The sequence below is a fragment of the Chlorocebus sabaeus genome, chromosome X, assembly GCF_047675955.1.
Source record: "Chlorocebus sabaeus isolate Y175 chromosome X, mChlSab1.0.hap1, whole genome shotgun sequence".
Classification (NCBI taxonomy): Eukaryota; Metazoa; Chordata; class Mammalia; order Primates; family Cercopithecidae; genus Chlorocebus; species Chlorocebus sabaeus.
This window is the reverse complement of record NC_132933.1, coordinates 117,614,687-117,758,865: the sequence shown is the minus strand read 5'-3', so window position 1 is coordinate 117,758,865 and position 144,179 is coordinate 117,614,687.

Here is a 144,179-nt window from a genome sequence, read left to right as displayed (position 1 = left end):
TCCAGCAGAGTGGCCTTTGCAGACACACAACAGGTCGTTCACAAACATGGCCACCTTCCACATCGCTATGCCAGTGTGTGTATGCCCAAGCAGATCTATCCTTCCCTTCTCCACCAGCACACTGGTACTGGTATACCTGCGCCCTGCCTTGCCACTACTGCTGCCGTGAGTGCACCCCTTCACCATCCCCACCCTACCACACCACTTCAGAACATCGGCAGGCACAGAGCCCCCGAGCCCCACCCCTGCTAGCACCCTGCCCCTGAGCCTCGATCACCAGAGCAAAACTAGACATAGAAAACAGTGGACTGGCCCGCAGCCTTGAGCAGACTTCTGCCAGCTTAAACATGCACAGAGGGCACACGCAGTCCTGAACCCACAAATGCCCCACCTCCATGCTAAAACCACCACCTCCAGGGATATACACACAGTCTCAGTGGGGGCTCCTCACCACCACCAAACCATACTGCCACCACTGCTGCTGCGAATACCCACATCGAGGCTAAGCACCCCAGCAACACATGATAACCCTGCTGTATCAAATGGATAAGTGTGCACCCCGCATTGCTGCAGCAGCAGCTACTGCTGGTACATGGGAACAAGGACAGATCCCACTGTCACTGCCCTGTGAAGTGATTTGGCTGGCATCATACACTGGAGTGTTGTGACCAGTGGTCTGGTAGCACCTCAGCCCCTCCAGTACAACAGGTTTCTAACCTGGAGGAGCCAGAGATCAAAGTTGGGGCCCGATACCAGTCTACCAGAGTTACAGCATGCAATCCAGGCAGGAGTTCTGAGCTGAGCCTTGACCCCCGAAAATCTTCCAGTCATGTAACCGGTTGACTGAATCCACCTTATATCACAATTAAAGATCATCAAATAGTATGAAAGTAAAAAAATAGCCCATTCACAGCACAGAAACTTCAAAGATTTAAGAAACATTAGCCCACAAAGATGAGAAGGAACCCGCACAATAACTCTGACAATTCAAAAAGCCAGTGTTTTCTTTTCTCTAAATTACTACACTGGTACTCCAGCAAGGGTTTTAAATTGGACTGAGATTTCAGAAGTGATAGAAAAAGAATTCAGAATATGGATAAGAATGATCACTGAGATTCAGGAGAACATTGAAACCCAATTCAAGGATGAAATAATTAATATAAAATGACACATGAGCAGAGAGACAAAATAGCCAGTATAGAAAAGAATGAATCACACCTCACGGAGCCGAAAAACATTCTACAAAAATTTCATAATGCAATCACAAGTATTAAAAGCAGAATAGATCAAGCTGATAAAAGGATCTCAGAGCTTGAAGACTGGCTTTCCAAAATAATACAATCAGACAAGAATAAAGAAAAAAGAATAAAAAGGAATGGGCAAAACTTCAAAGAAATATGGAATTATGTAAAGAGACCAGATTTATTACTTATTGGTATCACTGAAAGAGATGGAGAGAATGGAAGCAACCAAAAAAGACAAAGAAGGGCATTACATAGTGGTAAAGGGTTCAATTTAACAAGAAGACCTTACTATCCTAAATATATATTCATGCAACACAGAAGAACTTAGATTTATAACATGGTATCTTAGAGAGCTTCAAAGACACTTAGAATCCCACAAAATAATAGTGGGAGACTTTAACACCCCACTGACAGTATTAGACAGATCATCAAGGCAGAAAATTAACAAACACATGAAGGACCTGAACACAACACTGGACCAAATGCTCATCTGCACATGGCATGTACTCTAAAATCAACCACACAATCAGACATAAAACAATCTCAATAAATGCAAAAGAACTGAACTCATACCAACCACTCTCCCAGACAATGAGGCAATAAAAATAGAATTCAAGATTTTTTTTTCAATGTGCAAACCATGCAATCACATTGAAATTAAGCCTATTGTGGAATAACTTTGGGTAAATAATGAAGTTAAGGTAGATATCAATAAGTTATTTGAAAGGAATGAGAGCAAAGATACAACATACTAGTATCAGGAGAAACCCCACCCCCGATATTCAATGTGGGTTCTTTTCTACTTCCCTAAGCGCTGGCTGGTCTGAGAAAAAAAGGGAAAGAGTACAAAAGAGAGAAATTTTAAAGTTGGGTGTCAGGGGGAGACATCACATGTTGGCAGGTTCCGTGATGCTCCCTGAGCCATAAAACCAGTAAGTTTTTATTAGCGATTTTCAAAGGGGGAGGGAGTGTGCAAATAGGGTGTGGGTCACAGAGATCACATGCTTCACAAGGTAATAAAGTATCACAAAGCAAATGGAGGCAGCACGAGATCACAGGACCACAGGACAGGGCAAACTTAAAATTGCTAATGAAGTTTCAGGCATGCATTGTCATTGATAACATCTTATCAGGAGACAGGGTTTGAGAGCAGACAACCAGTCTGACCAAAATTTATTAGGTGGGAATTTCCTCGTCCTAATAAGCCTGGGAGTGTTACAGAAGAGCGGGGCTTATTTCATCCCTTTGCCTTCGACAGTAAAAGACAGCTACCCCCAAAGCAGTCATTTTAGAGGCCTACCCTCAGGGGCGCATTCTCTTTCTCAGAGATGTTCCTTGCTGAGAAAAAAAATTCGGCGATATTTTTCCTATTTGCTTTTGAAAGAAGAGAAATATGGCTCTGTTCCACCCAGCTCACTGGCAGTCAGAGTTTAAAGTTATCTCCCTTGTTCCCTGAACATTGATGTTCTCCTGTTTTTTTTTCAAGGTGCTCAAATTTCATATTGTTCAAACACACATGCTCTACAAACAATTTGTGCAGTTAATGCAATCATCACAGGGTCCTGAGGCGACACACATCCTCCTCAGCTTATGAAGATGATGGGATTAAGAGATTAAAGTAAAGACAGGCATAGGAAATCACAAGGGTATTGATTGGGGAAGGGATAAGTGTCCATGAAATCTTCCTAATTTATGTTCAGAGATTGTAGTAAAGACAGGCATAAGAAATTATAAAAGTGTTAATTTGGGGAACAAATAAATGTCGATGAAATCTTCGCAATTTATGTTCTTCTGCCATGGCTTCAGCCAGTCCCTCCATTTGGGGTCCCTGACTTCCCACAAAATACTAGAATTTCTGGAATACAGCTAAGGCAGTGTTAAGAGAGAAACTTATAGCACTAAATGCCAACATAAAAAACTAAGAAAGATGTCAAGTTAATGACCTAACGTCACAACTAAAAGAAATAGAGAATCAAGAGCAAATCAATGCAAAGTTATCGGAGACAAGAAATAGCCAAAATTGGAGTTGAACTGAAGGAGATTGAGACATGAAAAATAATTCAAAAGATCCATGAAGCCAGGATCTGGGTATTTGGAAAGATTAATTAATGAGATAGATAGACTGCTAGCTAGACTAATAAAGAAAGAAAGAGAGAAGATCCAAATAAACAAAGTCGAAAATGGCAAAGAGGATGCTACCACTTACTCTACAGAAATACAAATAACCATCAGAGACAATTATGAACAGCTCTGTGCACACAAACTAGAAAATCTAAAATAAATGGATAAATTCCTAGACACATACATCCTCCCAAGACTGAACCAGGAATAAATAGAATCCCTGAGCAGATCAATAATGACTTCTGTAATTGAGACCTAATAAATAGCCTACCAACAACAACAGCAACAAAAAAGCCCAGTACAAGATGGATTAACAGCTGAATTCTACCAGATTTACAAAGAAGAGCTGGTACCATTCCTACTGAAACTATTTCAAAAAACTGAAAAGGAGAGACTCCTCCCTAACTCATTGTTTGAGGCTAGCATCATCCTGATACCAAAACCTGGCAAAGTTATAACAACAATAACAACAACAACAATAACAAAAACTTCAGGAAAATATTCTTGATGAACGTTAAAGCAAAAATCCTCAATGAAATACTTGCAAACCAAATCCAGCAGCACATCAAAAAGCTGATCCACCACAGTCAAGTAAGCTTCATCCCTGGGATGAAAGGTTGGTTCAACATAGGCAAATCAATAAATGTTGTTCATCACATGAAGAGAACTAACTACAAAAACCACATGATTATTTCAATGGATGCAGAAAAGGCTTTTGATAAAATTCAACATAACTTCATGTTAAAATCTCTCAATAAACTAGGTATTGAGAGAATATATTGCAAAATAATATGAGCCATATGTGACAAACTCACTGTCAACATCATACTAAATGTGCAAAAACTGAGAGCATTCCCCTTAAAAAATGGGCACAAGATAAGGATACCTTCTCACTACCCCTATTCAATATAGTATTGGAAGTTTTGTCCAGGGCAATTAGGCAAGAGAAAGAAACATAGCGTATTCAAATAGGAAGAGAGGAAGTCAAACTATCCCTGTCTGGAGACATGATTCTATATCTAGATAACCCCATAGTCTCAACCCAAAAGTTCCTTCAGCTGGCAAACACCTTCAGCAAATTTTCAGGATTCGAAATCAATGTACAAAAATCACTAGCAATCCTATACACCCTTAATAGCCAAGCCAAGAGCCAAACGAGTAACACAATCTCATTCACAATCGCCACAAAAGGAAAAAACACCTAGAAATACAGCTAACCAAGGAGGTGAAAGATCTCCATAATGAGAGTTACAAAACTCCACTCAAAGAAATCAGAGATAACACAAACAAATGGAAAAACATTCCATGCTCATGGAAAGGAGGAATCAATATTGTTAAAATCGCTATACTACCAATATACAGATTTAATGCTATTCCTATCAAATCACCATACAAAGCAATATACAGAATCAATGCTATTCCTATCAAATTACCAATGACATTCTTCTCAGAAACAGATAAAGCTATTTTAAAATTCATATGGAACCAAAAAAAGAGCCTGAATTGCCAAGGCAATCCTAAGCCAAAGGAACAAAGTTGCAGGCATCACATTACTCATCGAATTATACTACCGTAATACAGTAACCAAAACAGCATAGTAGTGGTACAAACACAGACACATATACCAGTGGAATGTAATAAAGAGACCAGAAATAAGACCACGCACCTACAACCATCTGATCTTCAATAAAGCTGACAAAAACAGGTAATGGGGAAAGGACTTCCTATTCAGTAAATAGTGCTAGGATAACTGACTAGCCATATACAGAAGATCGAAACTGGACCCTTTCCTTACACCATATGCAAAAATAAACTCAAAATGAGTGAAAGACCTAGGGAGTACCATGGTTTAAATGGTAAGACTTAAATGTAAAACACAAAACTATAAAATCCCTATATGACACTCCTAGGGATTACCAGGGTTTATGCCAGGGACATAAACCTTGGCACAAATTTCATGAGGAAGACACCAGAAACAATTGCACCAAAAACAGAAATTGACAAATGGTATCTAATTAAAATAAAATGCTTCTGCACAGCAAAAGAAACTATCAACAGAGTAAACAGACAACATACAGAATGGGAGGAAATATTTGCAAACTATGCATCTGACAAAAGTCTAATATCCAGCATCTTTAAGGAACAAACAAATTTACAAGAAGAAAATTAACAATCCCATTAAAAAGTGGGCAAAGGATTCAAATAGATACTTCTCAAAAGAAGCCATCCATGCAGTGAATAAGCATATGGGAAAAAGCTCAATATCACTGATCATTAGAAAAATGCAGATCAAAACCACAAGAAGAAACCATTTTACACCAGCCAGAATGACTATTATTAAACAGTCAAAAAATAATAGATGTTGGCAAGATAGAAGAGAAAACGGAATGCTTACACACTGTTAGTGGGAGTATAAATTATTTCAACCATTGTGGAAAGCAGTGTGGCAATTCTTCAAAGAGCTAAAAGAAAGAACTACTCTTTGACCCAGCAATCCCATTACTGGATATATAACCAAAGGAATATGAATCATTCTATCATAAAGATGTATGAATGTGGTATGTTCATTGCAGCACTATTCACAATAGCAGACATGGAATCAACGTAATGCCCATCAATGGCAGATTACATAAAGAAAATGTGGCCCGTATACACCATGGAATGCTACACAGCTACAAAAAGGAATGAGATCATGTCCTTTGCAGGGACACGGATGGTGCTTGAGACCATTGTTCTTAGCAAATAGATGCAGGAACAGAAAACCAAATATTGCATGTTCTCTTTTATTAGTGGGAGCTACATGTTGAGAAAACATGGGCACAAAGAAGGGAACAATGGACACTGGGGTCTACTTGACAGAGAAGAGTGGGAAGAGGGAGAGGATAAGAAAAAATAACCACTGGGTACTTGGTTTACTACCTGGGTGACAAAATAATCTGCATGTAAAACCCCTGTGACACGAGTTTACCTATATAACAAGCCTGCACACATCCTACTGAACCTAAAATAAAAGTATAAAGAAGAACTACACTAATTACTCTGACTGTGCTCTGTAAAGAGAAAAACAAAGCCTGGATGACAGAACATCTGTTTACAGCATAGTTTACCAAATATCTTTTTTTCTTTTTTCTTTTTTTTTTTTTTTTTTGAGACAGGGTCTCCCTCTGTCACCCAGGGTGGAGTGCAGTGGAGCAATTACAGCTCACTGCAGCCTCAATCTCCCAGGCTCAAACTATCCTTCCACCTCAGCCTCCTGAGTAGCTGCGACCACAGGCAGGTACCACCATGATGCCCATTTAATTTTGTTGTATTTTTGGTAGAGACATGGTCTCATCTTGTTGCCCAGGCTTGTCTGGAACTCCTGAGCTCAAGCGATCCACCCACCTCAGCCTCCCAAAGGCTGGGATTACTTACATGCATGAGCCACCGTGCCCGGAGGGTTTACTGAACATCTTAAGCCGACTGTTGAGACTTACTTCCAAGAAAAAATGATTCCTTTAAAAATATTACTGTTCATTGACAACACACCTAGTCACCCAAGAAATCTGATAGAGATTTAAAGAGATGCATTTTTTGTTGTTGTTGTTTTTGTTTTTGTTTTTTGTTTTTTGTTTTGCCTGTTAACACAACATCCATTCTGCAGCCCATGGATCAGGGAGTAATTTCAACTTTTAAGTCTTATTATTTAAGAAATAAATTTCATAAGGCTATAGCTGCCATAGACAGTGATTCCAATGATATATCTGGGCAAAGCAAACTGAAAATCTTCCGGAAAGGAGTCACCATTCCAGATGCCATTTAAAAGCATTCATGATTCATGAGAGAAGGTCAAAATATCAACCTTAACAGGAGTTTAGAAGAAGTTGATTTTAACTCTCATGGATGACCTAGAGGGGTTCAAGACTTCAGTGGAAGAAGTCGCTACAGATGTGGTGGAAATAGCAAGAGAACTAGAATTAGAATTGGATCTTGAATTGCTGCAATCTCATGACTAAACTTGAGCCAATGATGAGTTGCTTCTTATGAATGCACAAATAAAGTGATTTATTGAGATGGAAACTACTCCTGGTGAAGATACTGTTAACATTGTTGAAATGGCAACAAATGATTTATACTATTAATTAACCTTAATTAACAAAATAGTGGCAGGGAGTGAGAGGGTTTACACCAACTTTGAAATACTTTCTACTGCAGGTAAAATGTTGTGAAATACTAGCTCACACTACAGTGAAATATTTTGTGAAAGAAGACTCAGTCAATGGGGCAGATTTCATTGTTGTCTTATTTTAATAAATTGCCACAGCCATCACAACTTTCAGCAACGGCCATCCTGATCAGTCAGCAGCCATCAGCATTGAGGCAAGTTCCTCCAGCAGTGAAAAGATTGCAACTCACTGAAGGCTCAGATGATCATTAAAAATTTTTTAGCAATAAAGTGTTCTTCACTTACATTAGGTACATTTTAAGACATAATGCTATTGCACACTTTATTAATAGAATACAGTGTAAATATAATTTTACATTTGTTAACAAATAAGTGTGTGCATTTGTTAACAAATAAATTGTGTGACTTACTTTATTGTGGTAGTTGGATTCAAACCCGCAGCATCTCCCAGGCACATTGCTTTATGATAAGATCTCATTCTATATTTTTTGTCTGTATTTCCCCCAACACATGGCATTATTAGAAGTGAAAGAGGATAGGCATGCCAATTATTTCTGTTATAAATTGAAGATGATTATCATTTTTCTATTAGAAAATGAAGATGTTTTTCCCAGAAGACCTATGAAGTTGCTAGAAAAGTCTGACTGTGACACCTTTGCTTCTTCAAATGTCACATCCATTCATGCTATTTTGGACACATTTAATTGTTGACAAATTGTTGCTTATTCAAGGATAAAAGGGTTTATTTTTATTATTATTATTTTGAAATTAATTGGGCTTTGTAGCTTGGTTACCAAATTTTGGTTCCTACAAAAAAGATAGAAGGAAGCCCTTCTGGATAATCAGTAGTTCACATTTACCATGGGATGCTCCCTTCTGCCTTCCTAGTCCAGCCAGTGAATCATTTTTTATTTTCGTATCCACACTCCTTACTTTTTCTTTTATCCTCTATACAGTGATTTTTTCCAACAATTGCCACCAAGGTTCAAGGAAATGATAAACTCCAAAATCCCAAAGTTGACAGAAAGCATATAATAGAGAAACAAATACCTTGATCAAAAGTATTCTTTTTTGGCCGAGTGCGGTGGCTCATGCCTGTAATCCCAGCACTTTGGGAGGTCGAGGCAGGTGGATCACCTGAGGTCAGGAGTTTTAGACCAGCCTGTCCAACACATGGTGAAACTCCATCTCCACTAAAAATACAAAAATTAGCCAAGTGTGGTGGTGCACGCCTGTAGTCCCAGCTACTCAGGAGGCTGAGGCAGGAGAATCACTTGCACCCAGGAGGCAGAGACTGCAGTGAGCTGAGATACCACCAGTGCCCTCCAGCCTGGGTGACAGAGCGAAATTCTGTCTCAAAAAAAAAAAAAAAAAAAAAAAAAACCAGAAAAGAAAAAAAATTCTCATTTCCATCATAAAACAAAGATGGATTTACCACTCTCATTTTTGGCAAAATTTTTTAAAAAAATTTTTACTCACAAACTCTGTGCAGCTCATAGAAAAATCGCATTTACAATTAAAAAGAACTCTTGCTAATTAGGCATATGACAAGATTCTTCAGCATAAAAGAAGATCACACACTTTAGTTTGGGAGAAGAAAATTATTCTGAAGCAGTTAGCAATAAAAAGCAGAGAAATATTAGAGAAAATATCTGGTGTACTTAATGATATTGACAAAATGTATTTTACATGGGTCATTCTGATCTTATATAGGTCTTATACAGATAAAAACAAAATGCAAATAAAGAGTGAGATAAAATGGGAGTTAACTGAGAAGCAGAAAGTAATGTAGCTTGTTTCCTTTAAAAAATGAAATTATTGAAAGTATTAAAATCTGAATTAAAATGTAAGCAGAACTAAACAGTTATATTGGGACTGAATTGGGGAAAAATATTTTAAGAAAGAGACGAAGATGTGAAAATGTTGGAGATCATTTCTGTAGAGAACAAAAAGTAGAGATACCAAAATTGTAAATTAAATATTCTTTTAAAAGGAAACAACTAGATGGAACAGAAACAACACTGAGGAATATACTTAAAAAGGTTTAAAAATCTGAAGACCTCAGCCTGTGTAGTAAGAGATTTTAGTAAATGTCAGGAAAGTGTAATTAAATAAACAAATAAAATCAAAGAATTAGTCTCGTGAATTTTTAAATTCAGGAAAATCATCCAATTTAAATAGGAAAAAAGTAGTTCTCCAGAAGAAATAAACAAAAACAGGCTGACCTCAGACTTCCTTAGAACATTAATCACCAGAAAACAATTTTGTGACTCACAAACTTGATATGCCTCTAAGTTATTATTTATGGTGAACAGCAAAAGAAAAGCATTCTCAGAAATTAAAGGGTTCAGAAATAATACCACCCAAATAAATAAAGTATTTGGCAAGATAGCCTATGGACCAAGAGATGTTCAAAATAAACTTAACTGAGGATTAGCAGGGAATAGTAAAATAAGTTGGATATAAATTAAAGTCCAAATAATTATGATAAATATGCAAGTAGTAAAATAAAATTTTAAAACAGAAAGTATACTTCTAAAAGAAAATCTATAGGAAGAGCAAAAGTCTAGTGTGTGTGTGTGTATATATATAATATATATACATAAAATTGATCCACATTATTTGTGGATTCCATATTTGAAAATGTGCTTACTACTAAAATGTATTTGTAACTCCAAAATCAATATTTTTGCTATTTTTGAGGTAATTTGTGGATATGCACAGAGCAATGGGATATTTGAGTCACCTGATGTACGCAATCTCAGCTGAGGTTCAACTTACCTTCTTGTTTCAGCTCTCATACTATAAGCAAAGTCCTTTTGTGGTATATTTAGTGGCACATTTTTAATATTTTTTGTGCTCTTTGGTGATTTTACTATTTAAAGTAGCCTCTACACATAGTACTGAAATGATGTCTAGTGTTTCTAAGTGAAAGAAGGCTGTGATGTCATTTACAGAGAAAATGTATATTAGATAAACTTTGTCCAGGTATGAGTTATAGTGCTGTTGGCATGAACTCAATTTTAATGAATCAACAATATATATATTGAATAAGGTGACTTTAAAAAGAAAAACACACAAAACGAATTTACACATCAATTGATTAACGAAAACATTGTGACCAGAGACTCACAGAAACCTTACCCTGCATTTCTTAGCTAGGATTAATGGGTCAGTATTTGATAACTTAGTATTTGTGGTGACTTCACATAAATGAACTACTGTGAAGAATGAGAATCAACTGTATGTATTGCCTGTGTGTGTGTGTGTGTGTGTGTGTGTCTGTGTGTGTATGTGTAATTCTAGAAAATAATCAGAAAACTTTCCAATTCATTTTATAAGGCTAGCATACACGGCAAGAGAAAACATGAAAACTAGACAAAGATAAAACCAAAACAAGCATTCCCAAACAATCTTATTTACAACTATTTTGGTAGATTGGATTGGATTATCATTCCCATTTATTTACTTTTCCCTTCTCTGTAAGATAATCACATATCCTTGTCCATTGTCATACAATATGCAGTATCTCCCTGTGGGAGAAGTATAATTCCTCAACTCATTAATATCAGGCTTTGCCTGGTAATTGGTTTGATCAATGAAATGTGAGTAGTTGTGATTCTGGATAACAGTTCCCAGTGAAAGGGTTAGTGGTATGGGTGGATTTCACCAGGTCTTTTATACTTTTTATTTCTAATAAGATAAAAGATAAGGGTTGATCTCTTACCATCTCAGGATGATAAAGACATTGGAATAGAGCTGCTGTGGTCAACATGTAAATTGGGGGTGAGTGAGAAAATTCTTGTAATGTACACCACTGACACGTTGGGTGGCTCTTTACCTCAACTTAATCTAGCAAAAGCTGCCCAATAAAAAGATGGATGCAAAGATCCTCAACAAAAACACCAAACTTGAGGAAAACCATTGTTTAATTCAATAAGTTAAATTAAATGTAAAATATTTATTAAATATATTCACGATTTTATTAAACTCTAATAAATAATGACTATGTAAGTTTTACTCCAGAATTTATCAAATAGTTTAACAGTATGAAAATTATTAATGTTGTTTATAGCAATAGCAAAAATAAAAAAATCAAACCTATGATCTTGTAAATTGATCAAAAAGATATATTTGATAAAAAAGGTGATTTAACAGAAAAATGCTTAAGAAACAGAGTAAAATACAAATAATTAACATAATAAGCATTATTTTAATAGTGAATTCTTAGAGGTTTAATGTTAAGGAACAATTCAACCACATCTCTTCTCACTGCTATCTTCAGCAGTGTTCTGACATTCTAGTCAATACTGAAAGGCAAAAGGTATAATAATAATTTTAACTCTTGAAAAATAAAAGACCAAATTATGTATGTTTAGGGAGCTGCTGGAACATTATTGGAATCAAAAATAATAAAATATAAAAATAATGGCTACAGGCTAGAAAATGAACCTAATCAGTTCAATTATTATATAGCAACAATAACATCTTAGTTCATATAATGAAACAAAATATATCATTTACAATATAAACACAAATACACATTGTATAGTTGTAGATATATATAGATGGATACATTTAAAACAATTATATATGTATGCCTTTTTAGGATTATGACTAGAATATTAAAAAGTCTAAAGTAGTTGTTGCGGGAAGTCAGGGACCCCAAACGGAGGGATTGGCTGAAGCCGTGGCAGAAGGACATAAATTATGAAGATTTCATGGACATTTATTAGTTCCCCAAATTAATACTTTTATAATTTCTTATGCCTGTCTTTACTGCAATCTCTGAACATAAATTGTGAAGATTTCATGGACATTTATCACTTCCCCAATCAATACTCTTGTGATTTCCTATGCCTGTCTTTACTTTAATCTCTTAATCCCGTCATCTTTGTAAGCTGAGGATGTATGTTGCCTCAGGACCCTGTGATGGTTGTGTTAACTGCACAAATTGTTTGTAGAACGCATGTGTTTGAACAATATGAAATCTGGGCACTTTAAGAACAGGATAACAACGATTTTCAGGGAACAAGGGAGATAACTTTAAAGTCTGACTGTCTGTGGGCCAGGTGGAACAGAGGCATATTTCTCTTATTACCAAAAATGGGTAAGATAAATATTGCTGAATTCTATCCCCAGTAAGGAATATTAATAATTAACAGCACTGGGAAAAGAATGCATTTCCAGAGGAGGCCTCTGAATGACTGCTCTGGGAGTGTCTGCCTTATGCAGATGTAAATAGGGATGAAACAGTCTCCTGCAGCGCCCTCAGGCTTGCTAGGATTAGGAAATTCCAGCCTGGCAAGTTCTAGTCGGATCTATTCTCTGCCCTTGAATCTTGTTTATCAATGACAATGTGTGCACAGCTGGACATGGAAGTTCATTAGTGATTCTAGTTTCGCCCTGACTTTGTGATCTTGCCCTGACCTCCTGCCTTGTGATCTTTTGTCCCACTTGAAGCATGTGATCTCTGTGACCCACACCCTGTTCGTGCACTCCCTTACCTTTGAAAAATTGCTAATAAAAACTTGCTGGTTTTACGACTCAGGGGCATCATGGAACCTGCCAACATGTGATGTCTCCCCCAGACACCCAGTTTTAAAATTTCTCTCTTTTGTACTCTTTCCCTTTATTTCTCAGACCAGCTGACACTTAGGTAAAGTAGAAAAGGACCCACGTGAAACATTGGGGGCTGAATTTCCCCCTATATAGTATTATAAATAATCCATTTTAAAATTTAACTGCTACTAGTATACAGTTGTGGTATTTTCACAAACTAACCACTATTTCTTTCTAAGGACTAATTTATTTTTATATAGAATTATGGTTCTATTTAATTCACCCCTTTTCCACAAATCAATACCTCCTTTTTTAGAACTGTAATTACTGTTACTCTTCCTAATGGTCACTTAATAATTGGGATATTTGCATCCTTAAAAATAAAGGTTTTGTTTTTGTTTTGTTTTGTTTTTCAGCTGGGCTAAGTAAGCAAGCTAAGCTATCTTAAACAACCATTCTGTGCCAAGGGACTTACATAGTCTTATTTCATCCTCACCATATCTCAGTAAACAACAGCTTTCCCATTTAACTCATAATGAAGCACAAAGCTCTATTTTTTCAATCATTTTTATGTTTCTGAAATATATCGTTCCTTCAGCAAAATACAGTAGTACCAGTGCAGTATTTATACACACTGTGAGTCTATGGAAGACTAGGAGAAATTTAGCTACATCACTTAATTCCAGCAGGTAATTTTTTTTATTTAGACATCACTAAATATTTATTAATTTAGTTAACATCACTCACTTTATTTCGAAAGTACTTGTAATGAAAAGCATGTTTAAGCTTATTTCTAAATATTGACATTATATCCTGTAAGGTTGTATTAGTATTTTCCACAGAAACAGAACCAATAGGATCTCTCTCTCTCTCCTCTCTCTCCCACTCTCCCCTTGCTTTAAAAGCACCACCACCACCAACATAGTTATGTTATTCATATTGATTAATTGCTTGTATCAGAAATCAAATACAAACAGTAAAAGTTCTCAATGTCTTACATAGGCTCAAATTTAAAATTTTAATGTATGCAATATTAACAACCAATGCATGCAAGTCTTGCTTGATATCCCCATTTGTTTCCATATGTAATATTAAAAATATAGAACCTAACAAGATTCTGTTTCCTCTTGTGTTTTAGCAATTCTGAAAATTGTTCTGCTGCAGTTAATGGATTGGATTTTTTTATTATTTTTTTTATTTTCTCTGTTTTGGCTTTTAACTGATCACAAAACATTTCAGGCTGAGACCTACCTCAGAAGGTTTATCTCAACCACCCCTTCAATATTATAATGTTAATTCCTGCATCGTGGTGTTATATGTCCCATTAAGGAAGCACTGCTAGGGAATGTGGTCTTTACTCATGATGGGTTATCCTCTGATTATGCTTTAATTAAATGTTTACATATCTGTCCATTCCATTTAATCAATAGTTTTTCAAAGGTAAGGGCCATATCCTGTTTATGTCCTCAGGATGTAATATGATAATGCAGAATAGATATCAGGTTGGTTGAGGGAATTAACATAAAGAAAAGGGCCAGTTACTAACAGGAAGGAAGCTGAGTTACCAAGCCCACCACCAAATTCTATAACTTTGAGCAAGTCAGTTGTAGACTCTATGCCGCTTCCCTCAACTACAGGAAAAAAAAAAAAAAAAAAAATCAAGTTACTAGATGGTACCAATTTTTTTTATTTAAAGCATTTTCTGTAATACTTAGCTCTGAAGGTGTTCAATGAATGCTTCCTTCATGAGTACACTATTAGTTGAGCCTTCAAATTTCTCCTGGTTAATCTGAACCACTGTCTAGAAATTATCCTCGACGAACCCCATATTGACAATGTCATTTATGGATAGAATGTCATCCATGAGCAGAATTGGATACTATTTTCTAATTTCTTAAAACGACAACCACTGTTGAAATTTTTTAAGTTGTTAGGGACATTAAGAATAAGCAAATCGTGTTTCATAATGTGTATATGTAGCCATGATAGATGCAAAATTGAGTTCAGAAATCCTAAGAGAAAAGAGCTTACAGAGAACTGCATATGATGCACTAGTTTTAGGAGGAAGCATCACATAAAAGGTCTAGTTAAGAAGAATAATTGCTCCCATTTCTTATTTTGTCCGAGTGATATTCACATAACATTCCTGTAATCAATTGGCAAATTTGCTGGAGGTAACACAAATGTCCAATTAGCCAACACTATTTGAACCAAACAATAGATATTCCAAATAAGCTTACCCTAAGGAGGTCATTTTCCCTGTCTAATTCTTTGAACATTATGCTTGAAATATTGAAATGCAACACACTTGTGTTTCATGACTGCGGGTACTTTAGCAGGAAGGAGCCAACAACTCTTTTCAATTGTACCCATGCCTATTTTGGTAGAATATCATGAAGAAGAACTCTTGCTTGTTGAAGTGCACACTCTGCTCTAGAGACCTTCCCTCATCATTTGTATTCCTGCAAATTTTAATTACACTTTCCTTCTAAGCCTTACTATAATAAACTTAGTGTCAGCATTTTTCCATAACTACCTCCATATTTTAGGATTTATAGGTTCAGTTTGAGGAACATCTTATACTTTGGAGATTTCTTTTTTCATTTATGATTAACACATAATAATTGTACGTATACTTAATTTATCTCAGCCTGTTTATTTCAACTTAATATGTAGATATTTTGTTTCATGGGAAAAATAACAAAGAATGTCAAAAACAGTTTCTAATCTTTGTGAGCAAGCAATGAGCAGGATTTGTTTTTGTCAATGTTAGATGGAATAAACTTATTTAACTATTTTTATATCCACAGTACTTGTTGTCAGAGCATACAATTCTTTCTTAAGTGTTCCTGTTATTTCATCTCATTTCTATACCTTATACCTACTTTTACTGTAGCACATGGCATAGTAAAAAGTTATCAGTCAGCTAATGTTGCAATAATTATGCATAACATATTACCCAAACTTCGTGGCTTAAAGCATTGAGTATATTGGTCTCACTCACTTCATATTGTATCAACTGTGGATTGACTGGTTTCACCTGGGCTCACTGCCCTTTGTTTCAAAGCCGCAAGTTACCTGAGCTTAACTCCAAATAATGGATTAGATTTAACTCTGCTCTACTTGACTTTGAACCTCTATAATTAACTATTAACTGTCTCAAATTTTATTCTATTTGTAAGTTAACAAGTTTCCTCTCACATTTTCATAGATGCTGAGAGAAAACATGAGACTCTTTGGGCAGTGACCGAGGATGCTATTACTTATATTACTACTACCATTATTTTATTGTATTTTTAAATGTTCATACCAAAGCAGACAGCATGAGATTCATGTTTGCTTTAGTTTCTTTTACCCCTTAAACTTTACAGAGTTTATGTGGAGGCAGGACCTGGTGGATGTTTTACACTTACTGGGTCGATGTCATACTTGAGGAACCCTCAGCTTAGGAAATCCAAATATTTTAAAAGTGACTTCTAGCAAACCTGCTCAGCCATTACCCCAGATAGAGCCATTATCTTTATTTTTCTGGTTGGAAATCTGCTCTCTGTCTCAGAGGGAAAAGTCATCTCTAATATCCAAGACTTTGCTCTACAGACATTCAGGCAATGATATTCCAGAACAAAGCAGTCAATGCTTTTTGCTCAGAAGAAATACAGAAATATGAGAGATCCATGTAGAATTTTCTCCAAATATACTCTTTGGACCAATGTCTACCCAGGGTATGTTCTTCTCATGGTAAATGGCGTGAGTACATCTGCCAACCTTCCACTGGACAAAGTAAGGCGTACTACTAATCCAAACTCAGTGTGGCAGGGAAATATACCCCACTCCAAATGAAAAACAGAAGACTGTATATGTGCTGAGCAATAATCCAATCTCTAGTCTCTAGTCAAAGAATGTTGAAATTACTTAGCTTCTCTTTGATGCTAATGCTAATTGTGGTTAAAGACTATGTTTTATCCACCACTGTATTTTCCATGCACTGCCAGATTACGTCAGTGTGTGATAAGCTTTTTTTTGATTAATGAATCAATGTGCATATCAGTATGTTCAGCATAATTAATACAAATATATAATATTTAATGATTACTACTGCAGTTGCAACATGATACTTAAAGGACATTACAAGAATGTGGTCCCTGGAGCTATATTGTCAGTGTTCTAATCCTGTTTGGCACTTTACCTGGCAAATTACTCACCCTTTATATATTAGGTTGTGGCAAAAACTACAATGACTTTTGAACCAACCTAATTCCTTATCAGTAAGAGGGGGCTAAATATAGTATCCCCCTCATAGAGTTGTTGTGAGCATCAATTGAATTAATAAATAAAAAGCACTTAGAACCGGTCGGACAATATATCAATTGCCATGAGTATTGGGTATCATTATTACCAGGCATATTGTTAGGAAATTTATATGTATGAATCCTAATTCTTATAATAACTTATGAGATTAGTAAAATAGTATGCCTATTTTACATATAAAGTCATTAACTCCTGAATTATTTAGCAATTAACTAAAATTAATATCTCCTTCCACTACCAACAATCCATTATTTCAATTAAGCTAGAACTATTATATCTATACAAGATAGATAATCAAGGGCGAATTTTGAATATTTATAAAGTAGCTAAATAGGCTATCAATATTTACTCTCTATTTCACAATTTTAAAATCTTCTTATAAAATTATGAGATTCTTTGCCATATAAGTGGGCAAGATAATAATAATAATAATGATAATCATGATTATAATAACAATACTGAAATTTTTTTTAAATAACAGAAAATAACCTCAATTTTTGAGGAGTTTAATGTGTCTTTTTGGATTAGTGAAATATATATGTATATATTCACTGAAATTTTTCTCTATAATGTTGACAATCTTTTACAGTTTCAAAATGCTTTACCATGGTTTTAATTTTGATAATATAAAGTGATCATCAAGTTAATAGTTTTTTTTAAAAAAGAAATTTAGTACGTAGGACTCATTTTAGCTCTCACTTTCCAAGTGAACGTGTAGGCATGTTCCTCATTAATGGATTTGCCTATCAAAATTCCAAAACAAAAAAGTGCCTAGTGTGGGCTATTACTGAATGACTCATACTTCTAAAATCTGTCATGCTTTTTTCCTCCTCACCACCTAAATAGATTATAACTCTTCCTCTAACACGAGTGTGCTCTTTCCATTGACCTTAATAGATCTTGATTTCCTGCTATGCTTTTTTGTGCATTATTTTTTGTGTGTCAGTGTGCATTTTATCAGGGCTGCTTTTGTATTTCTCTCTGTTAATTAGTTAGTGACTAAGATAGTAAGAGATTTCTTTGGGAAGATTTTATCTATCAGGCCTCACAGAAACAATATTCATTTCATTTTATAGCTAAAATCTTTCACAATGGAAGAGCAAAATAAAATCTGTAACAACTAATTATCTCTACCAAAAAATTATTTACATTTTTTCACTAAAATAAACACTATAAACACTACCATAAAAACTCTTTACCATATTATTTCAAATGTTTCTTTAATTTATAACATACTTTGTTTCACATATGATTATTTTATAAATTTTGACCATCATGTCTTCATGGCGTTCCATGTTTTATCAATAAAAGTAATCTCATCCAATGTTTCTGAACTTAAATTTAACTTTCTTGAATCTGAATTCTTACTATATCCATTTTGTTTTTAGTTTTCTGCTGTTCAGGTTAAAATTTTTTTCAATTATAATAAATGTGCTTATATAATTCAAACAGTAAAGGTATATATATTACAAATTGTCTCTTTTTGATCCTTTGTTATTCATGTATCATAGTCAATGTTAATAATTTATTATCGTTCCTGGTATAATTTTTCTATTATTACATGAAACATACATTTACAAAAGTTTTTGTTTCCTTATTAAAATTCCGATGTCTGAAATACTTGGTAATCTATAGATGCTTTCTTTGCTTAATAAAAAAATATGACTTCTAGTAAAAATTTATAGTTCCAATTCATTCTTTTATATAATAACCAGAAAGAGTTTATTATTATTATTATTATTATTATTATTATTATTATTTTGCTTTCCCAAGTAATGGAAAGCATTTTGCAGGAAGTCCCTACTAACTAGTATAATTACGTATCTGTGTGTTGTTGTTCCCTTGCTTACTAGGGAGATTGAGTCACTTTTGGGAGGGTCATGATTTAGTTTCCTTCTCCTATTCAAGTCCTTCCTCCATATTTTTTTGTTGCTTATTTATATATATTCTTTATGTATTCTGTATTATAGTTTGTGTTTCATATGTTTTGCGCATGTCTCTTCCTGTCACTCATCTTTTTTTTTTTATTAATACACATTATATATTTTGATGCAGTAGATTTTATATAACTTGCCTTTGTAGCTTTTGAGTTTTCATTATTTTGAAAGGTTTTTATATTAGTGTAGTCACATTCATCAATCTTTCTGTATTGTAATTATTTTATGTTTAATTAGGAAATTCTCAATCTTAAAATTATAAAGCTATCTCACTTTTTGTCTCAGTGTTTTTTAATTTTTAATTTTTGTGGCTACGTAGTAGGTGTACATATTTATGAGGTGCATGAGATGTTTTCATGCAGGCATGCAATGTGAAATAAGCACATCCTGGACAATGGGGTATCCATCCCCTCAGGCATTTATCCTTTGTATTACAAAAAATCCAATTATACCCTTTTTTTATTTTAAAATGTACAATTAAGTTATTATTGACTACAGCTACGCTGTTGTGCTATCAAATAGCAGTTCTTAGTCATTCTTTCTAAATATCTTTTTGTACTCATTAACAATTCCCACCTCCCATCCCTGGCCTCCACTACCATTCCTGGCCTATGGTAACCATCCTTTTACTCACTATGTCTATGAGTTCAATTGTTTTGATTTTTAGATCCCACAAATAAGTGATAACATATGTTTGGTTTTCTGTGTCCAGCTTACTTCACTTAACATAATGATCCCCAGTTCCATCGTGTTGTTGCAAATGACTGGATCTCATTATTTTTTATAATAGATTTGATTCTTTTTACGTTTAGCTTATTAAGCTACCTGAAATTTATGGAAAGTCAACTGCCTTCGTGTCATTGCTTGAATAGTTTATTCTTCCCCATTGATATATCTTCCTATACAACCATCTTCCCAAACATGCTTGGAACTCTTTCCTTTTATTTTTTATTGATTAATTTGCCTATTTTCCAATAACACCTGTTTTGGTTATTTTATATTTTATTAAGATAATGTCTGCTCTTCTTTAGAGTTGTCTTATTTCTTTTAGGATCCTATATATTCCACCTTAATAATATAATTAATTTTATTGTACCACAAAAATAAGCTGTTTGGATTTTATTGGAATTAGGTTAAATTTATGGATTTATTTGAAAGAAAACTGACACTTGAAAATGTTTCTTTCTTTGTTTTCTAATACTGCCAAATACTTCTATTTGATGCAACTTTGTCTTTCCTTTAGAATTTAAGGAAAGAGAGGGTAGAGAGACTGAAATTTTTGTCTTAAAACTAGATTTCTAAAAATATAGAATCCATTGTTTTTCAATCACATAGCTTTTGTCACAGGATAACATATACAATGAACACTTAACCAAAGTTTGTGAATGTAAGTTTGAATCATGGGCAACTATATTTCAACTATGTTCCCTTACAGTCCACTCCAAATACAGTTGGCCTCTGTGAGATGTGATGCCCACAGGCAGCTTGAAAGTTCTGCAGATATACGTGTGACTCACGTCTTTCCAGATGAAATCCTAGAATCTCAGCATTTAAACAGTCTAAACATAGGACTTCGGTACCTGAGATTTCATAAGTCTTCATTTTAGGATCCAGCACTGTAACTCAGGACCGTCTTCTTACATGGCAATCACACCTCTGAGGTGTCTAACCATTGATGCTTTTAAAAAATCATTGCATACAACAACTCTAGGATACCTGGTAAATGAAGAAAAGAGACAAAATGGGAGAAGTCTTATCTGGAGAAAAGGAAGAGATCCACTTAGAAAAGAGTGTTTGGATAGGGTAAATGGGGGAGGAGAGGATGCACAATTTGGAGGAATAGCATGGTGCAGGATTTGCTGTCTTGGTGGTGGGTGGGTACCTGCCTGATGTGCAGAGAGTGACTGAATAGTGCCAAAAGCAAGCTTAGTCCCCTTTCATAGGTTGCATGGATCATATGTAATCTAGTCTACCACAACAGCTAAATCTTGAGCAGCCAGGTGACAGCTACGCATCTGCGTCTTTGGCAAGCACAATGAGGTAAGGGATACGAGAGAAGTCAATTGCAAGCTTGGTAGGAAAGAAAGTGGAAGCCATATAACTTCTCAGTACATTATTTTCACTCAGAATTTTAGAAATATACCATTCGCATCTATTCAAAAGCCTACATGCCACATACTTATGGAAACGGAGGGAGTATTTAAAATTATGAGTGGGGCATTTAGGTAGGTGGAACGCCAAATCTCCAACATGAATTTGAATGTAACATTGGCCTTAGTACTTCTCTTGAAAACATGTGCTGAGAAATTTAATCTCCAAATATCATCAGTATTGATTTCTAATGTTGGCACAAAATCCATTTCTGACTTTAGGTAAGTGAAGAAAGTAGAGCGGTTATTTTGTCCTTTCAATAAATGACTGAACTTTATCCCTTCATATTGTGCTCACATCAAAATTTGTTGGAATTGCCTCTTGGCAGATGGGGAGAAGGAGGAACTAAAGGCCTGGGCAGCAGTTTCTCAGTTTGATAATGGCAACATTCCATCAGCAGGCGATGTGGCCTGTCTCCTGAAACTGTGCATCTGTAACATGGCAGCCTGTGACATCCTGCCACTTTAATCCTTTTATTCCTGCTGTCAGTTTATATTTCATAAACATTTAATGCTATTGCAAAAATATATTATAGAAATTGTAACCGTTATTGTAAAATATACATCAATTTGAAAACTCATTTAATTATTATTTTTTTTCCAAAAGAGACAAGAGAACATGTTGGAAAGATTTCCCACTAGAAAAAATTAATTTAATCTCTTCTAATGAGCATCAACGAAGAAACTGTTTTTCCTAGTTCACAGGTATGTGATTTCCTTTCAATTTTCTTCCTCTCAGTTTTTGTTGGCAACTTAGGTCTGAGAAGGAGAGAAGTCCCCCAACAATACCGATTGAAAAAAATCACCTGTAGCATTGTCATGAGGTTCTCCCTGCTGGGCTCTGTTCTTTGTTTTCTGTTATCCTCTAGGTAGGTGCTTCATGAACACCTTTCTATGGTTTCTTTTTACTCTCTCACTAAAACTGTTTTCATCCACACTTCTTAGAAAAGGAGAATAACTTGATGCTGTCTGTCTGATTGGAAAATATTTGCTGGGAAAGCAATGCAAAGAAGATAAAGAGGGAGTTTCCTGCTGCAGGGTTACAACCACTGAAAATCAAATTTCCTAAGGTTTCGTTGTTGTTACAGTGAATTGGATTGTAATCTGCCGTGCCTTAAGCACTTTGCTGTGTCCTAGATATCACATTTGAAATGTTCATCTTCCAGGGTAGTTTCACATGGTTTTTGAGATTAATTAAGACGAGTTGAATGTTATTTGATGATGACAATAGTATCACAAACAAGAACAGCTGTTTATCATGTCCCATGCATTGTGCTTTGCATTGAACATGCATTAGATAATTTAACCTTCACACAATACTATGAGGATTCTATTATGACTGTTTACTCTTTGATGGCAAATGTACAAACTGAAGGTCAAAGATGCTGTGAAACTTATCCAGAGCCACACAGCTAGTGCATTTGGGGTATAATTCAAACTCAAGGAATATGACTTCAGTCTGTGCTCTTAACCTCATGAATACAGTCTCCAGTGCACAATGACCAAGTGTGTTCACCTTACAAATTGTCAGAGAATCTGTGACAGGTTTCTAACAGTAGATGAACTGAAGTATTTAATGAGTGAATTAATTATTTCCTTCAACAGACATTTATTAGGTTACTCTGTGCCAAGCACTGCTCTGGGCACAGGAGATACAGCTGCAAACAAGTCAGAGAAAGAACCTGTAGCCATGGAGATTGTATTCTTGCAGATGGATAAGAAAATGATAATTCCCCCAGTTTACCTTGTGCATTCGCTGGGATGTTAGTGACGTTTTCATGAATCAATGAGTGATTTGAATACTGCAAATTCAGGCTGCAAGAATCAGTGCTTTAAGCATTAATTTTACTTGTCATTGTGACAAGAGTCGTGTCTTATTTGTGTGGGCATTTTCTTCCATGAGCACAGCACCTTGATAAGTAGTCACTAGTGGTTCCTCAACAATTATTTATTGAATGATAGATTGTTATGAACTTTAAAAATTATATGCTACTTTCTGATTTTAAAAAGAGAAGAGGGCAATTTGTTCTTTTAAGTAACATGTCTAATTCTTAATAATGGGCCATGGGCTTTCTGAGTAATTTGACTTCCAAGCCTTAATCAGGAAAGTGGAATTTCAAAGCAGTGTTATGTATAAACAAATGCTGGATTAACAAAGGTGTCCAAATACTTTCTATTAAATAAATATTCTAGTTTTAGCTTTTTTAAAAGGGCCTTAAAGTGGATGTGAGAACACAGTCTCAGTTTTCAAGGGTATAGACATTTGGAGAAAAAAAAAAAATTGGAGATAGGTATTCCTCTAATTCTGCAGAGCTCACCAACAGGATCAGCCATTAAAGAAATAGAAAACCTTCTCTTGCCTTCTTATAAATGTGGAAATGGGAGCAAAGGCAGGACTAGAATCTAGACACAGTCTGAAGCCAGCTGGTTGTACCCTCAGTGAATTAATTCATTCTTTACTTCATTCAATACACTGACCTGAGTGTATGCTCATAAGCAGTCATAGATCTTGTCCTAAAGGAGTATATTGTCTGGATAAGATGGCCTGTGTATATTTGGCTGAGGAAGTCTCAGAGCAAATATTTCAGAGTGCAGTGAAGACTGAGAGAGCAGCAACTAACTACATGGGGCAGGGAGGAGGAGGGAAGTCTGGAAAGGAGAGTGCATTGGAGGGCAACAAAATAGAAAGGATCCTAACTAGACCATGCAGGCTGTTTATATTGTTCTGATTCCTCCTAAGAAATGCAACTTGTTGTATGCAGATATAAATGAATGTTACAATTTTAATCACCAGGAATCAGTGTTATCAGGATTATATGGAGGAAAAAAACAGAAAACAAGTGTGCCTTAATAGAATCACAGCTGTAGGTTTCTCAGATACTTTGGAGCATGATGGCTGGAAAGACCAAAAAAACCTTTTAATAATGAAACTCAGGGAAATTTAGCAAAAACATTTCCTACTTTTTTTTTTTTTGACGGAGTTTCACTCTTTTTTGCCCAAGCTGGAGTATAATGTCGTGATCTCAGCTCATTGCAATCTCTGCCTCCCGGGTTCAAACAATTCTCCTGCTTCAGCCTCCCGAGTAGCTGAGATTACAGGCATGTGCCACCACACCTGGATCATTTTGTATTTTTAGTGGAGATGGGGTTTCACCATGTTGGCCAGGCTGGTCTCAAACTCCCGACCTCAGGTGATCCACCCGCCTTGGCCTCCCAAAGTGCTGGGATTACAGGCGTAAGGCACCACACCCAGCCAACATTTCCTACTTTCAATAACTCTTGCACTATCAGAGCACTGAACCTAAGATGATAATTGTATGAAACTCAGATACAAGGGTTTAAATCTGTAATAGCACATCAGAAGCCACTCCTGACTTCTCCTGGGACTTTACGTAACTTCTAACATTGCATCTATATTCAGTTTATTCCTCCAAAATATGATGTGATTCCAGTTAAAGTAACCAAATGGGCTTGGGTAATACTAAACTATAAGAGTTTTCAAAGACAAGGTGTTAACTATTGATAATATTTAAACTCAATTATATTACTCCTCCTCCTTTAAACTTACATTAGAAGAGATTTTCAAGTGCCATTATATAAAATATATAAATTGACTATTTAAAACTGTATATATTTTTTTGCAGACTAGCTCATGTGCTGGAGATTTTTTTTAAAGTCCTTTCTAAAATTTAACAAAACTCAAAATGTATAAAACTGAGCAAGGATCTCTAAATAAATCCATATTTAAACTATTCATTGTTTTTGGCCTCTTAGTAAACCACTGCAATTATAATTTTAAATGCTGTTTGATTAATATAAATATATTTTTGTTAATACTATAAGCCCTGTAGTAATTTAAACTGGAGGCCTTTCTTTCCTTATGCTGAAAGCATTAATAGAAAAAGAAAATTTGATAGAAAAATAAACCAGAATGCAGTGATGTCAGAAATCACTTCGGCTCTAATCTTGAGATCTTTTGGAATATTCAACATGAGTGACAAAGGAGTGAGATTTGCAGAATAGATGGGAGAGACCGTGGGACAAGTATGAAGACACTGCTCCTTTCTTCCAAGCTTATGCTCAGTGTTCATCCCTGTGGGAATCTCCTTTATGTCAAATTCTTCCTGAGATCCATTGTCTCTTTTTATTTGACTCCAGATTAGAGCAACTTGTTATTCTACAGAACCCACTGTACAAATGATTTATTATTATTTTAAGTCCTTGATATTTGGGGATTGTTATATTCTGGAAAACAAACTTGCTTATCTTGACTCATTCAATCACCTTCCTTATACAAGAGACATATTAATGTAACTGGAATTCAAGATAAGGAAGTTTGAACTGGAAAACTAATTGAGGCTTTGGATTTCTTGAGTTGATTCCTTCCAATTTTGTTGTTTGTTCCTTTCTCTATCTAAAAGTAATGTAAATTTAATAAACACACACATTAACTCAGCCAATTGATTGCAGGATGTGGAGATATTCTCATCTTCCCTCCCAGCTCACTGCCTTGGATATCGAGCAGACTGTAAGTCTCTGTGGCAACTCCTGTAATGTTAATTCCCTGATAGACTCTCAATAGTCTGTGAGAACATAACCACTGGACTCATTCCAGGCATTCATGTCATAAAATTTCTTGACAAATCTGACACTGATTGGCAGACTTGCTTGCAGCTGGAAATACAGGCCAGAACTAGAAGCACATCAGCTCAATGATTTTGCTTGATACTTGACTTTGTGAGCCGAAAGTTATGAAAGATGAACTCAGTTTACAAGGGAAAGGACACCTGTTCTACTGCTTTACCCATCTGAAATTATTTCTTCAAACTCAGAATATACTAATCAGGAGCATAAAGGGTTTTTTTTTTTTTTTTGAAGAAATATCAGAGTTCTTTTTCTAGTTGCTTTCTATAGACAGCACAGCAAGATGCATGGCTTTCGCAGGTTAGACCGTCTTAGCCTAAAGTCCTAAAGTAGATTCGCTCTCAGCAGTCTCACAGATATTTGTTTGTCAATGTATGGGCTAAATTGTTTTCTGGTCCTGTGTGATTAGTGTTAGTTTTGTACATTGTCTCTTCAATGGTTATATGATTATCTTTTCTCTAATTAAATTTATACTCCTGGTATCCCAAAATGAATGAGAGGCTGCCTGCCTACCAGTTTAGCTTTAGTGATTTTTTATGCCGCATAATGGAGTACTCGTAGAATTTGTTGGGAGATTTATGAGACATATCTGTTCAATAAACTTGTATTGTTATTTCTTCGTGGGATCCCAAAAAAACAATTGTCTCTATATGATTAAAACTTTATATTTTCTCCTAAACCAATTGCTTATTTTGCATTTCCTGTCTTGGTTAGTGAAACTTTATTCCCCTCAGGTAAATGCCAGACTCTAGGCATGGAGAGCTTTGAACTGTCCTGCAAGATTGCAAATTCTATTTCTCATGGCCTTTGGTCATATCATTTATTGCCCTATATTACATCAATTAACATGCTTATCTTATCTTCATTATTAGACGAAAAATGAGAATTATGCTTAATTCATATTTCTACATTTACTTATTTTGTAAAGATGGGATCTTTCTGTTGCCCAGGCTAGTTTTGATTTTCTGGCCTCAAGTGATCCTCCTGTATCTGCCTCCGAAAGTGCTGAGATTACAGGTGTGAGCCACTGTGCCTAGCTATATTACTTTTTATCCTTAACAAATCTTCCAAAAGTTCTTCTATTTATATAGTAGATGATTGATTTATGTTTGTTGAATGAATGGATAATTTTAGATTGAATTATTCTGAATTTTCACTTCAGGAATACTGAGGATTTGAAAGCTTAATATTACTTTAAATGAGAATTTCCTAATATGCTATATTACTTTTAGGATATCTATGAGAGGAAAGCTGGAAAGTGATTTAAATGTAAGTACAAATCAAGGCGCTGATAATCTTCATGAGACATACTTCTGACATTATGATGCAGATTCAATATGTTCTTTGGCATATGCTCACAAAGCAAGTACAAATTCTGTCTGACAATGTCACTCCTGTTTAGGCCACCTATAATACTTGTGGGCATTGTAGCAAGAGAATAAATAAAGACCCACATACCATAAACTTATGTTTTTAAAAGTTATAGATAATGCTAATTATATGCTAAATAAAATGTGTTCTTCACTCCTACCTTGAAAAAGTAACTTCCTAATCACCTTGAAGGGTAGGTTCAAATTGTGATCTCTTAGACTCTTCGCACTTCTCAATTAGAAGGTAACAGCATAGAAAAAAGAACAGCTTTAGGCTGCTGCTGCTGCTCCTCTCCCCATCTCTTCTTCCCCCTTTGCATCCTCCAACTCTGAGCAGGGCCTTGCACTTACATGAACACTAATATATATAAATTAAAAATTTATTTACACTTTCCCACTAACATTTGCCACTTGGTTAGCCATTGAGCCTAGTGGTATATACACCTGAGGTAGGTCTGCACTGAGCATGATGGGCCAATGAGGAAGCCCACACAACCCTACAAGTGGACTTAGGGCCATTTGAGAAGGGAATCCCTGGGATGTTAATACACAGAGTGTAGGTTACAGGTGGGGTGCTAATCATCCCACTGGTAGACCCGTCGGGAGGCTATGCCAGAGGCTGCTGTTACCTGGGCATATGGGTAGTGTTTCTGGTTCCTAAACATCTCCCCTAAATATACTATTTAAATCTCATGAAGATATAGTCACCATTTATAGCTTCATGTACCTTTAAGAGAAATTAATGTTTCATCCTTGAGAAAGCTACAGTTAATGAAATTCATGAAATGAACATATGTAGACAATTCTGAATTCTTGAAATATGCAGCAGAATATGTTGCAAAAAGCTCGAGGGTGCAAATAATCAAAACAGTGATTATAATCATGTGTGAAAAAGATTTATGATAGTGGATGAACAAGGAAATAAAGAAACAAAGGACTCTGCATAAATTGTTCCAAAACAATGAGAATATCCATGAAAAATTGAGACTGAAAAAAATCTTGCTGCAGAAAGCTTACATCAGGATAGCTCAATAGACCCAGTCTGTCAAAAATATCTAGTTTCCTGATGCATTAGAGAAGAAAGGGGTCTGCATCTGATAAGGTAAAATCCTTTGCCAGGAAGGCTTGATCAAACTTCTTTTTATTTAGTTCAAAAATATTTTAAAAATTGAATTTGAGAGACTTCCACTAAAATTATCAGGAGAGCTGTAATATTAGAAAAAATTTCTAATATTAATTTGTGATGGCTCTTTCAATAATAACTATAAAACCATACTATATGTTTCAAAATACAAATTAATTTAGTGAGAGTTAATTTTTAGGAATAACATAGCTTTACAAAAGTTGTGACTTGATGTTTGTGGATGGCAACTGAGAACACTGAAAAAAACCCCTGGATTCAGATCTTGGCTTTAGTTGGAATTGCAGCACTCACTAGATGTATAATATTGGGTAAGGTACTTAAACGGCATTACTTTGAGAAACAGTTTCTCAACATAAAATTAGGACAATGGTATCTAACATGGTTGTTGTGAAGACTAAATGTGACTACATGTGACAGTGCTTTGTAAATGGCACTGTGTGGTACCATTGTTACACACTAGTATTAATATTATTTGTCTTAACTCCCTCTTACTATGATTTCTAAAATATATCATATATACAAAGTGTGCATTCCTCATAAGTGATTTACTTCTTTTCAGCTCAGTAGCAGTTAATTCTTTACATTTGAATCACTATAGAACTTCGTTTCAGTCATTAAAATGACTGATCTGAATCAAAGTGTCTTCTTGTTTTTGCTTTTATCTGAACAAGCAATTAGGATCAATTAAGTAGTCATCTATTTGACTGTTTGACAACTGAGACTTGTTGTAATTAAAATGAATATCTCAGCTGTGTTTCTGGTCAATCCTGCATAATAGCCAACATTATTTTATGATTTTTTTCTTCTGAAGAGAGTTAAACATGATGAAAATAACAAAACATAAGGTAAGAGACTTTTGTATCATATTCTACACTATGTATGTCTTGAAGAAATAAAATAGCATATTATGTCAGCAAACACGTTCCAAAATATTAAAAAATCGCCATATGAGGTGGAAATCTTTCAAAGTTAGGGGAAAATATACTGTTGGATAGTCAACTATGAAGATTAAGCAAAGCCACAAACAAACAAATAAATGATTATAGATATGAACTAGAAAAAATTGGAAAGGGTTAATGAAGAGTTAGAATTCAAAGTGTGTGAAACTGACATTAAACACAACTAAATTTTACCTTGTATGACATACATGATGATTACCATATCAGTAAGAGCCTGACCTCAGCAAAATCTGTGGCACAAACAAAAGTCTTCTTTGGTCTCCACTGCTTCTTTTACACCAACTCTTAAGTGTTTGTGCTACTCTTTAAATCCTTTATGCGTTTATATGGACTTGTGGCTTTTCAATGTATCGTAACTCCTTAGGGTATGATCTGCAATGTTGTCTTCTCCTCTCTCTTTTTGGGGAAAATATTTATTTTACTTGTTCATTATGAAAAACTTTTAACATGCACAAATGTGGACAGATGAACATAAAATGAACTCAGGTATCCATTCTCCAGCATTAAAAACTATCACTCTATGGCAAACCCTTCCCCACCTACACACTATCTACTCCCTTTCCCATCTGTAAAGTCTTCAGTCTACACATACTTAGATATATGTTATATAGTTGAGATGTATTTTAAAAACCCAGTCACAATACTATTTTTGCACCTAAAATAAAAAGTAGTTCATTAGTACCACCAAATATCCAGTTAGTATTCAAAATTAGAACAGATTTATACCTTTTTTCACATTTAATTTAATAAATATATAAATAATGCCTATGTATTATAATAATGGACATGTATGTTATGCTCTTTTAATCTATACATTTTGCCTTCGTATTTTCCAGCCATTTCTACCACCACTCAATAATAAAATAGTTAAACATTAAGTGTCAAATCCTATGGAAAGCTAATCCTTCTAGTTTGACTTGTGGCTTCTAATCATTAGAAAAGCACTGCAAACTGGACACTGATACTCTTATTTTCCCTTGCCTAATACTGTATTTCAAATATAGGGTTCTGACTACAAGTTCTGCATTTTTTTTGCATGATACCATGAACCTTTCTATTTTATCCAAAAGGCACACAAAGGTACCATCATCTATATTTTTACTGCTGATTCCATTGCCATGCAGTTTTCTCCCACAACCATGCTATTCATCAGACAAAGGAGGAATCTAATGCATTTCTTAAGATAAATTAATCCTGTGAAGAGCTTAATGAAAACTTAGATATAGAGTGGTACATAACATGCACGATTATGGATTAATTAATAACAAGTCAACTCAAACTCACCTCATTTCATGATTTTGACAGCATCTAATTTTACTTGAGTGATGGATGAGGGGAAGAGCACAGAAAGATAACACAGGAACTTTATTAAGAAATTTTATAAAACCTCTCACAGTATTCTTGTGGCAGTGATAAAGAATTGGAGGTTGTATGTTAGTAAACTCATTTAAATTCAAAGAGCCAAGACAAATAAAATTTAAAAATGTTTCAGGAGCTAGGAGGCAAGATGGCTGACTAGACGCAGCTGCAAGCAACATCTGCTACCGAGGGACCACACCAGGAAGACTGGAGCACTCCTAGCAGACCTTCAGAGGGGTGGCATGGAGAGTGGACTGAGGGAAGATACAGGTGCTGGAATGAAGTCAGGGGAAACTAGGAACCCCAAACAAGGCTACCACTCACTGGGACTCGTTTCCAGTCCCCAGTGACTCCTGGGAAAGAAGGGAGCTGAGAAGACAAGAAGCAACCTGCCATGTGGAGCAACCACTGTCACCAAACTGATCAGTGCCCCTGGGGGTTGTGGAGATTCTTGCTGACAGGATTCCAGAGGTCCATGGTCCTGCCAGCAAGAGACTCCACAATCCCCAGGGAAACTGGAGCTGGCAGGGAAAGCTGCTTAAATACCTGGTAGGGGCAGAAATCCAGCAGGTGCGAAGCCCAGAGGTTTTGGTGTGAAAGCATCTGTAGTGAAGCATGGCCAGGGGCACCTACTCTCTAGGCTTGACTCTCTCCCATAGGAGACTTTAGTCCTAGGGGACCTGTTGGAGCTGAACTCTCAAGGCGGTTTTGCATAAGACGAGACTGGTCTGACGCGAACTACTCTTGGTCTGCTGGCCTTTCTGTGGGCCCCAGCCTGGCCATACCTGCTTGCAGTGCAGCCTTGGATGACCAGGTGGGGTACCAGCTGGGGGCCCACATCATATTGCCTGATGTAGCAGACCATACTGGACCAGTGAAGAGCTCTATAGAGTGCACCTGCAGATGCACACCAGCCAACCCAGGCCCTCCCCTCACCACAGCCTTCCCTGAGCCATTTTGCATGTATGCACTCTTCCATGGCAAACCCCCAACTGTACTGCCATTGCTGTTGGAACATTCACAGGCATGGAGACCATCAGCCACATGCTGGCTAGCACCCAAAACCTGCACTGCTGGTGAGAAATCATGCGGGGGCACCGGTGGACCCACCTCAATTCCCAGCAGCAGCTGCCACCCACGTGAATGTACACATGGAGGGCACACTCAGTCATGTGTCTAACAGCATCCTGCCTGATGCTAACACCACTGCCAATGCAAATGTGTGCAGGAATGCTGGTGGAGCCCCTCCCCTCTCCCATGTCATGCTGCTGCCACCGTTGCTGTGAATGCCAGCATGGAAGCTGGCACCCCTGCACCTACCAGTACCCTGTTGCAGCTGAGAAGCACGCAACCCATGGTGCTGTCACTGCTGGTGGCATGTGCAAATGAGGACGGATCCCTCTGCCACCTCCCTAAGAAGCACAGTGGCTGGCACCACCCATTGGAGTGTTGTGGCCAGCAGTCAGGAACAACTGGGCCCCTCCAGTACTTCAGGTTCCTTAACTCCAGGGGGCCACAGAACAAAACCAGGGGCCTGACACCAGCCCTCCAGAGTTAGAACACGCAGTCTACGAGTCCTGAAATGAGCCTTGCCCCCCTAAAATCCTCCAGAAACAAAGCCAATCAACTGAACCGACATTATACCACAATCAAACCCCCAAGACCATTGAAATATGTTTTTTTTTTTTTTTTTTTTTTTTTTTTTTTTGAGACGGAGTCTTGCTCTGTAGCCCGGGCTGGACTGCAGTGGCCGGATCTCAGCTCACTGCAAGCTCCACCTCCCGGGTTTACGCCATTCTCCTGCCTCAGCCTCCGGAGTAGCTGGGACTACAGGCGCCCGCCACCTCGCCCGGCTAGTTTTTTGTATTTTTAGTAGAGACGGGGTTTCACCGTGTTAGCCAGGATGGTCTCGATCTCCTGACCTCGTGATCCGCCCGTCTCGGCCTCCCAAAGTGCTGGGATTACAGGCTTGAGCCACCGTGCCCGGCTGAAATATGTTTTTTAAGTTGCTTGGTTTCTCTGTCCGTGTCTTGAATAAAACATACTGCCGGGTCTTGCCACATTTTGCCATTTAATTGGGGTATTTATCCAATTTATATTCAAAGTTAGTATTGACATGTGTAAATTTGGTTCTGTCATCATGATAAAGCTACTGACCCAAAGGTCAGTAGCTTTAAAGATTGAAGAAACATTAGCCCAAAAAGATGAGAAAGAGCTAGCATAAGAAATCTGGAAACTCAAAAATCCAGAGTGTTTCTTACCTCAAAAGGACAGCACTAGTTTCCCAGCAATGGTTCCTAACCAGGCTGATAGCTAAAATGACAGAAATAGAATTCAGAAATTGGTTAGGAATGAAGATCATTGAAATACAGGATAAAATTGAAACCCAGTTCAAGGAATCTAAGGATTACAAAGAAAGACACAGGAACTGATGGACAAAATAGCAATTATAAGAAAGAATGAAACTGAGCTTTTAGAGCTGAAAAACACTCTACAGGAATTTCATAATGCAATTGTAAGTATTAACAGCAGAGTTGACCATGCTGAGGAAAGAATATCAGAGTTTGAAGACTGGCTCTCTGAAATAACTCAGTCAGAAGGAAATAAAGAAAAAACAATAAAGAATGAGCAAAACTTCTGGGAAATATATGATTATGTAAACATAACCAATCTATGATTCCTGGGTTGCTGAGAGACAGAGAGAGAAACCAAACAACTCGAAAAATGTATTTCAGGATATTGCTCATGAAAATTATCTCAACTTCACCAGAGAGGCAAACATTCAAATTCAGAAAATGCAGAAAACCTCAGAAAAATACTACACAAGAAGACAATGCCAAGACACATAGTTATCAGATTCTCCAAAGTTGATTTTTTTTTTTTTTAAGTGCAGATCACTTACAAAGGGAACATCATCAAACTAACAACAGACAGATAATCGGGAAACCTACAAGCCAGAAGAGCTTGAAGACCTCTACATGGCATTCTTAAAGAAAAGAATTTTTAATCAAGAATTTCACATTTGGACAAGCTAAGCTTTATAAATGAAAGAGAAAGAAGATCCTTTTCAGACAAGCAAATACTAAGGGAATTTGTTATGACCAGACCTGCATTATAACAGCTCCTGAAGGAAGCACTAAATATGGAAAGAAAAGTCCATTACCAGTCACTCTAGAAACACACTGAGGTACACAGACCAGTGACACTATAAAGCAACCACACAAACAACTTTGCATAATAACTGGCTAATATCATGCTGACAGGACCATATTTACACATATCAATACTAACTTTGAATATAAATTGGATAAATACCTCAATTAAATGGCACAGTGTGGCAAGACCCAGCAGGATGTTGTATTCAAAACACCTATCTCACTTGCAATGACACCCATAGGCTCAAAATAAAGAGATGGAGAAAAATTTAACCAAACAAACGAAAAACAGAAAAAAGCTGGGGTCACAATGCTAATTTCAAACAAAACAGACTTTGAACCAACAAAGATCAAAAAAAGACAAAGAAGGGCATTACGTAACAGTAAGGGGTTCAATTCGTAAAGAAGACCTAACTACTACATATATATGCACCCAACATGGAAGCACCCAGATTCATAAAGCAAGTTATTAGAAACATTCAAACAGACTTAGACTTTCACACAATAACAGGGGGAGATTTCAACATTCCATTGGCAGTATTAGATCACTGAGGCAGAAAACTGACAAATATATGCAGGACCTAATCTCAACACTTGAGAAAATGGACCTAACAGACATCTACAGAGCTCTCCACCTAAAAACAACAGAATATACATTCTTCTCACCTGCCCAAAGGACATACTATAAAATTGAGCACAAAATTGGGCATAAAACAAACTTCAAGAAAAATTTAAAAAAAGAAATTATACTAGCCACACTCTTGGACCAGAGTGCAATAAAAACAGGAATCAATGCTAAGAAAATTCCTTGAAACTATACAATTGTGTGGAAATTAAACAACCTCCTCCTGAATGACTTCTGAGAAAATAATGACATTAAGGCAGAAACGACATTAAGGCAGAAACTTCTCAACATTGAACCAGGAAGAAATTGAATCCCTGAACAGAAGAGTAATGAGTTTTGAAGTTGAATCAGTAATAAATAGCCTACTAACCAGAAAAAGCCCAGGGCTAGATGGATTCATAGCCAAATTCTACCAGATGTATAAGGAAAAGCTGGTACAATTCCTACTGAAACTATTTCATAAAATTGAGGAGGAGAGACTCCCTTTTACCTCATTCTATTCAGCCAGCATCATCCTAATACGAAAACCTGGAAGAGACACAACAAAAAAAGAAAATTTAAGGCCAATATCCTTGATGAACATAGATGCAAAATCCTCAACAAATGACTAGCAAACCAAATAAAACAGCACATCAAAAACCGAATCCACCATGACTCAGTAGGCTTTATTCCTGGATGCAAAGTTCCTTCAACATATATAAATCAATACATATTATTAACTACATAAACAGAACTAAAGACAAAAAATTATCACATCAATAGATGCAGAAAATGCTTTCATTAAAATTCAACATCCCTTCATGTTAAAAACCCCTCAACAAACTAGGCATTAAAGGAATGTGATTTAAAATAATGAGAGTCATCTATGACAAACCCACAGCACACATCATACTCAATGGACAAAAGCTTGAAGCATTCCCCTTGAAACTCAGCACAAGACAAAGATGACTTCTCTCATCACTCCTACTCAACATCGTACTGGGGGCCCTAACCAAATAAATCAAGTAAGAGAAAGAAATAAAAGGCATCCAAATAGGGAGAGAAGTCAAACTATTCCTGTTTGCAGATGATCTGATTCTATACCTAGAAAACCTCATAATATCTGACCAAAAGCTCCTTGATCTGACACACAACTTCAGCAAAGTCTCTGAATACAAAATTAATGTAAAAAATCAGTAGCATTTCAAAACAACAACATCCAAGCTGAGTGCCAAATCAAGAGTGCTACTTCATTCACAATAGCCACAAAAAGAATAAAATACCAAGAATACAGCTAACCTTGAAAGTAAAAGACCTCTTCAATGAGAATTACAAGACACTGCTCAAAGACATCAGAGATGACACAAAGAAATGGAAAAACATATCATGCTTGTGGATAGGAGGAGTCAATATCATTAAAATGGCCATAGTACCCAAAGCAATTTGAGATTTAATGATATTCCTATTAAAATACCAATAACATTCTTCACACAATGCAACACAATCCTTAACAAAAACAACAAAGGTGGAGGAATCACATTACCCAACTTCAAACTATTCTACAAGGCTACAGTAATAAAAACAGCATGGTACTGTTACAAAAGCAGGCATTTAGACCAATGGAACAAAACAGAGAGTCCATAAATAAGGCCACATAAATACAACCATCTGATCTTTGACAAAGCTGACAAAAACGAGCAACGGGTAAAGGACTCCCTATTCAATAAATGGTGCTGGGATAATTGGTTAGCCATATGCAGAACATTGAAAATGTATTCCTGTCTTACACCACATATGAAAATTAACTCAAGATGGATTTTAATACAACCCTTAAAACCAAAAACTATAAAAACCTTGAAAGATAACCTAGGAAATACCATTCTGGATATAGGACCTGGCAAAGACTTCAAGACAAAGATGCCAAATGCAGTTGCAACAAAAACAAAAATTGACAAATGAAACCTAATTAAAGTGCAAAGATTTTGCACAGCAAAAGAAACTAACAATAGAGTAAACAGACGACCTACAAAATGGGAGAAAATATTTGCAAACTGTGTATCTGACAAGGTCTAATATCAAGAATCTATAAACAAGCAAGTTTACAAGCACAAAACAAACATCCCCATTAAAAAGTGGGGAAAGGACATGAATAGACATTTTTCAAAAGAAGATATACATATGACCAACAAGCGTATGAAAATACTCAACATCATTAATCATCAGAGAAGTGCAAATCAAAACCACAATGAGGTACCATTTCACACCAATCAGAAATTAGGTTTCGCACCAACATAATTTTTAAAATTCAAAAACTAACAGATGCTGATGAGATTGTGGAGAAAAGGGAATGCTTGCACACTGCTGGTGGAACTGTAAACTGGTTTAGCCATTGTGGAAAACAGTTTGACAATTTCTCAAAGAACTTAAAACAGAATGACCATTTTTACCCAGCAATGCCATTACTGGGTATATACCCAAAGGACTATAAATCATTCTACCATAAAGACACATACTTACATATATTCGTCATAGCATAGAGGCGCTTTGCCGGATACCTGTATTTGAACAACTGTCAGCTCTCCAAGCCCATTGTGTACAGTATAACATCAAGTTGGAGTGGAGTTTAGCTGTTTCCTAATTAGACATAAAAGGTGCCTTTTGTCTTGCTGAAGGAGAGGAAGGGGCTAAAGCCTATGTGGCTATGGTACATGGGAAAAGAGGGACTATTTTATCACGTTCAGTTTCTCAATCATAAGGAAGTCTTTATAAGCTTAGGTTGGCCAGTTAAATATGCTAGGACAACCTGGAAGTGGAGGATAGTGACAATTCTCCACAGACCCAACAGTTTGTCTGATTATGTAGAGAGGCAAAAGTCTTTGCCCACTCAGCAAATCACACAGCATCTGTGTGATTCCAACTCACATCCAAAAGTAGAATGCCAATCCGTATCTTTATGTTACCCATCCGTTTGTTTCTTCTGAACAGGAGCCAGAGGTCACTTGCTGGCTCACAGGAATAAGTGGGATCAGTCTCTTGTGTTCTGTCAGCCTGTGCAGCTGCATAAGAGACAGGTTTAATTAGAGATAATTAGACTCAGCTGTTTATTCCTAGAAGTTTAACTGCATTTGGGGTACCAGGAGAATTTGATAGGGAGGGCCCCTTCCATTTTGGGGAAAGTTGATCTGTTGGGGATTCTTCCTGACAAATATTCAGTAGGAACAAATCTCTTGGCTGGTTTATAAAAAGATTGTCTTCCTTAGTAGGGGAGGGGAGTCTTTGGTTTCCATACTCAAGGAGTGCCTTTTACACTTGTCCTAAGCTGATTACATAATTTTGTAGCTTGAAAGTATCTATGTTTATAAGGATATCTGTAGTTGAGAAAGGCCATAGGTACATTATGTCCAAAGGGCTGAACTGCAGATTTTTGGGGGAGGGATCCCACACTCATAGCAAGGCTACAGGCAATAGAGACAGCCAGATTTCTGATGTTTCCTGGCATAGGTAAGCAAGAGTCCTTTTAAGAGTTTGATTGGTTCTTTCTACTTTACCTGAAGGCTGTAGCCTCCATGGTGAATGAAGGCAATACTGAATTCCTAGGGCTGAAGATACATTTTGGGTAACTGTCACTGTGAAAGATGGGCCGTTATTGCTCTGCAAGCTCTTAGGCAGCCCAAATTTAGGACTTATTTCCTTTAATAGGAGTTAGAAACTTCAATTGCCTTTTCACACCCAGTAGGAAAAGACTCGATCCAACTGGTAAAGGTGCCAATGAATACTAATAAATATTTAAACCCTTTACATGGGGGCATCTGAGTATAGCTTACTTACCAGTTTTCACCAGGGTACGTTCCCCTATGCTTAACAGGTCTTACTAGAGGAGGAGGTAAAGATTGGTTATTCAGGTTATCCTGGGCAGAGTTCATAGGTCTGAGTTATTTGCTTTACTGTTTTAAGAAAACATTTTGCTATAAAAAGACGAGAGATTAATTGAAACAAGGAATCTTCCCAAATGAGTAGAGTCATGCAAATACTTAACTCCTTTTCCTCTCTTAGCACCCAGAATCAACAGTTTGTTGTCACTGATAAGCCAGTCAGAAGGATCTTGAATTAAACCCTGATCTTTAGCCCATTCTTGTTCCTCTTTAGTATATCTCCGTTCTTTCATTACTGGGGTGGTGAGTACTAATAGGCCTACAAGTCCAACTGGCTCCTTTAATGCAGCTGCTTTAGCTGCAGCATCTGCAAAGGAGTTTCTCTTTGCCACACTAGTGTCTCCTTTATGATGCCCTCTGCAATGGATTACAGCTACTTCCTTGGGCAGCAAAACAGCATCTAACAGATTTAAAATTTCCCAGTCACATTTTACAAGAGAACTCTTAGTGGTTAGGAGTCGCCGTTCTGTCAAGCTAGAAGCTTGAGCATGAAGTACCAGAAAGGTATACTTAGAATCAGTGTAAATGTTAATTCTTAAGTCCCTTCCCAATTGCAGTACTCTAATAAGAGCTATTAATTCTGCCTTTGAGCCAAGGTAGAAGCTAGTTGACTGAGATTCAATTACCTCGTGTTGACTGACAACTACATGCTGACTTTTTCTGTTTCCCTGGTGCACAAAGCTACTTCCACCTATAAATAATTCTACCTCAGAATTATCTAGAGGCTCTTCCTTTAAATCTGGCCAGGCAGAATAAACTTGCTCCATAACTTGTGTACAAAGTGATCTATGGTGGCTGTGGGCTCAGGCAGAAAAGTAGCCGAATTTAAAGTCTGGTATACTTTTGAGTTACATCAGGAGTGTCTAGCAACAAAGCATGATATTTCAATAAGCATTCCACAATTTATTGACTTCATCTACCAAAAGAGGAGTTGAAGCAACTGCCTTGAGACATCTAGGCCATCCTGAAGCTACGTGGTCTAATTGTTTAGAAAAATGGCTGGGTGTTGTGGCTCATGCCTGTAATCTCAGCAGTTTTGGAAGCCGAGGCGGGCAGATCACCTGAGGTCAGGAGTTCGAGGCCAGTCTGACCATCATGGTGAAGTCCCATCTCTAATAAAAAAGCAAAAAGTAGCCAGGCGTGGTGGTGCACACCTGTAATCCCAGCTACTTGGGAGGTTGAGGCATGAGAATCACTTGAACCCAGGAGGTGAAGGTGGCAGTGAGGTGAGATGGCACCACTGCACTCCAGCCTGGGCGACAGAACAAGACTTCATCAAAAAAAAAAAAAAAAAAAAGAAAGAAAGGAAGAAAGGAAGGAAGGAAAGAAGGAAGGAAGGAAGGAAGGAGGGAAGGAAGATAGGAAGGAAGGAAAGAAAGAAAGAAAAAGCAAAGCAAAGCTACTGGTCAGGGGATATTTTTCGGTTTCTTGACAAGGACACCCAGGAGAGTTCCTTGCTTTTTAGCTACATAAAAGGAAAAAGACTTATCAAGATTAGGAATCCCTAGGGCTGGAGCTGAAGCTGATCCTGATTTCCCATTGAGAGCATTAAAAGCATGTTTACAATTGCTATCTCACTCAAAATTATCTAGATCTGCTCCTTTCAAGGCCTCAGATAAAGGCTTGGCCGTATGCCCAAATCCAGGCACTCAAACGGCAGAATTCTACTATCCCTAGGAAAGCCCACAGCCACTTTCTAGTTTGGGGTTTTTGAATGCCCAGGATAGCTTCCCTTCATTCTGGGGCTATTGCTCAGGTGCCAGAGGTTAGGACATATCCTGAGTATTTTATCTCTTGAGTTGAAATCTAGGACTTATACAATGATACCTTATACCCACTAGTTCCCAGAAAAGTTAGCAACTTAATGGTGTTTTCATCTGAGTCTCTTTTAGTTGGACTAGCAACCAACATGTCATCCACATATTGGATAATAGTGTTCTTATTCATTTGTAACATCCTTAATTCTCTAGCCAATGCATTAGCCTGTCCCCAACCCCTGGGTAAGAACTGTCCAAGTTAATTGAGAAACCAAATGACTGTCAGGATCAGTCCATTCAAATGCAAAGATGAATTGCAAATCAGGGTATACTGGAATGCAAAACAAAAACAAAAACAAAAACAAAGACATCTTTAAGATCTAAGACCATAAACCATTTGGCATCCCCAGAGACCTGGGTTAACAGCATGTAGGGATTGGACAGAATAGGATGTATGGGAATGATAGTCTCATTGATAGCTTGAAGATCTTGAACAAATCTGTAGTCTACATATGGCTTTTTTAACTGGCAAGATTGGCATATTTACAAGGAGACTCACAGGGCCTTAACAACCTTAATTGCAAAAACTTAGCTATTAATGGTTGGATCCCTTTTTGTGCCTCCGGCTTTAAGGGGTATTGTCTCTTCCAGGGGTATGGGACATCAGGCTTAAGTTGAATGCAAACTGGGGGAATCTGTAAAGTTTTGTTTGGAACCTCAGTGTTTCATACAATAGGATTTCTTGGGAGTTTATTTCAATAGGTAAGGTAGATAAGTCACCTATTGACCTTCCTCCCTTTTCACAGGAGAGGAGAAAGAGCAATCTCTCATCTGCCTTGTGATTTCCAAAAGGTACCACTGTTTGCAGCTGAGTCAACAAATATCTGCCCCAAAAGGAGGTGGGGCATTCAGGCCTGATACGAAAGGCATGTGAGAAAGCCAAAGTCCCTGAAGAGCAGCTTAAAGGAGAGGTAAAATAATATCTATGAGCTTGTTCATCTACACCTGTGACCGTACAGTTTTTGGGTGACAGGCCTGTTATTGTAGGTCAAAACACAGTAAACAGCTCCTGTATCCAGTAGTAAGTTAATAATCTTACCTACCACTTCAAGGGTAACCAGAGATTCCTCCAGAGATATGACTAGTTGCCGAACATGAGCTGGTGTCCAATTGGAAGCTCTTGGGCCCTGTCACTCTTCAGCTTGCTTAACTATTTCTGCCATCATTGGTTCAGGTGCCAATAGCTCCCTTCAGAGTGCTGAGCATTCACTCTTCCAATGACCAGTTTTCTTACATTATGCACACGGATCTATGCCCAAGGCACAGTGACGTGGATGCCAAGCTCTAGTTTTTCCATCTTTTTGCTTCCCTTGTTCAGGCCAAGAGCCAGAAGAAACCTTATGTGGAAGATGAGCTTAAGGTTGCAGCCAAGAGCTACACTTTGTATGCGGTTCTTTTTGCTCTTTCTGCTTCCTCTGTTCTGCCCCTGTTATTAAAAGCTTTAAACGCCATATCCCAAAACTAATTGATAGGAGTCTGGGGACCCATAGCTGGTTTTTAAAGTTTCCTATAGATATCAGGGCAGACTGGGTTATAAAATGTACTCCCAAAAGGGTCTGTCCTTCCCTTGAGCCAGAATCAGTGTTAGTATATTTTCTAATTGCCTCAACTAAATGCTCTTGGAACAAAGTGGGATTCTCATCTTTACCTTGAGAAACTTCCTTAACCTTTTCACAGTTAACAGGCTTTTTCATACACTTCTTCATCCCTTACAACAAACAAGTAACCATATAATCTCTCCTCCCCAGGTCCTCACTGCCACTTTGATAGTTCCATTCTGAATCTTGCTCTGGAACTGCTGCATCCCTTGCCGGATATGTATTTTGATTAGGGTTATGAGCCAATACCTCATCTGCATGGGTCCTAGCTGGTCCCAAACACACGGTTTCTCTTCTACTGTACAACACAGAGATGACAAAATATGCAGATCCTGGCAAGTGAAGCTATAGGTAAGAGTTAATTTTTCAAACTCATCTATGAATTTTCCTGGATCTTCAGAGAAATGACCAAATTTCTGTTTACATAAAGCCATATCAGACATAGAAAAGGGGGCATGTATTCTTACAGTGCCTTCTTCCCTGTTTGCCACCACTCTATGTGGATGAAGATTTCCTTTTGGAGGTTAATAAGAGGCTCCACTATGAGTAGTACTTGCAGGGCTATGTTCCTCAGGATGTGGTGAGTATAGAGTGGGACTAAGTGGGTAAGGAGGAGACAAAGGGGTCACAATAGAACTTCCAGATGGAATAGAGGGAGAAAGGGCTGATGCACCTGAACCTTCATGGCTGACAGAAGGAGGCTCTGCTCCACCCAAACATGCCTGCTGAACTCTGGGGGGCTTACATCAAGGGATCATCTAGTATGTCTATTTTTTGTTCCCTTTGCTCTAATCAAACATGCACACACCTGTTGCAGGGTTTTATCCTGTCTGAGCAGCAAAAATGCTTGAACATACGGTATTTCATTCCATTTTCCCTCCTGCTTACAAAACAAATCAAATTGAAGTATAGTATTAAAAACCATAGTTCCAGTAGGTGGCCGTTTTTCTTCTTTTCTAAATAGTATCAAGGCCAGACCATATTACACAGAAACACCAATTTCCTCTTTTTAAGCGCATTTAGTTTAAACTGGTCCCAACATTCAAGAAAACATTTTAGCAGTGAGTCCTTTGGGATTGATGCTGTGGTTCCCATGAAGGAGGGAGGTGATGCTGAAAGAAAAGTTCCAAATCTTGTATTGCCACTGGCCAAGTTCCACTAAAAAGGATAAGGGAAGTTTTAAAGCCAGCTGCATTAATGAGGGGATCCCTGCTGAAAATTGAATTATCTTATTCACACTGCCAAATAATATAAATGAACTGAGTCATGAATATTTATTTATTTATTTATTTATTTATTTATTTATTTATTTGAGATGGAGTCTCACCCTGTCACCCAGGCTGGAGTGCATTGGCATGATCTCAGCTCACTGCAATCTCAGCCTTCTGGATTCAAGTGATTCTCCTGCCTCAGCCTCCCGAGTAGCTGGGATTGCGGTTGCCAGCCACCACACCCGACTAATTTTTTTGTGTGTCTGTCTTTAGTAGAGACAGGGTTTCACCATGTTGGCCAGGCTGATCTCGAACTCCTGACATCATGATCCACCCACCTCCGCCTCCCGAAGTGCTGGGATTACAGGCGTGAACCACTGCACCCAGCTGAATCATGAATCTTAGATAAACAGCAACATGGAATCCGACACGAGAAATGTCAAATTTCTCAATAATAATGCAAAGGAAATGAAGAGCATTTAGATGAGGATGACCAGAGCAAACTGGTTCTAGTCAATAGTGGCAGTGTGGATTGGACAAGCAAAGCCGATTTGCCTGAATCCAAGAAAGGAAATAAGTTTTTTTAGTGTGCAAATGAAATAAAACAGCAAGGAGAAAAGTCCCCTGATTTCCATCCTAGTGCTTCTCGATTATGCCTAATAGGCACAGCTGCAGCAAGACATAACTGCATCTATCTAATCTTATTGCTCATAGCTGTTAAATACCAAGTTTCAATCAGCAATTTTAGAGATGAGGCCTTAGCAGCTAGAGTCTTAAAATAAGCCAAATATAAGTAAACCAAATCCTGCAATGCCTTTTGTTCCCAATGTTTCGCAAGCAAATGGATGGAAATTTGGAGGTCCACAGGGGAAGAAAAAGTTAAAATATCTAACACCTGTTAAATGGAGTCTCCTGAAAATGACAGTGAAGCAGAGACAGGAACCAAGAAATTGATCCACGCAGTAAAAAAGGGCAAGGCAAATTAATACAAAGGCAAAATTAACAAAGAAATTAGCAAAGACAAAGAAAAAATTAACTATCAGTTAATTTTCTGTGGTGCCAAACCCATTCTTAGCTGAGAGGGACTTTACTGAATGGAACCTCTAACTCCCTAAATCTTTGGAGGGATTCTAACCCTCCTAAGCTGGGCTTCGAACCCAAGTTTGGTCAAGCGTCCTTGTCTTTTATTAAGAGGAGCCTTTAACCTTCTCTGGAGAGACACTAACTTCCCTAAGTTGGGCCTCTAACCTAATCTCATCCCAAACTCAGGTAAATGCATCCCACTTACTCAAAGTAAGCCAATTGATGTTGCAAGCAGATGATTTTCCTTTGGGCCGGGGGTCTCTTCAGTATATTTCCTTCATGGCTCACTAGAAAGATGTTACCAGAAAGGGGTCCTAAATCAGACCCCAAGAGAGGGTTCTTGGATCTCACACAGAAAAGAATTCAGCATGAGTCCACAGTGTAAAATGAAAGCAAGTTTATTAAGAAAGTGAAGGGGTGAAAGAATAGCTATCCCATAGACAGAGTTGGGCATTCCTGAAAGTAAGAGGTGGAACATTCCCAGCTAAGGTGAAAAGGTTGTTTATATATAGGATAACAAAAACAAAATCATGAGGAGACGTGCTCTACTGCAAGGGTTTGTGATAAAAGATTGATTTTTTTAATTACTACATTTTGCAAGAATCATTATTATCTTTAAAGCAAAATTAGGAATGTTTTCGTTTTCAAGATATCGGGATATCAGGACATTCCTGAGCTTGAGTCTGTTTAGTAAGCATTATTAATCTGTTCCCTTAACCATAAACATCTAGAGGCCTCCTGGGAGTGCAGCCCAGAGAGTCCCAGCCTCATTTTTCCTCGCCTCATTCAAGATAGAGTTGCTCTGTTTCAAATGCCTCTGACAATATAATTAGGTGGGTTAATACGAAATCCAGGGTTAAAGCATAAAGACAACAATTAAAAAAAATAAGCTTTGTATTTCTATAACATTTGTTAAGATGTACTTAATCCTTCTATTATTATTGAACAATTTTACAATAAAATCACAGATATTATAAGCCAGGCACAGTTAATACAAAATAAAAATAAGTAGTATAAAATATAAATAAAGGTGATAAGAAAAAATTCTGAGGAAAACGATTAAGAAAATATAAACTTTTTTCCATTATAGTATGATAAAAATGGAAGGATTAATTTTATGCTTTGTCTTTCTCTTGTTGATAGAAAAGTCAAACTGTAAAATATTTGAAGACATTCATTTTGAGCCAGTGAGGACCATGACCCCATGACTCAGCCTCCAGAGATCCTAAGGACATGTGCCCAATGCGGTTGGGTTACAGCTTGATTTCATATATTTCAGGGAAACAAAAGGGGTTGTGGAAGCCAAGGTTCTTTTTATGTAGATGTAGTCTCCAGGTAGCAGGCTTTGGAAACAATAGATGGTAGTTATCTCCTATCAGACTTTAAAAAGTGTCATACTCTTAGTTAAATATCTCTTGTATCAAGAAAATACATGGAAAGGAAAGGAGATTTTCTACAGAATATAAATTCTCCTCGCAAGAGAAGGCTTTGCAGGGCCTTTACAAAATGTGCCAAATAAATATGTTTGGGATAAAATACTTTTATTTCCTTTAGGGCCTGTTATCTGCCACGTGATGTTATACTAGAATTAGGTTGGAGCTGGTGTCTTATTGCTACAAAGGGTCTGTTCTGTCAGTCTTAGAATCTCTGTTTTAATGTTAATGCTAGTCAGTTGTGTCTAAACTCCAAAAGGGAGAGAGCATAATAAAGCATTTTGACACTCTATTCCCATCATGGCCTGAGCTAGTTTTTCAGGTTTCTTTGGAATTCCCTTGGGTAAGAGGGGAATCCAGTGTCAGTTGGGGTTCTTGTATTTTATATTTTGTTAACACTATTAAACTGTATTCTACCACTTATCTTTGACTTTGGCCTTTATCTTAGAAGGTAAAAAAGCTGAATGCTTAATTCAACATAATTTTTTGCATCCTTGAATTTCTGGCTGATTAAATTTCTCATGATTAATTCAGGCATACTGGCATGTGCCTATAGTTCCAGATGCTCGGGAAGCTGAGGTGAGAGGATCACTTGGGCCCAGGAGTTTGAGTCCAACCTGGGCAACTTACTGAGATGCTACTTTTGTTTTAAAAAAAGTCTCACATTTGCAAAGAATCACAATTATATCTAATAAGCTGAGCCCTGTCAGTAATATTGTCAGGCATATCAATTAAATTTTGTGTTAATATCTGAATATTCACTTTCACAATAGGTTAATAAGTACAAAAATTAGAAAGAATAATGACTACTATTTGATAGCACAACAGGGTGACTATTGTCAATAATAATTGTACATTTAAAAATAACTAAAAGAGTATAATTGGATTTTTTTGTAGCAGAAAAGTTAAATAATTGTTGGACGGATATCCCATTCTTCACGATGTAATTATTTGATGCTGCACGCCTGTATAAAAACATCTCCTATACCCCATATATATGTCTTTTTTAGGATGGGGTTGCTGGTGACAAATTCTCTTAGTCATCATTTATGTGAGAAGTTTTGATTTCCCCCTTCATTCCTGAATGATACTTTTGTTCCATATAGAATTCTGGGTTGATTCTTCTTTTCTTTCAGCACTTGAAGCATGTTTTGCCCCTGCTCTCCATAACTACCAATGAGAAATATGCTATCATCCTAATTGCTGTTTCCGTAATAACGTATTATTTCTTTCTGACAATTTTGTCTGCAGTTATAAGAATTTTACTTATGATATTTCTTGGTGTGGATTTTTGGCATTTATCCTATTTGAACTTTGTTTAACTTTTTGAGCCTGTAGATTATGTCTTTTGCTAAATTTGGGAAGTGTTCAGCTGTTAAATCTTTTAATACTCTTTCAGCACCACCTTCTTTCTCCTCTCTTTTTGTGATGTTATTGTCACAAATGTTAGGTATTTTGTTATAGCCCCACGTTTTTGAGTTTTTTTCCATTTTTTTTCCAGTAATTTTCTCTGTTTTTCAGATTGTGTAATTTGTATTTTTCTGTCTTCAACTTAACTGATTCCCCTATTCTCTCCATTCTGCTGTTGTGTCTATCCATTGAGTTTTTTTTTTCCCCAAAAAAGTTAATAGCATATATTTTTATAATAGACTATATTCTTATAGAAATTTTAGGTGTGCAGAAAAATTGAGTGAAAAGTATAGAGATTTCCCACATACTCCGTACCTCCATGCATGCCAAGCCTCCTCCAGTATCAACAGCTTGCACCAGAGTGGGACATTTTTTACAACTGTTGAACCTACACTGACATATCTTTTTTACCTGAAGTCATTAGGTTCCATACAGGTGTTACAATAGGTTACATTCTTAGTGTTATACATTTTGTGTATTTTGACAAATGCATAATGACATAAGCCTACTCTTTCATACAAGAAATAGTTTCACTATTCTAGAATCTTCTGTAGTTCACTACTTCATCCCTTCCTTCTCCAACCCTCTTCAACCACTGATCTTTTTACTGCCTCCACAGTTTTGCCTTTTCTGGAATGTCATATAGTTGGAGTCATACAGTGTGTAAGCTGACATGGTTTGGCTGTGTCCTCACCCAAATTTAATCTGGAATTGTAACCCCCACATGTTGAGGGAGAGACCTGCAATCCCCACATGTCAAGGGAGAAAGGTTATTGGATCACGGTGTTGGTTTCTGCCATGGTGTTCTCATGATAGTGAGTTTTCGGGAGATCTGATGGTTTTATAAGCATCTGGCATTTCCTCTGCTTGCATGCACTCTCTCTTTTGCCACCGTGTAATACGCGCCTGCTTCCCCTTCTGCCATGTTTGTAAGTTTCCTGAGGCCTCTTCAACCATGAGGAACTATGAGTCAATTAAACCTCTTTCCTTTATGAATTACCCAATCTTGTGTATTTCTTTATAGCAGTATAAGAATGGACTAATATAGTAGCTTTTTCAGATTGACTTCTCATAGTAATATGCACTTAAGATTTCTCTACTTCTTTTTATGGTTTGATAGCTCTTTTATTTTTAGTGCTGAATAATATTATATTGCATAAACGTACCAGAGTTCATTTATCCATTCACCTACTGAAGAACATCTTGGTTACTTTCAAGTTTTCACAATTATGAATAAAACTGCATCAAACATCCATGTAAAAGTTATTGTAAGGACATAACCTTTTAACTGATTTGGGTAAATACCCAAAGAGTATGATTGATGGATTATATGCTAAGATTATATTTAGTTTTGTGAGAAACTACCAACTGTCTTACAAAGTGGAGGCACCATTTTGAACTCTACCACATAATAAATGAGAGTCATTTTGCTCCACATTTTCACCAGCATTTGGCATTGTCTGTATTTTGGGTTTTTGAAATCGTACTTCAATTTGCATTTCTCTGCTGATATATTATGTTGAGCATCTTATCATATGCTTATTTGCCATAAACATGTCTTCTCTGATGAGGTGTCTGTTGAGGTCACTAGTGCATTTTTAATAAGGTTGTGATTTTCTTATTATTGAGTTTCATGAGTGTTTTGTATATTTAGATAACAAGCCTTTATCAGATATGTCTTTTGCAAATATTTTCTCCCAGTCTGGGGCTTGTCTTTTCATTCTCTTAATAGTGATTTTCACAGAGGAGAAGATTTTTCAAATTTTAATTACATCTAACTTATTACATTTCCTTTATGAATCATGCCCTTTGTGTTGTATCTAAATAGCATCAACCCAAGTCATTTAGATTTCATCCTATGTTATCTTCTAGGTGGTTTACGTTTTTTGTATTTTACATATAGGTCTACGATATACTTTGACCTTTGTGAAGGGGTAAGGTCTGTGTCTAGATTCATTTATTTTGCATGTAGATATTCTATTTTTCCAACACTGTTTGTTTAAAAGGCTGGTTGTTGTATTTTTAGTTCTAAAATTTCCAGTCAGTTCTTCTATAAAGAAAAAAACGTCTGCTTCTTTGCTGAGACTTTGTATTTTTTTGTTTGCTTCAAATGTGTTTATGAAGGCCACTTTATAATTTTATGATGACTGCTTTAATATACTTGTCAGATCATTCTAATATCTGTGTTATCTTAGTGTTGGCACCTGTTGATCTTATTTTATCAATCACTTTGAGATCTTCCTGACTCTTGGTATGATGATTAATTTTTAACTGACAACTTGATTTTTTAATATTATGTTGGGTTACTTTGGATATTATTTAATCTTGTATTTTAGCATGTATCTTCCAACATCATTCCAGCAAAAATAGGAGGCCAGTGTCATGTTACTGTCATGTTGGTCTGGAAGTCCAGAATCTCTACTTCTCCACATAAGGAGTAACAATGTTGTCTTTTCAGTCTGAAAAGCTGGGACATTTAGAGAAAAGAAAGCAGGTGTATTAAACTCAGTGATTTGAGTATCAGAAGTACAGGAAGCATAATGAGTTCCCCGATAAACTGTAATGACACTCAAGGGGTAAGGGATATCTTGTTACTGTTGGATGGGGTTAGGAATTTAGGATTCCAGCTAGATCACTGCTAATACAGCCTTGTTTGGGAGAGTCTAAGGCTGCTTCTTCATTGCTCCCTGATGGTCTCCACTAACACTGACGGATGGCCTTGTTACCACTAAACAGTGGTGAACGACCTAACTCTCCATTATATCACCTCTGGCATGAACCCATGAGGAGGGAGAGGGGTATCTTGTAACCAATAGGTCAGAGTGGAAATCCAAACTCCACCTGTGTTCTCCACTGACACTGCTGGTTTACCTCTTCTTTTCACCTTTCAGAGTCTTCTTATGTTCATGCTATTTAATATACACAATGTCCAGGGGATTTTTTTGTACTTGGTGGGAGGAACAGGGAAAGGTAAATCTATCCCATCTCTTCAGAAGCTGAAATTTCCCTTACTGGATATTGTTTACCCAATTTTATCTCACTGTGAAGATGCTACCCTTGATCTGTTTACAATTGATAGTATGTTATTCAATTGGGTTTTAAAGTTTGTTCAGTGTCAAGAATACGGACACTTTACAAATGATAAGAAACCCTGGCCAAATTCTGCTGTACGAAAACATAAAAAGAAATATAAAGGTTGGTGAGGGGAAAGAAGAACCAGTTCAAATTAACCAAAATAGATGCACAAGTAAAACCCTTTCACTGGGAAAGGATATTATGCAGATCTAGTGAATATTACCTAATTGCTTGTCTGTGCACGGCCATGAGAAGTAACAATTTTATCTCTTCAGCCTGAAAAGCTAGGACATTTAGAGAAAAGAAAGCAGGATGTGTTAAACTCAGTGCTTTGAGTATCAGAAATACATGAAACATAATGAGTTTTTTGATAAATTTCAAAATGACAGTCAAATATTTTTGATGTCAAGTCTCAGGGAGAAAAAAGCCTACTTAAAAAAAAATGACAACTTTTTTATTTACACCAGAATAGATAAAAAAAATTATGGATATATATAGGATTAGAAAACAAAGAAAGACTAACAAGTGATTAATTACAGCTGAAATATAGTTAGGAGTTACTTAATTTGTATCAGTTTTTTTTAGAAAAACATTTTCTTATACATACTCATACTTTCCAATGACCTTTTTTTTTTTTTTTGGTACCAACACTAAGATGTTAAACTCTGTTAATGAAATGGTAAACACAAATAAACTTTGTCTTTACTCTCATGGAGTTTGCCATCTAATGGAAGAGAAGCATACTTATCAAACAATCATATCTAGATATGCAAATTATATTCATCTAGTTTTGGAGCAGTCGTTAGGTAAGTCTTCTTTGAAGCAGTTTCAGTTGAAATGCATTCCAAAGGACTAAATGGTGCTAAATGTGCCATTAGTAGGAATAAACTATTCCAGGTAGAAGAAACAACACATAAATTGCCCTTCAGCCTGAGGGGGTGAGTTGCGTTAGGAAGAACTGAAAGAAGGACAGAAGAGCCGGAGGAAAAACAGTGAAGAAAAACATGGTGCAAGATGAGGTTGAAGAGGTGAGGAGGGTCAAACTATTCCATCTATTTGTACTTATATAATATTTGAGCCTTTATCAAATATAAGTCAGAAACTACTGAATGGATTTAAACAGTGGTGTATTATTTCTCCATATGAACATCAAAATTTTCACCTTGAAATTACTGGAATAATGCAAGAACTGATAAAATGTACCATTTTATCAATAGTTTAATTCATTAGTTTAATTTTAGGGACAAAACAGTTCACTGAATTTTGCTCTTATGGAAGCTTTGTGCCATATACATCAAAGGAAATCTTAGCTTATTGATCCGTTCATCTATAACCTGTGGCATAATTTCCGCTCAGCTCTTTGAGGTGGAGCCACAGTATCAAAAAGCAAATAAACCATTTCTGAAGTGCTATCCTCACAAACTCAGAACTTCATAGTGATGACAAATGTCATGAGTTTTAATAAAGGTATGAAAGATCCAAATCAAATATCACTGAGAGATGATTAAGAGACACATGCTGTATTCTATTATGTTTGCATAGAATATAGGGAAAGAACTTCTTTTAAATTTTTCCTTTAGTTTATTTTCCAGAGGATCTTACATTTAAGGTAGCAAACATGACAACGAGAAAATTACGGCCTTAGAAACTGTCAGACTAAATAGCTGATTCTGAAAAGAACGGTGGTTTCTTTTAGATATAGTTAAATGCCAAAGCTATAATTTTCCATTTACATTCTTTTGTCCTCGTATATGTAGGGTATTTATCCAATTTTATACCATTTGCTCCTTTTTAGAAAAAGTCTTCCTGCAGATTCATTTTAGCAACAACTTTTTTTCCTAAAACACGTTGTAAAAAGTGTTCCTGTCACTCTTCTTTTGATATCAGCCATTTCCTCACACAGAAGTCAGTCATCAAATGACTGAAGGAAGGCCTGTGTAATTCAGCTCTAATGGATTGTATTTTAAACTGCTCTAGTTTAAAATGCCACAGCCCAAGTATCCTAACATGTACACATTTCAACTAGAAAAGATCAAATTCTACTGTTATTGTTACTGGAATAGCTATTGACAGCTTTGTATTTATATTTTTGGGGGAAGATGGATGTTTAATTTGAGGAAAGAAAGATAAATCACAGGTGAACTGGAGGCCATGGATGAATGCTACTGGATGTGGGACAGCTGGGACAGAAGTTGAGGCTGCACAGATATATACATATTTTTTTGTATCAGCTATGTTTTGATCTAATCTACTTCAATTTCATTTGATACATTTTAAAAATAAACAAATTATTTAAAGATTGTTATATGACTATAACTTGACTGTAATACTATATTGAAAGCAGACTTAGTTTAATATGTAGTTTATTTTGATTTTCCCTCAAAGGGCTTCATCTTCTTACTGAAATAACATATACCTCTTGAATAAACAAGCAAAACACTCTCTATTGCCATTTTATTTCTTTTCCAAAATGTTGAATAATAAGAAGCCTAGTACATTCCGCAGTACCTTTGCATTGTCATATGACACTGAGGCTGACAGTCTTTGCTTGTTAGAAGCATGAAGTACCAGTGCTGTAGGGCCACTGGAGCACTTCCTAAGACTGTTAACAAAGGGCCCAGCGCCCACACATTAATCACACCGCTGGGCTGTGTAACTCTTTTAACTGTCATAAATGCTTAGTTCCCTCTCCACTATTTACTGCTTAGAACCCACCAAACTGCAAATAGCAGGAAATGTCTGGGAAGAGAGAATACATGAATTTTGCATCCTGAATGGGAAGAGACAAACATACTCAGAATGCTTTAAAGACTTGACTTTATGTTCTGAGCTATTCAGCACATGGCTGAGCTCGTTTCTTGCTCCCCAGATATCACAGTTCCAAGGAAAACTTGATAAAATTTCAGTCTAATTTGTATTTGCTATTTCCTAAGATGAGTTAGAATTGCCTCTTTATATTTAAGAAATAAAATCTCTGGAATTATGAATGCATATAAAGGGCCTATGGGTTGCATGAACTTAGGAAAAAATTAGGATGCGTTCTGCGATCAAAATAGTTTTTAATATATTCTTTATGAAAATATTTCCTAAGTGCTTGCAGCCAAGATGAAATAACTCAGAACAGGGTACCTTGCCTTAAAAATCAATTGTCACTTTACTGTAAACCCCATAGTGGCAAGTACAGGGTAGGATTTATGTTGGTTCTGAGCAAAATAAATAAATAAATAAATAAACTATTCAATAAATATTTATTGATAAATGCAATAATATTAAAAGTACCTGACTAGCAGTGTTAACAAAAGGCACAGACATATGTTCTAAGCAGAGGAAACATACTTAGCTTTTCAATGGAAGTACAGAGACCACACAGACAGACAGTGGCAAAATGTCAAGGTATAGTCATCACACAGGGGAATGGTGGAGTTGGTGGATGTTGTTTTTTGATAAAATCAGACATGACTTACTGACAAGAGCAATTATACTCATATATATATATATTCCTTAGTTTCTCTTGGGGAGTGAGTTAAGATTGTATATGCCCTGGGTCCTGGTGTGTGTTGGGAGGGGCATAATTTGCATCCTTAACTAGCACCCTAAATCTTCCTGATGCAGGAGGGCCACAGAAGACCTCCTGAAGAATATCGTCCTAGATTGTGGGAAGCAAAATTTCCAGAAATCTAAGAAAACAGACTATACATGGAGTGGAAAGGAAATGGGCATATAAGGCCTTTAAAAAATGAGACCCTTAGAAGAAGCTTGCTGGTGAATCTGAGAGAGAAGAAAAGGGGGTATCTTCATAAAATATTTATCAGCAGCAATTCTTTAAAAAGGTGTGTTTCAGAAGGCATCACCCTCTTTTTCAAAGAATACACACAAACAAATGATTCTAACCAGCCTCACAGCTTCAACCTTGCTCCAAACTCCCATCTTCTCTCCTAGGTAACAGCAACTCCTTCTAACTGGTCTCCCCATATTAGTCAATTCTCACATTGGTATAAAGAAATACCAGAGACTGGGTAATTTATTTTTTAAAAAACGGTTTAATTGGCTCAATTCCACAGGCTATACAGGAAGCATGATGCGGCATCTGCTTGTCTTCTGAGGAGACCTCAGGAAACTAACAAACATAGTGGAAGGCAAAGGGGGAATGAGCAATTCACATGGCCACCGTAGGAGGAAGAGTGAAGGGGGAGGTGCTACCGGCTTTTAAACAACCAGATCTCATTAGAACTCTATCACTGTACAGTAACAAGGGGGAATGGTCCTAAACCATTCATGAGAACTCCATCCTCATGATCTAATAACCTCCCATCAGACTCCACCTCCAACACCGAGGATTACAATTGAACATGAAATTTGGGTGGGGACACAGATCCAAACCATATTGCCCCACATCCACAGCGGACCTGTAAAATTTATTCCCCAAAACCCAAAGACAGGGTTACCCTGTTAAAACCTGTCAGATCATGTCACTCTGCAGCTCAAGACTCCTTTTTATTAATAGTAAAAAGCAAGTTCCTTAACATGAACTATCACGTCCCAATAATCCATGGTCTTCGTCCTTTCTGACCTTATCTTCCCCTGCTCAACTCTTGATCACTCTTCTCCAGTCACAGTGTTCTCCATTTTGATTTCTGAACACACCAAACATGCTTCTGCCCTAGGGACTTAGCAGTAGATACTTTTGCCTTCTGCCTAGAATGTTTGCCCCAGGAGTCTGGATGGCTAAGTCCCTCTCAGTCTTCAAGTCTTTGTTCAGTGATGTCTTCTCAGAGAGTTCTAATTTAATAGCTTAATTAAAATTTCAACACCTCTACACACACACACACACACATACACACCCCACCATGAGTATCCTCACCAATCTTTATTTCCATAGCATTTATCACATATTAACATAAATATATAATTTATAAATTTATTATGCTTGCTGTTTATTTTTCTTCCCTGCCTAGATCCATGCTATATGAAATCAGTGATTTTTCCATATTTTGTTCACTGATGCATTTTCAGCATCTGAAACAGTCCCTTACACATGGTAATCATTCAGTACATGTGTGTAAGAACAAATAAGTGTATTAGTGAAATGCCTCAATACATATGCCAGATTCTAACCCTAGATAGTCTTAAGAAGGGTCTGGACATGTATTTCTCCCTCTCTTCTCTCTCTCTCTCTCTCTGTCCCTCTCCTCCTCTCTTCTCTTGCCTCATGCACTTTCTTGTCATTCTCTTGGTGAGTTTGATGTGCACTCTTAGTGAAGAACCAATGAGGCCTCCACATGGAAGAGAGTTGATCCTTACTATCAAATAAAGTTAAGCGGTGAAAAGCTACAAAAGTACTGATTTGACCTCCAGGAAAACATTCTAACAATTTATAAATATTCAAAAGTGGAGTCGCCTACTATTGAAAGCAATGACTTTCTTATTACTATAGGTGTTTGACAGGAAGGAAAGCAAGCACTGGCATGGGTGGATTCAGGCTACAGAAAAAGATGAACGGGGGAGCCTACACTGAGAATACTTAAAATGTAGTACAGCTATACCTAGTACAGGTAAAGAAAACAGCAGGAAAAATGTTTTCTTGTATTATGTTTGATTTAAACACACTCATCATACACATCTTTATCCCAGAACAATTCTAGTTGCTTTCATTTTCAATTACTGATGCTTTAAAGTCAGCATCACTATAAACTATATATAATACTGTCAGTTTATATCTATTTTCAAAAACTACTTCTACTACCAATGAATATATTCACTATATCACTATATATACCAATGAATATACTCACTGGCAATGGAAGTAATTTGAAAATGTAAGCAATAGGAGGTCTTTAGTTAAGTGCTTAACATATGGTTCAATAATACAATGACACTATGTAGCCAAATCCTTAAATGCTAACAACAGCAGTCAATTTATATATTCATGTTAAGAACTTATAGAACTATTTCAATAATAATTTACTGGTTTTTCACTTAATTTGGGGGGATAGATCATGTTTGGGGATTGCCTTTAGAGTCCATCTCATCAGTTTGTGGTCACACTGTTTTGGACAAAACCAACAATGATATAAACAACAACAAACAGTGTAATTTGGTAAACTCGGGCACTTTTTAACCTGCTATAACTTAAAATTTATATTTATATTTCAAAATACAAAACTCCTTCTCCCTCAAAATGTTGACAGTCTAAAGAGAGATTACAAACACAAACACAAGTTCAAAATACTTAAGAAATATTTAATATTTTAATATTTTAAATAATAATAATATTTAAGAAGTATTTTGAACACTGGCAAATATTTATCATCCCATGATGATAACTCCTTGGATGGAAAGCACTCATTTCCCAGTAAAATATTACATATGCCTATGGACACCAGTTAGTCATTCAAATATTTTATCATCACATATGGTGCATGTGGGGGAGAGGCTATTTATATATTGTAATGTTTGTTAATCCCCCAAATTTGAACAGTGGAAATGTCCTCTTCATGTATTTTTATATAACAAGATTTATAAATAGAGATTGCGGTCAGTGTGGTAGGGAGAATAATGTCTCATGCAAAGGTGTTCATGTCCTAATCTTCAGAACTTGTCAATGTGTTGGGTAGCTTGCTAAAGGAAAATTAAGCTTGCAGTTAAAAATTAAGGTTGTTAATAAGCCACCTTGAGATAAAGAGATTATACTGAATTATCAAGGTTGACTCAATGTAATCCTAAGTCCTTACAAGTGAATGATAAAGACAGAAGAGAGAGAATCTGACAGATGGTAGCATAAGCACCTGACCAAATATTGCCAGCTTTATAGATGAAGTAGAGGAGACATGAACTAAGGAATGAGGGCAGCCTCTAAAGACCAGAAAAGCCAGTTTTCCCTTAGAGTATTCAGCAGGGATCCAGTCCTGCTGACATCTTCACTTCAGCTCAGTAAGACTCATTTTAGATTGCTTACCTTTTTAAATTGTGAGATGATAAATTTGCATTGTTTTAAGGCATTCCAATTTGTTGCAGCAGCAATAGGAAACTAATACAGTCAGCAAGCATTTCTGTAGTCATAATCTTCTTGAAACTGTTTGAATAATGATTATGATTTTTTTCTAATATTAGGTACCTTCAATAGAATTGTATATACTCTGTTATTGTTTACTGCATTTCTTGAATTAGATCTATATACTAGCATAGAAGTGTTTAAAAGTGTTTTCTAAAGAAAGTTTTTAACTATGAAAAAATATTTGATGCAGATACATCTCCCAGATTTTTATGTTCATTGTTTAGTTGCCTAATATGTAACTTTTAAAACAAAATAGCATTTATAATAGTTCTGAATATAAGATGAGAGATGACGTGCAGTGACTCTCTATGAATTGAGCATTTCTAGTTAAGATAAATGCTGCCTAGAGCTGAAATTATGAAAAAACGCACACTGGGACAAAACCATCCTTTTACTTCAGTAACTAGTTAGTCATGAGTATATCTTGATTAATAGCTGTGTCAGACCTCTAAAAGTTTAATTTGTTATTTTCTGTAATTACTGTATCAAATAGTAAATAGTTTGCATAATTATTAAAAATTAGTATAAAATTAATACTGAATTCTACCTTTTCTTTTGTTAATTTAGACCTTAGGATTTACAATGATAACTCTGAACATGAAACAATTTGTTCATACTTTCTCCATTGACTCAGAATTTAATGTTAACTAAAAAGGGCCGTAAAGAGATGATGGGGAGATGTTGAATTCTATCATGATAAACTCTGTTGACGTTCCCCAGTGACATTAGTGAAAATTATTAAAAGGCAACCTTTTAAAGCGGCTTGAAATGGTCCTTAGGACAAACAGCAAATGAAGAAACATCTAATTTTAAAAATATATGAAAACTCAGCAAAAAGAGCAAACTGCGGTATTTGAAGCAAGATCCCTCCTTCCCTTATCTCTCCCACCTCAGTGAGATGAGACTGTTGCAGCCAAGAACATAGAACTCCCTTTTCCCAGAGTCCTAGTTGGAGGATTTCCTTTTCAGGAAAAAGAGGATTTCAGTATTTCTCATTCAGCCCAGTTGCCTTTTGCTGAACCTAAGTCTTTGGGAGAAGGGAGCATTGTCCCCTGTTCCTCCCAACCCAAATTTGTAGAACAAGGGCTCTACCTTGGCTGTATCACAATAAGAGTACTGGGGCCACCCGTACTCCTTCCTGTGACTCATGGTGCAATGGTTCCATGACAGGGAAGGCAAGCCTTCCTACTTTCTTCACAGGCTGCTGCCTTCCCAAAACAAATACTCAGTTTCTAGGACAGGGACATTACTCAAAAAGAACCTTACCATTATTGTCCACATCTCTAGTTCTGGAGCCCTGGAATAAAGATTTTTGCCATGAAAGAGGCAGAATGTAAAACAGATAGCTTGAAATCTCTTCCGAAATAACTGATTTAATTTACAACGGAGCATAGAGAAGTTTAAACTTAAAAGCACTCTTAATAACAGTACTCCACACCTCAGTGTAACACCTCAGTATATACCCAGGTAACAAACCTCAACATATACCCCCCCGAATCTAAAATAAAAGTTTAAATTATATGTGTGTATGTATATATACATAAACACACACATACACTATATACATGCACATACACATAAATATATGTATATATGCACATATATATACACACACACACATACAAGAGACTGTGATGAAGATCAATTGAGAAGAGGTTTGGAGGGTCTTGTGAATATACAGGTTCAACTGTAGGCTGTTTAGTTTTGCAGGAGAGAACTTGGAAATCAGACCATGCAGAAGAGCCTTAAATGTCAAACATCGATCTTAGAAACTGTAACTTCAAAGGAGCCACAATCTGATTAAGTTAGTTTGTAGAGAAGTTTATGCCTCAGGGTATAGTTGAAAAGAATTGAGCAATTGACCTGAAATTAGTGGAGTGTAACAGCTGGATATGATCAGGGAAATAGTGAAAGAAAGCCATAGCAGTGTGTTTGTCATCCTAGGGTGACTGTGGACATATCCAAAGCTGTGCCTCCCTTATGAGCAATAGCAGAAGATTAAATCCTTTCATGGGTGATTGGGCAGATGGGTGGGAAATAGATTTCACCAAAATAATCTAGCTTTTCACTAAACAAATAAATAAGTAAATAATAAGAAGCCCTAGATTTGAAGGCGGTACCCAGAGTTGTACAAATGTATTGTCAAAACATGGAATTTACAGCAAAAAAATAGGAAGCATGAAAATAAACAGGAAAATGTGACCCAAACACCGAAAAAACAAAGTGGACAACAGCAACGACCTGTGAGAATGTCCAGATGCCAGATTTAACGGAATAAGAGGTCAAAGTAGACATTACAAATATGTTCACAGAACTAAAGGAAAGTATAATTAAATAGGTTTTAAAAGGAAGGATGGTAATGTTGCACCAAATGCAGAATATTAATAGGGAGATAGGAATTATTAAAAAGAATCAGGCCAGGTGTGATGGCTCATGCCTATAATCCTAGCACTTTGGGAGGCCGAGGCGGGTGGATCACCCGAGGTCAGGAGTTTGAGACCAGTCTGACCAACATGGTGAAACCCTGTCTCTACTAAAAATACAAAAATTAACTGGGCGTAGTGGCGGGTGCCTGTAATCCCAGCTACTCTGGAGGCTGAGGCAGGAGAATCACTTGAACCCGGGAGGCAGAGGTTGCAGTGAGCCGAGATTGTGCCATTACACTCCAGCCTGGATGACAACAGCAAAATTCCATCTCAAAAAAAAAAAAAAAAAAAAAAAAAAAATCAAGAAAAAATAACTAGAAGTGGCAGAAGAAAAAACTTTAAAAATTTGAAGAGAGATTTATAGAGATTATACAAGCCAAAAACCAGAAAAAAAAAAAAATGAAGAAAAATATCCACAGCCTTAAGAAATGTGGGACATCATTAAGTGCACCAATATGCTTATAAAGGAAGTACCAGAAAAAGAGGTGAGAAAGAAGAAAAAATATTTAAATAAATAATGGCTGAAAACTGCCTAAGTTTATTAACAACAATATACACATACAAAGTGCTCAACTAATTCCAAGTAGAATAAATGTAACAAGACCCCAATACAGACATATCATATTAAACATACTCAAAGTCGGCAGGGCACGGCAGCTCACGCCTGTAATCCCAGCACTTTGGGAGGCCAAGGTGGGCGGATCACGAGGTCAGGAGATCAAGACCGTCCTGGCTAACACAGTGAAACCCCGTCTCTACTAAAAATACAAAAAATTAGCTGGGCATGGTGGCAGGTGCCTATAGTGCCAGCTACTTGGGAGGCTGAGGCAGGAGAATGGCGTGAACCCGGGAGGCAGAGCTTGCAGTGAGCCGAGCTTGTGCCACTGCACTCCAGCCTGGGCAACAGAGCAAGACTACATCTCAAGAAAAAGAAAAAAAGAAAAAAAAAAAAATACTTAAAGTCCAAAACAGGAAAAAATCTTGAAAGCAGCAAGAGAAAAAAGTACCATGAGAGAACTGTGATAAAATTAACAGCAGAATTCTCATCAGAAAACAATGAAGACTGGAAAGTAGTGGGATAACAAATTCCAAGTGCTCAAGGGAAAAAAATTGTCAAGGAAGAGCTTCATATCCAGTTAAACATTGAGTTACCATATATTCCAGCAATTTCACTCCTAGGCATGTATCGAACAGAAATGAAAACATGTTCACACAACAACTTGTACATGAATGTTTATAATATCTTTTGCAATCTCTGAAAGGCGTATACATTCTACATGTCTAACAAGTGATGATTTGTTAAACAAAATATGGTGTGCACATGAATGGACTATTATGTGGCAATTAAAAATAATGAGGTATTGACACATGCTCCAACATAAATGATCATGGAAAATGTTTTGCTACGTGAAAGAAATCAATCACAAAAGACCACATATTACTATTCAATTCATGTGAAATAGCAATACAATCAAATCTATGGAGCCAAAAAGTAGATTTTTGATTGCCTCAGGTTGGGGGAGGTAGGGAAGTTGGAAGAGTATAAGGATGATAGCTATAGGGTACTGGGTTTTTTTGTTTTGTTTTTTGTTGTTATTGTTTTTATGAAGTAAGTAGCATGTTCTAAAACTAGACATGGTGATGATTGGACATATCTGTGAATATACTAAAGACTATTGAGTTACATACTTTTAATGAATGGATTGTATGGCATTTAAACTACGTATCAATTAAGCTATTTTTAAAAAGTTTGTGGAGGTGTGTATGAAAGATTTCTTTGGTCAGAAAAGTCAGAGAAAGATTTTCAAATAAAGTGAAAATTGAGTTCATTTCTGAAAAAGAATAGAAAGCCACTATGTACGGTGGGTGAAATAGTTACAGAGAGTATACGAACGTATAGGGAAGAAGGTATAGGAGGTTATGGAATAATTTAGAAGAAATTATTTGTACATAGATAAAACTGTGCAGAGATAGGCTCTAAAATAGGAGAGACCATCATGCATTTGAGGAATTGAAAGGGAGCCCTGTGAGTATGTTAGAGAAAAAGGGGACGTATTTTATGTGATGAATGTGGAAGAAGATGTAGAGGACATATGATGCAAGAACCTGAAGATACTTATTAGGAATACGAGTCTTTAGCCTTAGAACAATGGGAGGCTAATAAATTGCTTTAAAGGAGGAGAGTGTCATAATTGCATTTGACTTTTAAAAACTATTAATAAATTATTAGCAAAGCAATCCTTTTCAATGTAATAAAACTTTAAAGATTACACACACATTGATTCTTTTGTTTTGATTTTTTATTATAAACCATATAAAAGATATTTGAGATAAAACTTAAAATTATGTAATTCCAATTTGACTTAAATTCTTAGTGATTAAATGCATATATATTTGCATTCTCCATAGACTAAATTAGAAGAAAGAAAATTTAAAAGGCCAAAATCCACAAAGATAAAGAGAAACAAGAAACAAGAATAAACAGAAATCTCCACACAATTTGGAAGTTGGAAAGATGAGAAATAGTAACAGATTCATCTGACTGGGGAAAAAAGTAGAAAGTGAAACCAATGCAGTAGAAGCCAAAAGGGAGTAAGACCAAAATTTCAGGTTTCAGAGTTAATGATTTTCACCAATAGCAGGTCACATATGAGGCTAAAGATAGTTGTAATAGTTAAAATCTGCTTAAGAAGAAATGGGACTTTGCTTCCTGTGTCCTCTTGATTCCTAGAAAGCAGGATTTTACTTTCCTCACTCTGATAGAAGATAGACCACTTATTTTCTGATGAGATTGAGTCAGAGAAAATCAGTGCTTGGTTATACTTAAAAATGGCAATGAGCTCATACATAAAAACCAGTACATGAAGTAAATGTCTATCCAGAATGGTGACATTCCTAGTGTCTGTCTCCAAATGACCCCACTCATCTGTCCCAAATCACACAGGCTGTTTTATACTATCTAGTCAAAATATAGGAGAATTCCATTTTGGGACAGTTGATGAGTCTCAAGGAAATAACTTATATAAACACTGCCAATGGAGGAATCAAAAAGCAAATGTTGGCCAAGAATGGGCCTCATCATAGGTAAGCCAGGAATGGAAACAATGATATTCAAATAAGCAGAATTTTCAATATGGTTTTTAAAATGTAACTCAAAAACAAGCATCATGAAAAAGTGGAGATAACCTTAAATAAAGAAATTAAGACAAACAAAAAGAAAAACCTAAAAAAAAAAAAAAAAACTGATACAATGAAGGGGACAGGAAAAAAAAAAACTTAATTATAATTAATACCATTAAATGATAGTAATTTCTATTCATTGTAAAAATGTTATGAAAATAAGAATACTCATATGATAAGAATGATAAGAAATAACACTTTACATGTGTCTATATAAAATCTTACATTAAAAATACAATTTTAAAGTTTGGAAAGTATAGTTGAAGGATCTCAGAAGATGGAAAGGAAAAATACAATAACAAGATGAGAAAAGTTATAGAAAAATCAAATATACACTAATGGGAATATGAGGTGGGGAGGACAGAGAAGACCAAAGAGAAAAATGGATAATGTGTTAGGCTGGGGAAGTCTCACAATCATGGCAGAAGGTCAAAGGCATGTCTCACATGGCGGCAGATAAGAGAAGAGAGCTTGTTCAGGGAAACCCCTTTTTAAAACCATCAGATCTCATGAGACTCATTCATTATCACGAGAATGGCGCAGGGAAGACCCCCGCCCCTGCCATAATTCAATCACCTCCCACCAGGTTCCTCCAATGACACATGGGAATTGTGGGAGTTACAATTTAAAATGAAATTTGGGTGGGAACAGAGCCAAACCATATCAGATGGAATTGGAGGGGAGGGAAGAGGAGAAAAAAAGGGGAGGGGAGGGGAGATGAGAAGAGAGGACAAGAGAGGAAGGTAATATAATTACTTAAAAATAATACAAGCCACCACCCCACTCCTGGCAAATTTCCACCCCATTCAATGCACATGTACCTCACCAAACTGTTATGGCAGGTGGCATGTACAAGTGAGCACAGATTACTCTGCAACCACCTCAACCAAGTTATTTGGATGGCACCTCCCTTCAGATTGTTGTGGCCAGCAGAATGAAAACACCTCAGCACCTCCAGCACAGTAGGTTTCTAACCTCAAGGGGCCAGAGAACAAAGCCATATGCTTGGAATGAAATTGTTAGAGTTAGATCTTACAACACAGGAGTGCTGAGCTGAGCCTTGGCCCCCCCTAAAATCTTCCAGAAATGAAGTCAGTCAACTGAATCCTCTTTATAACACAATCAAAATCCGAAGGGCCTTAAAGAAAGCAAAAAACAAACAAACAAACAAACACACATCCAAAAGGCAGAAACTTCAAAGATTGAAGGAACATCAGCATACATACATAAGAACAGCCAGCAGCTCAAAAAGCCAGAGTGTCCTCTTACCTCCAAATGATGAGACTAATTAGTCTCATTCCACAGCAATGATTTCTTAACTAGGCTGAAATGACTGAAATGAAAGACATAGAATTGAGAATATGAGAAAAAAGGAACAAAGATTATCAAGATTCAGGAATAAGTCAAAAATCAATCCAAGAATTCAAAGAAATACAATAAAATAATACATGTGTTGAAAGACAAAATAATCATTTTAAGAAATAAACAAACTGATCTGATAGAGCTGAAAAACTCACTCTAAGAAATTCATAATACAATTGCAAGTATTAACAGCAGAATAGACCAAGCTAAGAAGAGTCTCAGGAGTTGAAGACTGGTTCTTGAATGAAGTCAGTCAGACAAAAACAAAGAAAAGAGACTGAAATATCATGAACTAAACCTCCAAAATACATGAGATTATATAAAAGACCAAATCTAGGACTCATTGGCATCCCTGAAAGAAAGAAAGAAAAAGCAAGCAACTTGGAAAACATATTTGAGAATACCATCTATGACAATTTCCCCAACCTCGCTAGAGAAATCAAATGAAATTCAGAAAATGAGAGAACTCCTGAGAGATACTGTTAAAGACAACCATCCACAAGACCCATAGTCATCAGATTCTTCAAGGTCAAGATGAAAGGAAAACTATTAAAGACGGCTAGAGAGAAGGGGCAGGTCACCTATAAAGGGAATAGAACCTTTTAGCAGAAATCCTATCAGCCAGAAGAGATAGGGGGCCTATACTTAGCATTCTTAAAAAAAAAAAAAGAAATTCTAACAAGAATTTTATGTATTGCCAAACTAAGCTTTATAAGTCAAGGAGAAATAAGATGCTTTTCAGAAAAGCAAATACTAAGGGATTTCGTTACTACCAGATGTGTCTAAGAAGAGGCCCTCAAGGGAGTACTAAATAGGGAAAAGAAAGACCATTACTGGCCACCACAAAAACACACTTAAATAAACAGCACATTGACACTATAAAATAACTACACAATCAAGTCTGTAAAATAACCAGCTTACAACATGATAACAGGATCAAATCTGCATATATCAATACTAACCTGGAATTCAGTGGGATAAATACTCCAATTAAAAGGTACAGAGTGATTCAATAAAGAAGCAGGACTCAATTGTATGCTGTCTTCAACGGATGCATCTCACATGCAATGACACCCATAGGCTCAAAGTAAAGAGATGGATAAAAACCTGTCAAGCAAATGGATACAGAAACAAAAAGCAGAAGTTTATATTTTAATTTCAGACACCACAGACTTTTAAACCAACAACAATAAAAAAGACAAAGAGGGGCATTACATAATGCTAAAGGGTTCAATTCAACAGAAAGGCCTATCCCACATATATATATATATATATATATATATACACACACACACACACACACACATATATGCACCCAACACAGGAATAATCATAACAGTAAAACAAGGAGACTTAGATAACCACACCATAATAGTAGGATATTTCAACACCTCACTGACAGTATTAGAGGGATTATGAAGGCAGAAAACTAACAAACAAACTCAGGAACTGAACTCAACACCCTATGAAATGGACCTAACAGACATCTACAGAACTCTCCATCCAAAACCAACAGACTATACATTCTTCTCATCTGCACATGGCACATACTCTAAAATCAACCACATAATCGGCCATATAACAATTTTCAGCAAATTAAATAAAACAAACAATATCATAACAACCACAATTACAGATTACAGCACAATAAAGGTAGAAGTCAATACTAAAAAGATCACTCAAAATCATACAATTAAGTGGAAATCAAACAGCCTACAGACTTTTGGTTAAACAATAAAATTTAGGCAGAAATAAGGAAATTCCTTAAAACAAATGAGAATGAAGATACAGCATACAAGAATCTCTAAGACACAGCAAAAAGAATGTTGAGAGAAAAGTTTATAGTGCTAAATGCTCACATCAAAAAGTTAGAAAGACCTCAAATTAACATTCTTTAATAAGTGAGATGAAGACAGGTTATTTGAAAATACACAGTCAGAGAAGAAAAATGAGAAACAAAACAATTAAGCATGGCTACAAGATCTAGAAAACAGCCTCAAAAAGTTAAATCTAAGAATTATTGGCCACAAAGAGGAGATAGAGACAGAGATATAGGAATAGAAAGTTATTCAAAAGGATAATAATAGAGAACTTCCCAAACCTAGAGAAAGATATCAATATCCAAGTACAAGAAGGTTATAGAACACCAAGTAGTTTTAACTCAAAGAAGACTACCTCAAGGCTTTTAACAATCAAACTTCCAAAGGTCAAGGATAAAGAAAGGATTCTAAAACAGCAAGAGAGAAGAAACAAATAATGTACAATGGAGTTCCAACATGTCTGGCAGCAGACTTCAGTGGAAACCTTACAGGCCAGGAGAGAGAGGCATGAAATATTTCAAGTGCTGAAAAAAAAAAAAAAAAAAAAAGCCCTTTTATGCTAGAATAGTGTATCCTGTGAAGATATTATTGAAACATAAAGGAGAATCAAATACTTTATTAGATAAGCAAAATCTGAGGGATTTCAACACCAGAACTGTCCTACAGGAAATGACAAACGGAGTACATCAATTAAGAAGAAATCATCTGAAGGTACAAATTCACCAGTAATAGTGACTACACAGAAAAACACAGAATATTATTACAGTGTGGTGTATAACATACACTTCTCTTAAGTAGAAAGACTGATGAACCAATTAAAAATAATAACTGCAACAATTTTTCAAGACATAATAAAATAAGACATAAATAAAAACAAAAACTTAAAAATCAGGGGCATGAAATTAAGGAATGGAGTGTTTACTAGTTTTCTTTTTGCTTGTTTGGTGTTTTTAGTTTGTTTATGCAAGCAGTGTCATGTTGTTATCAGATTGAAATAATGTGTTATAAGACAGTATGTACAAGCCTCATGGTAACCTCAAACTAGAAAACCTACAACAAATACACAAAATAGCATGAAATTAAATCATATCACAAGAGAAAATCATCTTCACTAGGAAGATGACAGGAAGGAAAGAATGAAGAAAGAGAAGACCACAAAGTAACCAGAAAACAAACAAGAAAATGGCGGGAGGAAGTCCTTACTTACCAGTAATCACAGTGAATGTAAATGGGCTAAAGCAATCAATCAAGAGATGTAGTATGGCTGAATGAATAATAATTAAAAAAAAGAAGACCTAGTGATCTGTTGCCTATAAGAAACACATTTCACCTTTAAAGAAACATATAGATTAAAAATGTAGGAATGGAAAAAGATATTCCACACCAATGCAAATCAAAAGAGCAAGAGTAGCTATACTTACATCGGACACAATGGATTTCAATGAAAAAAAAAACTATAAGAAGAGAAAAGAAGGTCACTATGTAATAAAAATGGGTCAATTCATCAATAAGATATAACAATTTTAAATATATATGCACCTCCAACACTGGAGCACTCCGTTATATGAAGCAAATATTTTTAGAGCTAAAGAGATAAATGTACCCTAATACAATAATAGCTAGATATCCCATCACCCATTGATTTCCTGGAGTATCAGGTGATGTCTCCTTTTATATCTCTGATTTTATTTATTTGCGTCTGCTCTCATTTTTTTCTTTTAATCTGGCTAAAGATTTGTCAATTTTGTTAATCTTTTCAAAACTTCATATTTTTATTGCATTGATAATTGGCATTGTTTTCTTCATTTCAAATTAATTTATTTCTGCTCTGGTCTGTATTATTTGTTTCCTTCTACTAATTTTGGGTTTGTTTTGCTCTTGCTTTGCTAGTTCCTTCAGATATTTTAGGTTGTTTATTTGAAGGTTTTTCTTCATTGGACAGACCTTTCAGGAAGAAAATCAAAAAACTAACCATAAGACCTAATCTGCCCTATAAGATGAATAAACCTCATGAACATTTACAGAACGTTTCATCCAATGGATACAGAATACACATTCTTTTCCTCAGCACATGGATTATTCTCAAGGATAAACCATATGTGAGGTCACAAAGGAAGTCTTAAAACATTCAAAAATTGAAATTATATCAAGCATCTTCTCTGACACAACAATGGAATAAAACGAGACATCAATAAAAAGATAAATTTTGGAAATTATATAAATATATATAAATTAAACAATATGTTCCAGAATGACCAGTGAGTCAGTGTAGAAATGAAGAAAAACATTAAAAATTTATTGACATAAATGATAAAGTAAAGGTAACATATCAAAATCTATGGAATGCAGCAAAATCAGTACTAAGAGGGAAGTTTATAGCTATAAGTGCCTACAATAAAAAAAGAAGAAAAACCTTCAAATAAACAACCTAAAATATCTGAAGGAACTAGCAAAGCAAGAGCAAAACAAACCCAAAATTAGTAGAAGGAAACAAATAATACAGACTAGAGCAGAAATAAATTAATTTGAAATGAAGAAAACAATGCCAAATATCAATGCAATAAAAATATGAAGTTTTGAAAAGATTAACAAAATTGACAAATCTTTAGCCAGATTAAAAGAAAAAAATGAGAGCAGACGCAAATAAATAAAATCAGAGATGTAAAAGGAGACATCACCTGATACTCCAGGAAATCAATGGATCATTACTGGCTACTACAAGCAACTATATGCCAATGAATTTAAAAATCTAGAAGAAATGGATAAATTTTCATACACTTACAAATGACCAAGATTGAACCATGAGAAACTCCAAACCCTGAACAGACCAATAGCAAGTAACAAGATCGGAGCCAAAAAAAAAAAAAAAAAAAAAAAATCCCAGTAAAGAAAAGCCTGAGAACCAATGGTTTTACTACTGAATTCTACCCAACATATAAAGAAGAGCTAATACCAATCCTGCTCAAACTATTCTGCAAAATAGAGGAAAGAATAATTCCATCCTCATTCTATGAGGCCAGTATTACCCTGATAGCAAAACCAGACAAAGACACATCAAAACAAGAAAACTACAGGCCAATATTTCTAGTGAATATAGATGCAAAAATCTTCAACAAAATACTAGCAACCAAATTCAACAAGAAGTTAAAAGGATCATTCATTATGACCAAGGGATTCATTCCTGGGATGCAAAGATAGTCCCCATATGAAATCAATCAATGTGATATGTCATATTAACAAAATGAAGCATAAAAGCCATATGATCATTTCAACTGGTACTGAAAAATGATTGATAAAATTTAACATCTTTTCATGATAAAGCCTTCAAAAACTGGGGTATAAAAGAAATACACCTTAACATGATAAAAGGTATATATGACAGCCCCACAGCCAGTATCAAACTGAATGGGGAAAAACTGAAAGCCTTCTTTCTAAGACCTAGAACACAAAAAAGATTCCCATTTTCACCACTGTTATTCATCATATTACTGGAAGTCCTCACTAGAGCAATGAGACAAGATAAAGATATCAAGGACACCCAAATTGGAAGAGAAGTCAAATTATCCTTGTTTGCAGATTATAAAAATTGATATTTTAAAAAACCTAAAGACTCAAGCAAAAAACTTTAACAACTGAGTAAAAATTCAGTAAATTTTCAAGATACAAAAATCAATGTATAAAATTAATAGCATTTCTATATGCCAACAGTGAACAACCTGTAAAAGAAATTAAAAAGGAATACCATTTCTACGATAACCACAAATAAAATTGAATACCTAGGAATTACCTTAACTAAAGATGTTAGAGATCTATACAATGAAAACTATAAAACACTGTTGACAGAAATTGAAACCCCCAAAACATTTCATGTTCACAAATTGGAAGAATCAGTATTGTTAAATACTGTCTATACTACCCAAAGCAACCTACAAATTCAAGGAAATCCCTACAAAAACACCAATGACATTCATCACAGAAATAACAAAACCAACCAAAATTTCATGTGGAACCACAAAGAACCAAAATAGCTAAAGCTATCCTAAACAAAAAGGACAAAACTGGAGAGATCATGCTACCTGACTTCAAATTATACTATGAGATATAATAACCAAACAGCATGGTATTGGAAAAAAAAAAAAACAAAATAAAAAAAACATATAGACCAAAGGAACAAAATAGAGAAGACAGAAGCAAATTCACATAGTTACAGTGAACTCATTTTTGACAAAATTGCCAAGAACATACATTGGGGAAAGCAGGGTCTCTTCAATAAATGGTGCTGAGAAAACTGGTTACCCATATGTAGAAGAATGAAACTAGACACATGCATCTCACCTTATGCCAAAATCAAATTCAAATGGATTAAAGACTTAAATCTAAGACATCAAACTATGAAACTACTATGCGAAAACATTGGGAAATCTCCCCAGGACATTGTTCTAGACAAAATATTCTTGGACTATACCCCACTAGCACAGGCAACCGAAAAAAATGGACAAATGGAGTGCCATCATTTTCAAAAGCGACTGCACAGCAAGTCAAACAATCAACAAAGTGAAGAAACAACTGGTAGAGTGGGAGAAGATATTGGCAATCTACCCATATGACAACGAGTTAATAACCAGATACAAGAAGTTTAAACAACTCTATAGGACAAAAATCTAATAACCTGACTTAAAAATGAGTGAAACATTTAATAGACAGTTCTCAAAGAAGACCTACAAATGACAAACAAGCATATAAAATGGTGCTCAACATTGATCAACAGAGAAATGCAAATCAAAAGTACAATAAAATATCATCTCATCCCAACGAAAATGACTTATATCCAAAAGACAGACAATAACAAATGCTGGTGAGGATATGGAGAAAAGGGATCCCTCGTACACTGTTGTTGGGAATGCATGTTAGTACAACTATCAGGAGAACCTGCTCCCGATGTTTAACATGGGTTCTTTTCTATTTCCTAAGTGTCTCGGCTGGGTTGAGAAATAAAGGGAAAGAGCACAAGAGAGAAATTTAAAGCTGGGTATCTGGGGGAGACATCACATGTCAGCAGGATCTGTGATGTTCCCCGAACCGTAAAACCAGCAACTTTTTATTAGCTATTTTCAAAAGGGGAGGGAGTGCACGAATAGGGTGTGGGTCACAGAGATCACATACTTCACAAGGTAATAAAATATCACAAAGCAAATAGAGGCAGGGCGAGATCACACAACCACAGGAGGGGGCAAAATCAAAATTGCTAATGAAGTTTTGGGCACACATTGTCATTGGTAACATCTTATCAGGAAACAGGATTTGAGAGCAGACAACCTGTCTGACCAAAATTTATTAGGTGGGAATTTTCCTCGTCCTAATAAGCCTGAGAGCGCTACAGGAAACCGGGGGTTATTTCATCCCTTTGGCTTCGACCATAAAAGACTGCATGCCTTAAAAGGGGCCGTCTATAAGCCTACCTTCAGGGCGCATTCTCTTTCTCAGGGATGTTCCTTGCTGAGAAAAAGAATTCAGCGATTCTCCTATTTGCTTTTGAAAGAGGAGAAATATAGCTCTGTTCCGTCCGGCTCACTGGCAGCCAGTTCAAAGTTACCTCTCTTATTCCCTGAACATTGCTGTTATCCTGTTCTTTTTTTTAAAGATGCCCAGATTTCATATTGTTCAAACACACATGCTCTACAAACAATTTGTGCAGTTGACACAATCACCACAGGGTCCTGAGGTGACATTCATCCTCCTCAGTTAGCGAAGAAGATGACGGGATTAAGAGATAAGTAAAGACAGGCATAGGAAATCACAAGGATATTCATTGGGGAAGTGATAAGTGTCCATGAAATCTTCACAGTTTATGTTCAGAGATTACAGTAAAGACAGGGGTAAGAAATTATAAAAGTATTAATTTTGGGAACTAATAAATGTCCATGAAATCTTCACAATTTATGTTCTTCTGCCACGGCTTCAGCCAGTCCCTCCGTTTGGGGTCCCTGACTTCCTGCAACACGCAACAACTATGGAGAAGAGTTTGAAAGTTCCTCAAGAAACTAAAAATAGAGCTACCATTTGATCCAGCAATCCCACTGCTGGGTATATATCCCAAAGGAAGAAAACTAGTATATCTAAACGATATCTGCACCACCATGTTTATTGGAGCACTATTCGCAATAGCCAAAATTATTTGGAAGCAACTTACATGTCCATCAGCAGATGAATGGATACAGAAAATGTGGTACTTAACACAAAATGGAGTGCTAGTCAGCCATAAGAAGGAATGAGATCCTGGCATTATTAGCAAAATGGATGGAACTGGAGGTCATTATGCTAAGTGAAATAAGCCATGCACAGAAAGACGAGTACTGCATATTCTCACTCACTTGTGAGATCTAAAATTGAAAACAATTAAATTTATGAACACAGTAAAAGCATGGTTACCAGAGGCTGGGAAGGGTAGTGGAGAATGGGGGCTGGGGGAAGCTGAGGATAATTTATGTGTACAAAAAATAGTTAGAAAAAATTAATAAGACCTGCTATTTGATATCACAACAGGGTAACTATATTCAGTAATAATTTAATTGTACATTTTAAAATAACTAAAAAATTGTAGATTGTAGCACAACGGATAAATCCATACCCCATTTTCCATGATGTGATTATTATGCATTGCAAGCCTGTATCAAAACATATAAAGTACCCCATAAATACATACACATACTATGTACCCACAAAAATTAAAATAAGAAAGTAATAAAAAGAATATATAAGAGTTATAGAGCACTAGTTGTACTTATAAAAAAGAGAACATCCAAACAGAACAAAACCACCGACCGCACAGAAATATTATAATCCCTCAGAGACTGCTATGAACACCTTTATCTATGCACACCAACTAGAAAACCTAGAAAAAAATAGATAAATTCCTGGAAACATACAACCTCCCATGATTGGACCAGGAAGACATTGAATCCCTGAACAGACCAATGTGGGCTCAAAAACTGATTTAATAATAAATACCCTACCAAGCAGCAAAAGCCCAGGACCAGATGGATTCACAGTCAAATTCTACCAGATGTGTAAAGAAGACCTGGTAACATTCTCAGTGTAAGTATTCCAATAAACTTAGGAGAAGGAACTCCTCCCCAAGTTATTCTATGAGGTCATTATCATTCTAATACCTAAACCTGGCAGAGACAGAATGAGAATAACAAAAACGTCAGGCTAATATATTTGATGAACATAGATGCAAAAATCCTCAACAAAATATTAGTAAATTGAATCCAGCAGCACATCAAAAACTTAATTCACCACAATCAAGTAGACTTTATGTCTGGGATGCAAGGTTGGTTCAGCATACAAAAATCTATAAATGTGACAATAAATGTGATTCACTACAAAAACACATCTAGAAACAAAAACCACATGATTATTTCACACGCAGAAAAGGCTTTCAATACAATTCAATATTCCTTCATGTTAAAAACCCTCAACAAACCAGGCATTGAAGGGACATACTTCAAAATAATAAAAGCCATCTATGATAAACCCACAGCCAACATCATACTAAATGGGCAAAAGCTGGAAGCATTCTCTTTGAGAACCGGAATAAGACAAAGATGCCCACTTTCACCCCACCTGTTCAACATAGCACTGGAAGTTCTAGCCAGAACAATTAGACAAATGAAAGAAACAGAATACATCCAAATAGGAAGAGAGGTTGTCAAACTATCTCTGTTTACAGATGACATGATCTTATACCTACGAAACCCCATCATCTCTGCACAAAACCTCCTAGATATGATAAACAACTTCAGCAACTTTTCAGAATACAAAATCAATGGACAAAAATCACTAGCATTCCTATACACGAACAACAGGCAAACTGAGAGCCAAATCAGAAAGTCAATTCCATTCACAACTGCCACAAAAAGAATAAAACACCTGGGAATATAGTTAACCACAGAGGTGAAAAATATATGCAATGAGAATTATGAAACACTGCTCAAAGAAATCAGAGATGACACAAACAAATGGAAAAAAAATTTTCATGTTCATAGATAGGAAGAATCAATATGGTCACAATGGCCATACTGCCCAAAACAATTTACAGATTCAATGTTATTCCTACGAAACTACCAATGACATTCTTTATGAAATTAGAAAGAACTATTTTAATATTTGTGTAGAACCAAAAAAAGAGACCAAATAACCAAAGAAAACCTAAGTAAAAAACAAACAAACAAACAAACAAACAAAAAACGGATGCATCACATTACTCATCTTCAAACTATACTAAAGAGCTAACGTAACCAAAATAGCAATGGTACGGATAAAATATATATATATGTTAGTGGAACAGAATAAAGGGCCCAGAAATAAATTTGCATACAACATCTGATCTTTGACAAAGCTGACCAAAAAGCAATGTGTAAAGTATTCCTCATTCAATAAATGGTGGTGGAATAACTAGCTAGTCATATACAGAAGATTAAAACTCAACCCCTACATTTTACCATGTACAAAAATGAATTCAAGATGGATTAAAGCCTTAAGAGGAAGACCTAAAACTGTAAAATCCCTGGAAGATAACCTGGGAAATACCACCCTGGACATAGGAACAGCAAAGGTTTTATGACACAGACGTCAAAGGCAATTGAAAAAAAAATTGACAAATGAGACCTAATTAAACTAAAGAGTTTCTGCAAAGCAAAAAAAATGATCAATACTTTAAACAAACAACCTAGGGAGTTGGAGAAAATATTTACAAATTATGCATCCAACAAAGATCTAATATCTAGAGTCTATAAGGACTCAACAAATCAGCAAACACAAAAGCAAAAAAAAAAAAAAATTAAAAAGTGGGCAAAAGACATGAATAGCCACTTTTCAAAAGAAAAAAAATATATATATATATGGCCAACAAGCATATGACAAAAGGCTCAAAATCACTAATTATTAGAGAAATGTAAATCAAAACTACAATGAGATACCATCTCACACCAGTTAGGATGGCTACTATTAAAAGTCAAAAAATGGCCAGGCTTGGTGGCTCATGCCTGTAATCCCAGCCCTTTAGGAGGCTGAGGTGGGCAGATCACCTGAGGCCAGGAGTTCAAGACCAGCCTGACCAACATGGCAACACCCTGTCTCTATTAAAGATACAAAAATTAGCTAGGTGTGGTGGTGGGCACCTGTAATCACAGCTACTTGGGAGGCTGAGGCAGGAGAATTGCTTGAACCCGGTAGGTGGAGGTTGCAGTGAGCCAAGATGATGCCACTGCACTCCAGCCTGGGTGACAGAGTGAGACCCTATCAAAACAAAAAAGGAGTCAAAAAATATCAGATACTGGCGAGGTTGTGGAGTAAAGGGAACACTTATATAATGCTGATGGTAATGTAAATTAGTACGGTCATTGTGAAAAGCAGTGCAGTGATTTCTCAAAGAACTTAAAACAGAACTATCATTCGACACAGCAATCCCATTATTGGGTATACACCAAAGGATTAAAAATTGTTCTTTCAAAAAGACACATGCACACACATGTTTATCACAGCACTATTTACAATAGCCAAGACATGGAATCAGCCTAAATGCCTATCAGCAGTAGACTGGATAAAGAAAATGTGATACATATACACCATGGAATACTACGAATCCACAAAAGAATGAGATCATGTCATTTGCGGCAAAGCAGATGGAGCTGGTGGTCATCATCCTAAGTGAACTAATGCAGAAACAGAAAACCAAACATTGCATTTTCTCATTTATCAATGACAGCTAAACACTGAGCACACCTGGACACAAAGAAGAAAACAAAAGCAAAAACAAAAACAAAAAACAGACATCAGGGCCTACTTGAGGGTGGAGTCTGGGAGGACAGTAAGGATAAAAAAAACTACCTATCAGGTCCTGTGCTTATTACCTGCAGGACAAAATAATCTGCACACCCACCCCCCTGTTACATGAGTTTCCCCATATAGCAAACCTGCACATGCACCCCTGAATGTAAAAAAGTGGTTAAGAAAAGCAATATAAGAGCATTTTTCAGAATTTTATATATATATGTATATTATATATATAATATACGTATATATATAATATATGTATATATGTATATATGTATATATGTATATGTATATATATGTATATATGTATGTATATGTATGTATGTATATATATGTGTATATATATGTATGTGTGTATATATATGTGTGTATATATATATGTATGTGTGTATATATATATGACTTTCAAGAGGGAAAAAGCCTGGTGAATGCCAAACAAAAGAATTAATCAAACAAAACTCCAACTGTCTCGAAGTGTTTATCTGTTGACTCTTTTAGGACTTGGTTTTCAGGATAAATTCAGCAGCAGCACATAACACAGCAGTGGGTGAGAGTTATTCTATGTCCTACCCTAGCCCCATTTGTATGGATTCAGTCAAACAGGAAGGGGGGTTAGTGAATGATAATCATTGGTATCATAAAGAATGATATTTGTAAAGAAGATGTCAGCAAAAAAGATGTTCTTAAACTACATGATGCTCTTTTCAGTCAGCAGTTCCCTACTTTAGTTCTCATACAGTGTACTTAGTTTTGGTTCTTTGTTATCCTGCTAGACTATTACTTTCATGTATCCCAATAGTACCAAAGCAGCTACAGGACCCACTGACATGTGGAGAGGCACAAAGGAGGTAATTCCTACTATCTTTAGCTCTGCCGTTAGCATAGGCCTCATAACTAACCAATAGTTCTGCCAGAGTACCTGGATAATTATGCTTCACTTTATTGGAATAAAAACCTCCTAATCATTGTTTATCTTCTTTGAGTGGAGATTTATCAGAAAGCAAAGTATATTTTTTCCAAAAAGTTTAACAAGTAAATATTGGGTTGTGCAGAATTGCATCATCCCCTGCTCCTATACAGACTCCATTTTAGACATTCTATGACTCCCTATTTTGAGGGAGCAATCAACATTAATGGAAAATAATGTATTAGGGATACATATAGTTTTTAAGATTTCATAATAATTAAACATTTTATTGAGAAAATAGGGCTGTTGAAATTTTGCATGTTAATCAGGTGCTTTGGTCTGAATGTTGGTGTTCCCTCAAAATGTATATGTTGAAATCCTGACCCTAAGGTGATAATTTTAGAAGGTGGGACATTTGGAGGTGATTAGGTAATGTAGAAAGTAAAATGTTTCCTCTTCAAAGTTTCCCTTCTTGTTAAATAATAAATCATAAGTGTTAGAAATAATAGTTTCTTTTAAAGACTAACTTTCTTCAAGCCTCCTTGCTTTGTGCTAATAACTCTTTGTTAAGCCCTATCCTATGTAGCTGTCGGACATGCTCACAGGCACGTTGCAGTTCACAGCCTATGCCCCTTCCTTATATGGAAATGTTACTGCTTCTTTCAATCATTCATAAACAACTTCCTCTTTTCCTTTGTTCTATTGCCTTTATCTAGTTAAGAAAGTTTTAAGTTGTTAGCAAATTGGGTATCCGTTTAGATGTGAGGTTTGGCTCCAGCCAGTAGATGCAGAACACAGCAGTAAGGACAACCCAAATGCATAAGGGATAAATATGTCTGCTTTTCCTTTGTTAGGTGTACTCTCATGGCAAGACTGCTGGTGAGTGTAACCTTTCCGCAGAAAGTAAAAATTGCCTTGCTGAGAGAGAATTACATTTATGTTCAAGTGCTATTTCTTTGTAGTACCAGGGAACAAGAATTTTGCATTTCTAACAGTAATGAGGACTTTACCCGCATGTATGGGATTACTGTCCTTATAATAGAACCCTGAGAGGGGTTCCTTGCCCCTTCTACCATGTGCAGGCACAGTGAGCAGACACTGTCTGTGAGCCAGAAAATGGTTCCTTACCAGTCATTAAATCTGTATGAATCTTGGAATGCCCAACTTCCAGAACTGTGAAAAATAAATTTCTGTTGTTTATAAGCTGCAGTACTCAGTTCATGGTATTGTGCTGTCTTTCTCTTGCTCAGGCCCTTGCCATTGCTCTTGCTTTCTCACTCTGTTTTACCTTTTTGGTATCATTCATACTTATCAAAGAGTTACTACCAAGTGCTAATAATAATAATAATAGTAGTAATGATTTTGGGGCAACAAAGAGGCTCAGAGAAAAGAGTAGTTTTGTAGTCAATTCTCAGGAGCATGCCATCATTTTCTTATAACTGTATTTGTCTGTAATTAGTATTATAGCAGCACTAACAGACTGAGACATCAGTGTTCCAAATGTTTGAGTTTTCATTTGTAAAGTCCTTTTCCTAATAGAAGAGAATATGTCTGCAGGGTCAAGGTTTGCTGCTTAGAATTACTCAGCCAAAAATAATGTTTTGTACTCACAGCCATAGGGAATACTTACCTTATTCAAGGACAATTGAAGTGATGCACTTTATTTTCTTGTCATCTTGGGTGTCTACAGAAAAGTTATTTAAGCGTATTCTGGCCAATTACTTAACAAATGTGTTGCTAAGGTGTTTTGACCAGGAGTTGAAGACATTACCATAGGCAGAAGGATGTTTGAAATATGGTTTTCTTTGTTCAGAAAAATTTAAAATGCCAGTTCCCAAAACAAAATAAACTAAACTGAAAAAAAATTAAACCATGCTGCTCAGGATGCCACTTGGGGGTGTTTTGAGCCAGTGATCATTGAATTTGGCATTATTTTATGATTCCAACAGGGTTAATCCTGCTGTGCTGCAGCTATCAAAAACTACAGAAAATTCTTTACTTCTTTATTTTATAATCATAGCTCACCAACACCTATGATAAGTAGCAAGAGTATTTATGGCATAATTTTGTGCAGAGGTTCAGTTCTCTGTTTCTTTTTCCTTTTTCATGCAGTGACTGGTTTGCCAGTTTTCTTTTCATTATTTTACAAATAGTATGATTTGTTTGGTTTATTAGCAACAAATCTCTATCTGAATTGTGTACCCCACAGACTGAAGTGCAATGCAATCCAATACAAATAATTCACTTCAGCTGTTAACAGTATTCATTCCCTACCTGACCATGTTTACAGTCCTTTACAACCAACACAACTCATCTACTCTGTCCACTACCACAGCTCTTCTATCCTTTTCTCCCAACTACCCTATAGCCCCAAGGGTAGTTGAAATTCTACATCCTAATTGAGTTGAAGACCTTTTCCCGACATGATTCTCTAAGATCTCAAGTCGATGAAGTGGCACATGAGATATTGTTGAAGAATAAACTGATTCTGGGAGAAGAGACACATCCATCCCAAGAACATGAGTAAGCAATCCATACTAGTGTGGGGATATAACACAGAAAACAACATAAGTTGTCTCTTTGTTTTAAAATTTTCTATTGAAATAATGACACTGGAATTGTTGGGAGTGCCAGCTTACTATTCTGTTCACTCGTCTACATAATGAAAAACTGTCAAACATAGGTGTTTAAACTGCTTGTGGATAATTAAATAGAATATTTTTGCCCAATCAGCTTTCTTTGGAGTACGGAACATGGCTTTAGTCTTGAAATTATTTTTTCTGGTTGTTTTTGTTGATTAATTCAGGCGTTACGTTTCCCTATTACTATTGTTGTCCAATCCTAGTTTACACTTGAATCATCTCTCATCCCCTCAGACCTGAGAAACCCACTGTTATATTTCAAGCGTGAATGCTTTTGCATGATTAAGATTTTGAATTCGACTTTGAATGGCTCTACCCTCTCCCCACTATAAAGGGCTACGAATCTATGACAAATTGCCTTTGAACACAGACATTCACATGTCCTAAAAACAGAATGCAAGTTTTGTGAAATTCCTGATAAATGTGAGTTAGAACGTCCAACCTACTTGACCTGAAAGTACATGCTGTGGCCTTGGTGATCCAGCTAATTAGAGGATCCCTCGTTCTAAAGCACAATCTAACAGCACAACCTCCGCATTCCTTTTAAATCACTCAAGCATTGAACACTGCTGCGTGGGTGAGACACTGCTCTACTTTAGTAGATATCAGTACCAAAGAGACATTTGACATTCTCCTCCCATCTGCCACCAATCATAGTAGATAATTTGGTTGTTTCCGTATTGAAGCAGAAAACACATTGACACCTGCAAACCAGGGGCAGAAAATTTCATTCAGTCACTGAGGGGAGACTTCTTTCCTGCACTTACACCCAAGTCATGGCCGTGGAAGTGAATCAGGCAAACCACACACAGAGAGACAAAAATTCTAGATAGGCCAATACTCATTCAGGATGTTCTCTGGGACTTCATAATTCACAGTTGTTCGCTATCAGTCAAGAGGTGTGGCTTGACTGAAACCCTGTCAGATATAAGAACAGGAAGTTTTAACATTTGTAAATCAAACTAAGTCAGTAACTTCAAATGGCCACAAAAATTGATAGGTTAAAATGTATAAAAATAAATTTATACCTAGAGTAGCTCATAAGGGATTTCTCTTTAATTGAGCTAGTAGCACTGAAGTTCTTGCTTATATACAAAAGCCAGACACCATCATTATCACTTCCCCACTCGTTAACAAGTTCCCTTTAACCACAATGCCTGTACTTGTGACATTTCCCAGTGATTTCTGAAAAAGCTACCTGACACCTATGTGCTTGCTTTGAGGTTTGACTATTGAGTATCTTTAGAACTGTGAGGCATTTGTTCTTAGCCTGGCTGGTGGTCCACTTATAATGCATAGCGACGTTCCTTCTGCAAATTGGGAATATAAAGAGGGAGATGATTTTTAGAACCTGAGAGAAGAAGTGTCTTTCATGAAAAGAAAAGCTGGTTGCATGCCTCCCTGAAGTCCTGTGGCAGTTAACGCTGGCCCTGAGCCTCCCGAAGTGAATTTACAGCATGTAATCAAGTGTGATTTGTTTTGATTACCTTAGCACTAATGAGGGAGTACCTCCTACGCAAGGCCTCCATCTAATTAGAAGTATCTGGTAAGAAGGTATTTGCATATTTTCAAGTCATATTATGTCATGAGGACATTTGAGTTGATGAAAACTGACATTTACTATAAGATAAAAATGCAATGCATTGAAACCAGGAGTCCTAAGAGACTCACAGCTGTGGATTTGGGTGCCTGTTTTAATTGATGAGACACAGCAGCTCTGCCTCATGAACAAATCAGAAAATGAAGCATGAAGAATGTAAAGATGCAGAGGTCGGAGTATCACAGCAGGAGGCAGAGCTGCAGACACTATGATTGGTGCATCCAGGTCCCTTGATTGCAGTTTTTAGCTTTCTTCCTCTCTTGCACTGGGATTTATATATCAGAATTTAGGTGAAAATCTTCCATCTCTGTCTTGCTCCGGCTGTTGCTATTGCTCTTGCTTTCTCACTCTGCTTTACCTTTTTGGTGCCATTCATACTTATAAAGAATTACTACAAGTGCTTCTAATAATAGTAATAATGATTTTGGGGCAACAAAGAGGCTCAGAGAAAGGAGCAGTTTTGCAGTCAATTCTCAGGAGCATGCCATCATTTTCTTATGACTGTATTTGTCTTTAAAATTACAGTAATAACTGCTGCTTACTGTATGTCTAGCATTGTCCTATATTCGTCACATGAATTAATTTACATTTTAAAAATTCACTAAAGTTGGTGCTTTTATTATGCTCATATTAATATTTAGGAATTGGGGCCTGGGAGTGCTGGAGTAATTTGTTCAAGATCACCCAGCTTGTAAGCTGAGTTCAGAATTTGAACCTAGCCGACCTGACTCCAGATTCTGAGCTCTAACCACCGGAACTTCTGCTGTTTTTTTCCTCCAGGGAGGAGTGTACACACACACACACAAACACACACACACACACAACACACACACATGATTGGGTCAAGGTTTGGCAGGTAGTGACCCAGCCCAGTTAATCAGATTCCTCTCCACAACTCTTGATACAACAAGTAGGGAAGAGGGGATTTTTCGTGTCCAGAATTGCTAGCTGTAAGAACACCATGCGTTTAGAGCAGCATCTTTGTTTCCACATCGGAAAAAACTGGTCTAGGAATAAATGCAAGAAAGAGAAAAGCAAAGCTGAGATATAGAGAACAGAGAAATGAGTCTTAATGATATCATTCAAGCCCCCCAATCAGAAAGGGATTCAGCCATGTCTGAAGACAGCTAGCACCACTGTTTTCGTGCAATGCTCATATCCATCTCTTTGGTTTAACTGGTCTAGGAGAATTTTCTGCCGTGGATCCTGAAAAACACATTGTGAGAGTGAAAAGATGAACAAGGAGTGTTGTATATACCCAAAGATCACATATATTGTGCTTTGGAGTGAAGAATGGAGTTAGATGATAGCCTGCACTAGGGCCACTTCAGAAACGGAAATACTACATCTTTTTCTCCTAAGATATAAACGAAGGAGTTCACATTTGCATTATAGAAAGCGTTTTAAAAATATCTTCAAAAAACACTGACACTCAGTCCCTCCCTTGTCTTGAGGACATCTGAGGAATCAAGCAAGTAGTATAAAAAGTTAGTCTTTTTATATAGTTCTTCACAGTTACTTTTATATATTTCTTTACAGTTGACGAACTGGATTGGTTCTCTGCATTTTGTTGTTGAAACGACCTCTTGCTTGGCCTATGTAATGCATTATTATTTCTATTTTATAAATGAAAATAATAGGCTGCAAGAAGGTTGCATGTTTTATCCAAGGCCATAAAAGTAATAAGGGGCTGAGCTTACATCTGAAACCAAGTCTTCGGATTCTGTATATGATGTTCATTCCTGAAGATAGTTCTTTCTTCCATTCTTAACAGTACCTCATTTTCCAGAAATTATTTTTACATTCAAAATACATTCAAATCATCCATTTTTTTACAAACAGATTTATTGAGATAGAATTCACACACCATGTACTTCATTCATTTAAGGTGTTAACTCAATAATATTTAATAAACTCACAAATAGGCACAGCCATTAGTACAATTTTAGAACATGTTCATCACTTCAAAAACCGACTTTTTAGTAATCACTCCCACATTCTCCTGCCACTGCCACTCCACCCTCTTCAGCCTTAAGGAACCACTAATCTACTTCCGTTTCTGTATACTTTTCCTATTCTGGACTTTCCTATGAATGCAATTATATAATATGTAGTAGTGTTTTGTGACTGGAATTTTACACTTAGTATAACGTTTTCAGCATTTATCCATGTTGTATTATATGTCTCTATACTTCATTTTTGTGGTTTAATAATATTCAATTTCATGTCTGTACCACATTTTATTTATGCATTGATTAGATGATGAACCTTTGGGCTGTTTTCACCTCTTGGCTATTATGAATAATGTTGCTATAAACATTTCTGTACACACTTTTGTATGGATATGTATATATATACACATATATATATATATATATTTTTTTTAATTTATCTTAGGTACATGCCTAGCAATGTAACTACTGGGTCCTATGGTAACTTAATGTTTAATTGTTCGAGGAACTGCCATACTGTTTTCCAAAGTGTCTGCACCATTCTATTTTCTTACCAGCAGTGTATAAGTGTTCTGATTTCTTTACATCTTCACCAACACTCAATGTCTGACTTTTGGTTTCAGTCATCCTTGTGGTTGTGAGGTGGTATGTCATTATAGTTTGTATTTGCATCTCTTTGATGAATACTTATGCTGAACATATTTTCATTTGCTTATTGGCCTACTGGTGTGTCCTCTTAGGAGAAATATCTGTTGAGATTTTTCTCAAAAGAAAAATTTCATTTGGGCCATTTTTTTATCAGTCTATTCAGTACTGTGTTCTAAGAATTATTTATATCTTCTAGGTATAATATGTGATAATCTATGTATAATAACATCAGATATATGATATGCACATTTTTTTCCCATTTTGGGGGTTATTTTTTCACTTTCTTGATGGTGTCCTTTGAAACATAAATGTTTTAATTTTTACAAGAAAAATTTTCTATTTCTTTTTTTCTTTCATTGCTGATGCTTTTGGTGTTGTATCTAAGAATACTTTGCAACATAAAAGGTTATGAAGTATTTTTCTAAGAGTTTTGTAATTTGATCTCTTATACTTAGATATTTGATCAATTACAGTTAATGTTTTTCATATCATATGAAGTAAGGGTTCAACTTCATTCTTTTACATGTGGATATCTGCTTGCCCCTGCTCCATTTGCTTAAAGACTCTTCTTTTCCTCATTAAATGGTCTTGGTATCCTTGTTGAAAATCAGTTGACCACAGATGTATAGGTTTATTTCTGAAGTTCCCATTATATTGCATTCATCTATATGTTTTACCTTGTGCCAGTACCACGCTGTCTTGATTACCATTGCTTTGTAGTATGTTTTGAAACTGAGGAGAGTGATTACTTCTACTTTATTCTTATTTTTCAGAATTATTTTGGCCCTTTTGTGTTTCTTGCAATTCCATATTAATTTTAAAATCAGCTTGTCAATTTCTGCAAAGATGTCATCTGAGATTTTGTTAGGGATACATATTTATAATTGTTGTATCTTCCTGAAGAATTGATACATTTGTTTTTATAAATGTCTTTCATTACTTCTAATAACAATTTTTTATTTTAAAGTTTGTTTTGCCTTATATTAGTATAATATGCATTCATGTGGTTACTATTTGTATGCTATATCTTTTCCATAGCTCTATCCCTTTATTTTTAAAATATTTGTGTTTTTTGAATCTAAAGTATGACTCCTACAGACAACATATAGTCAGCTCATGTTTTTAAAATCTAGTCAGATAATTACTGCCTTTTTATTTGATTGTTTAATTCATTTACATTTAATGTTATTGCTGACCTAGATTTATGCTTGCCATTTTTTAAATTTTCTATACGTCTCATATCTTTTTATTCCTGCATTCCTCCTTTACTGCTTTCTTTCACATTAAGTAAATATTTTCCAATTATCATATTTTTATTTGATAATTTTTTTGCTATATTTTTAAGGTTTCTTTTTTATTTTTTTTTTGATGGTTCCTCTAGTGTTCACCACGTGCAGTCAGCCCTCCATATCTGTGGGCCTCGCATCCATGGATTCAACCAGCTCCAGATTAAAATATTAAATAATAAATAAAAATTAACAATACAACAATAAAAATAAAACAAAAAATACCGTATAACAACTACCTAACATCTACATTGTATTAGGCATAATAAATAATTTAGAGATAATTTAAAGTAATGACTACAAGGGCCAGTTATCTAACACTGGATGAGAACACTGAAGCTGTGTCTGCATTTGGATGCCTTAGGAGCAGACCTGAGACAGGACTGAAGTACAGTAGTTACAACTAAACACAGGAGCCAGGAGCAAGACAAAGAAGGGAAAACCACCGACAGAAGGTATACTATCAGGCAAGTCACCACTGTGGATTGATTACTGGAGCTTGATCCCACTGGGATACTCTGGGTGTCAGTGTAGTACATGCACCTCAGAGTTCTCTCTTCTCAGGGGCAAGGGAGCAAGACTATTTAGACACCAGTTTCCATCAGTCATTGGTTGAATGCTGCCTTCCACGATGTTAATCCTTTGGCTCGCACAGCTGCCCTGTGTGGGCAGGGTGGAATTTGGTTGTTGAGAAACGTCCTCGGGCAGTTAGAAGTCCCAGAGCTTGCACTGCAGTGGTGAGGCACCAGAGGATGAGGATGTGGATGGAGCATCGAAAGGATCTGCTACAAGCAGCCAGGACAGATTTCAGCAGAAGAGTCCATATGTTAGTGGCTGGTATTTCAGAGGGCCTGGGAGTGGACAGATCAACAGCTATTCTCACTAGGGCAGCATAGAGAGGTAGTCAAGGCCTGAGGACCTTGGTGAAGACAGCTTATAATGGGAGAACGAGGAGCCATGCCAGTGTCAATGAAAAGAGTCAAATTGTGTAAAATATTTGAAGAGATATATTCTGAGCCAAATATGAGTGACCATGGCCCATGACACAGCCCTCAGGAGGTCCTGAGAACATGTGCCCAAGGTGGTTGGGGTGCAGTTTGGTTTTTTGCATTTTAGGGAGGAATGAGGCATCAATCAAATATATTTAAGAAATGCATTGGTTTGGTCCAGAAAGGTGGGACAGCTCAAAGTGGGAGCTTCTAGGCTGTAGGTAAATGTAAAGGTTTTCTGATTGACAATTGGTTGAGTCTGTCTGAAGACCTGGGATCAATAGAAAGGAAATGTTCAGGTTAAGATAAAAGATTGTGTAGACCAAGGTTCTTTGGAAGTCTTATAGTGGCTGCCTTTAGAGACAATAGATGACAAATGTTTCCTATTCAGATCTTTAAAAAGTGCAAGACTTGTAGTTAATCTCTTTAAGTTTGTGAGGGCCTGGAAGAAAAACACCTAGCTACATTGATAGAGATTCTTTACAGGTGCAAATTTTCTCCCTTTGCATGGACATTTCAAGATATGGCAAAGAAACATTTTGGGGTCTAAAACATTTTGATTTTCTTCCTTGTCTAGTAGTGTTATGCTGGAGTCAGGTTGGAAAGTAAGTCATGATACATGGGGGTAAACAAAACAAAACAAAACATCTGATGAGAATTTATCGTTTGTAGGGCATGACTCCTCAGACCCCTTAGATAGGAATTTGGACAAGATTAAAAAAACAAAAATCAGAGCTTAGTTTTCAACAGCCTTTGTCTCTGCGGATGAGATTCTATACCCAGAGTTGGAAACGTCTCTATCTTTTCTTCCTACCACAGGTGGTTGTTGGATATAAAAGGCATTTTGGGAATGTTTCTTTTTTCAGCTCTTGGACTAATCTTGTTGTCAAAACAGACCATATGCTCAGTATTTAAAATTAGGTGTGATTTACAAAGAACTGTGCTGCAACAAGAGAGGAAGGGAGTGCACAGAAGCCAGTGGCTGAGTGATGACAGTGCACCAAATTTTTAACATATCCGAATCATAGTAAATTTTTCTAAAACCAAAGACCTCATCCAAGAATTGCCTTGTGTTCAGCAGCAAAATGTAAGAATCATGTCCTCAGGTGCAGAGGGAATACCTCAGATAGACTCAGCAGGGCAGTGATACATTGACAGGTAAAAGGGCTGCTGATAGCATGCTTTCAAAAAGTGTGACCATCTTCGTTCATTAAGACCTCAACTGTGTTCCCTTCCATTGAGGCTTTTACTTTTTCTCATAGCTCCTGAGAGACAGCACAGTCTTTCAGGGAAGGGCTGGTTTCTTCAGCAAAGTTTCTTTGGCAGCTTGGCAGTGCCTCTCCTGGACAACTGCCACAGCTGCCTCTCAGGGATGTCTGAAGCTTAGAAACCCAGAGAGAGGGAAAATAGTTGTAGACATGCAGGTAGTCATGGAGTCCAAGACTGGACTAAGCCAGTGTCAACCAGTGAACAAAATATCCTAGGAGATGGGAATGGGGTTCATGGGGCTCAGAAATCGAGGGGGGTTCTGGAGCCTGTCATCAAGAATGTTGTTAGAAGTATTTCACAACAAATATGGTGCAAACACTGACCAATAGGCAGAGCAGGATTCAGGGCACCAGCTGTGTGAGGCACTAACTCTGTGGTTACTAAGCCCTGGAGAAGGGGTGAGGGTAGCAGGGGCAGTGGAGGGCTCCTGTAGAGCATGTAGGTATCCCAGAACAGCCTCAGTTTATTAACTAGTCTGGTATGTGCCAGAATGAGTGAGCATCCCTGTATCAGGAGTTCCCTTTGGTGCCGCAGACTCCAGGTCACCAGCAACTTATATGGCATCTTTCTGTGAATTAGAGAAAGTGTTCTCCGTTGTCAGGCTGGGTGAGTAGGCTGCTGGATTCATTGTGAGAAGGAAAGGCTCTCAGCAGGAAGAGTTTATAAGAAATAAAAGGTTCTCTGGGGAAATGAATGAGAAAAAGACAGCTCCTCAGAATGAAAATGTACTGTCTTTAGGAGAAAGAACTAGAAATGCCCCCACCCCACTCTATAAAAAATGTTTCCCCCTGTGAGAAGAGAACTCAGACAGAAGTGCCCCAGCCTGCAGACACAGCAGGAGGTTTTGATGTTGGAGAGGGTGATGGGCTGGATTTTAGCAACCCCACACCTCCATGACTGGGCAATTTTTGCAATGAACAAACCGCACTGTGTATGGTGGGCTTTCTGAACCTTGACTATATGTCTCAAGGTTACCCCACTCTGTCCCCTAAACTTACTTCCTCTTCTTTCTTCATGAGCACCATGCCCCCACCCCAAATAGATAAATTAAAAAGTTTAGAGTTTACACCCATGAACATTGAGGTAGCATATCTTTTCAATGTATTTTAAGTTGGGCACATTTAACATAGCACAGTGATGTGCTGAGAAAGACAACTGGCGATGTAGATGGCTCTGTAGTAAACAAGGTAATTCTTTCCAATGTCAGGTCCACAACCTTGAATCCAGGGCAGCCCCTCTGCTCCCAGAGCAGAAGGAGAAGCAGCCAGGATTGGTGTGTGTTCCTGCAGGCCATTCCGCTAACATCCCGCAGGTTGGCCTGCAGGGATCACTTCCAAGGGTAAGAGGATCATTGAGTGTTCACAGCCCATTGATTTCCTGGCCATGGCAAAAGAAACTGTCAATAAGGTGCCAGTTGTGGCAAAGGTTGTTTTGTGACCCATTCTTTTTTCTGCTGAAACTCAATTTGTCAGGGCTGCCAGACAGTCCATGATGACATTTAGTCACTACGGTCTGGGCTGGATTTGGGTCATTGACTTGGTTTCCACTCTAGACATCTAGTATTTTGGAGTGTATGCAAGAATATATATCTTTGACAATATGGGAAGATTAGGACCTCTGGTTTCATAGTTTTCAGCGACATATATTAGCAGAGAAACACAAGACAGGCTCTGAGCAGGATGGCAGGAGAATTGGTTTTCCACTATCTTGGTAGTGTCCAGCAGGTCACCTCACACCCTGGAAAGCAGACCAGGCTCTCAGATGAAATGTTTTATGACACTGTGACTATAAATCATGGCATCTTGAAGGCACACTTGTAATTCTCCTAGGGCATTGTAGAGCGGCACTCCAATTCTTGTTGACTCAGGAAGTGATTGCCCTGCCTTGTATCAAAGTCACCTCAGGCTGCCCCCAAATAATATAGAGGCAGGAATTCTGAGTCAGGGACAGCAGTGGATTAGGTTCCTGCCCAGTTGCTCCACTGCACTAATGGGGGCCCTCTTATTTGCCTGTAAATATCCCCTGTCAAACTGGACCCCTGCAGTGATGTCTGAGGGCTGCTCCTCTTTACATTGTCACATCCTTTCCCAGGTTACACCATAGCATTGATGCTCTGCACTTCTCCTGTTTGCCTCATCCTTGGCTTCTGTGCAGTTACTCAACTGTAGAGGTTGTGCAGGTCCTACCTTTTCAGGCCTTTTACTTCCCCTGTGCATTTACATCATTGCATTCATGAGTCTGGTCTCCTCCTCTTTGCCCTGGTTACATTATTGCAATGATAGTATGGATATGCTCAGCTCTGCTCTGTTTTTCTCCTCTGGCCTAGCACAGCATGCATTGACAGTGTGAGGATCTATCTAGTCGTTTCACACTCTCTGTTCACTTACACAATGGCCTAGCTTTTCCCATCCTCACAGCTTCGATTTCCCTTTCCATTTAATGAGTCCCCTGACAGGGTCAGGATGCTTCTCTTCACTCTGTTCAGATTCTGAACCCAGTTATACAATAGCACTGAAGAGATGGTGACTCCCTCCTGCCCTTTTGCCCCTCACATGCCCTATCTGTGCACACCACCGTATTAATGGTGGGAGGATCCTCCCTTGCTATTCAGATCCACTGTGCATTTACACCATGGCACCGATGCTGCTTTCCTTGATCTTGTTTACATTGCCAACCCAAGTACAAACCAGCTACAAACTTGTTCTGTCCACCTTACCATATGATCACAGTGCTGACGGTGCAGGGTTCCTCCTCTTTGCCCCATCTACATAATGCTGCTTAGACACAGCACTCAACTGAGAGTCTGGGACTTCTTTTCTGCCTCATTCTTGTGTCCTGTCCAGTTATACCTCAGTACTAACGTTGTAAAGATTCTCCTGTTCTCTTTGTTCACATTCTGTATAGAGTTTCACCACTGAACTTTTGAGGGAGAACTTTTTGCCCTTCTCACATCCCACATCCAGTTCCATCTATGCAATGATTAGAATTTTAAAATGCCAAGGAAGGCCAACAGCCATTGTAAACTGGAAGAAGACAGGAATGTTTTTTTCTTCTGGAGCCTCTAGGGAGAGTATTAGCCTGGAAATACCTTGATTTCAGACTTGTACCCTCTAGACATGTGACAGAGTAAAGTTTTCTTGTTTTCAGGCACCATACTTGAGATAATTTGTTATAGCACCTACAGGAAACAAATACAGCCCCAAGAGTCCAGGCTATATTTCTTGAAATCTGCGAATATTATGAGATGTCACTCCTATACTTGTGTTATGTTATATGGCATAGGTTCCCTTAAAAACTATTATCTAGGTTGTCCTAATGTAATTACATGAGCCTTTAAAAGCAGAGGATTTTCTGCAGTTGGTGGCAAAAGAAGAAGGCAGGAGAAAAATTCAGAGAGATTTGAGGCATGAAGATAATTCAACACACCATTCCTAGCCTTGTAAATGGTAGGGGCCAATATCCATGATTTGCAATTGACTTCTAGAATCTGAGAATGACCCCTAGCTGACATCCAAAAACCAAAAGGATACTTCAGTGCTACAACCAAACAGAACTTAATTTCTCCAACAATCTGAATGAGCTTGGAAGCAGATTCTCCCTGAGACTCTCCAGATAAGATCCCAACCCAGCTTGGGATCTTAATTTTTGACTAATGAGACCCTAAGCAAATAAGACACTTGAGCCTGTTCAGACTTCTCATCTACAGAAGTATAAGATAAAACATTAAAAATAAATACATTTAAGCTGCTAAATTTGTGGTAATTTGTTATACCCACAGTACAAAGTAATTCATCTCCTCTCTATGTAGTCTTCTCCTATGTAGAGATTTTATAATTGTTTCTACCTGGTCCACAGGCTTCTAGAAGCCCCTTCCCCGGCTGCCTCCTCCAGAACTATATTGGATGTGGTCATCTGTGGTTTCCGTTCCTGCTATGATCTTGGGGATACTGGAAATCCTATCTCTGTCAACGGGAAACTTTATGCAGTTCCTCGGCATGGGGTTTTGTGGAACAAACAGTGAGTCCCCAAGAATGTTTCAGTCTCCTTTCAACAGTGGAGAAAACACCTCTCAGCCTCAGAATTCAAGCGTGGAATGTGAAAAGTCCTCCCATTCCTCCAAATACAAAGAGGATTTATCTGATTTACCTCACAGAAACTGAAAAACCTAAAAATCAGTAAAACTGTCTTACTCTTCTCTTTATGATCCTTGATGGTTTTCATTTGGTTACTTTTAGACTGGCTACACAATTTTGTTTTTCTGTGTTTACGATTTATCACATCCTGCCTCCTTGGAATACAGGCATTTGTCAAAATGTGAGCTCACTGCCCCATATTGATGAGAAATCAAGCACTGTTTCATGAAGAATATGAAACACTCATGCAGAACCTCACGTCCAAGGCCATAATATGGGATTTGGTTTCTGAAAACAAGACACACAATTCTGGCTTAAAACCAGGCCTCACTAATGGTATATATAATCACATAGAATACACAACATATACAATTTCAGAAACACATAGATCACACACAGACACACACACATCTTTGGAAATAACTGCAATAATAAAAGGAATTGGAATGGAATGGTCATAATCTATGAATACCTCATGGCACCCAAGGCAAATATAGTAGCACTAGTAAAAACTCTGGAAAAACAATGGTACGTTTCTATGGGTATTGCTAGTTGGTGCCCTGGATTAGTCCATTTTCACATTGCTATAAAGGTATTACCTGAGATTGGATAATTTATACACAAAATAGGTTTAATTGACTCAGTTCTGCATGTCTGGAGAGGCCTTAAGAAACTTACAATCATGGTGGAAAGCAAAAGGGAAGCAGGCACATTCTTCACAAGGCGGCAGGAGAGAGACAACATGCAGGGGAAACTGCCACTTTCGATACCATCAGATCCTGTGAGAACTCCCTCACTATCACGAGAACAGCATGGGGGAAATTGCCCCCGTGACACAATCACCTGCTACGAGGTCCCTCCCTCAAACACAGGGCGATTACAATTCCAGATGAGATTGGGGTGGAGACACAGAGCCAAACCATATCATGTCTTATACGAACATCTTTAGAATAAAGAGAAATAAAATACAGTTCAATCATGAACAAATCAGAGATTGGGGTGCTGATCCCCTGTGCTGTCAAAAATTTCAGTATGACTTTTGACTCACCCAAATTTCAGCTATTAATAGTCTACTTTTGACCAGATGCTTTATCAATAACATAAAATCAACAAGTATTTTGTGTGTCCTATGATTATATACTGCATTCTTAAAATAAAATAAGCTAGAGAAAAGAAAATGTTATTAAGGAAATCATAAGGAAGAGAAAATGTATTTACTATTGATTAAGTGGAAGTGGATCATCACAAAAGTCTTCATCCCGTTGTCTTTACGTTGAATAGACAGAGCGAGAGGAAGAGAAGGAGTGGGTCTTGCTGTCTCAGGAGTGGCAGAGACATAAAATCTGTGTGTAAGTGGACCCACACAGTTCAAATCTGTGTTGTTCAAAGGTCAACTTTATTTTCAAAAGAGAGAAATTAATTTATATTTTAGACATTATCAATTCATTTTCCAAGACACACTGATAACAATATTCATCACCATAATAAAATTTTCATTAAATATATGCCCCTGAGTTTTCTATGTTTAAAAACATAATAATGATAACTAAGAGGCTCTGTTCTCTAAGAAATAAGAGGAAACAAGAAGATGGCACAAAATCAAGTGGAATTGATGACAGTTGGTTTCTTCACGTATAGATGGAGTTAAAAAAAACTTTTTCAATTTGTTTAATGTCATGTTTCAAGCTATATTTCTATATTTAATTGTTTAATGGTCAAATAGTAGATATTAAAGAGATGGTAGGGAAGGAAAAGGTTTGGGGGAAGAATATGCAAAAAGCGGGGAGACTGAGGACCTAGGGGGACTGAATGAATTATTGACAAGAGGAAACCTGTATGAAACACTTTGGCTCCTTAGTGACTAAGTGTCATGGCTGCTGAGACTCATGCTTAAACTATTTGAGATTTATACAAATGTCCATGATGAGAAATAATTATAAGTTTACTAAAGTAGGAATATGAATATTGAGTACAGCAGAACAGGAGCTAGACACACATAAGGAGCCCAGAATTCTGCCACATAGTTAAATCTTAAGGGAATGTTTCTTTTGTCCTGTACTCAGCATTATTTACTGAATAACTCCTAATTACTCCTTGTTATTAAGATATATACAAGTTTAGAGATTTGTAGACATTTTAGATCTCAGACTACATGTCTAGGTAATGTTAAAATTATAATGTACTTTACTTTTTGCCCTTCATGTGAAAATTCACACATTTTCAGTTATCTGCTTGGTGCATCCACCTACGTATACTGTGAAACCTTCAAATTATCCTCTCCAAATTTGATCTTATGGCTATTTCTATTTCTTAATCTCAGAGACAAGGATGAAATTTTCCCTTTTTTTTTCATGTATCAAATTCAATCAAGAGTCAAGAATGTCCTGCCAATTCCACCAGCCAAGGCATTTCTACAGGGCGTATCATATTGCTATCCTGCTACAATCCTAGTTGAGCGTTACCTATATTATCTTTTATACCAACCCGTCCCCTTTACATGGAGCTGGCTCACTCACACTATATGTGATAGACGTGTAAAACTCCAACATTAGGAGAGTGGGATTTCTGAAATGCCTGAGTGAAGAACTCAGAAAATTCTTCCCCCAGAAATAAATATATTAAACAAATTTGTAAAAACCACCATATAAATGAATTGGAAATTGATAAAGACACATTAAAACTTGAGAAGCAATTATGAAAACTTATTAAATCTTGGTGGCTGGGCACATTGGCTCATGCCTGTAATCCCAGCATTTTGGGAGGCGGAGGCGGGTGGATCATTTGAGGTCAGGAGTTTGAGACTAGCCTGACCAACATGGTGAAATCCAGTCTCAACTAAAAATACAAAAAAATTAGCCAAACGTGGTGGCGCATGGCTGTAGTCCCAGCTACTCGGGAGGCTGAGGCAGGAGAATCGCTTGAACTCAGGAGGCGGAGGTTGCAGTGAGTCAAGATCATGCCACTGTACTCCAGCCTGGGCATCAGAGTGAGACTCCGTCTAAAAAAAAAATAGTATCAATTCTTGGTAAGGACAATGAAAATTTGTGGTATTTTAGCCAGGGCCTATTCGCATCTTACCTACTTCCTCCATCCCATACTGCCATCTATGCCCATCCACTGGAGAGACAGGGATCCAATCTCCCTGAAATCAAGGTATCTCTGCATGCTGTAATGCTACCTGAATAACTTGGGGTTCTAATTTTTACCTACTACCTGAATATTTTGAGATTCATTTGACAGGTAATAAGGGTAAGGATAAGCTATAAATAATACGCATAACATGTGTAGGTATATATAATGTTTATTAGACATTTACTATGGGCAGATCAACAAATGTATCTCAATGGAAAGAATATTACATAAACATTGATATCTTATGAAAATACACATACTTAAAGGTGTTTCAATTTTTTTCAAATTTGATTTTGCTCATTTAGATGCCTTGCTTTTTTTAGTGACTTTAGAGTTCATTTAAATTATTTAAAAGCATTATGTATGTTTTTGAAAAATATGTAAATTAACTCTTAGATTTGACTATTTGTTTATTTGTTCATTCATAAATATTTATTGGACACCTACTCTGTGCTACATACCATTCTAGACAGTGGGAGATACATCAGTGAGGAAAACAGACAGATATTCCTATTTCTATTAATCAAATGAAGAAGATAGATAACAAATAAGAGAAAGAGGAATATATATGTTAGAGGATTATATAAGCTTAAAATTAGAATCATGTATTTAAAAAATATAGTATATTAACAGCAGATTTGAGCTATAGTAAGGCCAACAGATGGGCAGATGATTATCACTGAGAAAGATACTTTATTCCTTACAGTTCCCAAAAGAAAGAGGCATGAAATACTATGGGTGTGGGGAGGGAGAAACAACAGGGTCAGTCAAGTGACAGAGGAGAGAGAGAAAGAAACGTGTGCAAGAGTCTTTATTGTGGCTTCTGCAGGAAGAAATGGGCACAGCACAGTAAGCAGGTTTAGGATTGGCTAGTTTGAATAATTTCAGTAAGTTAGGTGTTGTAGGTGCTGTCCTACATGTCTGGTAGCTGTCCCTGGGGTGAGTAGAGAAGATAAGTAGCCCAGAGTGCAATAGCCTGAAAAAGTTGGTGGTAGGATTGTGGGTTCTGAATCACTTGGCTTGTATTTGAAAAGTGTCCTCATAGGTGAGTTATGTACTATTTCTGGGAATTGGCAAACCTTGGGAGGAACAGTCTTTCCAGTGTCAGCAAGGTTCCATATATCAAAGCATCAGAATAGAGAAAATTTTTAAAAACATGGTTAATACAGTAAGAAAAACTAGGACTTCTAAGGCTGGTCAGGATGTATCTTATATGTGAGATGATAGATATATTCGTCTGCTTTACTATAGTAATCATTGTACTATCTATATGTATCCCATAACATTATGTTGTAAACCTCAAATATATACAATAAAATTTATTTGAAAAATAAATTGAATGAATGAATAAATAAATAAATAAGGAACAGAATTCAAGCTGGCTCAGAAATGCAAAGATATGTACTGGGGCGATGGATTCTGAACCCATGTACCTCTCAGCCAGGTGCCCTGTTGCAAAGCACCACCTTCACACTGAAAGGCAGCATCTCTGCTAAGAACAAGAGGGTAAATTTAGCCACACAGATACACAGAAGAAAAGCATTTCAGACAGAAGGAACAGCAAGTACCAAATCTTGATGCAGGCCGGGCGCGGTGGCTCACGCCTGTAATCCCAGCACTTTGGAAGGCCGAGGCGGGCGGATCACAAGGTCAGGAGATCGAGACCATGGTGAAACCCCGTCTCTACTAAAAATAGAAAAAAAAAAAAATTAGCCGGGCGCAGTGGCGGGCGCCTGTAGTCCCAGCTACTCGGGAGGCTGAGGTAGGAGAATGGCGTGAACCCGGGAGGCGGAGCTTGCAGTGAGCCGAGATTGCGCCACTGCACTCCAGCCTGGGCGACAGAGCGAGACTCCGTCTCAAAAAAAAAAAAAAAAAAATTTAAAAAAAAAAAAAAAATCTTGATGCAAGAGCTTATCTGAGATGTTTGAAAAAGACATTATAGCTTGACCAATGAGAACAGAAAGGATGTTAGTGGAAAACTGGGAAACGAGGTTAGAGAGGGACCAGATTATATAGAACCTTGTTAAACATTGTAAATGTTTGAGGTTTTCCTCTCAGAGAAATGTGGAGCCATTACTAGGTTTGATGCAAATAAATAACAGGATCCAACGGACTTTCAATATGATCATTCTGGCTGCTGTGTTGTGACCAGACAGCAGAGGAGGAAGAGCGGAAACGAGAAGAGCAGGAAGTCTCCTACGGTAATGTAAGAGAGAAACAACAGTGATGCAAAGTGAAGCGATTGTGATAGAAGTAATAATTTATCTGATTCTGGATATGTTTCATAAGTAGAAGAAACAGAATTTTCTAAATAGATTGAAAATTGAAATAATAGAAAGAGAAATTAAGGATAACCTCAAGTAATGCGGTCGAAGAAACTGGAAGGATGGAATTGGCATTAATTAAGATGATGAAGAAGCAGATTTATAGGTAGACACTAAGAATTCAGTTTCAGATATGTTACATTAAAAATGTCTACTAGATATCCAAACAGGGAATCATCAAGTAGGCAATTAACATTGAGAGTCTGCAGGTCAAAGAAATTGCCCATATTGGAGCTATGATTAAGGATTCATTGTAATGCTGATGGTATTCAGAACTCATGTTGAAATTACATCAGCAAAGGGACGAATTAAGTGATGAGAAGGCTCTGGACTGATCCCAAGGGTACTTCAACGTTAAAAAAAAAAAAGTTCAGAGAGAGGAGGATAAAACAACATATACAAAAAAAAATGAAGAAAGTATTTACACAAAAGGCAAATAATCAGCTATTTTAAAGGTGCTGATATTTCAAATAAGATATGGATTAATAATTTTCCATAGGATTTAGTAATATGGTGAGCAGTAGCGACTGATGGGGTTGTTTTGATATATTAATTTATTGACTAGTTCATTTATGTATACCAGAAAAATCATGAATGAATGATGATGTGATAAATGTACTTAGTGGGTATTTGGCTGAAACTACTCATTTTGGAAGTTGGGTGTGTTTTCAGAAAATCTAGGCATTTTTTAATGTACTCGGAGGGTTATAATATATTCAGTCGTCTCATAAATAATCTGCATTTTATATCTCATGTGTTAAATATAATTCATTAAAGTACACTCAACCATAACAAGCTAAGCATTATATTATTAGAAGATTCACAAAATAGCTGTTTAATTTTTTTGAACTATGTCCTACCTTTTGCTTTTATTACAACAAAACTTGTCAAAATCCAAATCTATCAACAGCTAAATGAATATACTAAATGTGTACATATGTACAACGGATATTATTCAGTCATAAAAATGAATGAATTTCTGACACATGCTACAGGATGGCTGAGCCTTCAAAACATTAGGCTTAGTAAAATAATCTATACACAAAAGGATATCATATGATTCCACTTATATGAAATATCCGGAATAGGCAAATTTTCAACAAGACAGAAAGTAGATTAAAGTTTACCAGGGTCTGGTGAGAGGTGCGGGGAGTTACTGCTGAATGTACAGAGTTTGTTTTGGATGATGAAAAGGTTTTGGAAACAGATGGTGGTGGTGGTTGCACAAGGTGGTGAATGTACATAATGCCACTGAATTATACACTTAAAAATATCTATTGGAGTCCATAAGTGCATTAGTAGTTTAAAAAGAAGTGGCTTAAAACACATTTTAATAGGTGATCAATTTTGAGAATCAATCAAGTTTTCTATATGAAAAACTCCTACTTAGAAAAATAGCCCTCAAAATCTTCTTTCCAGCATCACCTCCCAGGACCTGAGCTAAAAATGTAAATTGGCTTCCAAAAGCTGGCCCAGATATTGCCCATGACCTTTCATTTTGTCTTCCATCTCCAAGTGCACAGTATCATCATAGGAATCACCTCAGCATTTGAAGCCCATACATTCATTCTTGATACTTTATGGAAAATGATTCAGTAAAGGAATGTGATGTATTCTGGTAACTACCTACCTGTTGATATTCACACCACCACCCAACATATTTTTCTTCTTAAAAACAATAGATTCTGACTGTTGTGGAAAAACAGTTCTTTTTTTAATAGCCTAAAGGGAATAACAGTAGAAGTGTCAACCCATAATAAATTCTGTGTTATTAAAAGTATTAAAAAGTGATTTCCTGTTTGCATAAAACACCATTCTGTTTCTCTTAATTTATAACTTTTAACATCGAAGTTATTTATGTAGATGCACCACAGTCTAACAGCACATTACTCTTACTGCAGGTATCATTAATCATGCAATGAGACAATTTGGAGTTCAACCTATAGAAAAATTTAGCCTCAAGGCTGAGGACCCAGTCAGTCTTCCATTTGATGTAAACTGAAATTCTCTGTAGACCACAGAGTAAATGCCAGTTTGAATGGTTCCATAATGTAATACATTTTTCCTTAAGAAAACCCTTCCTTCATAAACAAAAAAATCAACTTTTAAAATTCAATAATGTTCTCTTTTACCAGCTTAGTTTTTCTCAAACATATTAATGAGTTTCACTTCAAATTATTACGCCAGAATCACTGCCATGATCAAACAAGCACTAGTATAAAAACAAATGCTTCTGGGATTTGTTTCATCATGAATAATATCATCAGTGATAATGGGCATAACAACTTTATGAGCCATTGTATGGTCTTACAATTGGGAAATTAAGTGAAAAGCAACTGTGCCTTTCTTGGGACTTAGTTTACTTGATGCATAAAATTACATTTTCAGACAGATTGTCCTATTCACTACAAGAAGGTTGGATATGGTGTATGTAATTTTCATAACTGGATACTGGAAATAATTCATTTGGAGTTAATCATACAGAAAACTGAACATGTAATTTTTATTTGAGGCAATAAAGATATCTAATCTAAATATTATTTCAAGATAATATAGACCATGACATAGGCCAAGAAATATATTATTAATATTATGAGCAATGATCATAATGGAAAGGGTTTGGAATCTTGATCCTTTTATAGATAAACTGAGAATTAAGGTAGCATCTTCCATAAAGCAACTCCTGCTAGTCCCTGTGTGTTTCAGGAATGAAGTGTACCACTCAGTAGGAGATAGTCTAACTTTAAGTTAGCGAAAACTAACGGGGCATGTAGATGCATGTGAGAGTAAGCATAATCAAGACTTTTATTTTTCTACTTCTAATCGGAAAAAAAGTTCAAATTTCATTATGACATAATTGTTCTAATAATATTGATCTCTTTCCCAAGTACAAGGCTGAATTAATAATATTGCTTGCAATTTTGGCACATAATCCAAAAGGCCATTTATAGTTTCAGAGTGGATTAAGTAAGAGTCATGCAACATTTGAGTGCCCTGAGTTGTACATTCTGACATCCACAGATCCATTAAAATACCCTGTAGCCCTGTGACCACTCACCAATGACCTGTCCACTAAGAACCAACGAACTTAAATCCAAGCTTGCCCCCATCCAAGAGAGCCCCACTTCTCCATTTTCATGAGAGTATTGGAAACTGAAACGGAGCACAGGGTCTTCTCATTTCTTCTATGAAGAGGAGGAGCAGGAACAGTGTTTCTCAGAATTAGAATCAGTGAATGCAATTTGGCTTGGTTGTTTAAAATTGTATTTTGGAGGGAGTGGCCAAGATGGCCAACTAGAAGCAGCTAGTGTGCATGGCTTTCAGAAAGACAAATGGGAGGGGCGAGTAAATACAACACTTTCAACTGAAACATACAGATACATCGGTACTAATCAAGGAAATAATTGACCCATGGAGAACAAATAAAGCAAAACAGAACAATGGCCCACTTGGGAGAAACAAGGAGCCAGGAGAACTTCCCTCGCCCAGGGAAAAGATGAGTGAATGTGCAATCCTGGGAAACCACTTTTGTCCCATGAGTCTTTGCTACTCTCAGTCCAGGAGATCTCCTTTAGAACCCAGTCTACCAGGGCTTTCAGTCTGACAGACAGAGCTATGTGGAGTCTCTGTAGAGCAGCCACTCAGGAATGCATGGAGACCCTGAAGCCTTAGATGCTTGGGCTTTCCGGTAAAAGTAGCTACAGTTTTGGCAAAGTGGGAGGTTAGACCCCCATACATACCCCTAGGAAAGAAGGTGAAAAAGCAGGGGACTGAGCAGCAACAACTTTTAGGCCCCACTTACACAGCACCTCACAAGATAAGACCCACTGGCTTGGAATTCCACTGGTAGTGGCATTGCACTTCCCTAGATAGGACATCCCAGTAGGAGGGATGGGTCGCCATCTTTGCTGTTTGAGCACCTTACCCATTCCAGCCTTCAGGTTTTGGAGAGTCCAAGCCAACTAGGGGTAGAAGGGATCCTCCAGCATAGCACAGCTGCTTTACCAAAACGTGGCCAGACAGCTGCTTTAAGTGGATGCCTGATGCCTTCCTCCTCACTGGGTGGGACCTTCCAGCTCGGGCCTCCAGCCACCCCTGTCTGTGGTCTCAGAGATTTGTAATCTCGCTGGGATGATGCTCCCAGAAGGACAGACAGGCTGCCATCTGTACTGTTTTACAGATTTTGCTGATGGTACCTCCAGGTACTGAAAAATCCAAGGCAACTAGGGACTGGAGTGGGCTCCAAGCATACTACAGCAGCTTTATGGAAAAGTGGCCAGACTGTTACATGGGTGTTCATTCCCATATCTCCTCACTGGACAAATCCTCCAGGTCTGGACCTCCAGCCACCCCCAGCAAAGCTATCATGCCTGTAGCAACTCAGCAACTCCTTGGACAGAGCCTCTGGGGGCAACTAAAAGCCTCTCTGCCACTGCCTCTGCAGTGAAACTGCCCTTGCCACTCTCAGACTGACAAAGGAGCAAAGACCCTAAGTGCCGTATCCACACCTCCAACAAGCTGCAGTCCACCCAAGGAGAGGAGGCCAGTCTATCTCCCACGAGTCTCACGCAGCTCCCACTGCTTGTCACTAGACAGGGAATCCCTGGCTTGGGCCCATAGCACAGACCCTTCATCCTGGGTTGATAACATTGAGCAATTGCTGACCTGCATCTCTCTGGGGTGGAGCTCCCAGGAGACAAACAAATGACCCTTAGCTACAACCACTACTAAGATCCCTCTCTCTGCAGCTTACAAGTTGAGGAAAGAACATATACACTGAGATTGCTGCAGAACTGCAGTGGACAGCCCAGGAGTGCCAAGTCACAATCCACAGCTAGCACTCAAGTGGGAGAGGAACCCACACTTTCAGAACATTGAGAAGGAACATGGCTGCAACTGTGAGGACACATAGGGGAGCCACACAACAAAGCAAGAGTCTACTAACTGACCAATAAGCCTAAGTGTCATCTGCTGGGTCACATCTCAAAGCTTCAACACCAAAAATACCTCACTAATACACCCCCCTCTGAAACCAGAGACAAAAAGTCAGCTTCAAATAAAGACCCTACACAAAGCATTGACCCTGTGAAAACATGCAGAAATGAAGTCTACTGTCTGCACTCAATCTATACTGCAGTTATAAGAACACCCGTGGGCACAGATGGGAAAGAACCAACACAAGAACTCTTAACTCTTAACTCAAATAGCCGGAGTGTCATATATCCTGCAAACCACCACACCAGTTCTCCAACAAGAGTTCTTAACCAGGCTGAATGGTCTGCAATCACAGAAACAGAATTCAGAATATGAATAGGAGCAAAGATTATTGAGATTCAGGAGGATGGCAAAACCCAATCCAAGAAAAATTAAAATGACAATGAAGTGATAGAGGAGCTAAATGATCAAATAATGAGTTTTTTTTTTTTTTTTTTTTTAAAGAGAACATAATGGGTCTGATAGAGCTGAATAACACAATACAATAATTTCACAATGTAATCACAAGTATTAACAGCAGAATAAACCAAGTGGAGGAAAAAATCTCGGAACTTGAAGATGGATTCTCTGAAATAAAACAGTCAGACAGAAAAAAAGAAAAAAAGAGTAAAAAGGATGAGCAAAACCTCCAACAAGTATGGGATTATGTAAAGAGGCCAAATCTCTGAATCACTGGCGTCCCTGAAAAGAGGGGGAGAAAGCAAACAACTTGAAAAACATATTTCAGGATATTATCCATGAAAACTTCTGGGACCTTGCTAGAAGGCCCCACAGTAAAATTCAGGAAGTACGGAGAACTTCTGCAACATTCTACCCAAGAAGATCATCCTCGAGATGCATAATCATCAGATTTTCAAAGGCCGAAATGAAAGAAATAATGTTAAAGGCAGCTAGAGAGAAAAGACAGGTAACCTACAAAGGGAACCTCATCAGGCTAACAGTGAACGTCTCAGCTGAAATCCTATAAGCCACAAGGCATTAGAGGCCTAGGTTCAACATTCTTAAAGAAAAAGTTCTTCAAGGAAGAATGTCATATCCAGCCAAACTAAGCTTCCTAAGTGAAGGAGAAATAAGACTCTTTTCAGATAAGCAAAAGAACTGCTTTATACAGGGTCTTCAAAGTAGCCCTAAATATAGAAAGGAAAGACCACTACCAACTAATAAAAAAACACACTTAAACACACAGACCAGTTATCACTGTAAAGCAACCACACAAACAAGCCAACACAATAACCAGCTAACAGCACAATGACAGGATGAAATCCATACATATCAATACTAACCGTGAATGAAAATGGGCTAAATGCCCCCACCTTAAAGGCACAGAGTAGCAAGCTGGATAAAAAACAAGACCCTATGGAATGCTGTCTTCAAGAGACCTATATCACTTGTAATTACACACATAGGCTCAAAATAAAGGGATGGAGGAAATCTATCAAGCAAATGGAAAACAGAAAAAAGGAGGAGTTATAATACTGATTTCAAACAAAAGAGATTTTAAACCAACAAAGATGAAAAAGGACAAGGCAGGGCATTACATAATGGTAAAAAGTTCAATTTAATAAGAAGACCTAACTATCCTAAATATATATGCACCCAAAACAAGGGCACCCAGATTCATAAATCAAGTTCTTAAAGACCTACAAAGAGACACGGACTCCCACACAATAATGGTGGGAGACTTCAACACTCCACTGACAGTATTAGACAGATTATTGAGGAAGCAAATTAACAAAGATTTTCAGGACCTAAACTCAACATTGAATCTGATAGACATTTACAGACCACTCTACCAAAAAACAACAGAATATACAGTCTTCTCATTTCCATGTTGCACATACTCTAAAATCAACCACATAATTGAACATAAAACAATCAGCAAATGCAAAAGAACTGAAATCATACCAAACACACTCTTGGAACACAGCACAGTAAAAATAGAAGTCAAGACTATGAAAAGCACTCAAAACCATGCAATTACCTGGAAATTAAACCACACATTCCTGAATGACTTTTGTGGAAATAATGAAATTAAGGCAGAAACCAAGAGGTTCTTTGAAAGTAATGACAACAAAGATACAACAAAACAGAATATCTGGGACATAGCTAAAGCAGTGTTAAGAGGGAAATTCATAGCACTAAATTTCCACATCAAAAAGATAGAAAGATCTCAAACTAACAACCTAACTTCACAACTGAAAAAAATTAGAGAAGCAAGAACAAATCAACCCCAAAGCTAGCAGATAATGAGAAATAACAAAAATCAGAGCTGAGCTGAAGGAAATTAAGATGTGAAAAACCATCAAAAGATCAATAAATCCAGGACTTAGTTTTTTGAAAAAATTAATGAAATAGGTCACTAAGTAAATGAATAAAGAAGAAAAACGAGAAGCTCCAAATAAACACAACCAGAAGTGACACAGGGAAATGTTATTACTGACTTCACAGAAATAAAAACAACTATCAGAAATGACTATGATATAAATACCTCTACACACACAAACTAGAAAACCTAGAAGAGATGGATCAATTCCAGGACACATATACCCTCCCAAGACTAAGGATTTGATTCCCTGTACATACCAATAATGAGCTCTGAAAATGAAGCAATAATAAATAGCCTACAAACCAAAAAAATGTCTGTGAACTGATAGATTCACAGCCAAATTCTATGAGATGTATAAAAAAGATCCAGTACCATTCCTAAAGAAATTAATCTAAAAAAATTGAGGAAAATGGGCACCCCATGAACTCATTCAATGAAGCCAGAATCATCTTGATACCAAAATCTGGCAGAGACAAAAGAAAGAAAGAAAACTTAGGGACAATTTTCTTGAAGAATATTGATGCAAAAATCCTCAACAAAATATTTGCAAAATGAATGCAGTGGCACATCAAAAAGCGAATCCACCACAATCAAGTAGGCTTCATCCCTAGGATATGACTCATCACATACACACAACTAAAGACGAAAACCACAATGATTATCTCAATAGATGCAGAAAAGGCTTTTGATAAAATTCAGCACCCTTCATGTTAAAAACTCTCAATAAACAGGTGTTGAAAAAACATACCTCAAAATAATAAGAGCCATCTATGACAAGCCCACAGCCAACATTATACTGAATGGACAAAAGATGGAAGCAGTCCCTTTGAAAACTTGCACAACTATGCCCTCTCTCACCAATCCTATTGTACATAGTATTGGAAGTCCTGACGAGAGCAATCAGACAACAGAAAGAAATAAAGGGCACCCAAATAGGAAAATAGGAAGTTAAACTAACTCTGTTAGCAGACAACATGATGCTGTATCTAGAAAACCCCATAGTCTCGGCTCAAAAGCTCCTCCAGCTGATAAACAACTTCAGCCAAGCTGCAGGATACAAAATCGATGTACAAAAATTACTAGCGTTCCTATACCCCAACAACAGCTGAACCAAGAGCCAAACCAGAAACGCAATTCCATTCACAATTTTCACAAAAAGAATAAAATACATAAGAACATAGCTAACCAGAGAGGTACAAGATGATCTTTACAATGAGAATTACAAAACACTGCTCAAAGAAATTAGAAAAGACACAAGCAAATGAAAAAACATCCCATGCTCATAAATGGAAAGAATCAGTATCATTAAAATGGCTATATTGCCTAAAGCAATTTAGAGATTCAATGCTATTCCTATTAAATTACCAATGACATACTTCACAGAACTAGAAAAAACTATCTTAAAATTCATATGGAACCAAAAGAAAAAAAAAAAAAAAGCTCAAACAGTCAGGGCAATTCTAAGCAAAAAGAACAAAGCTGGAGGCATCATGTTACCCAATGTCAAACTACTCCAAAAAACAATAGTAATCAAAACAGCATGGTACTGGCACACAAACAGGCACATAGACCAATGGAACAGAATAGAGAGGCCAAAAATGAGGCCATAGATATATGATCATCTGATCTTTGACATAGCTAACAAAAACAAACAATGGGGAAAAGACACTATTCTATAAATCATGATGGGATAACTGGCTACCTATAAGCAGAAGATTGAAGCTGGACCCTTTCCTTACACCACACACAAAAATCAACTCAAGATGGGTTAAAGACTTAAATGTTAAACCCAAAACTATAAAAATTGCAGAAGATAACCTAGGCAATACCATACTGGATATAAAAATGGGCAAGGATTTCATGGCAAAGGCACCAAAAGCAATCGCAACAAAAGCAAAAATTGACAAGTGGGATTTAATTAAACTAAAGACCTTCTGCATAGCAAAAGAAACTATTATCAGAGTAAACAGACAACCAATAGAATGGGAGAAAATATTTGCAAACTATGCATCTGAAAATGGTCTAATATCCAGCATTTATAAGGAGCTTAAACAAATTTGCAAGAGAAAAGCAAACAACCCCATTACAAAATGGGCAAAGGACATAAACAGACACTTCTTGAAAGAAGGCATACATGTGGCCAACAAGCATCTGAAAAAAAACTCAATATCACTGATGGTTGGAGAAATATAAATCAAAACCACAATAAGACACTGTTTCACACCAGTCAGAGTGGCTATTATTAAAAACTCAAAAAATTACACATCCTGGTGAGGTTGCAGAGAAAAGGAAATGCTTATACATTGTTGGTGGTAGTGTAAATTAGTTCAACCATTGTTGAAAGCAGTGTGGAGATTCCTCAAAGAGCTGAAAGTGTAACTGTCATTTGACCCAGCAATCTCATTACTGGGTTTATAGCCAGAGGAATGTAAATCATTCTACCATAATGACATATACCACAAATGTTCATTGCAGCACTATTCACAATAGTAAAGACATGGAATCAACCTAAATGCCCATCAGTGACAGACTAGATAAAGAAAATGTGGTACATATACACCATGGAATACCATGCAACCATAAACAAGAACTAGATCATGTTTTTTGTGGGAACATGGAAGGAGCTGGAGGCTATTATCCTTAGCAAAATTAACACAGGAACAGAAAACCAAATATTGCATGTTCTTACTTATAAGTGGTAGCTAAATGGTAAGAACTTATGAACACAAAAAAGGAAACAAGAGACACTGGGGTCTACTTGAGTGGGGAGGTCAAGAGTGGGAAGAAGAACAGAAAAGATAACTATTGGGTACTGGGCTTAATACCTGGGTGATGTCAGTAATAATATGTACAACTAACCCCCATTACTGTGTTTACCTATGTAACAAACTTTCACATGTGCCCCCAAACCTAAAATAAACGTTTTTTAAAAGTAAATAAAATAATACCCTTTTACCTTAAAATCATTCATTTGGATTTTGGAATGGTTTCATAACTGAGAAAAAATCTTTTAGAAAGGAGAAACTGTTAAGTAAACTAGTTCTCCATGATATCCCCTTTTATTGGGTAGACTTCTTTGTATGGAAAACTAAAAATGTGTCTGAATTTTTCAGGCAGGGACAAATAATATCACAACAAAATATCTTTCAAATCATGAAACAATAATATTTGAAGTAATTATTCTTCTTCTTCTTTTTTTTTTTTTTTTTTTTTTGGTTTTAATTGCTTTTTAGGTAGGTGATTGAACTCACTAAGTATGCCTGGATTTTCCAGTGTGAATAAATATTAATTATGAACTTACAGAAAAACAATTTTCACTTTTTCATCTAAATAGTCAGTTATTGTATTTACTGGGAAATTTCCAGGAATGTTGCTATAACAGAAGGCGTTTAGCAAAATGATCTCTTTCTTTGAAAAAAATATTAGGGAAAATATTCTGTATTGCTATCTTTAATACAAACATGTTTAAAGGTTTATCTGAATTCTTCTTCAACTTCAGTAATACATGAAGTAGAGCACTCCTATTCACTATTCCAGAGTATGGTATTATAAAGACAGATTTTACTCCTCATTCTCATAATAATAATATTTAATATGTCAGGCATTTTGCTAAACATTTCACATGTGTTTCACCTAGAATTATGGGATACTTACCATTCTAGTCCCATTTAACATATAAGTACCTTGAATGTTGCAAATGGTATGTAACTTGCCAAAGACACAGGCAGGGAAAGGCAGAGCAGAGCCTTGCTCTTCACTTCTCTGGGACTCAGTTTCTTCATCTGAAAAATAAGAGTGTCGGACTGGATGTCCTTTTATTATAAAATGTCATTATTCTGGGATTTTCAGAGACCCTTCAAAATAATGCAGAGCCATCTACAGAAAGTAGTTTGGCTTACATAAAACTGGGATGTTATGGATAACTCTAGATTTTCATCATTGTAAGCATCTTAAAGGTCTTGATAAAGTTATTATTAAAGTCTTATTACAGGTATTTGAGGTCAGGTATGGTGCCTCAAGCCTATATTCCCAGCACTTCGGGAGACCAATGGGGAAGAACTGCTTGAGCCCAGAAGTTCAAGATCAGTCTGGACAATGGAGGAAGATCCTTGTCTCTCAAAAACAAAACAAAACAAAACAAAACCAAACCCTGCTGGGTGTGGTGGTGCATGCCTGTGGTACCAGCTCTTCGGGAGACTGAGGTGGGAGAGGATCCCTTGAGCCCAGGAGTTAGGCTGCAGTGAGCAATGATCACTCCACTGCTCTCCAGCCTGTCCCCCAGTCTGTGTCAAAACCAAAGTATTTGATAAAGGATTTCTGCTCTTATGCTTTTTTATTGATTTTCTTTTTTTTTCCTATCTTTAATGAATTGTCAGGGCCCAGTGAAGAAACAGAACAGATTGATGAATCTATAAATTAAGATCAGGTTGGCTGGGCACGGCGGCTCATGCCTGTAATCCCAGCACTGTGGGAGGCCGAGGTGGGCAGATCACAAGGTCAGGAGTTCGAGATCAGCCTGACCAACATGGTGAAACCCGGTCTCTACTAAAAATACAAAAATCAGCCGGGCATGGTGGCATGTGCCTGTAATCACAGCTACTCAGGAGGCTGAGGCAGGAAAACTGCTTGAACCCGGGAGGCAGATGTTGCAGTGAGCTGAGATCACACCATTACATTCCAGCCTGGACAACAGAGACTCCATCTATTTAAAAAAAAAAAAAAAAAAAAAAAAAAAAGATCAGGTAAGATCAGGCTGAAGAAGTGGTCTTTCTAGCTGTGTTCAGGCCTCAAGCTCTAGCCTTTCGGCAGGTTGTCTACCTTTCAATCCAGAAATTAAATTTCACATGGTATCCACAGCTCTTACATTTGATCTAAATATCTCCTCAGACCCTGGTATGAGGAAATAGCTTCAGATCTTGTTTGATTAATTACTATACAAAGGGTTAATCAGGAGTACTAAAAACAAAATGTCAAGTCAAGGCAATAATCAGGAAGCAGTAAATATCATGGTTTAGAAGTAAGCAAGGCTAGGGCTGCTAAGTTTCGTAGGAATCCATTTGTTGCAAAACATATCTAAGATATCCATTATGTATAAATTGTTCATTTCATTCAGTGTTTTTGTTTGTTTGTTTGTTTGTTTGTTTGACATTGCATTCCTATATGTCTCTCTGTTTTGCACAGATCCTCTCTTCGTACTTGGAGTGTAAGTAATTTTAACAAAGGCAAAAAAGATCAGCCACTGTTGTTTATTGAACTACCATGTATTACATCCTTCTCTATTTATTCTGATTTAAATCTTCAGACAATGTTGTGAGGACAGGAGTATTGTACTCATTCACCAAATCTCTCAGACCGTTCAGGGTGCTATAACAAAATATCTTAGACTGAGTAATTTATTAAAAAATAGAAATATATTGCTTACAGTTTTGGAGGCTGGAAAGTACAAAAATAAAGTGCCAACAGATTTAGTGTCTGGTGAGGGCTTACTGTCTACTTCAAAGCTGGTGCCTTAATGCTGTGTCTTCACATGGTGAAAGGGACAAACAAGCTCTCTCAGGCCTCTATAAGGGTGCTAATCTCATTTGTGAGGGTAGAGCCCTTGTGACCTCATCACCTTGTAAAGGCCCCACCTCCTAATAGTATTTTAACATACAAATATTGAAGGGACACACACATACAGACCATAGCACTAAGCGAGAGAACTGTGGCTCACAAAAGTCCATTATCTTTCCATCATGTCATGATATGTATTCCTATATATAATTGTTTTCAGTTTTTAGAACGATCCTAAGCCAATAGCAAAATTATAAATATAACATTAGAGCTCAAAATATCTTAGACATTATCTTGCCTAATACCTTCCTTTAGAAATAGAGTCTGAGGCATGAGGACGTTAAGTGACTTGCTCAAAATGGATATTTAACAAACACTTGTTGAGTGACAGAAGAACAGAAAGCAAAAGGAGAATTTACTTTATCTGCAATGAGATCTGATTTTATGAAACATAGATACAAGCCTATTGGGGGCAACAATGTATGGGACATACTTTGATGAAAACATCCTTGGAGGTTACTGAATACTGGCATTATTTCAATTTAAGTTGTGAAATAAATGGATTTTAAAACTGCGCTTCCATTCACTTTTGACAATAAGTCAGACAGCCTTGATTAAAGCAGAAATGCTGCACAAATGAACTCAAATGTAAGTGAAAATTTTCTGTCAGCTATAGGAGAGCAAGAGCAACATTAAACACAGCAGTTTGAGTTTACAGGGCTTTTTGTAAAATCCCTGGGCTATGAAACAAAATAAGCAATGATAATAAATAGTAACAGTAAAACCAGTAGATTTATTATTGACATAATTTAATATTTCTCCCTCAGACAAAGAAAAGATAAATAAAACATATTCACTGTTGCTCTTTGCTTCACACACGGTGCTAAAGAAAATACACTTTCTTGGATAGAGTTTCTTGTTTTTTGTTTTTGTTTATGTTTTAAGTTGCAGACAATGGAAATTTTTTGGCTCAGCTAAAATTTGCAATCTAACCATTTCCATTAGTGAACAACACAGGATACAGTCAGGCAGTTAAGATTGCTGACAGCGTCTGTGTGCTTTCTTCCAAAGATCCTGTTCATAACCAAACCTCAAAGTTGGGCAAAAATAAGTGAAGTCTGAGTCCTTGAAATTTCATTTTTTCCATTAGGGAAAACAAAAATGTCACATACAACCTTTATTGGAAAGCATTTGAAGCACACTGAGATAAGTTTTTGTGAAATTGGTTCTCGTTAAAATTCATAAGCAGAACTGGAGCTAGATTGTATAAAATATTAAGGGTGGGGAAAGATAAATGCAACCAGAATACCTAGGCACGGCTTTGGGTTGCAGATTTAGGAACCACTGTGTTCTTCCACTGAAAGTGAAATGTCTATGTTATTACTATTGTGAGAGGAACTGACTAACGACATCCCTGAGTTAGCAAGGCATATTACTGAGACTACAGAACTGTAGTGTAATGGGCCTGCCTTGCTTCAGGGTTTTCAGCTCTTGTGTTGGAAGTGTTCTTGTAAAATAAAAACATCCTGCACTGAAGCTAAAATAAATAAAGATGTATTTTGAATAGAACACTCTTCTTGCCTTCCTTTCCAACTTCCCTGCCTGTCTAAAAGAAAAATATTTTTTATTTGTTGGTGACATAGCACCATGATTAATTGCTTCTAACACCAAAAATAGAACAGCAATTCCGCGACTCTCAGACACTGCAAAGCTGGTCTTGTTCATAAACTCAGAAGAGGCTCAGAAAATGTCTCAGAATAACCCATGATCCTGGCAGCAACAATTTTCCAACATAAATCTCAGTAGGAAATATGGCTTTCCGCTCTGTTCCTTTTACTATTCCTGTAGCTTGTTGCCTGGACTAGTAGAATTCTTCTGTGCAATCGCCCTACCATGACTGTGAAAATAATGTTTCCACTTCCCAATTTTGTGTGTATGAGAACTAGAGATAAAGGTAATTGATGCTAATTACTGTCGCCTCCTACCTCACCTGTTTTAATTTGTTTTCATGACCAGAGAAAAGATGGTAGATAAACCTAGGAACACCATAAATATCGAGCACTGTGCTTGGAGCATTAGGAATTAGATTGCCTTCACTAACTTAATTATAGCATGGTATACAGCACATGGAAGAATGGAGCCCAGGTTAGATAAATGACTGTCTTTTCCATCGAAAGTTGGGGTCTATCAATATGGGTTATTAGCAATAAAGAACCACAGTCTTGGGACAGATGTAATTCACAGATTCCACTAATAATGCAACGTCCATAATGGGGTTTAGATACAAAATTCTCCTCATTCTCTCAGCTGCCACTGCAGGTGGTGTTCACCCCAAATCCACATGTCCCCAGGATCACCACAATTAGTATTTACATAGAAAAACAAAACTTCCTCCTTGACTTGGACTAACACTTCCAATGTGAGGGTCTGTTTTTGTGCAGGATTTATGATCCTTCCTAGTGTAATCATGGCATTTTGGATGACGTGTAGGATTTCCAGTTCACTAGCAAGCCTGTCTGTAATGTGAGCTGTCAGACATTTTAGTCTCTACTTTAGTCCACAGAGACGTAGGTCTGATTTGATGATCTGCCTCTTCTGTGAACCTTTCAAATTCTCATTGTTGGTTGCTGCTCTGCTGGCTTCTTTGCCCTCCCCTCACGTGATGGCACTTCCTTTCATAATTCAGGAAGCTTCTCGGTCAATGATTGCATGTTCCTATCACAGGTAGTAAAATTGTCTTAAATTTTCTTTGTTAGTGAAAATGGCATGATTAAGACTTGTCTAGCACTCTATTTTTATTGAACAGGGACCTATAGGCTAAAAGGGAGTTGTTATAATCTGTCTTTTAAAAGGTAAGCAAAAAGCTTTCTTAAAACTTTCAGCTTTAAAATTAGAGAATACAGCAAATTCAACAATCCATTCAAATTAAGTTAACTGTTTTATTGTGTTTAAGTAGGTCCAAGTGGAGCTTTCACATGTTTTCATTATTCAACCCCCTGTGATGATATTTTCCAGCAATTATGTACACTGCAGTTAGGAGTGAAGAATAGGTCAACAGGATACCTTGGCAAAGTAATGGAGAATGAAAAATAATCTGATTTGTCTCACTGGGGATGCTAGTTATATTAATTTGGGGAGGAGAGTCTTCTCTCTGTAGTTTCATTTTCTCACGCTTTAAAGCAGACTGGGCTTCCCAAATTCAAATATAGACTTGCAAACTTTTTCTTCATTTTGGCTCCTGGAGCTGAGTCTTTGGTTTCAGATCACTTGTGTGTGAATCCTGGTTTTTCCTTGTTCTAGCTACATGCCCAAGTTACTGAACCTCTTTTAATCCTTAAGAGGTCAAGTTATTTCACCTCTTTTAATCCTTAAGAGGTCAAGTTATTTCACCTCTTTTAATCTCCATCTGTTCATTTGTGAAATGGAGATGACTGCAGTTCCTAACACACAGGGCTGTACTGGGGATTAAATGAGAAATGAGATGAGATCATCTTTATCACCATACAGGGAACAAGTAAGTGCCCAATAAATGTTACCTGTGGTTATAGTGTATTTCTGCATATATGGGTTTGTGAGTTTCACCACTCAGGTAGCTGAATCGGTTTGTAAAGGACTGTCTTAAAATCATCAATACATAAAGAGAGACAAATGAATGATGAAGTAAAAGAAATAACCAAATACATTTTAGAGCAACCTAGTAACAGTGTTTTATAATAAGTTTTGCTGTGGCCTCCCAGAGTGAAGGTAAGTTAAATTTTTTCTCGTCTTTTTTGGCAATGAACAATAAGTTCCTAATTTCTATTTCGCATGGCCTCTCCATTTAAGTCTGACTTGGTAGGTCAACACTGATTATTTAAAAAAGAGTCAAGCAAATTTATTTCTGTTTTTTTCTTAATAACCTTATGGGGAATTTAAATCTATGGTCCGTACTTCAAATTTACTTTCTAGGATTTGGCTGATTAGAGCAGGAAAACAATCTTAAGCTCTTTCTTGACTAGTGACGGATTGCTGCTAATCTTCTCATTATATATAGTACATACAAATTTGCTGCTAAGCATTCATATATTCATATATATACACATACACAAACATATATATTCATATGTATATACACACATTTATGATGTGAAAACTAATCCCAGAGTCAGTTGGGGTAGAGATAGTCAGTATTTCAGTAAGATGTGAATTAAAACCATGGAAGCGAAGTTCTGTGTTTTAAAAAAAAAAAAGGAGACTTTTGTTTTAAGTAGCACAGAACCATAACAATAAAACTCAGCAATTGAATCTCACTAGAGCTAAAAATAGGTTTAGTGGTTTCATTCATTCAAAATTTTTTTTTCCTGAATGCCATCTATTTGCCAGGCATGATGCTAGGGTTTGGGAGTAAAAAATGAAAAGGATCTATTCACAAACATCTGTGTAAGAGACTTCCCAAGTAATGCGCCCAAAGTTATGCCTGATGAATAAGGCCAGAACATAAGTTCTCTGTCTCCAAAGTCCACGTTTTGCCCACAATATCAGGTTGCTTATTTTAGCAGACACAGTTGATGCCCTGTACTGATCCTCTCAGATCCCTTTTTCTAACTCTAGTGTGTTCATCTCCTAACTTCTGCATGTTGTGCTAGTAAAAGTTTGCACCTTTGACCTGAAAGGATTGCTCTTGGACACTGGAGTCTCCTTGTCTGAACAGAGTAAGAAATGTCTACAACCGGCCTTCCTCACGTTTCCCTAACACCCGAAAAACCCAGAGTGGCACATAGTCAATGATTGGTGTGGTATTATAAAAGTCCATTTCCTTTACCACAAGGTAAAGCGAACTCTAAAGTGTAACTCATGCTCCAAAGCTCTCCATAGGATGATGCTGAGCCCTCACCTGAAATTTCTTGGTGTATTTTCCTTGTCTATCTTGCTGTCTCTACTCTACTACTGATTTTTTTTCCTGGGCATATTCTCACCACACAAATTTTCTTTTAGGGAGTGCTCCTGGGAGATTCTGACTAAACGCATCTATATTTTGAGCTTTTTGTTTGTTTGATGTTTTACTATGAGTTCTTCTAAGTTTTAACTGAAAGATCGTGGAAATAAGTTTTTATGAGATTTTTAGATCACATTGTGAAAATTAAATTAAAATTCATCATTTGACACGATAATTTAATTAATAAAATGTGAGTGTCGTTTATTTAGTGACCTTGACCAAGTCATTTTATCTGAATAGATATCTGATACCTGAATAGGTATCAACTTGCTATAGATTGAATGTTTGTATCCCTGTAAAATTCATATGTCGAAATCCTTAGCCTCAGTAAGATAGTATCTGGGAATGGGGCCTTTGGGAAGTTCTTAGATCATGAAGGGGAGCCCTCATGAAAAACATCCTTACCCTTACAAAAGAGGTCCCAGAAATCTCCCTTACCCATTCAATAATGTAAAGACACAGTGAAAAGATGGACACTTATGAAACATGAAGTGAACCATCACTAGCCATTGAATCTGCTAACGTCTTGATCAAAGACTTACAGCCTCCAGAACTGTAAGAAATACATTTCTGTTGAATGTAAGTCACCCCAGTCTATGCTGTTTTTGTTATAGCAGCGCAGCTAGACTAAGGCAAGATTTTCCTCGGAAATATGAGTGTTATTTAGTCAAGTAGTCACCACGGTCCTATAAGCCTCTAAAATTCACTGAGCTACTAAATCTTTCTTTACCTATCATCATGTCAATTCACCATTTTGATGGAACCTGTATATTTGAGGCAGATAATTTGGTGCTACCCAGTCACAGTCAGTTTATTAGCAGTTGACAGTTAAGGTAGACTACCTCTGTGTTAATATACAACCTATGTAATGTAACATTTAATAACCTTTCTGCTTTAGAAGATAGTATGGTTTTGAAAAATACACATGTGTGGCATAGGGTATAAATAACCTAGTGAATGTAAATACAATAGTAAATTCTTTAACATAAAGTGGCATGTGAACATTAAATATAATGTGTACCATGTCATTCATGACACACAAAAATGATAGTTTAAATAACAGCCTCTATGAACAGTATTCACATTTTTTTGTTTTGTTTTGTTTTTTGAGATGGAGTTTTGCTCTTGTTGCCCAAGCTGGAGTGCAATGGCATGATCTCAGCTCACTGCAACCTCTGCCTCCCCTGACTCCTGGGTTCAAGTGATTCTCCTGCGTCAGCCTCCCAAGTAGCTGGGATTACAGGCACCTGCCACCATGCCTGGCTAAATTTTTGTATTTTTAGTAGATATGGGGTTTCACCATGTTAGCCAGGCTGGTCTTGAACTCCTGACCTCAAGTAATACGCCCGCCTCAGCCTCCCAAAGTGCTCAGATTACAGGCGTGAGCCACCATGCCCGGCCCAGTATTCACATTTCGACATTTTATTTTCGTCTGAGTAACAAGGAAAAAGTAATTTAATGCTTTAATTTACCTTTTTTAATAGAGCAGATTTCCAGTAACAATAATCAAGTTATACTTTTATACAACAGTAAACACATTAAAGGAACTGTGGTTAAAATTCATGTGCTGCATTTGCAAAAAAAAAAAAAGTTTCTCTTTCAGCTTTTTCAATTAATGTAGCATGGTCATTGTCAATTTTAAGTGTTTAATATGTTATTAAACATGTCATATGAAATAGTATAATTCAGGATTTTACCCATTTTAAAGTACCTTTGCTGCAAAATGAGGCATAGTGCGGAATCAAATAGTGGAAACAGTGAATAATAAAACATTAAAATTCTGGCTGACATTAATTTCACCTGTTCCTTGAGTAATCTATTTATTCAATCTGCAAATATTTAAGAAATAAAGCAACAAAATATATTTTACATTAATAATATAATCCATGAGAGAGGATAAAGAGATTAAATGAATGAATAAAAGATGTACTCTGCCTTACTCTCATATTCCACTCTCAGAAAAAGAATATAAATAAAATAAATCTAAAAGGCTGTCAAATAATTCCATGAAAACATTGATTAGGTGATGAGCTTGTTTTATCTGAAGGCAGTATAGGAATAAAATTTTTAAAAGTTCTCAAAGGACAACTGGAAAATCTCTCACTGGACCTTTTTTTGGAAGCTTTGACTATTGGACATCAAGACCAGGTTATCATATTTTGTGTATGCTTCACAAAGCACAATTAGGCCATTTTTAGGCAATTTTTTAGGTCACCACAACTAGAAATCACATGAACTCTGCTCAGCAATAACCTGTTCTCAGAACAGACTTTCCAACTCACTGCTGGATTTCTCCATTCAGCTGTATGACCCTGAGGACTGACCACTGTCAGCCAGCAGGTTGTCTAGCTTTTTATTCCAGTCGTAATAAGGTGACAGTGTTAACCATGAACACTTGAGAGGCACCCCATCCTCCTTCCAATTACAGACTGTACCACCTTGCTTGGGACCTCTGCTCCTAGTTAGCAAGGAAGGCTGCAGCAGTTGCTATTGCTTATTCTGAAAGAAATGTAGAACTTGACAGCAGCCTTCTGAGTTTGGGTCAGGAAGATGTTCTTTGGACCAAAGCAGGCTTCTTTACACACAGTTCAGTTTCCAGGACGTCGCCACAGATGTGCCCAATAACCAGGTTCTTGTCACTCAATCAGCAGAAGCTACCATTATGCCCTTTGTTCCTACTGGCAGAGGGAGGAGTATATTTCATCACTATAATCAATAATGACTTGTGGACCGTCCTTGAAGAGCAAGAAATGCAATGTAGAGATAAGTCTATAATAGAAAGATATAGTATAGCAGTGCTCAACCATTTTATTTATGTGCTTCTCACATTTCTTATGACCCATGGCAAGAATGGTCCACTGACTCTCACAAACAATACTTAGCAAACTAGTCATATATCTCAACACTCTTGGCATTCATGATTTGAGGACCAATATGTGTGAGAGTTGTAACTATAGAAGTAACCATATGGTATGGTTGGATATTTAACTGCTCTAAAACTCATGTTGAAATGTGATCCCCAATGTTGGAGGCAGATTCTAATGGGAGGTGCATGGATCATGGGGGTGGAACCCTCATGAATAGATTAATGCCTTCCAGGGAGTGCAGGCAGAAGGTGAGGCAGAAAATGCTGATATAGATGCTGCAGCAAGTTATCCACAAGATCTAGTTAAGATAATTGATGGAGGTGGCTACACTAAACAACATATTTTCAGTGTAGACCAAACAGCCGTCTATTGGAGGAACATATCATCTAGGACTTTCATAGCTAGAGAGAAGCCAATACACTTTGTTCCTGATGGAAGAGGGACAAGTATATTTCATTATTCTATTAGTTCCCACAAAAGCTGGTTGTCAGCAGGAGCTTAGCTGCCCTTTTTCGTGCTTCCTCTTTCCATGTGCTCTCTCTACACACTGACTCCCTTTGCCTTCTGCCGTCAGTGGAAGCAGCTTGAGGCTCTCACCAGATGCCCAGTCTTCCAGCCAGCAGAATCATGAGCCAAATAAATTTTTGTTTTTATAACTTACCCAGTCTTGGGCATTCCTTTGTAGCAATGCAAATGAACTAAAATGCCATCTATTTTACTTTTTTAAAAAGGTAGATCTCTACTGTCATACCACAAAGATATTATGGGTTTAGTTCCAGACCCTGCAATAAAGTGAATATTGAAATTAAAAATTGCCAAACATTTTTGTTTTCCTGGTGCATATACAAGCTATATTTACACTACACTGGGCTCTATTAAGTGTGCATTACGACTAAGAAAAAAATGTACATACATGAATTAAAAATACTTTATCGAGAAAAAATGCTAATGATTATCTCAGCCTTCAGGTGAGAATTTTTTTGCTAGTGAAAGATTTTCCCTCAATGTTGATGGCTGCTGACTGACAAGGGTGGTGTTTGCTGAAGGCTAGGTGGCTGTGGCAATTAATTAAAACAAGGCAACCATGAAAGTTGCCATATTGATGGACTTTTGTAAAAGATGTCTCTGTAGCACCTGATGCTGTTTGATAGCATTTTACCCATAGCAGAAATTCCTTCAAAAATTGGAATCAATCCTCTTAAACCTTGCCACTCTTTTATGAATGAAGTTTATAAAATATTCTAAATCTTTGTGTGTGTGCACGTGATTTGAACAACATTCACAGCATCTTCACCAGGAGTAGATTTCATCTCAAGAAACTACTTTCTTTGCTCATCCTTAAGAAGAATCTTCATTTGTTCATATCTTCTCATGACATTCTAGTAATTCAGTCACATCTTCATGCTTCACTTCTCATTCTAATTCTCTTGCCATTTCCAGCGCATCTGCAGTAACTTCCTCCACTAAAGTCTTGAACCCCTCCAGTCATCCATGAGAACTGGAATCAACTTCTAAACCCTTCTTAATATTGATAATTTGACCTCTTCCCATGAATCAAAAGTGTTCTTAAGGGAATCTAGAATGGTTAATTCTTTCCAGAAAGTTTTCAGTTTGCTTTGCCCAGATTCATCAGAAGATTCACTATCTGTGGCAACTAAAGCCTTATGGAATGTATTTTTTAAATAATAAGAATTGAAAGTCAAAATTACTCCCTGATTCATGGGCTGTGGAAAGATGATCTCCATCAGAGTTCTTGGGTGACTAGGCACAATGTCAATAAGCAGTAATAGTTTGAAAAGAATGCTTTTTTTTTTTTTTTTTTTTTTTTTTTTGAGCAGTAGGTCTCAACCACGCTGTAAACAGAAATACTATCATCCAGTTTTAGTTTTCTATTTATAGATCACAGGCAGAGTGGAGTGATCATCATTATTGAAAGCCCTTGAATTTTCAGGATTATGAATGGGCATTGACTTCAACTTAAAATCACTAGTTTCTTTAGTTGCTAACAAGAGAGTTAGCTTGTCTTTTGAGCTTTGAAGCAGGGAATTGACTTCTCTCTTGCTATGAAAATCCTAGATGATATGTTCCTCCAATAGATGGCTGTTTTGTCAACACTGAAAATATGCTGTTTAGTGTAGCCATCTCCATCAAATATCTTAGCTAGATCTTGTGGATAATTTGCTGCAGCATCTACATCAGCATTTTCTGCCTCACCTTGCACTTTTATGTTATAGAGATGGCTTCTTTCCATAAACCTCCTGAACCTCTGCCAGCCTTCAACTTGTCTTCTGAAATATTCTCACCTTTTTCAGCCTTTATTAGAATTCAAGACAGTTAGGGCCTTGCTCTGGATTAGACTTTGGTTTAAGAAAATGTTGTGGGTGGTTTTATCTTCTATACAGACCATTCAAACTTTCTCCATGTTACAAATGAGACTGTTTCACTTTCTTATTATTTGTGTGTTTATTGGAGTGGCACTTTCAATTTCATTCAAGAACGTTTTCTTTATATTCACACCTTGTCTGACTGACACAAGAAGCCTAGTTTTGCCTTATCTTGGCTTTTGACATGGCTTCGTCACTAAGCTCAATAATTTCTAACTTTTGATTTAAAATGAGAGAGGCGTGACTCCCTTTCACTTGAGCACCGAGAGGCCATTTCGGGGTTATTTAGTGACCTAATTGCAATACTGTCATATCTCAGGGAAGAGGGAGGCCCAAGGAGAGAGAGAAAGATAACAGAAGGGCTGGTCAATGGAGCAGCCAGGACTCACACATTTATTGATTAAATTTGTCGTCTTATATGGGTACTGTTTTTGGTGTCTCAAAACAATTGCCATTACTTTTAATTACTTTTAATGGCAAAAACCACAATTACTTCTGTGCCAACCAACCTAATACAATAATAACATCAAAGGTCACTGAACACAGATTATCATAGCAGATATAATATTAATGAAAAAGCTTGAGATACTGTGAGAATTGCCAAAATGTGATACAGAAACAAGAAGTGAGCACAGGCTGTTGGAAAAATGGTGCCACAGATTTCCTCAACGTAGGGTTGCTGCAAACATTCAATTTGTAAAACATGTAGTATCTGCAAAGTGCAATAAAATGAAGTGCAATAAAACAAAGTATGCCTGTATATAGACTGTTCATAAAATCTAGAAATGTTAACAATATATAGAATGCCGCCAAGGGCATGATGAAATAATACCATTTTTCGGACTTTAAGGCTAGCCCGAAGATTGATATGGAATACTCTTCTAAATGAATTATTAATTGGCAGACAAAGCAAATAGCAAAACAATATGTACTTTATTATTGCATTTATATAAGTCAAGTTCACATTTACATTCATACAAAATTAACTTACAATTAGGTTATATAATAGTGAGCAATGATTAAGAGGATTGAAGAGAAGGCACAAGAGAATGTCATTTTGACAACATTGTTTGAAATGTTCACAGTGAGAACATAGTCATAGTCATAAAGCACCGGTTTAGTATTTTGATTCTGATCACTAACAAAATTTTAATTCTGATCAGTAACAATATTTTTGCAAACTACTTCAAAACTTCCCTATGCTCCAGGCTCTCCATCCAGAAAATAACAATTTCTGAGGTTCTGTCCTACTTTAGTATTTTAATTGTTTATGGAGTGATCAGGAGTTGGGAGGCACACATCAACCCACTGGCCCATGATGTCTCTTAGAACTCTTCATTTGATGCTTATATAAAATGACACAATGTTTTCAACAGGAGAAAACACTGCTGAGAAAACTCCTTAATAATATGTCCACACACAGCACTTCCCTCTAGCAGAGGGATGAGGCCCCAGCACTATTGAGTTTCAAGACTTTCAAGATAAGACACAGAGTGAAGAATGAGGCTACCACAAACGTGGAGCATGGGGGTTTCACAGATAAGATCCCTGGCCCTCCTCCAGTCCCAGGAGACCCCAGAATGATTGAGACTGAGTTGCCCCCTGACTTCTGCCTTGCATTTGCATGGAGGTGTGAGACTTGTTCTGAGGAGTACTGGTTCAGGTCAGCAGAGGGAGGAGTCCCAGACTCTGCCAGGAGTTAAGGTAAGATTCTGAGTGAGAACTGAGGTGACCACCCATTTCAGAAGGGACGGGTTACTCAGAACTCTGTTATGACCTCTGGGAGGGTGAGAGTTGGTGGGCAGTGTCTTTCCTTGACTTTTGCTTCACTAGCTGACAATGGCGAATGCCTTGATCTGAGAGAGGAGGCCTTATTCAGCAGACAGAAGAATCTCAGACACTTCCAAGAGTCAAGGTAAGATGCTGAGTGAGATCTGAGTGGACCTCCACCCCAAAATGAAGAAGGCCCCTCACAATTCTGTCGTCCTCCCTGAGGGGAGGAGGAATGGCCTTAAGTGGTTTTTCTTGTCTTTTGCTTGGAGAGTGAGAGGATGGTGAGTACCATAGTCTGAGAAGTGTGGCCTTCAATCTGCAGAGGGAGGAATTTCAGCCCCTGCCAAACATCAAGGTAAGACACTGAGTGATGACTAGGGGACCACACACTCCAGAAGATCCAAAGAGCCCTGTCCCTGCTATCAGATCTGGTAGGGCATAGAATAGATATCAAACTTTAGTGCTTTCTGGCTTTGTGTTTGGTAGTCTGAGAGTTGCTGTGTCAAGTCAGCAGAGGGAGACATCCCAGTCCCTTTAAGGGGCAAAGTGATAACCCTGAGTAATGACCGATAGAACCACACACCTCAGAACAACAAACCCTGTACAGACAACTGCCACTTGCTGTCACCTCTGGGAGGTCCAAACAGGTAGGGCTTAATGAGAAGCCCCCTCACTTCCTTCCTGTAGAATCTGTTACCCCTCTGGCTTTCCTGGCTTAAAGGTTCTAGAAAAAGCTGTTGATAGTCTGGGGTATTCCCTCAATTCTGTCTACCTTGAATATCTCAGGGAAATTAAGAGCTCTTTCTGAGTTGATAGCTCTTGGGTCAGTAGAGGTGGGAGTCCCAGATACTCCCTTGGGTCACAATGAGGATTCTGAACAGGGACAGAGGGAACTACTGACTGCAAAACAGAAGGGATTCCACAGAGCCTCAAATGTCCTGTGGTCAGCTCTGGGAATCTTCGTGTTAAGTTGACCAGCTGTACCCTGAAAAGCATTCTCATTTCCTCCTTTAGCTTCTTACAGGTCAGGACAGGGGACCTGTGAGGCTCTAGAGCAATGCCCTCAAGAAAAAAACTGCTGGAGGCAGCATTTATCAGAGCCACCAACAGTTGAGATTACCACATGAGGCCATTCACATCTTCCCTCTATCCCCAGGTTGGGCTTCACTGTCATCTAGCCTCCTGCCCACATTCCTGCCTGCTACCACCTTTAAGAGTAACCATGTCTCAGAGCCAGGAGAGTCTGCATCGAACATGTGAACAACACCATGCCTGAAGTGAGACACGGGGCCTAGAGGTTGTGCAGGTCTCCAAGGTTATGGAGGAGAACTTTCCCCCCTCCTCCCATTTTCTAATGCCTCGCAACCTGGAGGAGGTCCCTGCTGCTGAGACACCCCGTACACCCCAGGGTCTTCGAAGTGCCTGTTCATCTTCCATTGTCAACACTGCCACTTTAACAAGCCAATCAAATGAAAGCTCCAGCAGCCAAGAAGAGGAGGATGGTCCAGCTTCTTTACAGTCTTCACTAGACACTGAGAACCTGCCTATTCACCCCCTAGATGAGAAGTGACTGTGCTGATGCACTTCCTTCTGCAAAAATATCAGATGAAAGAACTGATCACAAAGGCAGACATGCTGGATATTTTTATCAACAATCAAGTTATCAAGGATGACTTTCTTGAGATTTTCAAGAGAGCCTCTGAGTGCATGGAGCTGGTCTTTGCTGTTGATGTGAAGGAGGTTTACCCCAGTGGCCACAGTTACTCCCTTGTCAACAAACTGGGCCTCACCTATGATGCAAGGCTCAGTGGTGATGAGGACATGCCTAAGATTGGCCTCCTGATTATCATCCTGAGTGTGATCTTCATGAAGGGCAACTGTGCCTCTGAGGAAGAGATCTGGGAAGTGCTGAATATGATGAACTTATATTCTGAGGGGAAGTACTTAATCTTTGGTGAGCCAAAGAAGTCTATCACCAAAGATCTGGTGCAGGAAAAGTACTTGGAATACTGTCGGGTGCCCAATAGTGATCCTCCATGCTACGAATTCCTGTGGGGTCCAAGAGCCCATTCTGAAACCAGCAAGATGAAATTGCTGGAGTTTTTGACCAGGATTTATGAGTCTGACCCCAAGTGCTTCCCATCTCAGTATCAGGTGGCTTTGAGAGATGAATCAGACAGAGCCCAAGCTGCAGCTGCAGCTAAGACTAGCCCTACTGTCATGGTTAAGGCAAGTTCCAGGGCCAGGTTCAGCACCTTCACCCACCCCTAGTGTAGTCTGAAGCAGATTCTTTATTTTTTCTTTGAAGAGAGTCGTCAGCCTTCTAAGTAGTGGAGGCTTGAGATGGGGCTGTAGGTGAGATAGTATATAACATCTTTGTATCCCTGTTCTAGATGGTTAACTTGGAGGTTTTTCTTTTGGAGGGGGGCAGTAGATTTCAAATGCTGTCGCTTTTACTATGACATTTCATTAGCTTCAGAATCTACATTTATGAATGACATTGTTCATATATTTATTACAATTTTTGAAGTTTAAGAATACAAGTTTTGCTTGTTTGTAAAATAAACTGTGAAACAGATCATCTTATTTTGTTATTTGGAAAAAGATAATACAGCATTCTAATAGACATTTCCTTGCAACTGTGAACTCAGCAGCAAATTAGTTGGGACAAAGAAGAAAATCCTAAAAGATAGTCAATTCTTATTTTTGCCTATCTCTTTTAGTTTTTCTGTGAAACTACATGATACATATATGCATTTGCTTAGCTTATTTAAGAATGTATAAGAAATAAATCTTAATAAATCAGACCCTGTGTACATTGGGTCATTTATTTTCCAAACATTAAATTAGCATGTCTTTTTTGTAAAGCATTTTACAGGGGATGCTAAGAGAAACAAGACTCACTACCTGCCCATAGAACTTTGGAGTGAAAGAGCAGCGGTCATATGAAGATGATGGTGAGTATCCTTTTATTCAGTACAAAATAAAAAGTAAAAAAGAGTCAGGAGGTGTGGCAGGGTAGGGGGATCTACATGAGAGCACTAAAATGTAAATACTGTTAGTCAAGGCAGGCAGAGGCCTTTGGAAACTGCAAGTCTTTCATTGGGGGTAATTTTAAATTAACCTGGGTGGTACACTGGATGAGGTTGTGGGAGTGATGAGCAGGGGCCAGACCCTCAGTGTTGAGAGAACTAAGCCTAGAATGGAAAACTGTTGATAGCAGTAGTTACTTTGAGATTATGCATAAACCAGATAACACCTGAAACAAGAATGGTAGGTGTCCTAGGTGTTGGTCCCAGTGCTGTTGAAGACAAGACAGTGCACAAATTAGATATTTTATGCACATCATCTTCAAAGAATTTATGCAAAAATAAGGGTGATACTTTCTTGAGGTGAGATATGCAGAAGTCACTGGGCTGGAAGTCTGCCAAAGGCTGGGAGCTCCAGAGTCCACTCCATTCAAAGAACATTTTAAATAGGTTATGTTGAATATAGTTTGACAACTGTAAGCATGGCCTACATTTTTTTGTTTGAGAGAATGGATGAAAATAGAGATGGGTTGCTGGAAGGGCAACTGGGAGGGAGGGAAGGACTTGATTTTTAACACAATTTCTAGGAGCTTTCAAGTACACTTATTTGGGAAATACTCCCCCAAAGCCACATTAAATAATACATACTGTAATGGGGAAGATTTACTGAAGATTTCATAAGTAATATTTTTGGCTGATTTGGTGTGCCATGTCCTAGAATATTGAATATCTTCTGACATCTCCTGGATAAACAAATCCGAGATGAGAAAGTGGTTGTGTCTGTGGTCAAAAATAATCGCAGCAGTAACTGCCAGTCAGTGAAGACTCAATACGTTCCAGACACTTTGGCAGATGCTTTACCTACAGTATGTGTATTCCAACAGTCTTATATACAAGCCAGGATTTATCAAGACTATCTAACAGATGAAGATGGTAAGACACCGAGAGCTTGGTAGTGTGTCCTATTTCACATGGTATGTGAAAGAGCTAGCACTGGACCTCTGGTCTGAATTTTTCTAAAGCCAGCACTGTTATACTCCTCCCAGTCTGAAGGTGACATTCTGTCTGTTAATTCATTTATTTTCTCATGACTCCATAATGCCTCTCAGAGGATAAAAAGAAGGACCACAAGGTACTAGTAAGCCAAAGTACTAAAAGAAAGTGTAGAGAAAGAATGTGAAAATGAGAATCAAAAACAACTGGGAATTGTTTATAGGATTCATTTACCTAAAGTACTGTTGCTCCTAGCCCCAGAGTGTCTTGAGAACTGACTCTGCTCAGGAGCTGGCACGGGTTTGCAGTCCCAGTACTTTTGCACATGACAGCACCTTTTCCCTAGATCTTACCCAGTATTCTTTTATCTCCAAATCTGGAACCTGTCCTGCCGACCAGCTTTTTGCTCTGCCCTCATTTAAAGGGTGTACCTGCTCCCAGTGGAACAGGTGGCCCAAAATCACCTTCCTTCTTTCTAATGTAACTACAATAACTACAACTTCGTGCAGACCATCTCCTAGTGTACCTTCACCCATGGAATCCCTCAGATAGCAACAGCCCCCTTCTATGTGAAGTTTTCTTGAACAGTGATGCTTAGGCACATAGTCGTCCCCAAGGACATCATCACCACATTCTCAAAGCATTTTATAGTTGGGCTGGTTAGTAGAGTCAAATTTGGCAAAGAATATACTGGTTCTTGGGATGCAAAAGTAAAGTCAGAGAAGTTTCTAAAACCTTGATATTTGCAGTAGGATTTTAATGAAGTATTGTATTTGAGACTGGTCACTGAACAATGAGTGAGTTTTTCTAGGTGATCAAAATCCAAAGACTCCCCTTAAGTGGTAGAATAGGAAAGACCATGGAAAATACTGTATAAACAAAACTCTGTAAATCCTGAGTCTGAATTTTGGTAAACTCGAGTTCTTCTAGGATGTAGAAGAAATGGAGATGTCAATAATTGATTTTTTGTCCTATATGTTAGCTTTAATTTAAAAAAAATCACCTCACTATCCTTTTATTACCTCTTGTCTGTGTGCTTTCCCTAGAAAAAAAATCCTGGTTTTCCATATGTCTAATGGCACCTGTACAGATGTTTAGGCAGGAGCATTAGGGTGATACACAGCAGGGGCTTCCAAGTTAAGAGAATGACCATGCAACAAATGCAAGGAGAAAATACTCAGTCTACTGATATTACAGAAGTTATTTGAAAGGGAAGTGCAGAAAGGTGCTATTGAGTGAAGAAGGGTGAACCCTTTCTTCAGAGATTTAAAGCATTTTTTTGAAAAATGTATGTAATTCTCTATTTGAAAGCATCTGTCACACAGTAAAATCTTTTTTTTTTTTTTCTTTTCTAAGACCGAGTCTCACTCTGTTGCCCAGGCTGGAGTGCAGTGGCACAATTTTGGCTCACTGTGAGCTCCGCCTCTCGGGTTCATGTCATTCATCTGCCTCAGCCTCCCGAGTAGCTGGGACTACGGTGCCCACCACCACGCCCGGCTAATTTTTGTATTTTTAGTAGAGATGGGGTTTCACCTTGTTAGCCAAGATGGTCTCGATCTCCTGACCTCGTGATCCGTCCACCTCGGCCTCCCAAAGTGCCGGGATTACAGGCGTGAGCCACCGTGCCCAACATAATAAAATCTTAAGAAAGTCGGCAAAATGCAAGGCCAATTTGGCCTTCTCAGAAACCCCTCCAGGAAACAAACAGGCTTGTTGTCCTAACAAAGTGTAATAATTGCTCTGTTTTGAGCACCTGCTATGTAACAGGTAATGAGAGATCCTGCAAGTGCTCATCCACATACTGTCTTGATTTCTTTCCTGGGCTCATGGAAAAACTACATTGCCTACTTCACTTGTAGTTAGGAAGGATCGTGTGACTATCTTTGCCATTGATATATGAGCAGAAGCAATATTTGTCATTTATAGGCCAAGACATGTGAAATCCAGGTGGCCGCCTCTATTTTGTTTCCAGTCAGTAGCAAATATGGAGAACTCATGTTGAGATATGGAACTACTGATGGAAACAGCTTGGATTTGTGAGTCACCTGGTAGCAAAGACCCACTGCCAAATTACATAAGATTTTATGTGAACAAAAAAATAAACTTGGGTTGTGTTAAGCCATTCAGATTTCATGTTTTTGTTTTGCATCAGTTAGCAGTTCCTTCATCTGACTAGTACTGACATACTATTTATGTTGATAAGCTCATTTAAGTATTTTAACAGCAAAGTTAATAGTAATGCATATATTCTTGTTCCAAGTATTTCTTACAGCATACATAAATCAATTCCCTCTCTCTATAATGTTCCCTCAAAATTCAATTTTCTCCTCAGAGGGAATTACAATTAAAAAATCTAGTATGTATCATTTAAAAAATAATATTAAGCTTTTTAATATAGAGATGTGCTATAAAATATATTGTAATGTTTTAATGTAATGGGTAGTGATATACATATTGTTCTTCCACTTGCCTTTGTCAGTTAATAAAGTGACCACAACATCATTCCACACCAGCATGTATAAATCTATCTCACTATTTTATCTACTTTCTTGAAATTCTAAAGTAAATTCCCAATCCAATTTAACAATTCTCTTTCTGATTGACACATAAGTAGTTTCCCATTAGTTGATATAATTAATAGAACTGAAATAAACATCTTCAAACATCAATTTTTGGCATGTGTGAATAAGAAAAACATAGCAAAGCAGAAGCTGAGATAGAGCAAATTTATTTTTTAATATTGCCGTAATGACATCCCACAAATATTCTACCAATTCGTATTCTCACAAATTAATTTATGCAAATACTCTGCACTCTCACAGACATTATTTTTTCTTTTTAAATTTCATTTTATTTTAGATTCAGGAGGTACATGTGTAGGTTTCTTACATGGATATGTTGTATAGTGATGGGATTTGGGCTTCTAGTATACCCATCGCCCAAATAGTGCACACTGCACCCAGTAGGTAAACTTTTAACCCTCAACCTCCTCCCAGACATTGTTTTCAATCCTTTAACCTTTAAACTTATATGTTGAAAGAGAATGTCTCACAATTATGTTAATTTAATTTTAATATCGTTATTTTAATTTGTTTAATGTTTTCTAATTAGATTTAGCAGAAAATTGCTACTACTTGACACATGTAAAGCTAGATTTCTGCAGTAATATTCTGAATCACAGGATTCCTCAAGCCATTCTTTAAAATTCTAATGTCTCAGCCAAGGCCACAGAAGACAAAAAATTTATGATGCCAAAAAGATATTTACCCTTTGTACTGGAAAGCAAGACTTTGTCAGAATGACCAAGTACCAGGGAAGGAGGCCATACATGACACTCTCAGCTAGTGAGGAGTATCAAGAAGAAAGGGGATAGAAGAATTTCCAGAGTCCATGAGAGAGACACCATGTCCAATCAAGTCCAGAGAGGTCTGGGCAGGCTAGTAGTCAGGGTTCTGAATCCAGAATTCAGCCTTGTGTGGAGGAGCCATAAAGAGAGGAAGTGGAGGATCTGGGTGGTGCATCCAGGACAACATATATGAATAGACTTCAGAAATCTCTTACTCACCACTGCCAGATGAAAATTACTGGATAATATGAGTTAACAGGTCTACTGGGTGAAAGAACCAGAGCATATCAGACACCCCATCCTACCTTAGACTCCTTGCTACATATTGTCAAGCAGATGGACTATTGTTGGCTCCCATATATCAAGTGATACTATTTATGGCTTCTGAGGGAGCAACATTTCTTGATGACCCTGGGACCCTGCGCATTCTTGCCAATGTACCTGAGCTGAAAGCTATCTTTATGTCTCCTGAACATAGGCATTTCTTCCCCTATGAACAGTGGACCCTGTCCCCCGAGGTTGGCACTGTGCAAGTAAATGGGGTGAGTGACTAATGATACCTAGTTGAGACAGGTCAGGAATACCATGAGTAGTGGAAGAGGACATGTAACTGGAAGGAGGGAGAAATTGATGTCCCAAGCTTAGACAGACTTTTCATGCTTCTTGAATTTTTGCACTACAGAGGGTGGATATCTGTATGTGCTGGTCTATTTTGCCACCAGATACTGCATAGGGTAAGGGTGTCTTAGTTATTTCAGGTGGCTATAACAAAAATACCTTAAACTTAGTGGCTTATAAACAATAGAAAATTATTTCTCACATTTCTGGAGGCTGGGAAACCCAAAATCAAGGCCCAGCAAATTTGGGTGTCTGGTGAGGACCTAATTTCTGGTTCATGGATAACTGTCTTTTTGCTGTGTCCTTACACAGTGATAAGGGTAAGGAATCTCTTTTGGGTTTATTTTATAAGGACGATAATCTCAATCATGAATCCTCCCCACCCCCACCCCCGCAGAATTTAATCACCTCCCAAAGGCCTCACCTCCAAATACCATTACCATGAGAGGTTAGGATTTCAAAATGTAAATTTGAGGGCAACATAAACATTCAGTCCATTCCAAGTACATTGGCCTACGGTATAGACATTTGCAGAGTAGATGGTGAGCTTATGAAGATGACACATTACCCTGTTAAACTGATGGTGGCTGATGAAAATATGTGAGATCTAATGCAGCAAGCATCATATACCATCTTATTACCAGCATCTCCACCTCCAAGATGAGAGTATTAGGGCCTGGGAAGGAGATATTTCCAATCACACACTCTGATAGATTTTAATGAAAATTCTCAGGTTAGGTGAGCAGTTGTAGCACTTTGGGATTCTTCCATGAAGACAGAAGAACCTACCAGGAGGCAGGCTCCGTCTTTCAGTACCTTTTAATTATAATTTTTGTGGGTACCTAGTAGGTATATATATTTATTGGGCACATGAAACGTTCTGACACAGATCTGCAAAGCATAATAACTGCATCATGGAGAATGGGGTATCCATACCCTCAGGCATTTATCTCTTGTGTTACAAACAATTCAGTTATAATATTTTCATTATTTTAATATGTACAATTATTATTTACTATAGTAACTCTGTTGCGCTATCAAATAGTAAGTCTTATTCATTCTTTCTAACAAATTTTTTTTGTACCCATTAACCATCCTCATATAGCCCCACTACCCTTCCCAGCCTCTGGTAACCATCCTTCTACTTCTCTATGTCCCTGAGTTCAATTGTTTTGATTTTCAAATCCCACAAATAAGTGAGAATATTTGATGTTTGTCTTTCTGTTCCTGGCTTATTTCACTTAAAATAATGATCTCCAGTTCCATCCATGTTGTTGCAAGTGACTGGATCTCGTTCTTCTTTATGACTGAATAGTACTCCATTGTGTGTATGTAGCATATATTATTTTTCCATTCATCTGTTGATGAACACTTAGGTTGTTTCCAAATCTTACCTATTGAGAATAGTGCTGGAACAAACATGTGAGTACAAATGTCTCTTTGATACATTGATTTCCTATTTTTTGGGTCTATACCCAGAGGTGGGATTTCTGGATTTGATGACAGCTTTATTTTCCGTTTTTTGAGGAACCTCCAAACTGCTCTCCATAGTGGTTGTACTAACATTTCCATCAACAGTATACAAGAGTTCCCTCTTTTCTCCACATCCTCATCAGTATTTGCTATTGGCCCTATTTTGATATAAGCCATTTCAACTGGGGTGAGACGATATCTCACTGAAATTTTGATTTGCATTTTTCTTATAATCAATGATGCTGAGCATCTTTTCATATGCCAGCTTGTCATTTGTAGGTCTTCTTTTGAGAAATGTCTATTCACACGTTTTGACCATTATTTAATTGGATTATTAATTTTTCCTTAGAGTTGCTTGAGCTGCTTATATACTCTAGTTATTAATCCCTTATCAGATGGGGAGTTTGCAAATATTTGTTTCCTGTTCTATGGGTGGTTTCTTCACTTCGTTGATTGTTTCCTTTGCTGGGCAGAAGCTTTTTAATCTGATGTGATCCCATTTGTCCGTATTTGTTTCAGTTGCCTGTACTTGTAGGGTATTACTCAAGAAATTTTTGCCCAGACCGACGTCCTGGAGATATTCTTCAATGTTTTCTTGTAACAGTTAAATAGTTTGAGGTCTTAAATTTAAGTCTTTAATCCATTTTTATCTGATTTTTGTATATGGCAAGAGATAGGGGTCTAGCATCATTTTTCTGCATATGGACATCCAGTTAACCCAGCACCGTTTATTGAGGAGACTATCTTTTCTGCAGTGTATATTCTTGGCACCTTTGTCTAAAATGAGTTCACTGAAGGTGTGTGGATTTTTTTCTGGGTTCTCTATTCTGTTCCATTGGTCGATGTGTCTGTTTTTATGCTAGTTCCATGCTGTTTTAGTTATTACAGGTCTGTAGTATAGCTTGAAGTCAGGTAATGTGATTCCTTCAGTTTTGGTCTTTTTAGGCTATTCTGGATTTTTTAGTTCAATATAAATTTTAGAATTTATTTTCTATTTCTCTGAAGAATGTAATCAGTATTTTGATAGATTGCTTTGGGTAATATGGACGTTTTAACAATATTGATTATTCCAATCTATGGACATGAAATATCTTTCTGTATTTTGGGTGTCCTTTTTAACTTTTTGCATCAGTGTTTTATAGTTTTATTTACAGAGACCTTTCACCTCTTTAGTTAATCCCTACGGGTTTAATTTTATGTGTGGCAATTACAAATGGCATTATTTTTAAAATTTATTTTTCACATTGTTCACTGTTGGCATATAGAAATGTTACTGAACTTTGTATGTTTATTTTTTATCCTACGACTTTATTGAACTTGTTTAACAATTCTAATAGTTTCTTTGGAAAGTCATTAGAATTTTTTCAAATATGAGATCGTATCATTTGCAAACAAGGGTAATTTGACTTCTTTAATTCCAATTTCAATGCCCTTTATTTCTTTCTTTTGCCTGATTGCTGTAGCTAGAACTTCCAGTACAATCTTAAATAACAGTAGTGAAAATAAGAATCCTTCTTGTGTTCCAGGTCTTAGTGGAAAGGTTTTCAGTTTTTTTCCATTCCATGTGATACTAGCTGTGGGCCTGTTTTATATGGCTTTTATTATTTTGAGGTATGTTCCTTACATATCTAGTTTTCTGAGAGATTTTATCATGAAGAGATGTTAAATTTTATCAAATGCTTTTCTGGCATCAATGGAAATTATTACATGGTGTTTGTCCTTCATTCTGTTGATGTGATGTAACACATTAATTGATTTACATATGTTGAACTATCCTTGTATCTCAGAGATAAATCCCACTTGGTCTTGATAAATGATGTTTTTAACATATTGCTGAATTCAGTTCACTAGTATATATATTTTTTAATCTTAAGTTCTGGGATACATGTGTAGAATGTACAGGTTTGTTACATAGGTATACGTGTGCCATGGTGGTTTGCTGCACCAATTGACCTGTCATCTAGGTTCTCTCCCCTCATACCCCACCCCCAACAGGCCCCAATGTGTGTTGTTCCCCTCCCTGTGACCCTGTGTTCTCATTGTTCAACTCCCATGTATGAATGAGAACTTGTGGTGTTTGGTTTTCCGTTCCTATGTTAGTTTGCTGAGGACAATGGCTTTCAGCTTCATCCATGTCTCTGCAAAAGACATGATCTCATTCCTTTTTATGGCTGCAGTATTCCATGGTGTATATCTACCACATCTTCTTTATCCAGTTTATCATTGATAAGTATTTGGGTTGGTTCCGTATCTTTGCTATTGTGAATAGTGCTGCAATAAATATATGTGTGCATGTGTCTTTATAGTAGAATGATTTATATTCCTTTGGGTATATACCCAGTAATGGGATTGCTGGATCAAATGGTATTTCTGGTTCTAGGTCCTTGAGGAATCGCTACACTGTCTTTCACAATGATTGAACTAATTTACATTCCCACCAACAGTGTAAAAGCGTTCCTATTTCTCCACAGCCTCATCAGCATCTATTGTTTCTTGACTTTTTAACAATTACCATTCTGACCGGCATAAGATGGTATCTCACTGTGGTTCTGATTTACATTTCTCTAACGATCAGTGATATTGAGGTTTTTTTCATGTTTGTTGGCCACATACATGTCTTCTTTTGAGAAGTGTCTGCTCATATCCTTTGCCTACTTTTTGATGGGGTTGTTTTTTCTTATAAATTTTTAATTTCCTTGTAGATTTTGGATATTAGACCTTTGTCAGATGGGTAAATTGCCAAAATTTTCTCCCATTCTGTATGTTGCCTGTTCACTCAGATGATAGTTTCTTAAACAAGTACAAGACAAGGATGCCCTGTCTCACCACTACTATTCAACATAGTATTGGAAGTTCTGGCCAAGGCTATCAGACAAGAGAAAGAAATAAAATGTATTCATATAGGAAGAGATGAAGTCAAATTGTCCCTGTTTGCAGATGACATAATTCTATATTTAGAAAACCACATTGTCTCAGCCCAAAAACTCATTAAGCTGATAAGAAACTTCAGCAATGCTGCAGGATACAAAATCAGTGTACAAAAATCACAAGCGCTCCTATACACCAACAATAGACAAGTAGAGAGACAAATCATGAATAAACTCCCATTCACAATTGCTAAAAAGAGAGTAAAATACTTAAGAATACAGCTAACAAGGGATGTGAAGGACCCTTTCAAAGAGAACTACAAACCACTGCTCAAGGAAGTAAGAGAGGACAAAAACCAATGGAAAAACATTCCATCATCATGGATAGAAATAATCAATATCATGAAAATGGCCATATTGCACAAAGTAATTTATAGATTCAATACTGTTCCCATCAAGCTACCATTGACATTCTTCACAGAACTAGAAAAAACTACTTTAAATTTCATATGGAACAAAAGAAGAGCCCGCATAGCCAAGACAATACTAAACAAAAGGACAAAGCTGGAGGCATCACACTACCTGACTTCAAACTATACCACAAGGCTACAGTAACCAAAACAGCATGCTACTGGTACCAAAACAGACATATAGACCAATGGAACAGAACAGAGGTGTCAGAAATAACATCACACATCTACAACCATCTGATCTTTGACAAACCTGACAAAAACAAGTAATGGGGAAAAGATCTCCTATTCAGTAAATGGTGCTAGGGAAACTGGCTAGCCGTATGCAGAAAACTGAAACTGGACCCCTTCCTTACACCTTATACAAAAATTAACTCAAGATAGATCAAAGACTTAAATGTAAAACCCTAGTATTTTGTTGAGAATTTTTGCATCAACATTACTCAGAGATATTCATCTGTAGTTTTCTTTTTTTGATATGTCTTTGTCTGGTTTTAGTATTGGAGTAATACTTGCCTTGTAGAATGTGTTTGGAAGTATTCTCTTCTCTGTTTTTCAGAATAGCTTAAGTAGCGTTTGTATTAGTTCTTTTTCAAATGTTTGGTAGAATTCTGCAATGAAGTCATTGTGGCCCAGGCCTCTCCTTACTGGAAGATCTTTTGTTACAGCTTTGATTGTTACCTATTATTGCTCTATTCAGGTTTTGGATTTCTTTCTGGGTCAGTTTTCCTAGGTTGTATGTGTCTAGGAATTTGTCCATTTCTTCTAAATTTTCCAATTCTTTGGCATATAGTTGGTTACAGTAGCCAGTAATAATGCTTTGAATTTCTGCAGTATCAGTTGTAATGTCTCATTTTTTATATCTGATTTTACTTATTTTGATCTTCTTTTCCTAGTTCATCTGGCTAATGTTTCATCAAATTTGTTTAACTTTTCAGAAACCAACTTTTTGTTTAAATGGGTTTTTGTATTGCTTTTTAAATTTCAAATTCATTTATTTCTGCTTTGATCTTTATTACATCTTTTCTTTCACAAATTTTTGGTTTTGTTTGCTCTTGCTTTCCTAGTTCTTCAACATACAATTAGATGGTTTATTTAAATTTTTCTCCTTTTTGATGTAGGCAGTTATAGCTATAAACTTCCCTCTTAGTACTGCTTTTGCTGTATCCCATAGGTTTTGAAATATTGTGTTTACATTACCATTCGTTTTAAGAAATTTTTCATTTTCCTGCTTAATATTATCATTGACCAACTGGTCATTTAGGAACATTTTGTTTATTTTTTTCTGTATTTGTATAGTTCCCAAAATTTATCTTGTTATTGATTTATTGCTTTATTCCATTGTGGTCAGAGAAGATGCTTGATATTATTTCAATTACTTTTGAATATTTTAATACTTTTTCTGACATAACATATGGTTGCCTATCTTCGAGAATGATCCATGTGTTGAATAAAATAATGTGTATTCTGTAGCCATTGGATAAAATATTCTATGAGTATCTTAGATCCATTTGGTCTATAGGGCAGATTAAGTCCAAGGATTTTTTATCGACTTTCTGTCTGAAAACTCTGATCAATGCTGAAAGTGAGGTGTTAGAGTCCCCAGCTATTATTGTATTGGGTCCTATCTCTCTCTTTAGTTCTAATAATATTTGCTTTATATATCTGGATGCTTCAATGTTGGGTGCATATATATTTAAAATTGTTATATCCTCTTGCTGAATTGACCCCTTTTTTATTATATAGTGACTTTCTTTATTATATAGTGACTTTATTATATAGTGACTTTTTCTTTTATATAGTCACTATATAGTGACTATTATATAGTGACTTTTCCATAAAGTCTATTTTGTGTAATGTAGGTATCTACTCCTGCTAATTTGTAGTTTCCATTGACATGGAGTATATTTTTCCATCCCTTTATTTTGAGTCTATGTTTGTCTTTATACATGAAGTGTCTTCCTTGTAGGCAACAGATGAAAGGATCTGGATTCTTTATCGATTCAGCCACTGTATGTCTTTTGATTGGACAGTTTAGTTCACTTGCATTCAACATTATTATTGGTAAGTAAGAACTTACTCCTGCCATTTTTTTTGTTGTTGTTGTTAACTGGCCGTTTTGTTCATTCTTTCTTTTCTGTCTTCCTTTGGTGAAGGTGATTTTCTCTGCTGAGTTGATATAGTTTCTTTGCTTTTTTATTTTGTGCATATGTTGTATGTTTTTGGTTTGAGGTTACTACGAGGCTTACAAATACTATCTTACAACCCAGCATTTTACATTGATAACGACTTAATTCTGCTTACATAAACAAACAAGCATGCATATATATATATATATATATATATATATATACACACACACACTAATAACAATGCTATACCTTAACTTTTCCCTTGGTTTTTTACCTTTTCGCTATCTTTATTTGTATTTTATTATACTGTCTATGTCTTGAAAAGTTGTTGTAGTTATTATTTTTGATTGGTTCATTATTTAATCTTTCTACTTAGGGTAAGAGTAGTTTACACACCAAAGTAAAGTGTTATATTAATCTGTGTTTTTCTGTGTACTTACTATTACCAGTGAGTTTTATACCTTCAGATGATTACTTATTACTCAATAACATCATTTTCTTTCTGATTCACATACTTTCTTCAGCATTTCTTGTAGGACAAGTCTACTGTTGATGAAATCCCTCAGCTTTTGTTTGTCTGGGAAAGTCTTTATGTCTCCTTCATTTTTGAAGGGCCATTTTTCTGGATGTACTCTTCTGGGGTTAAAGTCCTTTTCCTTCAGCACTTTCAATATATCATGTCACTCTCTCCTGACCTGTAAGGTTTCTACTGAGAAGTCAGTTGCCAGACATATTGGAGTTTCATTGTGTGTTATTTCTTTTATCTTGTTACTTTTAGGATCCTATCTTAATCTTCATTTTTGGGAGTTTGATTATTAAATGCCTTGAGGTAGTCTTCTTTGGGTTAAATCTGCTGCATGTCCTATAACTTTCTTGTACTTCAATATTGATATTTTTCTCTAGCTTTGGAAAGTTCTCTGTTACTATCCCTTTTAATAAACTTTCTACTCCCACCTCTTTCTCTACCTTCTCTTTAAGGCCAATAACTCTTAGATTTGCCATTTTGAGGTTATTTCAGGTTTTGAGGCCCAGATTTTGTAAGTCTGCTAATTTTTTTTTTCTTTTGTCTCCTACGACTGTATATTTTCAAATAGCCTGTGTTCGAGCTCACTAATTCTTTCTTCTACTGGATCAGTTCTGCTATTCAAAGTCATACATCTCTATTTCTCCAAAATTGGTCCCTGGTGCATTATTTAGTTCATTTGATGAGGTCATGTTTCCCTGGAATGTCTTAATACTTGTAAATGTTCATCAGTATCTTGGCATTGAAAGGTTGGGTATTTATTGTAGTCATCACTCTATGGGCTGGTTTGTATGTGTCCTTCTTGAGAAGACTTTCTACATATTCAAAAGGACTTGGGTGTTGTAATCTAAGATATATCTGCTTTAGGGGGCACCTCAAGTCCAATAATGCAGAGGTTTTTGCAGACTTGTATAGACATCACCTTGATGGCCTTGGACATGATCCAGGAGAATTCTCTGTATTACCGGGGAACAAGTTTTGTTCTTTTCCCTTACTTTCTCCCAAACCGAGTCTCTCTCTGTTCAGAGCTACCTGAAGCTGTGGGTTATGTAACATAAGCACTCCTGTGTCAACCACCACTATGACTATGCTGGGTCAGCCCTGAAACCAGCACAGCACTGGGTTGCCCAAGGCCTGGTGTAGCCATTCCATGGCTACTGTCTATGTTCACTTAGGGCCCTGGAGAACTACAATCAGCAGGTGGCAAAGTCAGGCAGGCCTGTGTTCTTCCCTTCAGAGTGGCAAGTTCCTCTCATGCATAGATGGGTCTAAAGGTTCCATCCAGGAGCCAGGAACTGGAGTCAAAAATCTGAGTAATCTATTTGCTGTTCTATTGTACTGCAGCTGAACTGACATTCAGACCACAAGACATAGTCCTTCCCACTCTTCCCTCCCTTTTCAAAAGGCAGAAGAGCCTCATGCTATGTCAACTGCCATCACTGGCCACAAGAAGTACTATCAGACTACTGCCAACGTCCCCTTAAAGTCCAAGGGCTCTTGAGTCAACTTGCAGTGAATTCTGCCTAGCCTGGGATTTACCCTTCAGGGCAGTGGGCTCCCCGCTGGCTCAAGGCAGGTCCAGAAATGCCATCCAAGAGCCAAGTTCTGGAATCATGGACCTCAAGACCCCACTTGGTACTCTATCCTGTTGTAGCCAAGCAGGTACCTAAAGTACAAGACAAAGTCACCTTTACTTTTTCCTCTGTTTTTCTCAAGCAGAAGGAGCCTTGCCAAATAGCCACTACAGCTGGGAATGTGCTTAGTCTCACCTGAGGCCAGCAGGTCTCAGGGTCTCACCCAAGGCCCTCTATGTAGTACCTTGGTGTCACTGCTGGTTATTCAAGGCACAAGGTCTCTTCAGTTAGCAATTGACAAATCTTGCCAGGAATGGATTCTTCCCTTCAAGGCAGCAGGTTACCTTCTGGCTCAGAATATACCTAAGAATGTCATCCAGGAGCTAGGGCTTATTAAGAGGGCCTCATGACTCTGACTTGTCTCCTATTCTGCTGCAGCTGAGCTGGTATCCAAGATGCAAGACAAAGTCCTCCCCAGTCTCTCCCCTCCACTCCTCAAATGGAAAGAAGGGGTCTCTTTTGGAGTCACGAGCTTTTCAGCCTGGAGTCAGAACTCCCTTAGCCACCCTGGTTGGTGTCTCAGTAGGCCATGTGCCCCCCACCCCCCACCCAACCATCTGAGTCCTTGGTTCCAGGCCCAGTTCAGCACTAGGTTCACCTAAAAGTTGGAGTACTTGTGCTTTCAAGTTTATTAGGGCCCCAGGGCACTTTAGACTGTGGTGATGAGGTTTGTGGAAACTCAAGTTTGGACCACTAAAATCACAATTCTCCTCTTACTAGGACTGACTTAAATGCTTCCTTCATGGACAGGCATCAACTGAGTTTGGTCCAGTTTTCATGTCTTTTATAACTAGGCAGCACTGTGATCAATGCTTCACAATTGCTGTGATCTTTCTCCCCTAACACCCAGAGATGCTGTCTGCGCCACACTGCCACTGCTAGGGGATGGTAAAGGGGTAGCATTGGTGATTCAAGACTGTTTTTCTTACCTTTTCAGTGCTTCATTCAGTGATATTGAATTAAGATCACTTGATTTTCAGTTCTTATGAACATGTTTTTCTTGTATAGATTGTCGTTAAATTTATATCTTTGTGTGGGAGCAGATCGGTGGAGCCTTCTTTTCCACCACTTTGCTTCCCTGTCACATTTTCATATGTTGGCTCATTCATTCATTCTTTAAACATTTATTGAACATATACTTAGGGAAACCCTAAGTAAACAAAATGAAAGGAAGTACCAAGCCACTTGATTTAGGCTGTGGGTATGATGATGATGAGGAGGAGACAGGTTTGAATTTTTTAAAGTTATTGACTATGTGAGAGGGTAAGAGAGAGTCTATAATGACTAAGTCCTGAGGTTGGATGGCTAGGTAGAAGCCATTCCTCTTAGCTGAGATCGAGGATGAAAGAGAAGGACGAGTTGGTGGCAATTAATTCAAATCTCCAGAGGTAAGGAAGTGTGTGGCCGATGAGATCAATGTGGGCCACACAGATGCCACATTGTACTGGCTGTCTAGGTGAAGATGTTCAGTGGGAAATAGAAAATGTGAATTTGGCTATCAGGAAAGGGGCCTGGGCTGGAGATGAGGATTTGCTATCTCAGGAGAAGTCCTGTGAGGCCATAGGTTAGGTGAAATCAAGTGTTATGCATATACTGGCGTATATTTTGTCTATGCTCCTGCAAATACCACTGGAAACTCAAATTACACAAAGTCTAATAAATCCAAGGAAGAGATTAAAGGAATAAATGAAGTAATCACCCAGAAATTCTCCAATCAGAAAAAAATTTTCTGTGTTCCCTTAAACTCTCTTTTTAAAGCATATATTTATACCTTTGCTTATGTATTGCCTATGCTAGTGTATTTGTGACATACATAAAGTTATATATCCTGACTATTCAATCTCACATCTGCTATCATACATCTCTTTTAGGATTCTACTCTTCATCACTTTTGTGTAAACTTGAGCTTACCCAGTACCCAGACACTTATCTGTTCTAACTACTACGTTTTTTCTAGGAAGCTGGTAACTCCACAGTAACTCAAGTTTCTCATGATATACAGAGCAAGGGACTGGAAGAAATTGTGGACCCTGGAGGCTGGACCTCCATGATGCATTTTGTGTCTAACTAAGAGACGATGATTGTCAAATATTTTGACATGCAATCGTTTATCCCAATTGAAGCCTTCTTTAGAAATCTAATTTATAAGCATGAAGAAGTCTGAGCACTCTGAATGAAGCAGAGACTGCAAGCCCAGAGTCCTTTCCACTCGATTCCCTTTCTTCCCCCTCAGGGCAGTGGGCCCTGTTACTCATAGAAATCTAGGGTGTATCCTGAGCACTACTGAGAAAGCTCAGTGCTAAAAGACACTTCCTCAGACACGGACTTCATCTAGAGTTGCTAGATATCCTGAATACACAGGATATTTACTCTATATGCTTTTGTCATGCATCTTGTGTTGACTTTATCAGGAAACTCCAAATGTCCTGTATTTGGCTTTTTTAATTTAACAAGTTGCAAACATTCAACACTTAGAGTTACTTTTTCATCACAGTAATAGGCAATTAAATTACTTAAGACAACATTAGCTGAAATTATACCTCGACAAATAAAGATCTGGGCTCTCATTCAGGTTTAGTTGAAGGAAAATCAGAATCAGTGACTTAGAATTAAAGGAAATATTGATGGAAGGAAATGTCTGTTCTTTGCCAAAGCCCCAAGTCATGAACAAGTAACCACCATTAAATGAAACTACTAATCAGTATCATCAGCCTGTCAATGACAGCCTCACTCCAGTAACTAAGTTTCTGAAAGTGAACAGATCAGTGACTGCCCCAAGACTTCTGAAAAGCAGCCAATCACTGACAAAACTCTGGTCCCAAAAGGTAGCCAATCAGTGACAGCTGCTCACTTCTTGACAGAAGCAGTCAGAAAGTCTATCTATTCACTGACTTTGCTTCTGAAAGTCCACCGGAACACAACAGCCCTAGTCTAGTGACCATGGAAACACAGCTGAAAGTCCATTGGTCCCTAAACACTACCAATTCTGTCCATCTGCCAATCCCTGACACCCCAGACTAACCCAAACCTTATATAGGATTAGCTCTGGCTTTGTTTTGAAGTCCGTGCCTAACAAGTTCAGTTCTCTCTTCAGGAAAATGGGTAGTTCACTTTTTTTTGCATCAGATATTCAGTTCAATCTGTTAGTTAAGCTTACAACCTTTCCGTCATTCAATCTCTATTTACAAACTTGTTCAGACTTGTGAGTGACAGACACACTGACCAGCTGTGAGATATTTATTTATTTATTTTGAGACAGAGTCATGCTCTGTCGTCCAAGCTGGAGTGCAGTGGTGCCATCTCAGCTCACTGCAACCTCCACCTCCTAGGTTCAAGCGATTCTCATGCCTCAGCCTCCCAAGTAGCTGGGATTACAGGCGTGCACCACTTCGTCCAGCTAATTTTTGTATTTTTAGTAGAGACAAGGTGTTTCACTATGTTGACAAGGCTGGTCTCAAACTCCTGGCCTCAAGTGATCTGCCTGCCTCGACCTCCCAAAATGTTGGGGATTACAGGCGTGAGCCATTGCACCCGGCCTGGCTATGAGATTTTCAAATTCAATCTCTCATTCTTGCAATTGTTGGTATCATCTGTCTTTATTCATGTCTATTTGAACCTTGCGATGCCCAAACACAAGTGCAAAAATGATGAAATTTGTGAAAAGTAGACATCTATTAAATAAGGAAAAAAGTCCTTTCAAAGCTTTTTGTGCAGTACCAAATTGTTCATTCAATACAGAAAATTGTGGAAATTCAGATACAAACAATCATATATTATCAGCTGTGCATGAATTCCTCAGCTAGTTCCAAAGACAATGATAAAATAGCAAATTTTTAAATAACACAATGATAAAATAACACATTTAAATTAAGAAGACAATCACAATGAAAGTTGTAATGACTTTTCACACTGTATACAATCATCAGTCTTTCAACTCAAACTGGAAGCAAATTTTCAAGTGCCAAGACCAAATCTACTGCAATAATAATAATGACAAAAAATAATAGTTGTATTTACTGTTACAAAAATTATCAAACATCTAAATGCCTTACCTTTTTGTGCCATGGTCACAGATGCACATAATGACATTACACAACACATTTTTCTTCTGTGAAATTGTTTTTTCATAAAAAATACTTTCTCATCAGGCTGTTGTGAGTAAAGCTTTTTACAGATGCTATTTTAGAAACAATAGCTAATTTCCAGCTGTATCTAAAAAGCTAAGTGTTAATGATAACATGGTTAAAGTTGAAGCAAAGCATGCATGATTCTTCGATGAATGTTGGCTGTGTTGCCCATATTCTGTTTAATGCCTCTCAAACAGCATCTGATGTCCTATATACTGGTATTGAAGTCATAGTCATAAAACAGCTCTCTTACTTCAGTCCTTACATTTTTTAACCTGAGAGATTATAGGATTTTTGTGATTTTGTTAGAATGCAAAATTTTTCAATTCCTATTAAAAAATCCACTGACTTTCCTGTACAAATGCATTTAAGAGAATCTTTAATTTATTTGAAGCTCTGATGCTATATTAACCATATTTTGACTCTAAAGAAAAGGCCCTCAAAATTCTTCTTGGCTTTTAAGATAAGCTGCTGAGCAAAGCTTGCTTATTTATTCTTCATCATTTTCAATATCTCTCTAGCAATAACATTATATGCAATGAAAAAAAGCAAATAGTATTATTGATGTACTCCACTGATTAAGGGAACTTGTTGAATGTGTTAAAGAATTGATGAAAAATGAATTCCTTTAAGTATCAAGGCTGTTTTTTTAAAAATGGACAACATTACTTGTGAATAAAAAAAAAGAAATTTTGACCTCAAGTGGATAATTATTATGGCATTTGTCAAGCCTATGATTTTAATTGGATTTCACCACTTTAAGAATTTCATTTAGTAGCATCTATGTCACTAAGTATTCTTGCAGCATGGGGGCAAGAAGACAGGGATAACAATTGATAACCATGCTTTATTTTGATGGACAACATTTTTTAAAAAAGTTAAGAGATGCAACACAATTCTGAAGAATGGAAAAGTAAGCTATGACATGAAAGAATTATTTGCTTTATCAAAGCAAATTTGAAGAACAGTTCTTAGAATTGTTAACTTTGGGCCAGTACATATTCAGTATACCAGCTCATAATGCTAATGTTGAGCATATTTTCTCATTAATGAATCTTCAAAGGGCAAAATAATGAAATAAGTTGGAAGAGACCTCTGTAGAAGCTACTATACAATGTAAATGGAACAAAGACTAACTGCAAGAAACTTTATAAGCAAATTCTGCAAAGCAAGAAAGTGTTAAAGAGAGGTAAATCCTGTAGAGAATATAATTAAAGAGAGAGGTAGATGGTTTAGAAATTTATAATTTATT